Here is a 126,090-nt window from a genome sequence, read left to right as displayed (position 1 = left end):
AATGAATTAAAGTGTATTAATTTTTAACTGTAATAGCTTTTATTTACATAATAGTTGTCAAAATACATACTTGTTATTAAAAAAATTTAAAATCTTTTATAAAAAATTTGTGAAAAACACTTTCTATAACGTTTTATAAGTATGGAGCCAATATTTATTATATATATATTTATTAAATAAAAATGATATTTTATTAATAACAATGAAAAATAAAAAATGTGTCCTTTTTTAAAAAATAAAAATATGTGGGAAACATATTAAAAATAAAGTGGTAAATAGTTTTTTTAAAAAAAACAATTTTAATAATGTTGATAATAATATAATTAATAATAACGATAATATCTTTCTTACTTTATTATTAAAGTAGAGATCTTCTAATTAACAAACTTCCAATTAATTGGTGAAGTTTGATTTGAAATTACCATTATTTCCTAACTTAATTTTCAATAAAACCAAAATTATTGGGCAAAATAGTCATTTTATACGGTTTCCTCTTTTCTAGCTATTAGATGCTCACTTTTGTACCCTTTGATATTCCTTTATATCTTACTACCTAAAGATCTTTTAATTAACTAAATTTTAATTTATTGATGAAGCTTCAGATGAAATATTAAATCCTAATTTAATTACCAACAAAACAAAAATTATTAGACAAATTAGTTATTTTATATGGTCTTTTTTTTAGCAATTAGATTTTATATTATTTATCAAAATGACATCTCGCTATCTTTGTTTGTATTTTTAAAATTTTAGATAGATTATATAGTTATCACTCTTAAAATTTTGAATAACTAATTCAGCATGCATGGGATAAAATTATGATTATGTCCTAATTTAATTACCAACAAAACAAAAATTATTAGACAAATTAGTCATTTTATATGGTCTCTTTTTTTAGCCATTAGATTTTATCTTATTTACCATAATGACATCTCACTATCTTTGTTTGTATTTTTTTTAAAATTTTAGATTAGATAGTTATTACTCTTAAACTTTTGAATATCTAATTCATTACGCGACTTTCAAAAATAACATGAAAATCAATTTACATAAAAAAATTATGTATATTGATAAGTACAATTTATGCACTTAATTTATATATGATTTGAATTGTCTTTTGTGATGTATCGAGTGGATATTATGTGTATTTGTTGTTGTTTTTGTGAGATGCAAGGATTGGAAGAAAAATAACAAGAAAAAGCGGAAAGATGAAATACGGAGCAGCAAAATTCAAAAAATTACTGGGGCTATTCGAGCCATCCAAATCCGATCTTCACCATTCAAATTAAATTTTAGAATGTTTTAAATCTACTGTCAAAAATTCAGCTCGATCCGACAGCTAGTGTAGTAGCCCGATTCCATTTTACAAGATTAAGTGATTTTAAACATGTTAGAAAATGACATATAATTTTAAAAGTGTCAAAACATATTTAAGGAGTCCTTATTTGGTGAAAATAAGTTGAAAATCAGATCCGGAACGTCCGAAAATGATAGGGTAGGTCCCGGGGGTCCAAAAAAGAGTTCGGAAGGACCAAAACAGTTCAGAGCATACGGACCAGTTCGGGCCGTCCGAACTCCATAGGGCCCAGGTGTCTAAACGGCTCGGACAAGTGGCAGTTCGGACCGTCCGAACTTCGCCTATAAATAGGCCCTCCGAAATTCAGAATTTCACACCAAAATCAAGTTTTCTCTCTCAGTTCTTAGGCTTTTCTAGGGGTTTTGGGGTGTTTCCAGCCTTCCTAGGCTTGGTCCGAAGGTTGGCCAGGTGCTCCGGGGTTGCGGCGGAGCGGTGCCCAAATTCTGGGGCAATCGTCATCAGCGGGCTAACGACGGATGCAGGTATAGCTCTGGCTCCTTATAGTAAATAGGGAGTATGCTATAGCGTAGTTAAGACTTTTAGAATAAGATTATAATGCATGAATATTTTGCATTGTAGTGCGGACTATAGGCTTGGACATAGTGCTGGTATAGTTTGCCTCGTAGAACTAAGGTACGTAAGTACAGACTGAGATAGCCAGCTGAATATACATGTTTTTGTGTTGCATAATTATGTGTTGCATTATTATCTGTCATGATATGCATGATTTACTGTTCATGATTTGTATGCGGCATTTGCATACCATGTTGAACCTGTTATCCTTTTGAGATAGCCAGTTGTTCTAGGGTCACTCAGCCCTAGGGTTGTTGTTATTATACGATCGGGTACCGTGTGACACCCACTGAACCAACGAGACAGCGTGTGCGGTTTACCCAGGACGGTGATAGTCCAAGATCGGGTTCAGTATGTGTGGCACCCACTGGATCTTCGGAGCAGCGTGCACATATTGGAGGCGTCTATGTATTGAGCATGATTTTACAGAATTGATCCCAGTTTACCCAGAGCATTCATAATTCATGTTGCATGTATCATATAGACCTGTATATTCAACACTTTACATATTGGGCGTTAGCGCTCATGTCCCTGCTTTTATCTCGGACACCCCATTCAACGGGGCAGGTTTGCAGGTGGATCAGGAGCGAGAGATGTAGTTGGTCGGTGACCAGGGCTTGGTAGCAGGAGTCTTCAGAAGAGTTTTAGATTAAGATTTTAACTGGTATTTATTCGATTTGGTTGTATTTAAGATTTAATTATCTTGGGTTGTATATCTTTAAGATTTTTCGCTGTCATTTCTTTTATTATGTTTAATTAAGTTAAATGCATGCTTAAGCTTCTGATTAGTAAGTGATCACGGCGTGAGTCACTACATTTATGGTATCAGAGCATGCATAGTAATCTTGGGATCTAGATTGTTGGAATTGGGTTTAACCTTTAATCATCGTGTAGATGGCGGGTCATGGTGACAAGAGTAACCACGACAGCGTAGGTGGACGCTGAAATGATCAGGACGATCAAGAGCATCGTCGGGTCGTCATCACCATCGCCATGATCATCATAGGCGTTTTAGTATGCATAGATATTTGCATAACAAGGGGTTAGAGTTGTGCTGGTTATCAGTTCTAGGATTTCTCCTGAAACGATTCAGAAAGTCAGTGGTTTGACATGGTGTCTGAGATGACTCAGTGTTTGGGTCATTGGTTATTGATGATGGATTTTCATCATAGATTCAGTGATGAATTATTCCAGGTGCTAAGGACTGTGCTGGGTTGTTCAAGACGTGATAGGAAGCGCGACCTACGCCAGTGATTTCTGGGAAGTTTATTCCAGATAGGCTATTGGGGAAGGCTACCTGAGTCTTGATATTTTGCACAGTTATAGCAAGGGGTATAATTATCAAAAGGAATGTTTTTATGAATTTGATGTTGGTACTGGATTAGTGCCAAGAGATTTGAACGATGTCGTCTGACTTTATCAGAGATACATATATTAGTTTCCTTTGTCATAATAGTCTTGGAAAGGATTCCTTGACAAGTGAATATTCTGGACGAGTAGTTCTCGCACGTGATACTGGGGGAGAACCAGGAGGTTTTACCAGTATTTTTTGATTCTATCAGAGGTATAATTAGTGATCACGATCTTGATTACGAGATGAACAGGAAATTCTAAGTGATGAGTTTACTTAGGTAAGTTTCCTTGTAAGAATTGGAAGATAATTGATCTGGTTAGTAATTGACATATGTCATGAGCCTGGTAAGTTACAGCATGGATACGACAATATAAGAATTCATTTGGATAGTGGAAAGATGAGCACTTAGGTGTTCATGTATGTTTTGAAATGGTCAGTTAAACTGGTACAAGTTTGGTGCCCAGTGACTATTTGCAACTATTTGTCTGAGGTAAATACAGATGTTATAACCCGTGATGGGGAGCTAAATATTCTTTTGCATAAAGAACGAATTGGAATTGTTCACTTTTTAGTAGACTGATAAGATGAGTATAGTACTCAGATATTTAGTTCTCATGAATGATTTGCAGTAATTATGGGACTTCAGTGTCAGAAATTGATCTAGCAAGCATTTGAATTTTAATGGATACTAACAGGATAGCATCAAGTGTTTAGACATGGAAAAAGGATAGCAGCTGAGATCTAAGGTTATCTGGTCCAGCGGGATTGTTGTCACCAATTTTTCGGAATATCTATTGGATGCTTTAGATCATTGATATGTTAGATTCGATGAGATCGATTCAAGAGATTTGCTAGGTTGTATTGGTTTTAGGACTTTCCAAAGAAGGATGAAACAGTTTTGTTCAACTAGTAACGCAAGTCAAAATTCAGCAAAGGAGTTATTATTCATGGCAGGATAATCGGTATTCTCATTTCAGGTGTTATCTCAAGTTATGAGATAGATATCAATATATATTGGCACTGAGGAGGCCATTTGGGAACTTGAGAGTCGTATGCGTACAGATTATCCAGAGCTATTTTGAATTGTTGTATTTTCAGATTGTAACTTATAAAATGAAGCAGTTTGAATAAAAGATGTTTATTCAGTATTTTACTGCATTCAGTACTTAAGATGTATTTCGAGGACGAACTATCTTAAGTGGGGGAGAATGTAGTAGCCCGGTTCCATTTTACAAGATTAAGTGATTTTAAACATGTTAAAAAATGACATATAATTTTAAAAGTGTCAAAACATGTTTATGGAGTCCTTATTTGGTGAAAATAAGTTGAAAATCAGATCCGAAACGTCCGAAAATGGTAGGGTAGGTCTCAGGGGTCCAAAAATGAGTTCGGAAGGACCAAAATAGTTCGGAGCATACAGACTAGTTCGGGCCCTCCGAACCACTTTGGGCCGTCCGAACTCCATAGGGCCCAGGTTTCTAAATGGCTCGGACAAGTGGCAGTTCGGACCGTCCGAACCCAGTTTGGATCGTCCGAACTTCGCCTATAAATAAGCGATCCGAAATTCAGAATTTCACACCAAAATCAAGTTTTCTCTCTCGGTTCTTAGGCTTTTCTAGGGGTTTTGGGGTGTTTCCAGCCTTCCTAGGCTTGGTCCGGAGGTTGGCTAGGTGCTCCGGGGTTGCAGCGGAGCGATACCCAAGTTCTGGGGCAGTCATCATCAGCGGGCTGACGACGGACGCAGGTATAGCTCTGGCTCCTTATAGTAAATAGGGAGTATGCTATAGCGTAGTTAAGGCTTTTAGAATAAGATTATAATGCATGAATATTTTGCATTGTAGTGCGGACTATAGGCTTGGACATAGTGCTGGTATAGCTTGCCTAGTAGAACTAAGGTACGTAAGTACAGACTGAGATAGCCAGCTGAATATACATGTTTATGTGTTGCATTATTATATGTCATGATATGCATGATTTACTGTTCATGATTTGTATGCGGCATTTGCATACCATGTTGAACCTGTTATCTTTTTGAGATAGCCAGTTGTTTTAGGGTCGCTCAGCCCTAGGGTTGTTGTTATTATACGATCGGGTACCGTGTGACATCCACTGGATCGACGAGGCAGCGTGTGCGGTTTACCCAGGACGGTGATAGTCCAAGATCGGGTTCAGTATGTGTGGCACCCAATGGATCTTCGGAGCAGCGTGTACATATTGGAGGCGCCTGTGTACTGAGCATGATTTTACAGAATTGATCCCAGTTTACCCAGAGCATTCATAGTTCATGTTGCATGTATCATATAGACCTGTATATTCAACACTTTACGTACTGGGCGTTAGCGCTCACGTCCCTGCTTTTATCTCGGACACCCCATTCGACGGGGCAGGTTTGCAGGTGGATCAGGAGCGAGAGATGTAGTTGGTTGGTGACCAGGGCTTGGTAGCAAGAGTCTTCAGAAGAGTTTTAGATTAAGATTTTAACTGGTATTTATTCGATTTGGTTGTATTTAAGATTTAATTATCTTGGGGTTGCATATCTTTAAGATTTTTCGCTGTCATTTCTCTTATTATGTTTAATTAAGTTAAATGCATGTTTAAGCTTCTGATTAGTAGGTGTTTACAGCGTGAGTCACTATAGCTAGAACTCAAGATATGATTTTTCAAGAATGCTGCGCGAGATGGAACTGCACTAGTGCGCCCGCACTGTCTAAAAACGCTAAAAAAATAAAGTGCGAAGCTACAGCGCGCCCGCGCTATCTCGAAGTTAGATTTTTTTACTTTTTTCGGAAATAAAACTTGCAGAATTTTGTGGGCTTTTATTTGTTGGGTTTAGAGCACATATATAAAGAATTTGAAGGCACACAATTTGAAGGAGGAGCCGCACAAGAGAAAGCACACGAAAAGGCACAACTTTGAAAGAATCGAGGGGAGAAGAAGCGGCACCCAAACAACACAACCACACACAACTACACATTCAAGTAGGCTTGGGACACAGATTTGAGACGTAGGAGCGAACGCCAAGGGATAATCGAATTACACGACAGAGAAAATTCATCTGGGAACGAACTGTGATTTTTATTATCTGTCTTGATTTATTGTGAAACTTTTTAATATGTCTATGTGTTTAATTATTTTATTATAAAATTATTGGTTGTTTCTAGAGATTGACGGGTCTTGATTTTATTTTCATGTTTTGAATATTATTTTGCATAATATTATTTGTTCTTAACAATTTATTTGGGTATTCTTGATTTGATTGCCTTTCAATTTACTGGTCATAGATTGAATGTTAAATTTATTTAAAATTTGGCACTCTGGAGAGGAGATTTTGAATAGGATCATAAGAAAACACAACCTATGATTTTTTGTAGAGTTTGGGAGGCCTACAATTTCTTTTGAGGTAACTGAAAGAGAACCATAGAACTTGATTAAATTATTTTGTTGTTTTATTTCTGATAGGTATATCGAAATTGACATTAGAATAATAAAATTTACTCGGCTCTCGGGAGAGGCAGTAAATAACACTTGTTACGCCTTAAACGCATATAAATCTCGAATTATGAGATTAATATTTTTAATGCATTAACAAGTCTTATTTCTCTATGTTTTGATGATTAACAAAACTAGGTTAAAATGTTACTAATATTTACATTGAGCTTATTACAGAGTTAAAATTTTCAAGATGAATTAAGACTAAATTCATACTCAAGATCAGAAACAAAATTTGAAGAAGTTTACTGCTACGGGATCGGAACCTCCGATTGGAGATCGGAACCTCCGATCATGATCAGAAGCATCTTCGGAAGCTAAGGGTGGATCGGAAGCTCCGATCATGGTTCGGAAGGTCCGATCATTTTCTAAGGGATTTTTATATTGTTCGGAAGCAGATCGGAGGCAACGAAGTGAAGCAGATCGGAAGCACCGAACGTGATCGGACGTTCCGATCCTGAACGGCCGCCTGATAATCTTGTCCGGAAGACTTTTGCCCGACACCATATTTATTGCGCCGATCGGAAGCTCCGAAGTGGATCGGATGTTCCGATCCAGTACACCCGCATGTCTCAGAATTCAAAATTCGGAAGCTCCGATGCAGGGATCGGAAGTTCCGATCGATGCCAAAATTTCAGCTATAAAAGGAGGCATTCCGAGGCCATTCAATCCATCCCAACATCTTCAAGTCTCTCAATCCTCTCAAGCATTATTCAAGCCATTTGTTGAGCAATTTGTAGCCCCTTTTGAGTGTTCAAAATATATTCACATATCGAGTTGTATTCGGGGTTGTAATATCGAGGGTTGTTAGTTTGTGAGTTGGTTGCTCGGTTTTGTAAACACTTGTGTGTGAAGCCAAGTGTATTTTACGAGTGTTGAGGCTATCCTTCGAGCCCTTAAGGCCAAGAGTGTTGAGTTGTATCGGCGCGGTGATCGTGTCAAAGTGTAAGGCTATCCTTGGAGCCATCAAGGCCAAGACGTTCGAAGTGCTAGTGGATCCTTGGTTAATCGACTTAACCAAGAAGGGGAGACGTAGACGATTTATCGTCGAACTTTCATAAACATCTCTTATCCCTTTTACTGCTTTATTTACATTACGCATTTATTTACTGCACTTATTATTTGACTGCTTAAGTCTTCCGCTTGCGTACTTGCATAATCGCTTTAAATTGCTAAAGTTGCCAATAGAACCTAAATTCCCCCCCCCCCCATTAGGTTCTAACAAGTGGTATCAGAGCCATTTGAAAATACTTTTCAAATCCTTTTTATGGCAAACCTAGCGAGTGATTATGCTCAAGGGCAATCTACTAATCGTCCTCCTCTTTTTAATGGCATAAACTACGGGTATTGGAAAAATCGTATGTCCCTATATATCCAATCCGTAGACTATGACCTATGGAAAGTGACGGTGAAAGGTCCCTATACACCTATGAAAATAGTTGATGGGGTTGAAATTCCTAAGGGAATGGATGACTTTTCAAAAGAGGACATGAAATTAATTTCGCAAAATGCTAAAGCTATGAATATCTTGCATTGTTCTTTAGATATTAACGAGTACAACCGGATATCGATGTGCTCATCCGCTAAAGAGATATGGGACAAGCTAGAGATATGTCACGAAGGCACCAACCAAGTGAAAGAGACAAAGATCGACTTACTCCAACTCAAATACGAAACATTTGAGATGGAATCCAATGAAGATGTTGACACCATGTTCCGAAGGCTTACTCAAATCATCAATGAGTCAGCACAATTGGGAGAACAATATCCTACCAAGCAAGTTTGGAGGAGAGCTCTTCGTGCCCTACCAAAAGAATGGGATGCAAAGAGAACCGCCATCATCGAATCCAACAAAGGGGACACTGCCGCCTATGATCTTGATCAACTACATGGGACCCTAAAAACCCATGAGTTAGAAGTGTCCACGAGAAAAGAATCAAAGAAAGAAGATGTCAAGCACAAAGGGATAGCTTTGACTACACAAGTCGAAGAAGATGACGATGATGACATGGCTCTCCTCGCAAGAAAACTCAAGAAATTCATGCGAGGAAACAAATTCAAGAAAGACAAGAAACCTGAAAGAGAAGTGACCTGCTACAACTGTCACAACAAGGTCACTACGCCAATGAATGCCCACTCAAGAAGAAAGTGGACAAAGGAAAGAAGAAAGCCCTACTAGCTACCTAGAGTGATAGCGACGACGACGACGAGGAAGCAAACCTCTGCTTCATGGCTAAGAGTGATGACATCGTCTCTGACGATGATGACGAGGTACCTACTTACGATGAACTCTTACATGCTTATAAAGATATGTTTGATATGGCTAAGGTTCTTAGAAAAGAGAATAGAAATCTTAAAAAGAAATTAGAAACTAAGGAGCATGATAATCTTAGACTTAAGGATGACCTGGATCACTTAGAAAAATCATTCGATAAATTCAATGTGAGTAGCAATAAATTGAACAACCTACTTAGCATGCAGAAATGTAGCTTTGATAAGGGAGGAATAGGCTATGGTAAGAAGTCTATAGACTTTGCTAGTCTAATAGCTAAGGCTAAGATGAGATCACCCCCTACTTGTTCTTATTGTTGCAAATCTGGTCATGTTAGACATAAATGCAGATCATTGAAATATCAATATGTTCAAAAGAGTTATATGAAATGGAGGCCTAAGAGTACTTAACAACTCATTAGTCGGCATTATGAGATCACAATATAAAGGGATTTCAATATAGACCGGCTTAAAAATGCCTTGACTTGCGGCTGGTCTCCCTGTTGAACGTTGCTCTGTCCAAGGAAATAGGTTTTTAAAGTGGCCATATGCCCTACCTACTACTGGGAGCACTCTTAGAAAGTGGCGATGATGTTGCTATGAGAGACTGAACTCTTAGAAGTCTATTTTGTATCTCTCTTTTCTAACATTGTGGACCCAAAAGAACTAAAGGGTACCAAAACAATTTTTTTCAGGGAACTAGGAAAACTGTTCTCCCTAGCATATGGTATCTAGACAGTGGATGTTCTAGACATATGACGGGGAACAAGGATCTACTCCAATCAGTCAAACCAAAGGAGAAGGGAACAGTCACCTTTGGAGACAACAGCAAAGGAGTCATTGAAGGCATCGGCTCAATAGGTATATCTAATTCTTGCCTAATTGATGATGTACTCCTAGTGAAAGGACTAAAGCATAATCTACTAAGCATAAGTCAATTGTGCGATAGAGGTTATGAAGTCAAATTCACTCCCCAACACTGCACTGTATCATTTATTAGTGACAAATCCATAAATTTCAAAGGTTATAGAAGTGAAATGTTTACAAGGTTTCTTTAAACAATTTATCTTTATCAAATATTAAAATCCTTGTATCCTTGAATGTTGATGACAACATTCTTTGGCATAGACGACTAGGTCATGTTGGTCCTAGTACCATAGAAAAACTTTTTAAACTTGATTTAGTTGTTGGTATGCCAAAACTCAATTTAAAATTAGATTCTATTTGTGATGCATGTCAACTTGGCAAACATACAAGGGAATCTTTTAAAAGCAAAAAATTTATATCAACTTCTATGCCCCTTGAACTTCTTCACCTAGATCTATGTGGTCCCTCGAGGAACGCTAGCCTAGGAGGGAAGCTTTATGCATTTGTCATTGTGGATGATTTCTCACGATTCACGTGGACATTGTTTTTAGCCCACAAAAATGATGCCTTTGATTATTTTAAAACTTTTGTGAAACGTGTTGAGAATGAGAAAAATCTTTCAATAAAGCAGATCCGTAGTGACCATGGAACTGAATTTCAAAATGAGAGTTTTTCAAACTTTTGTGAAGAGAAAGGCATCGGTCATAATTTTTCTTGTCCTAGGACTCCTCAACAAAACGGGGTCGTTAAGAGGAAAAATAGGACACTTGTGGAAATTGCGAGAACCATGATATGTGAGCATTCTCTACCAAAATATTTTTGGGCTGAAGCAATGAACACTGCCTGTTACATTATCAATCGCGTATCAATAAGGCCAATTCTCAAGAAAACTCCATACGAATTATGGAGAGGGAGAAAGCCTAACATTTCTTACTTTCGAGCTTTCGGTTCCAAATGCTACATACATAACAATGGTAAGGACAACCTTGGCAAATTTGATGCCAAATCCGACAAAGGTATCTTTCTCGGATATTCTACCTCAAGTAAGGCCTTTAGAGTTTTTAATAAACTCACTTTACTTGTTGAAGAATCTATGCATGTTATTTTTGATGAATCTATGTCTACTATTGTTCGCACTAACATTGATGATGTAGAATTACTCGAAGAAGAGTTGGCTTCCTCAAGCCTAAATGATATAGATGTTTCCGTTGAGGAAACACCACTTCCGAAGGATTGGACGCTTCACAAAGATCACCCAATGGATCTTATCATCGGAAGTCCTTCGAAGGGAGTAGCCACTCGTTCTTCTCTTAATAATGTTTGTAATCATCTTGCATTTGTTTCGCATGTTGAACCTAAATGCATAGATGATGCTTTGTTAGATGATGCATGGATAATTGCGATGCAAGATGAGTTGAGTGAGTTTAAACGCAATGATGTTTGGATTCTTGTTCCTAGGCCGCATGATAGATCTATCATTGGCACTAAATGGGTGTTTAGGAATAAACTTGATGAGCATGGCACTATCACTAGAAATAAAGCTAGGCTTGTTGCTAAATGATATAGTCAAGAAGAAGGCATAGATTATGATGAAACTTATGCGCCTGTTGCTAGACTAGAATCCATTCGCATGCTACTTGCCTTTGCTTGCTCTAGAAATTTTAAGTTATTTCAAATGGATGTCAAAAGTGCTTTTCTTAATGGTGAATTGAAAGAAGAGGTTTATATTGAGCAACCTGATGGCTTTGTTGATCTTTCTTTGCCTGATCATGTGTTTAGACTAAACAAAGCATTGTATGGTTTGAAACAAGCTCCTCGAGCTTGGTATGATAAACTGTCTACTTTCTTGCTTTCAAATGGTTTTTTAAGAGGAAAGATCGACATTACCTTATTTACCAAGAATGTCAAAAATGATCTTTTGATTGTGCAAATTTATGTTGATGACATAATTTTTGGTTCTACTAATGAAACTCTTTGTCAAGAATTCTCTAAGTTGATGCAGGAACACTTCGAGATGAGTATGATGGGGAAACTTAACTATTTCCTCGGATTACAAATCAAACAGTGTAAAGATGGGTTCTTTGTGAACCAAAGCAAATACATTAAGGAGATTCTAAAGAAGTTTGGGATGGAGAACACCAAATCATCATCCACACCGATGAGCACAGCAATCAGACTCGACAAGGATGAAAATGGTAAAACTGTAGATCAATCTTCCTTTCGTAGTATGATTGGCTCCTTATTATATGCTACTGCTAGTAGACCGGACATTATGTTTAGTGTTTGCTTGTGTGCACGATTTCAATCATGTCCAAAGGAATCACATTTGTTCGCCTTAAAACGCATTTTCAAATACTCCAAATCTCGGCTTGTGGTATTCGAAAAATTCTTTTTTTGATTTAAAAGCTTACTGTGATGCCGACTTTGGTGGATATAAGGTGGACCGTAAAAGCACTAGTGGAACTTGTTTCTTTTTAGGAAACTGTTTAGTTTCTTGGTTTTCAAAGAAACAAAATTGTGTTGCGTTGTCAACGACCGAAGCTGAATATATGGCTGCTGGTAGTTGTTGTGCGCAAATTCTTTGGATGAAGTATCAATTGCTCGACTATGGCGTCTCTTTTTCAAAAATCCCTATTTTCTGTGACAACACTAGCGCCATATGTCTTACAAAGAATTCGATTCAACATTCGCGCACCAAACATATTGACATTCGTCATCATTTTATTCGTGACCACATCGAACGAAATGAAGTTGAACTTCAATATGTTGACACAACTAATCAAATTGCTGATATTTTTACAAAACCACTAGATGAAAATACTTTTATTCGTTTGCGTGGTGAACTTTGGATGATTGAGTTGTAATCACTTGTAGGCATAAATTAAATTTAATGTCATATTAAGGGGGAGCTTAATATTAAATTCGAGCAAATTAATTTTGGATAATACAAATCAATTGTATTTATTCAAAATTAAGAAGCTCACATTTTTATGTGAATTATTTGCTTAAATGTTAAATAAAATAAATTTTAAAGAGTCGAAATCATGCATTCTTCCTAAGGCAGATCGGAACCACCGCTCCAGATCGGAACCACCGATCCGGATCGGAACCTCCGATCTGTATCCCGCCACTTTTCATCTTGCGCGGTAATTTTTCCCTCCAAGATGCGGATCGGAACCACCGATCACGATCGGAACGTCCGATCCCCATTTGATCCGACTTTTCAAATTACTTTTCACCGCCTTATCTTTAATTACCGCCTCAGGATCGGAACGTCCGAAGCCTGTTCGGAGCTTCCGATCGACACGTGGCCTTACCTCAATGGACCGCACGATTGGAACGACCGATCCAGATCGGAGCTTCCAATCGTTCCATCCCCTATAAATATCAGATCGCTCATTCCGATTTCTTGCACCTAAATTTCTTCTCTTATCTCTATTTCATCCGATTCCAACCTATAAAAATGCCTGTCAAACGCCGTCGCGATCAGGCGAGTTCTAGTCGCCCTATTATTGTCCGTGATCCTACCCAACCAGCTGTTTCTAGGCCCATTCCTGATGATTATTTACATCGTCAGATTCATCCGGGTCGTATCTTAGATACTACCTACTTGGCCCAATCCCATCTCCTACTGTTAAACTTAATCAATGCTCAACATTGGGAATCCTTTTTTTAGCCATCTGTCCCCGACCGAATCTTTCCTCCACTGATTCACGAGTTCTATGCAAACCTTGAACTCGAATTAGGGCATGGTGATATCACCATTGCCACCATCGTTCAAGGTAGGCATATCATTTTTTCTTCTGCTGATCTGTCCTCCTGGTTTGATCTTCCCAGGAATGGACCCGGTGAATACTTTTCCCAAACTTGGCCACAAAATGATCCAAACTTTGATCGTGATCTCTTTCTTTCTACTATTCTCGGTCGTCAAGCCACTGTTGCTGACGATCGAATCCATCTCAAGAGTCTTTGTCCTGATTTCCAAATCATTCAAAAACTCATCACCACATCCATAGTTCCCCGCAGTGGAGACCTCTCCACTTGCAAATATCTGGATTTGTATATTCTTTTTCATATCATCTCCTCTCGACCTTTTAACCTTCCGCGCCTTGTTATGCAGACTATGCATCACACGGCAACGACAGCTAAAAAGGTTTCCTTTCCTTTTGCCCGGTTTATTAACCGGATTTTGAGTCGTTTTGATATTGATTTTGAGGGGATCCCTTCTCTTGAAATCTAGTCGAGTCATATCATCAACCATCAGTCTATTATCAGGATGGATTTATCTTGGAATCCTGTGTATTCTCGATGGGTTGATGATCCTAGTCGAGCTTTTTCTAGATTTTCTCCTATTTCTGATTTTCATCGAGACTTTTCCTCTCTTCCTCACTCTATCCAAACCAAAGGCTTTCCGACTGGTCCGCCCAACACTGATATTCCATCCTCTTCCAGTTTTGAGGCCTTTGCGTCTACCATTGGTGATCTTCCTTTCCAGGCTCCTGAGGTTCCTCCTATACCAATAAACCAATTTCCTAGCGACCGACTCTTCGAGACTCTTCATCGCATTGAGACGAGTATGCACACTCATTTTACCGAGTTAACTGCTAGAGTTGCCTCTCTGGAGACTCGATTTGATGACTTCGCCGCTCGCTACCCTCCTCCGCAGCATGATGATGACTCTTAGATTTTTATTTTATTTTTATTTGTATTTTTTTCTTTCTTGCGTTGTATTAAAAATTTATTATTGTAAATGAAATTGTTGAGTACTTTTTTAATTCTATGTTTCATTACTTTTTGTTTATCACAAAGGGGGAGAATTAATGGTTAAAATATTAATTGGGATAAAATTTGTTTATCTGATAAAATTTGTTTATCCATTAAAATCTGTTGCTTATAAAAATTGTTTATGATTATCGTATATTTTATCTCCTGTTTTTAACCAAGTTTTGTGATCATCAAAAAGGGGGAGATTGTTACGCCTTAAACGCATATAAATCTCGAATTATGAGATTAATGTTTTTAATGCATTAACAAGTCTTATTTCTCTATGTTTTGATGATTAACAAAACTAGGTTAAAATGTTACTAATATTTACATTGAGCTTATTACAGAGTTAAAATTTTCAAGATGAATTAAGACTAAATTCATACTCAAGATCAGAAACAAAATTCGAAGAAGTTTACTGTTACGGGATCGGAACCTCCGATTGGAGATCGGAACCTCCGATCATGATCAGAAGCATCTTCGGAAGCTAAGGGTGGATCGGAAGCTCCGATCATGGTTCGGAAGGTCCGATCATTTTTTAAGGGATTTTTATATTGTTTGGAAGCAGATCGGAGGCAACGAAGTGAAGCAGATCGGAAGCACCGAACGTGATCGGACGTTCCGATCCTGAACGGCCGCCTGATAATCTTGTCCGGAGGACTTTTGCCCGATACCATATTTATTGCGCCGATCGGAAGCTCCGAAGTGGATCGGACGTTTCGATCCAGTACACCCGCGTGTCTCAGAATTCAAAATTCGGAAGCTCCGATGCAGGGATCGGAAGTTCCGATCGATGCCAAAATTTCAGCTATAAAAGGAGGCATTCCGAGGCCATTCAATCCATCTCAACATCTTCAAGTCTCTCAATCCTCTCAAGCATTATTCAAGCCATTTGTTGAGCAATTTGTAGCCCCTTTTGAGTGTTCAAAATATATTCACATATCGAGTTGTATTCGGGGTTGTAATATCGAGGGTTGTTAGTTTGTGAGTTGGTTGCTCGATTTTGTAAACACTTGTGTGTGAAGCCAAGTGTATTTTACGAGTGTTGAGGCTATCCTTTGAGCCCTTAAGGCCAAGAGTGTTGAGTTGTATCGGCGCGGTGATCGTGTCAAAGTGTAAGGCTATCCTTGGAGCCATCAAGGCCAAGACGTTCGAAGTGCTAGTGGATCCTTGGTTAATCGACTTAACCAAGAAGGGGAGACGTAGACGATTTATCGTCGAACTTCCATAAACATCTCTTATCCCTTTTACTGCTTTATTTACATTACGCATTTATTTACCGCACTTATTATTTGATTGCTTAAGTCTTCCGCTTGCGTACTTGCATAATCGTTTTAAATTGCTAAAGTTGCCAATAGAACCTAAATCCCCCCCCCCCCCATTAGGTTCTAACAACACTTAAAGGTTCTTGGCCTATAAATTGGAATAGATGATATTATCAATTGATATGATTTACATGAATGAAAACTGAGTGAAATCTTGTATCTAGAACCCGTCTCAGATCGTGTACCCAAAGTCATCCTTGAAATTCTGGTTTGTTTAATTTATTTTATTTTATTAAATTTAGAACTTTGATATTCTAAACAAAGTTGAGATTATTTTAATTACAGAAATTGGTATGAATATAAATTTTCAATTCTCGTGGGAACGATACTCTACTCATCAAATATTAAAATTTGACACTGTGCACTTGCGGGCACAAAAATACGCAACAAGTTTTTGGCGCCATTGCCGGGGATTGATTCAATTTGTTGTGCACTAATACTGTTATCAAGTGATCTTGATTTTGATTTAGAATTATTATTTTTTATTGTCTATTTATTATTATCATTATTTTTTGGATTAATTTATCTTGTTTTGTCTATGTCTGCAGTTTATTCACAGATCTTAAAGTTTTGAATGTGCAGATGCAGTCGAGCTGAGGACTATAAACTAAGCGCTTCTTGGAAGGCAACCAAGAGTTTTTAATATTATTTATTTATTTTGTTTATTTGATTTTTATGTATTTACTTCTTAAATTTTTTGTCCCTTGTCAATTATTTTTATAAGATGTGTGGAGATGAAGTTTGGTGTTGTTACCCCTACTATACCCCAATGCGCTGCAAATGCCGATGAAAAAGATGACGACTACTGATGGTCGTTGTCACAAGTACGACTACTGGGGGGGGGGGGGTGTTTAAAAATTTTGAAAATTTTGAAAATTTTTGATGAGTTAGTTTGAGTTAGAATGCATGATGAGTAATTGTGTTGGCCTATGATGAAAATAAATTTGTGTAAAAAATGTCAATGTTAGTTATATTTAACCTTGAGTTCTCACACATATGCACTATGCCTTGATTGTTTAGACCCGAGTGATTAGAGAAGCTTTGTGATTTTGTGCGTGAATTGGATAATTTGAATCTTAACTTTGGTGATTTATACTCAAAATTGAGGTAGACTAATACGAGCTTAGATATGATTTAGGCAATTTTAAAGAGTAGCTAAAAAGTTACAAAACCAACATAGAATTTTTTTGTTAAAACAACTCCATCCGGGCCTGGAACGAGATTGAAATCCTAATCACCAATCCATGACTAAGTTTGCGGATAAAATGGAGTTGATGATCCATCCGGGCTATGGACGAGGGGATTGAAATCCGAATCCTATATTTAGTTATAGCTAAGTTTGCGGGTAATTATTGAGGCTAAATAAAAAAATCGGGTGCAAAATCCGATGATTGTATGAAAAAATGTGATATAACTTGAAAATTCCCTTTGATCTTAAAGAGTAGAAGTTTAACTTGGTGGAGAGTGTTTTAAAACTAAAGAGCGAAATTGATGAATCTATGAAACATACTTGTTGCATTAGTGTATCGAAAGCGAGAAAGATAAACAAGATTGAAAAATCACACGCACACGAGAACTCTTGAAAAAATTAGCGGACATATGTATTGAATCTTGAAATGTAAAAATTCGGAGGCCGATTATATTACATATTATTGTTTTGCTCGGAACTAGCAAAAGTCTAAGTTTTGGGGAATTTGATAAGTGCAATTTATGAACTTAATTTATATATGATTTGACTTGGATTTTATTATGTATCGAGTGGATATTATATGTATTTGTTGTTGTTTTTGTGAGATGCAAGGATTGGAAGAAAAGTAGCAAGAAGAAGCGGAAAGATGAAATACGGAGCAGCAAACTTCAGAAAATTACTGGGGCTTTTCGAGACATCCAAATCCGATCTTCACTGTTCAAATTAAATTTTAGAATGTTTTAAAGCTACTATCAAAATTTCAGCTCGATCCGACAATTATAACTAAAGATATGATTTTTTCAAGAATTATGCGCGAGCTGGAACTGCACTAGCGCGCCCGCGCTGTCTGAAAACGCTAAAAAATAAAGTGCGAAGCTACAGTGCGCCCGCGAGTTCCTAGGCGCCCCCGCGCTGTCTCGAAGTCAAATTTTTTAATTTTTTCGGGAATAAAACTTGCAGACTTTTGTGGGCTTTTATTTGTTGGGTTTAGAGCACATATATAAAGGATTTGAAGGCACACAGTTTGAAAGAGGAGCCGCACAAGAGAAGCCACACGACAAGGCACAACTTTGAAAGAATCGAGAGGAGAAGAAGCGGCACCTAAACAACACAATCACACACAACTACACATTCAAGTAGGCTTGGGACACAGATTTGAGACGTGCGAGCGAACGACAAGGGATAATCGAATCACACGACAGAGGAAATTCATCTGGGGACAGACTGTGATTTTTATTATCTGTCTTGATTTATTATGAAATTTTTGAATATGTCTATGTGTTTAATTATTTTATTATAAAATTATTTGTTGTTTCTAGAGATTGACGGATCTTGATTTGATTTTTATGTTTTGAATATTATTTTGCATAATATTATTTGTTCTTAACAATTTATTTGTGTAGTCTTGATTTGATTGCCTTTCAATTTAATGGTCATAGATTGAATGTTAAATTTATTTGAAACCTGACACTCGGGAGAGGAGATTTTGAATAGGATCATAGGAAAACACAACCTAGGATTTTTGTAGAGTTCGGGAGGCCTACATTTTCTTTTTTTGGTAACTGAAAGAGAACCATAGAACTTGGTTAAATTATTTTGTTGTTTGATTTCTGATAGGGATATCGAAATTGACATTAGAATAATAAAATTTACTCGGCACTTGGGAGATGCAGTAAATAACACTTAAGGGTTTTTGGTCTATAAATTGGAATAGATGATATTATCAATTGATATGATTTACATAAATGAAAACTGAGTGAAATCTTGTATCTAGAACCCGTCTCAGATCGTGTACCCAAAGCCGTCCTTGAAATTCTGGTTTGTTTAATTTATTTTATTTTATTGAATTTAGAACTTTGATTTTCTAAACAAAGTTGAGATTATTTTAATTACAGAAATTGGTGTGAATATAAATTTTCAATCCTCGTGGGAACGATAATCTACTCATCAAATATTAAATTTGACACCGTGTACTTGCGGGCACAAAAATACGTAACATATATGCACGCATCGCGTGCTAGAGACGCTTATTTTTAATTATGTCTTAAACGATAATAGTAATAGTAAAAAGTGGATAAATAAAAAAAACTTAAACTAAATTATAGAAGACAATATTTTTAAATATCTTGATTTGTAGCAAAATTCTTCACATTTGTGTGTTTAAGTTTTAGAAAACGAGAGAACTAAAAATCTATTTTATTTTTAAAAATATATTTGATATTTAATAATTGGATATGAGTTTGAAAATTAGAGAAAAAAGAAAGAGTAAACAATAATGCCACGGCTGCAAACTAAGTTGCATGGAGCATAAGATAATGGTAGTTCAAACTTTTTCCAATAATGGTGTCATTATTGTTTTAATAATTTGGAGCCCTACAAACAAAATAACAACGGTGCTATTGTGAGGGGTTTTTTAAATAAATATTATAAATTAAAAAAAAATTTAACAACTATAATAAATATAAAAAATTTAAAAAAATATAATAACGTGGGATTTGAAACCCCACCTTATGGAGTAGTCGGGGTCTGAGACCCCGACTCCTTATTGTGCTTTGACCATTAGGGGAGGAGGCACATATCCCCTTAGGGGGGCCCTGGCTCCCCCCAAAAAAAAAAATGTTAGTATATATATATATATATATATTGATTTTATTTGGTATTTTTTTTTAATAATCTTTAAAGTGTCGTGCTCCATTTTCTTTAATATATAATACATTGACTTTTTAAATAAAATAAGGTAATTTATTTTAAGTGACGATCATCCTCTTTTTTTATGGGATATTTGATTCATTTTTTTTTTTAGACTCTTCCGAGTGGCCGACCAACACAGTGACACACAACACTCAATTAAGATTTAAGGTCATTTTGCCTTAAACAAAAAAAAAATTAAGGGCATTTCGTAAATGATTTCAGGTTTTTTTGTGTATTTTTTTCTTCATAACGTGTTTTTTAAGTCATTTTTTTCAAAAAATTAGGTTTTGGTTTCTTGAGAGCATATATTTCTTAATTCTTCTCTTTATTTTTTTTCTTGTTTTAAATCTTTGTTTCATTTAATCATGGGACAACACATTTGATATCAATGTTAGAAATACTAAAATTTATTGTAAAAAATGAAATTAGCATTGTTAATTTTTGCGTCTTTGATTATTTTTGTTTGACTATTTCTATCTGTTAAATAATTGGTCGAAAATATTTGTGGATAGCAATGTATTTTTTACTATATTCATGAATCATAATGTAATTTAATTGATAAAGATATAGTAGATAGTGTTAAATAAACTAGCAGAAAATTGAATGCAATGAATCTCGTTTTATCTACTAAGTTTTATCCAAAAAACTTTGCAGAACATGAGATGCTGCAATTAAAAATCCAATTTGAGCATTTTGATCATCGTTATATTTCTTAAACTGAGTCTTATACCCTCCCCAGGATTTGAACCTTGCACTCCAGGATAAGTACAAAGTTCTATCAATTCTGGTATCATTGAGCTACCGCCCTTTTTTGTAATGGACTGGGCCTCTCTCGTCTGCCCAGCCATATTCTCAACTCATGGACTTTCCCACACCTAGATGGGGGAGTTTCATTCCCTCCCCAGGACTCGAACTTGGAAACCAGGCATATATCCAAAGTTCACTCAATCCTGGTACCATTGAACTAGTCTAGCTCAATGGTACCAGGATTGAGTGAACTTTGGATATATGCCTGGTTTTCAAGTTCGAGACTAGCTCAATGGTACCAGGATTGAGTGAACTTTGGATATATGCCTGGTTTCCAAGTTTGAGTCCTGGGGAGGGCATGAAACTCCCCCATCCAGGTGGGGAGAAGTCCATGAGTTGAATATGGCTGGGCAGACGAGAGAGGCCCAGTCCATTACAAGCACTCCAGGATAAGTACAAAGTCCACTCAGTCTTGGTACCATTGAGCTAGTCTAGCTCAATGGTACCAAGACTGAGTGGACTTTGTACTTATCCTGGAGTGCAAGAATCAAGTCTTGGGGAGGGCATGAAATTCCCCACCAGGGGGGAAGAGACCATGAGTATGGTTGGGCCGGCCCAGAGAGGGTTAGAAGAGCGCAGAGGCCCAGTCCATTACACTTATAGTTCAGGATGGTAGGCTTGAAACCCAGATAGATGCTTCTAGGACTGACTTTGTAACGCCCCAATTATCTTAATTGACTTTATTTGAGATAATCAGTGATTTCAGAATTCAAAAGCCGACTTTTTATTGATCAGGGACCTTTTTGCAATTTTTGAAAATTTCAGGGACTAAAACGCAAAATTGAGTTTTATTATATCCTTATACTTGTTGACTAAGTCTCTCATTGCTTCTCTTTCTCCTCCAAGTTGCCTATCACCATTGAAGAACGCCCAAAGCTTTCCTAAGCTTTTGTGGTTTTGATTTTAACTCGATCCGTCCGTTGGAATTTGATCTGAAGTAGATATCTGCGATCACAACATCGAGTGCTCCGTTTGGAAGTAAGTTTCTCTTATTTCTACGAGTTTTGAATTTTTGGATGTCTTTAGAATTGATTGATATTCGGAGAGGATGTTCTTGAGGTTGCTGTGATAGTATATCTAAGACGGTTCGGAGATATATCGATGATCGGATTTGTTATGATTTTTCTTATGATTTTCAAAACTTAGATTTTTGAGATGTGTTGGGTTTGACTTGGAAATGATATTAGATGATTGTTATGAGTAGATTGGATTGATATTCTCCTGTCTGCAATTTCGGTTTGATCAGTTTATAGCTGTTATGCCGTCAGTTTGAGTTTCGGGATATCGTTTCTATTGATTTGATTATACCGAGTTTGACGAGGTTTTGATATCGATATTGATCTTGTGACTTCTTCTGTTAGATTTATTTGAAGTCCTTGGAGTTGCTAGAGTTGCAGCTTTTGTCAGTTTGGAAGAGTTGAGCCGGTATAGTATCGATGTCTTTCTATATCGATTGATGAACTTGAGTTGATATTGAATTGAGGATTTATTGTTTTACAGATTGAAGAGTGTGAAGCGACGAGAAGAGGTATAAGACGACTTCGGAATGAAATAGGATGATTAACTTGAATCCGGATTGATTCGAGTGTCCTAGAAGAAATCACATATTGCATATCTATATGCTTATTTGAATTTATGATTGAATTGTTATTGAATGCATGAGATTTGATATGCATTCATATTGAGCTGATTGATTATTCATTTTGAATTAGACGATCTGGAGATTATAGTTGAGTGGCCTTGGTAGGAGATTTACTACAAGTGTCGATTAACTCACTATAATGCCCTAGAGTCTAGAGGATTAAAATATACCTCATCCACCTCGAAAGGGGAGCTCGGTGTGATTGTTGAATATTTTAACCTCGGGATCCCAAACCGAAGAAATAAAGAATAATTCCTTTTGATTATCTGAGTCTAATAATCCAGAAGTTTTAAAGTCATGCATATCATTTTAATTCCGCAATTGAATGAATTACTTGAGGTATATGTGGAATTTGATTATATATGCAATATGTGATTTACAACTGAATTTATGGCAAACCTAGCGAGTGATTATGCTCAAGGGCAATCTACTAATCGTCCTCCTCTTTTTAATGGCATAAACTACGGGTATTGGAAAAATCGTATGTCCCTATATATCCAATCCGTAGACTATGACCTATGGAAAGTGACGGTGAAAGGTCCCTATACACCTATGAAAATAGTTGATGGGGTTGAAATTCCTAAGGGAATGGATGACTTTTCAAAAGAGGACATGAAATTAATTTCGCAAAATGCTAAAGCTATGAATATCTTGCATTGTTCTTTAGATATTAACGAGTACAACCGGATATCGATGTGCTCATCCGCTAAAGAGATATGGGACAAGCTAGAGATATGTCACGAAGGCACCAACCAAGTGAAAGAGACAAAGATCGACTTACTCCAACTCAAATACGAAACATTTGAGATGGAATCCAATGAAGATGTTGACACCATGTTCCGAAGGCTTACTCAAATCATCAATGAGTCAGCACAATTGGGAGAACAATATCCTACCAAGCAAGTTTGGAGGAGAGCTCTTCGTGCCCTACCAAAAGAATGGGATGCAAAGAGAACCGCCATCATCGAATCCAACAAAGGGGACACTGCCGCCTATGATCTTGATCAACTACATGGGACCCTAAAAACCCATGAGTTAGAAGTGTCCACGAGAAAAGAATCAAAGAAAGAAGATGTCAAGCACAAAGGGATAGCTTTGACTACACAAGTCGAAGAAGATGACGATGATGACATGGCTCTCCTCGCAAGAAAACTCAAGAAATTCATGCGAGGAAACAAATTCAAGAAAGACAAGAAACCTGAAAGAGAAGTGACCTGCTACAACTGTCAACAACAAGGTCACTACGCCAATGAATGCCCACTCAAGAAGAAAGTGGACAAAGGAAAGAAGAAAGCCCTACTAGCTACCTAGAGTGATAGCGACGACGACGACGAGGAAGCAAACCTCTGCTTCATGGCTAAGAGTGATGACATCGTCTCTGACGATGATGACGAGGTACCTACTTACGATGAACTCTTACATGCTTATAAAGATATGTTTGATATGGCTAAGGTTCTTAGAAAAGAGAATAGAAATCTTAAAAAGAAATTAGAAACTAAGGAGCATGATAATCTTAGACTTAAGGATGACCTAGATCACTTAGAAAAATCATTCGATAAATTCAATGTGAGTAGCAATAAATTGAACAACCTACTTAGCATGCAGAAATGTAGCTTTGATAAGGGAGGAATAGGCTATGGTAAGAAGTCTATAGACTTTGCTAGTCTAATAGCTAAGGCTAAGATGAGATCACCCCCTACTTGTTCTTATTGTTGCAAATCTGGTCATGTTAGACATAAATGCAGATCATTGAAATATCAATATGTTCAAAAGAGTTATATGAAATGGAGGCCTAAGAGTACTTAACAACTCATTAGTCGGCATTATGAGATCACAATCTAAAGGGATTTCAATATAGACCGGCTTAAAAATGCCTTGACTTGCGGCTGGTCTCCCTGTTGAACGTTGCTCTGTCCAAGGAAATAGGTTTTTAAAGTGGCCATATGCCCTACCTACTACTGGGAGCACTCTTAGAAAGTGGCGATGATGTTGCTATGAGAGACTGAACTCTTAGAAGTCTATTTTGTATCTCTCTTTTCTAACATTGTGGACCCAAAAGAACTAAAGGGTACCAAAATAATTTTTTTCAGGGAACTAGGAAAACTGTTCTCCCTAGCATATGGTATCTAGACAGTGGATGTTCTAGACATATGACGGGGAACAAGGATCTACTCCAATCAGTCAAACCAAAGGAGAAGGGAACAGTCACCTTTGGAGACAACAGCAAAGGAGTCATTGAAGGCATCGGCTCAATAGGTATATCTAATTCTTGCCTAATTGATGATGTACTCCTAGTGAAAGGACTAAAGCATAATCTACTAAGCATAAGTCAATTGTGCGATAGAGGTTATGAAGTCAAATTCACTCCCCAACACTGCACTGTATCATTTATTAGTGACAAATCCATAAATTTCAAAGGTTATAGAAGTGAAATGTTTACAAGGTTTCTTTAAACAATTTATCTTTATCAAATATTAAAATCCTTGTATCCTTGAATGTTGATGACAACATTCTTTGGCATAGACGACTAGGTCATGTTGGTCCTAGTACCATAGAAAAACTTTTTAAACTTGATTTAGTTGTTGGTATGCCAAAACTCAATTTAAAATTAGATTCTATTTGTGATGCATGTCAACTTGGCAAACATACAAGGGAATCTTTTAAAAGCAAAAAATTTATATCAACTTCTATGCCCCTTGAACTTCTTCACCTAGATCTATGTGGTCCCTCGAGGAACGCTAGCCTAGGAGGGAAGCTTTATGCATTTGTCATTGTGGATGATTTCTCACGATTCACGTGGACATTGTTTTTAGCCCACAAAAATGATGCCTTTGATTATTTTAAAACTTTTGTGAAACGTGTTGAGAATGAGAAAAATCTTTCAATAAAGCAGATCCGTAGTGACCATGGAACTGAATTTCAAAATGAGAGTTTTTCAAACTTTTGTGAAGAGAAAGGCATCGGTCATAATTTTTCTTGTCCTAGGACTCCTCAACAAAACGGGGTCGTTAAGAGGAAAAATAGGACACTTGTGGAAATTGCGAGAACCATGATATGTGAGCATTCTCTACCAAAATATTTTTGGGCTGAAGCAATGAACACTGCCTGTTACATTATCAATCGCGTATCAATAAGGCCAATTCTCAAGAAAACTCCATACGAATTATGGAGAGGGAGAAAGCCTAACATTTCTTACTTTCGAGCTTTCGGTTCCAAATGCTACATACATAACAATGGTAAGGACAACCTTGGCAAATTTGATGCCAAATCCGACAAAGGTATCTTTCTCGGATATTCTACCTCAAGTAAGGCCTTTAGAGTTTTTAATAAACGCACTTTACTTGTTGAAGAATCTATGCATGTTATTTTTGATGAATCTATGTCTACTATTGTTCGCACTAACATTGATGATGTAGAATTACTCGAAGAAGAGTTGGCTTCCTCAAGCCTAAATGATATAGATGTTTCCGTTGAGGAAACACCACTTCCGAAGGATTGGACGCTTCACAAAGATCACCCAATGGATCTTATCATCGGAAGTCCTTCGAAGGGAGTAGCCACTCGTTCTTCTCTTAATAATGTTTGTAATCATCTTGCATTTGTTTCGCATGTTGAACCTAAATGCATAGATGATGCTTTGTTAGATGATGCATGGATAATTGCGATGCAAGATGAGTTGAGTGAGTTTAAACGCAATGATGTTTGGATTCTTGTTCCTAGGCCGCATGATAGATCTATCATTGGCACTAAATGGGTGTTTAGGAATAAACTTGATGAGCATGGCACTATCACTAGAAATAAAGCTAGGCTTGTTGCTAAAGGATATAGTCAAGAAGAAGGCATAGATTATGATGAAACTTATGCGCCTGTTGCTAGACTAGAATCCATTCGCATGCTACTTGCCTTTGCTTGCTCTAGAAATTTTAAGTTATTTCAAATGGATGTCAAAAGTGCTTTTCTTAATGGTGAATTGAAAGAAGAGGTTTATATTGAGCAACCTGATGGCTTTGTTGATCTTTCTTTGCCTGATCATGTGTTTAGACTAAACAAAACATTGTATGGTTTGAAACAAGCTCCTCGAGCTTGGTATGATAAACTGTCTACTTTCTTGCTTTCAAATGGTTTTTTAAGAGGAAAGATCGACATTACCTTATTTACCAAGAATGTCAAAAATGATCTTTTGATTGTGCAAATTTATGTTGATGACATAATTTTTGGTTCTACTAATGAAACTCTTTGTCAAGAATTCTCGAAGTTGATGCAGGAACACTTCGAGATGAGTATGATGGGGAAACTTAACTATTTCCTCGGATTACAAATCAAACAGTGTAAAGATGGGTTCTTTGTGAACCAAAGCAAATACATTAAGGAGATTCTAAAGAAGTTTGGGATGGAGAACACCAAATCATCATCCACACCGATGAGCACAGCAATCAGACTCGACAAGGATGAAAATGGTAAAACTGTAGATCAATCTTCCTTTCGTAGTATGATTGGCTCCTTATTATATGCTACTGCTAGTAGACCGGACATTATGTTTAGTGTTTGCTTGTGTGCACGATTTCAATCATGTCCAAAGGAATCACATTTGTTCGCCTTAAAACGCATTTTCAAATACTCCAAATCTCGGCTTGTGGTATTCGAAAAATTCTTTTTTTGATTTAAAAGCTTACTGTGATGCCGACTTTGGTGGATATAAGGTGGACCGTAAAAGCACTAGTGGAACTTGTTTCTTTTTAGGAAACTGTTTAGTTTCTTGGTTTTCAAAGAAACAAAATTGTGTTGCGTTGTCAACGACCGAAGCTGAATATATGGCTGCTGGTAGTTGTTGTGCGCAAATTCTTTGGATGAAGTATCAATTGCTCGACTATGGCGTCTCTTTTTCAAAAATCCCTATTTTCTGTGACAACACTAGCGCCATATGTCTTACAAAGAATTCGATTCAACATTCGCGCACCAAACATATTGACATTCGTCATCATTTTATTCGTGACCACATCGAACGAAATGAAGTTGAACTTCAATATGTTGACACAACTAATCAAATTGCTGATATTTTTACAAAACCACTAGATGAAAATACTTTTATTCGTTTGCGTGGTGAACTTTGGATGATTGAGTTGTAATCACTTGTAGGCATAAATTAAATTTAATGTCATATTAAGGGGGAGCTTAATATTAAATTCGAGCAAATTAATTTGGATAATACAAATCAATTGTATTTATTCAAAATTAAGAAGCTCACATTTTTATGTGAATTATTTGCTTAAATGTTAAATAAAATAAATTTTAAAGAGTCGAAATCATGCATTCTTCCTAAGGCAGATCGGAACCACCGCTCCAGATCGGAACCACCGATCCGGATCGGAACCTCCGATCTGTATCCCGCCACTTTTCATCTTGCGCGGTAATTTTTCCCTCCAAGATGCGGATCGGAACCACCGATCACGATCGGAACGTCCGATCCCCATTTGATCCGACTTTTCAAATTACTTTTCACCGCCTTATCTTTAATTACCGCCTCAGGATCGGAACGTCCGAAGCCTGTTCGGAGCTTCCGATCGACACGTGGCCTTACCTCAATGGACCGCACGATTGGAACGACCGATCCAGATCGGAGCTTCCAATCGTTCCATCCCCTATAAATATCAGATCGCTCATTCCGATTTCTTGCACCTAAATTTCTTCTCTTATCTCTATTTCATCCGATTCCAACCTATAAAAATGCCTGTCAAACGCCGTCGCGATCAGGCGAGTTCTAGTCGCCCTATTATTGTCCGTGATCCTACCCAACCAGCTGTTTCTAGGCCCATTCCTGATGATTATTTACATCGTCAGATTCATCCGGGTCGTATCTTAGATACTACCTACTTGGCCCAATCCCATCTCCTACTGTTAAACTTAATCAATGCTCAACATTGGGAATCCTTTTTTTAGCCATCTGTCCCCGACCGAATCTTTCCTCCACTGATTCACGAGTTCTATGCAAACCTTGAACTCGAATTAGGGCATGGTGATATCACCATTGCCACCATCGTTCAAGGTAGGCATATCATTTTTTCTTCTGCTGATCTGTCCTCCTGGTTTGATCTTCCCAGGAATGGACCCGGTGAATACTTTTCCCAAACTTGGCCACAAAATGATCCAAACTTTGATCGTGATCTCTTTCTTTCTACTATTCTCGGTCGTCAAGCCACTGTTGCTGACGATCGAATCCATCTCAAGAGTCTTTGTCCTGATTTCCAAATCATTCAAAAACTCATCACCACATCCATAGTTCCCCGCAGTGGAGACCTCTCCACTTGCAAATATCTGGATTTGTATATTCTTTTTCATATCATCTCCTCTCGACCTTTTAACCTTCCGCGCCTTGTTATGCAGACTATGCATCACACGGCAACGACAGCTAAAAAGGTTTCCTTTCCTTTTGCCCGGTTTATTAACCGGATTTTGAGTCGTTTTGATATTGATTTTGAGGGGATCCCTTCTCTTGAAATCTAGTCGAGTCATATCATCAACCATCAGTCTATTATCAGGATGGATTTATCTTGGAATCCTGTGTATTCTCGATGGGTTGATGATCCTAGTCGAGCTTTTTCTAGATTTTCTCCTATTTCTGATTTTCATCGAGACTTTTCCTCTCTTCCTCACTCTATCCAAACCAAAGGCTTTCCGACTGGTCCGCCCAACACTGATATTCCATCCTCTTCCAGTTTTGAGGCCTTTGCGTCTACCATTGGTGATCTTCCTTTCCAGGCTCCTGAGGTTCCTCCTATACCAATAAACCAATTTCCTAGCGACCGACTCTTCGAGACTCTTCATCGCATTGAGACGAGTATGCACACTCATTTTACCGAGTTAACTGCTAGAGTTGCCTCTCTGGAGACTCGATTTGATGACTTCGCCGCTCGCTACCCTCCTCCGCAGCATGATGATGACTCTTAGATTTTTATTTTATTTTTATTTGTATTTTTTTCTTTCTTGCGTTGTATTAAAAATTTATTATTGTAAATGAAATTGTTGAGTACTTTTTTAATTCTATGTTTCATTACTTTTTGTTTATCACAAAGTGGGAGAATTAATGGTTAAAATATTAATTGGGATAAAATTTGTTTATCTGATAAAATTTGTTTATCCATTAAAATCTGTTGCTTATAAAAATTGTTTATGATTATCGTATATTTTATCTCCTGTTTTTAACCAAGTTTTGTGATCATCAAAAAGGGGGAGATTGTTACGCCTTAAACGCATATAAATCTCGAATTATGAGATTAATGTTTTTAATGCATTAACAAGTCTTATTTCTCTATGTTTTGATGATTAACAAAACTAGGTTAAAATGTTACTAATATTTACATTGAGCTTATTACAGAGTTAAAATTTTCAAGATGAATTAAGACTAAATTCATACTCAAGATCAGAAACAAAATTCGAAGAAGTTTACTGTTACGGGATCGGAACCTCCGATTGGAGATCGGAACCTCCGATCATGATCAGAAGCATCTTCGGAAGCTAAGGGTGGATCGGAAGCTCCGATCATGGTTCGGAAGGTCCGATCATTTTTTAAGGGATTTTTATATTGTTTGGAAGCAGATCGGAGGCAACGAAGTGAAGCAGATCGGAAGCACCGAACGTGATCGGACGTTCCGATCCTGAACGGCCGCCTGATAATCTTGTCCGGAGGACTTTTGCCCGATACCATATTTATTGCGCCGATCGGAAGCTCCGAAGTGGATCGGACGTTTCGATCCAGTACACCCGCGTGTCTCAGAATTCAAAATTCGGAAGCTCCGATGCAGGGATCGGAAGTTCCGATCGATGCCAAAATTTCAGCTATAAAAGGAGGCATTCCGAGGCCATTCAATCCATCTCAACATCTTCAAGTCTCTCAATCCTCTCAAGCATTATTCAAGCCATTTGTTGAGCAATTTGTAGCCCCTTTTGAGTGTTCAAAATATATTCACATATCGAGTTGTATTCGGGGTTGTAATATCGAGGGTTGTTAGTTTGTGAGTTGGTTGCTCGATTTTGTAAACACTTGTGTGTGAAGCCAAGTGTATTTTACGAGTGTTGAGGCTATCCTTCGAGCCCTTAAGGCCAAGAGTGTTGAGTTGTATCGGCGCGGTGATCGTGTCAAAGTGTAAGGCTATCCTTGGAGCCATCAAGGCCAAGACGTTCGAAGTGCTAGTGGATCCTTGGTTAATCGACTTAACCAAGAAGGGGAGACGTAGACGATTTATCGTCAAACTTCCATAAACATCTCTTATCCCTTTTACTGCTTTATTTACATTACGCATTTATTTACCGCACTTATTATTTGATTGCTTAAGTCTTCCGCTTGCGTACTTGCATAATCGTTTTAAATTGCTAAAGTTGCCAATAGAACCTAAATCCCCCCCCCCCCCCCCCATTAGGTTCTAACAACACTTAAAGGTTCTTGGCCTATAAATTGGAATAGATGATATTATCAATTGATATGATTTACATGAATGAAAACTGAGTGAAATCTTGTATCTAGAACCCGTCTCAGATCGTGTACCCAAAGTCGTCCTTGAAATTCTGGTTTGTTTAATTTATTTTATTTTATTAAATTTAGAACTTTGATATTCTAAACAAAGTTGAGATTATTTTAATTACAGAAATTGGTATGAATATAAATTTTCAATTCTCGTGGGAACGATACTCTACTCATCAAATATTAAAATTTGACACTGTGCACTTGCGGGCACAAAAATACGCAACAAGTTTTTGGCGCCATTGCCGGGGATTGATTCAATTTGTTGTGCACTAATACTGTTATCAAGTGATCTTGATTTTGATTTAGAATTATTATTTTTTATTGTCTATTTATTATTATCATTATTTTTTGGATTAATTTATCTTGTTTTGTCTATGTCTGCAGTTTATTCACAGATCTTAAAGTTTTGAATGTGCAGATGCAGTCGGGCTGAGGACTATAAACTAAGCGCTTCTTGGAAGGCAACCAAGAGTTTTTAATATTATTTATTTATTTTGTTTATTTGATTTTTATGTATTTACTTCTTAAATTTTTTGTCCCTTGTCAATTATTTTTATAAGATGTGTGGAGATGAAGTTTGGTGTTGTTACCCCTACTATACCCCAATGCGCTGCAAATGCCGATGAAAAAGATGACGACTACTGATGGTCGTTGTCACAAGTACGACTACTGGGGGGGGGGGGTGTTTAAAAATTTTGAAAATTTTGAAAATTTTTGATGAGTTAGTTTGAGTTAGAATGCATGATGAGTAATTGTGTTGGCCTATGATGAAAATAAATTTGTGTAAAAAAATGTCAATGTTAGTTATATTTAACCTTGAGTTCTCACACATATGCACTATGCCTTGATTGTTTAGACCCGAGTGATTAGAGAAGCTTTGTGATTTTGTGCGTGAATTGGATAATTTGAATCTTAACTTTGGTGATTTATACTCAAAATTGAGGTAGACTAATACGAGCTTAGATATGATTTAGGCAATTTTAAAGAGTAGCTAAAAAGTTACAAAACCAACATAGAATTTTTTTGTTAAAACAACTCCATCCGGGCCTGGAACGAGATTGAAATCCTAATCACCAATCCATGACTAAGTTTGCGGATAAAATGGAGTTGATGATCCATCCGGGCTATGGACGAGGGGATTGAAATCCGAATCCTATATTTAGTTATAGCTAAGTTTGCGGGTAATTATTGAGGCTAAATAAAAAAATCGGGTGCAAAATCCGATGATTGTATGAAAAAATGTGATATAACTTGAAAATTCCCTTTGATCTTAAAGAGTAGAAGTTTAACTTGGTGGAGAGTGTTTTAAAACTAAAGAGCGAAATTGATGAATCTATGAAACATACTTGTTGCATTAGTGTATCGAAAGCGAGAAAGATAAACAAGATTGAAAAATCACACGCACACGAGAACTCTTGAAAAAATTAGCGGACATATGTATTGAATCTTGAAATGTAAAAATTCGGAGGCCGATTATATTACATATTATTGTTTTGCTCGGAACTAGCAAAAGTCTAAGTTTTGGGGAATTTGATAAGTGCAATTTATGAACTTAATTTATATATGATTTGACTTGGATTTTATTATGTATCGAGTGGATATTATATGTATTTGTTGTTGTTTTTGTGAGATGCAAGGATTGGAAGAAAAGTAGCAAGAAGAAGCGGAAAGATGAAATACGGAGCAGCAAACTTCAGAAAATTACTGGGGCTTTTCGAGACATCCAAATCCGATCTTCACTGTTCAAATTAAATTTTAGAATGTTTTAAAGCTACTATCAAAATTTCAGCTCGATCCGACAATTATAACTAAAGATATGATTTTTTCAAGAATTATGCGCGAGCTGGAACTGCACTAGCGCGCCCGCGCTGTCTGAAAACGCTAAAAAATAAAGTGCGAAGCTACAGCGCGCCCGCGAGTTCCTAGGCGCCCCCGCGCTGTCTCGAAGTCAAATTTTTTAATTTTTTCGGGAATAAAACTTGCAGACTTTTGTGGGCTTTTATTTGTTGGGTTTAGAGCACATATATAAAGGATTTGAAGGCACACAGTTTGAAAGAGGAGCCGCACAAGAGAAGCCACACGACAAGGCACAACTTTGAAAGAATCGAGAGGAGAAGAAGCGGCACCTAAACAACACAATCACACACAACTACACATTCAAGTAGGCTTGGGACACAGATTTGAGACGTGCGAGCGAACGACAAGGGATAATCGAATCACACGACAGAGGAAATTCATCTGGGGACAGACTGTGATTTTTATTATCTGTCTTGATTTATTATGAAATTTTTGAATATGTCTATGTGTTTAATTATTTTATTATAAAATTATTTGTTGTTTCTAGAGATTGACGGATCTTGATTTGATTTTTATGTTTTGAATATTATTTTGCATAATATTATTTGTTCTTAACAATTTATTTGTGTAGTCTTGATTTGATTGCCTTTCAATTTAATGGTCATAGATTGAATGTTAAATTTATTTGAAACCTGACACTCGGGAGAGGAGATTTTGAATAGGATCATAGGAAAACACAACCTAGGATTTTTGTAGAGTTCGGGAGGCCTACATTTTCTTTTTTTGGTAACTGAAAGAGAACCATAGAACTTGGTTAAATTATTTTGTTGTTTGATTTCTGATAGGGATATCGAAATTGACATTAGAATAATAAAATTTACTCGGCACTTGGGAGATGCAGTAAATAACACTTAAGGGTTTTTGGTCTATAAATTGGAATAGATGATATTATCAATTGATATGATTTACATAAATGAAAACTGAGTGAAATCTTGTATCTAGAACCCGTCTCAGATCGTGTACCCAAAGCCGTCCTTGAAATTCTGGTTTGTTTAATTTATTTTATTTTATTGAATTTAGAACTTTGATTTTCTAAACAAAGTTGAGATTATTTTAATTACAGAAATTGGTGTGAATATAAATTTTCAATCCTCGTGGGAACGATAATCTACTCATCAAATATTAAATTTGACACCGTGTACTTGCGGGCACAAAAATACGTAACATATATGCACGCATCGCGTGCTAGAGACGCTTATTTTTAATTATGTCTTAAACGATAATAGTAATAGTAAAAAGTGGATAAATAAAAAAAACTTAAACTAAATTATAGAAGACAATATTTTTAAATATCTTGATTTGTAGCAAAATTCTTCACATTTGTGTGTTTAAGTTTTAGAAAACGAGAGAACTAAAAATCTATTTTATTTTTAAAAATATATTTGATATTTAATAATTGGATATGAGTTTGAAAATTAGAGAAAAAAGAAAGAGTAAACAATAATGCCACGGCTGCAAACTAAGTTGCATGGAGCATAAGATAATGGTAGTTCAAACTTTTTCCAATAATGGTGTCATTATTGTTTTAATAATTTGGAGCCCTACAAACAAAATAACAACGGTGCTATTGTGAGGGGTTTTTTAAATAAATATTATAAATTAAAAAAAAATTTAACAACTATAATAAATATAAAAAATTTAAAAAAATATAATAACGTGGGATTTGAAACCCCACCTTATGGAGTAGTCGGGGTCTGAGACCCCGACTCCTTATTGTGCTTTGACCATTAGGGGAGGAGGCACATATCCCCTTAGGGGGGCCCTGGCTCCCCCCAAAAAAAAAAATGTTAGTATATATATATATATATATATATATATATATTGATTTTGTTTGGTATTTTTTTTTTAATAATCTTTAAAGTGTCGTGCTCCATTTTCTTTAATATATAATACATTGACTTTTTAAATAAAATAAGGTAATTTATTTTAAGTGACGATCATCCTCTTTTTTTATGGGATATTTGATTCATTTTTTCTTTTAGACTCTTCCGAGTGGCCGACCAACACAGTGACACACAACACTCAATTAAGATTTAAGGTCATTTTGCCTTAAACAAAAAAAAAATTAAGGGCATTTCGTAAATGATTTCAGGTTTTTTTGTGTATTTTTTTCTTCATAACGTGTTTTTTAAGTCATTTTTTTCAAAAAATTAGGTTTTGGTTTCTTGAGAGCATATATTTCTTAATTCTTCTCTTTATTTTTTTTCTTGTTTTAAATCTTTGTTTCATTTAATCATGGGACAACACATTTGATATCAATGTTAGAAATACTAAAATTTATTGTAAAAAATGAAATTAGCATTGTTAATTTTTGCGTCTTTGATTATTTTTGTTTGACTATTTCTATCTGTTAAATAATTGGTCGAAAATATTTGTGGATAGCAATGTATTTTTTACTATATTCATGAATCATAATGTAATTTAATTGATAAAGATATAGTAGATAGTGTTAAATAAACTAGCAGAAAATTGAATGCAATGAATCTCGTTTTATCTACTAAGTTTTATCCAAAAAACTTTGCAGAACATGAGATGCTGCAATTAAAAATCCAATTTGAGCATTTTGATCATGTTCGAGAACTTTCTTATATCAGAACTCACTTGGAACTTATTTAATTGTTTAGATCTTGAGAGTGGTTTGGGCTTAGTCCCCTTCTCTTGTTTTTCTTTTTTCCTTTCTAATAATATCTTTTTTTAAAAAAAAAAAAAAGTCAAAAATCTATCCGTCTGTATTTACGCTTTCAGTTTCTTTTTTGTTGGCCCCCTCTTGCGTGATCCTGGCTCCGCCCCTGTTGACCATAACAGTATCATCCGCGAATCCTGGTTTTTTTGACTGATAAAAGAATGAAGACTTCAAATCTCTTTTGTTTTTTTTCTGCTTCCTTTCAACTATATAAGATTGGCGTGAATTATGAATTCATTCGTATTGACATGGATCAGATGCATGTCTTGGTTTGTAAGCTTATTTTATAGCTGAATGTTTGGTTATTTTATCGGTAATTTTTTTCTTCAATATCTTTCTGTTTCAATTTTTATTTTATTTTACAAGTACTAATTTATTTCATTGTTTTAAAATTAATTTTGCAGCTCTATAATTATTTCATTCTGGTTAAGGACTACTCTGTTAGGGTCGCACGACGTGAGTATCGTGTCGTTCAAAGCTCGCCGACATTCTGGAAAGTTTGCTGCAAAATTAAGTCTTCAACTATGCCATGTCATCGGGGTCTTCGAGCATCGCTCAAGGTGCAGTTGGGCTATTGGAAAATCACTAAGTATGGAGGGTCACACACATGTATCTCTAGTCATGTCGGTCTTGACCATCATAACATGGACATGAACATGGTGGCAAACACTCTTGTGGGTATAGTTCGTTGTGACCATTCATACGAAATCAAATATGTAATACAGCTAATTAAGGACAAATTTGGGTACGTACAATATTTCTTATCACAAGGCATGGCATAGCTTGAGGCGAGCCGTTGAGAATGTTTATGGAACTTGGAAAAGTTCTGTTCGACGACTACCGAGATATATGGGCGCCCTCGTGAAGCACAATCCGCGCGGACTCTATTGTTGAGTGGCCCACGCATGCAATGTCCATGTGAATTAAGTGCCAGAGACGTCGAATCCAAGTGGTCTACGACGTTGTTGTGAATCAAATGAGCTACTAATAATCGATTCACGTTGTCGACGATGGCTACATTCCTCACGATTTTGAAATGAGGTTCTACGCGGCATATCATGTTGTGCTTCTTCTTCATTAGATACCCTATTCAGTGCGTCACGGAGCTGTCGTCCAATTCTCCAATCATCTTGAATGGCTTCCTCAAGTGTCTCTCTCGATTGTTCATGTACGCTAAGCCCTCCAAATCGATTCATGAGTGTGGTTGATTCCTCGTCCTACGTAGCACAAATAATATTAATTTAGAAATTAAAATTATGGAAATTAATTACAAGTAATTTACTTTGATAAATTTGCATAAACACTAACCACAATAGCTCGAAAATATGCTTGTCCACTAGAGTAACCAATTCCTTTGCTATTTGGAGAAATGAACGGTATAGTGATGTTGTTGAACCATTTCTTATATTGATAGTCTACCATCATGTGTCCAGAGACGAGTTCATCCTCCACGACACGTGTTTCCTTATTTTTCCAAAGCTTAATTGGACCACTATGAAATTCTTTCCAATCGAAGTTACGATGTCCTGTTCGAGACAGGTTGTGTAGATCATCCCCATCAGTTGCAGGTTGAGGAACTCGTTGTCGCATTCCAAATTGACGCAACACCCGATTTGGACGATACATTTCTACAATATCAAAACAAATGAGAGGACATACATGAAAGATCATGTCGTGCACATGTCTTTAAATTGTTTTCTTATTGCATTCAATTCACAAGTTTTAAAGTTGACAATCTTTATTATTTCTGATTCGAAATATTTGATGATATATTGTTTTCATATTTTGTAGGTTCTTATTTATGGAAACAAATTAAAGATCTATTTAAAGGAGTGCATAGACCGATCAGATGAGACACAACTATCGCGAAATTAAATAGAGAGGAACGTAGAGAGCAAAATACATAGAGAATTACTACAAAAATTCTGGAGCCTTGAAGATAGATTGTTGAAGAATTTCTGGAGTGTTCATCGTTGTTACGTTGTGTTGCCGAGTAGTGTTGGAAACACTGAAGAACACACGAGTGAAGTGTTGTTCAGAAAGTGTTTCTTTGGTTTTTGTTTTTCGGCTTAGAACTTCCTATTGGTTTATTATTCTAGTTCTTACTAGTTTTTAAGAAGTCTTTTATTTTCTTAATATGTTGAGAAAAGTAGTTTTTCGTAAAACTATCACTAGTTGATTTTTGTAAACTGATTTGATTTTCTATTGATTATTTTGCCATGAAGCGTCATACAAGTACTTAGTACTTGTGCATAAATATATGTGTGTTATTTACTGTTAGTTAATTATTCCGCCGCATAGTATTTTCTTGAAGTTTTGACAACACTGAAAGATAACACACACTCGAAAAGTTTTCTGGTATTTCTGTGATTTCAGACTATCCAAACCTTACAAGTGGCGTCAGAGACATGCACTTGACGATACTAAGTGTGATTCTGTTTTTGTGTTTGACAGGATATCACAATGGAGATACCTTATTCAGGAACTGCTCAACGTCCTTCAATCTTGGATGGATCCAACTATGCTATCTGGAAAGTTAGGATGCGTGTCTATATCAAATCGATTGATGAAAAGACATGACAGCGTGTGTTACAAGGCTGGAATCCACCAAGGAGAACTGATGGAGAAGGAGACTTTCTCCTCAAACCAGAAATGGACCGGAACGCGGATGAAACTGCTGCTTCGAATATGAACAACAAAGCCCTGAATGCTATATTTACTTCTCTTGATTCTAATATGTTTTCACTTGTAACTAATTGTATATGTGCTAAACAGGCTTGAAAAAAACTTCAAATGCACTGTGAAGGATCCGAAAGTGTGCGTCGAACCAAAAGAAGGATTCTCACTACTCAGTTTGAAAACTTGAGGATGGAAGAAAATGAGACAATCGATGAATATGAACGACGCTTAAGGAAGATCGAGAATGAAGCCAGAACTATAAAGTTTTGAAATTCTCTTTATCGGATCGTCTGACTTCTAAAATGGTTTCGATATTATCACTTGATATTGTTCTTGAGATATGAGTCTCCTGCAAATGAAGAACACTGGGGTCGACCGGTTTGATATATGCCCCCATCTTGTAAGAAAGAACAAGAATAATTGGTTATTCATTATAAATAAGAATACACTTATATTTTTAAAAATACAATTTTTTTAAGTCCACAAAACTGAAAATTATTTTTTTAAAGTCCAAAATATGAAAATTCATTTTGATATATTTTTACGATTAATGTATTTTCAATTGTACAAAATTTAAGAAATTTAATACGATTTAAAATTATTTCATTTACGAATTAAATATAATTTTTTTTAAATATAAATACCAAATTTTTTTCCATATTTATAAAATTTATATTTATTATTTTTAAAAATTATAGAAAAATAATTAAATGTTTAGAATAATTATATACAGATAAAATTATAACAAAATAAAACAAATTTACTTGTTTAAAATGATATAAAAATGATTATATATGTAGAGTAATTATATTATATACTTATATAAAATATAAAAAAAATTACATTATAATTCTCACGTCGGTTAAAATTGCTACAATGTTTTTAATTATAATATTTATAAACATTTTTGTATCTAAAATTTAATTAAAATCAAAATATTATTTTTCATTTGCTCAAAATTTCATTGTATTTAAAAGTGATGGATTAAAAAAATATGTTTTAAAATTTCTCTGATTATATCTAAATTATATTTAATGTCATGGATTTCTCCCCAATTAGCTAATATTCAACCCCTAAATTTTGATTTATAAAAAATAGATTTTTTTTAAAAATTTTTTTCCCAAAACACTCATTTTCTCGTCTTAATAATTATATTAAGAGCCATTAACGATAAGACTATATATAATTATATTAAGAAACATTCCGGATAAGACTATAAGTGCATCGTATCTAATTTAACGTTAATATTTGTAATCTCTTAAAAACATCATCTTTAATTATATAAATTAAGTACAGAATATGAATGATTTAACACTAATCATAAAATAATCATGGTAAATTTGATTAATAATATCTACAATTATAATTTAATAAAAATCACTTACTTTATGATAGATTAGAAACTCCAAGTTGTTAATTTTTTGAGTTTTTTTATACCTGCAAATAAAAAAATGAATAAAATTACAAAAACAAAGTCATATAGGAGACAACAAATTAGTGTTGAGGAGTTGCAAAAAACGAGCTTGAAAGAATGAGGAAAAAAAATCGAAGAGAGAACTTTATAAAATAAGGGAGAAAAAAAGTTACCTGCAAGAAGGAAAAAGGAAGAGAGGAATGGTGCACAATGAAAATTTTTGGAGCTAATATTGCAAAAAAGTTGTCGGATTCACGGGTGTTAGATATGATTCATTTGGTCAGCTTTAAAATATATATAATATATAGGGAGTGTTTTGGAAAATTTCTACTTATTTAAAAGTGATTTTAGTAGAGATTATTTTGAAGTTGGTGAGAAGCTAAAGTAGAAAGTGTTTGGAAATAAAAGTTGAAAGCTAATATAAGCTAAATTTTAGTGTTTGAAAAATAATTGTTTTCAAGTTTAATTTTTTAACTAAATAACAATCATATCCTTATTTGATTATTTAATTTTTTATTCTCACATTAAAAAAATTATTTTATATATTATTTTACATTATGAATTTTGTATCAAAACTATTTTATTTTTTATAAGATGAATATTTGAAAAAACATATATGATTAATAAAATAAAAATATTAAAAATGAAAAAATTTGTATAAATATACAAGATATGTACGAAAATGTATGAAAATGCAAAAATATATATATATATATATATATATATTGAAATAAATGCTTGTAATAATAACGTAAAATTTTTAAAAAAATATTTTTAAAAAAAAATTCTTGTAGTAATAATGTAAAATTAAAAAAATATTTTTTTGAAAAAATACTTGTAATAATAATGTAAAATTAAAAAAATAATAAAAGCATATGTAATATGATAAGTTTATTAAGGGTATATATGTCAATTTGTAATTTTATACCTTAAACAAAAAAGCAGAAGCTAAAAAAAATATCAAATTTTAGCTTCTTGCTTTTAGGTAAAAGTTGTAGAAGCTAAAACCGAATTTAAAATTCACAAACACTCAAAAGCACTTCTATGCAGCTAGAAGCTAAAAACACTTTGTAAAAGCTCTACCAAACACTCTCATATTCTAGTAACTTTTATCCATTTATTAGCATTTAGAACATGTCACCACGACTCGCAAAAAGTTACTTTATTACATAATGACGTAATGTTATTATCTATCTATTGCAATAAAATGATCGCTATATTAATTAAATTATTAAGAAAATTCAAAGTGTGATTAACTTTGTGGCCATTCAGGCCCATTCTAAAGCTGGTCAAAATAATGTTATTGTTACTAGCTTAGCTAGAGCCTATTCGCAAGCATAGCAAATTTTTTGGTGTTAATTTTTTTTTCTTTTTTGGTGAATTTTGAGAGATTAAATTAAAATTTAAAACTTAAAAACGTTTTTGATAATAATTTTTTATGTTATAACTTATATGATTTAAAAATTCCAAATATAAATACAGAAAATATTTATTAAGATATGTCATATATATATAATGTAAAGTTTTTTTTTGAAGATAATATAAAATGTAAAGTTGTTAGAATAGGTTTAATGATTTTTTTTTTCATTAAATAAAAATATAATATTTTTTAGAAAAAATAGTATTTTTATTTATCAAAACATAACATGACACAAAATAAATTCCTCGAGTCCAATAATAGTATATATTGTATACTATAAGATTCCGTCGACGACCAAAATTTTATTCCTATTTACTTGCTAGCCGCCACGAATCTAACAAACAATTCTCAAAATAATAAGCAAAAAGGACTTTCTTAAAAAGATTTATTCAGAATATCTGAATATGGGTGGAATACATGTTGTCCTTCGATTCTCTTCTAAGATCAAGATTCACTAAAAAAAAAATCTATGAAATTCCTTGCTTCATTTATGTTTTCATCTGCAATTCTGTGCGGTTTCTTGATCATTGAGTTTGCTAATGCAAGTTGCCAAGAAAGTGAAAGAATGGCGCTCTTGACATTCAAGAATGGCCTCAAAGATCCAAGAAACCGGCTTTCGAATTGGACCGGTGCTAATTGTTGCGAATGGGATGGCGTTTCCTGTGACGACTCCGGTTATGTTACCGGGATTCGCCTTCGTGGCTGTGATGCAAAACTAGGAGGAAACTTGAATCCATCTTTGCTAAGTTTGAAGTACTTGTCTCGCTTGGAATTGAGCTGCAATTATTTTGGAGGGATTCGGGTACCGAACTTCATCGGTTCGATGCGAAATTTGGACTTTCTTGATCTGTCTGAGGCTGGATTTGGCGGAGAAATCCCACAAGAACTTGAAAATCTGTCGAGTTTAAGGTATCTTGATCTTTCGGGTAATCATTTCAACTCCTTAATACCCCATTGGATCCAAAATCTTAGCAATTTGGTTCATTTGGACTTGAGTGATTGTGGCTTATATGATCAACTTCCCACCGGTTTACAGAATATTTCAACTCTCATGTATCTTAACTTGTCTTCAAATCATTTCAATTCAAGTTTGCCTGATTGGTTTAGCCGGTTGAGTCGGCTCGAGGTTTTGGATGTTTCGGATAATCTTATGCAGGGTGAAATCCCTGATAACATAGGAAATCTAACTTCTCTGATGATTCTTGATTTGTCTGGGAATGAACTAGAGGGGAAGCTACCGAAATCACTAACAAATATTTGCAAGCTCAGAGAAATTTCCTTGTCTCGCAACCGGTTTTCGGGTGACTTAAACAATCTTTTAGGATGCAGTTCTAAGGTTTTACAGTACTTGTATTTGGCCACGAATAATATTTCGGGTTCGTTACCATATAATCTTGGGGAACTATCCGAGTTAAGGGAGCTAGACCTTGCAGATAATAAGCTAACTGGAACTTTGCCTATTAGTATTGGAGAGCTTAAAAATTTGGAATTCCTTGTTTTATCTCTTAATTTTTTGGAGGGATGTGTGTACGAAGAACACTTCAGAAACATGTCAAGATTGAAGACATTTCGTGCGAATGGGAACGCCTTATCTTTCAAGCCGAACAGAACTTGGATCCCTCCATTTCAACTCACAGGCCTGTCTTTGAGAAAGTGGGATTTGGGACTTGAGTTTCCCTTTTGGATTCAGCATCTGAAACATTTGAACTATCTGAGCTTAGCACACACCGGGATTTCGGACGCCGTTCCACCGTGGTTTTGGAATCAAACGTTTGAGTTAGGATACCTAAATTTATCAGGGAATTCCATACATGGACATATCCCAAGTCTGTCAAATTTTGGCTATGGTAAAAATGCAGCAGTTGACTTGAAGTGCAACTTCATAACCGGCCCGTTGCCAGTTATTTCTTCAAATATAAAGATGTTAGATCTTTCGTATAATCGGATTTCGGGATCTATGCAGAATTTCCTATGCAACAATGGTAATCAAGAAAACAGGCTTGAAATAGTTGATCTTGGGTTCAACCAGTTGTCTGGAGAAATTCCTGACTGTTGGATGAACTGGTCTAGATTGAGAGTTTTAAGGTTACAATCCAATTTCAATCTTTCCGGTGAAATTCCAAGATCGATACGATTACTGACCGGCCTAGAATCATTGCACTTACGGCGGAACAATCTTTCAGGGACATTGCCTGCCTTTGTGAATCAATTGACTGGACTGAAGGTCTTGGACTTGGGGCGTAACCGTTTCACCGGAAGGATACCGAAATGGATCGGTAAGCTCTCCAAATTAGTCGTCTTTAACCTTCGGTACAACGAGTTTTCGGGAGAGATTCCAGATGAAATATGCCTTCTTGATTCTCTCCAAGCATTGGACTTGGCAAGCAACAGCTTATCAGGGAGAATACCGATATGTTTCGACAATTTCGGTGTGATGACTGGAAAAAATCCTCCATCTGATCATATATATTATTCAGTGCGGGACACATATGGGGGCCTTCCAGATAGCCAATTCCTAGTCATGAAAGGAAGATTTGCAGAGTATAGCAATAATCTTCAACTAGTGCTAACTGTGGACCTTTCGGATAACAACTTGTCTGGAACAATCCCAACTCAGATCACCAAACTTGTCAAATTAATGGCTTTGAATCTGTCAGGAAACTCGTTAACCGGGTCGATCCCCGATGCCATCGGCGACATGGATTGGCTCGAGTCATTTGATCTATCCAAGAACAATCTTTCTGGTGAAATTCCACAAGGGATATCAAGATTGACGTTTTTGAGTAGCTTGAACTTATCATACAACCACTTGATAGGAAAGATTCCATCAAGCAGTCAACTCCAAGGATTCGGGAAGTCGAGTTTCCGCGGAAACCGGCTTTGCGGGCCGCCGGTTTCGGAAAACTGCGACGAAAGTAGCGGAACAACAATAGATGAGGATGATGGAGAGGGCAGTGAGGAGGGGTCTTTTCTATCAAGTGACAAATTTGGGATTTATGTAAGTGTTTTACTTGGTTTTATATTTGGCTTTTGGGGTGTTTTGGGACCTATAGTGTTCAGCATTTCTTGGAGGACTACTTACTTTAGGGTCTTATCCCTTGTAGGGGACCATATGTATTATATTTGGTTCAAATTTTTGCGAATTATACATGTGAAGTGAATTTTTCTTCTATTATTGTCACGTTTGTCATGTGATGTGTTGATATGATTGGGTGTCTAATGAAACTAGAAAATAATTCATACAACAAACACAAGACTCGTGTGATATGGTATCACAATTCAATTTTGTGTGACAGATCTTTTTAGTTACTCATAAAAATTATGTCAAAAATATTTTTTTTTTTAATTATAAGCATGAACAAGATTGTCTCGAATAAAATCGTGAGATCATCACGTCGAATACATGTGCTACAACAAATTCTTCTCTTTTTGTTGTAAGTTGTAACTAAATTGCAAATTGTATAGCAAGTTAACAACGTATGCTAAAAAAAAATCATGCTATATGTATAATGAGGCTTACACATTGGCTTACAAAATATATTTAAAATTACAAAACTATCCTAAATGCATTTTTGAAAAAAAGTTCAAATAAAATGTAAATATAATTTTATAATTTCAAATGCAATTTATAACCTTCATTATACGTAACATTTCGTAAAAAATATTGTGTAGCAACGTGGTAGTCTATAACTATTTTGACGGTGACTGCCCATTCAATATTTAATAGATAGACTCTTATCGTTATATAAATAAATCCAAAATCTTTACCATAAAAAAAAATAAATCCAAAATCTTCAAATTTCTTGGGAAAATAAATTCGCTCACCTTATATTTTTTGATAAAAACAAAATAATTGTGTTCACTGATTGGTACTGATTGGTCGGGCTTTCTAATCACTTCACTCCGTTTAATAGCTTATATTATTAATTTATGTATGACTTATTTTATGCAATTTTTCGTTCTTCTCATCATATTATTTATTCATCTATTAATTATTTATTTTACATCAATCAAATCATTAATTATTTATCTTACATCAATCAAATCATTAAATTTAAATTACTATATTATCCCTTATAAACAATATTATTCATATTTTATTTATTGTTAAAAGGTCAAAATGGTCATTTAGCATTTTATATAAAATTTAATCAATCAAATCAAATAAACTATAATCTATCAATCAAATCAAATATACAAATACTATATTAACAATAATTTCTTATTTATTTTTTATTACATTACATTACATTACTTATCTATATATTATTTATCCTATCACTCAATCAAACAAAAAATATTGATTTTTTTTAACAAACACGTTAGAACACTGCAACTGTTATTTTTCGGTGTGAATTTTGTTTATTATTCAATTTATAGTATCTATAATGTTGTTATCAAATTGGTTTCAGTTATATATTGTTAGTCCCTGAAAGTAATGTAAAATGAAAGAGAGATCAATTATAACGTCTATAAAAAAAGGTATAAATAAAGACAAAACTATCAAAGAAAACTTTTGAAAGAATTCTAAGTGGCCAATTTGCGAGAACGAGTTTCTAACTTTTCTGCATAGTTGATTATACATCATTCAACCACAAGTCGTGTTGCGAAGCCAATAGAGGGTCTAGAGTTTTTCATATGAAAAGAAAAATACAATTCACTTTTATGTATTATTTTTTATGATAATAAAATTATATTTACTATCATTTGTAACCGACATATCATGTTAATCAAGTAAATCATACAAGTTATTCGAACTCTCGTAACAATTTGTTTATCAGAGAGTAGTTGCATATGATTTTAACATATAAACATGTACTAATACATAAAGTTATTCATACTTCATACTCCAAAAACTCAAAAAAATCTAAAACATGAGGATTATATAAGTAATTATTCATAATTGTTACAAAAAAAAAATTTACAAAAGAAATTTACGAAAATGGGTGATTGTGCACTTATTGCAAATAAGAATATCTCCCCATTCCCACAAAACCAAGAAAACCAATAGGAAACTAATAATAATAATAAAAGCAAAAAAGGAAGACTCGGATGCAGAAAACTAAACCATCCGTGTAAAATGCGTACATCTCCGCCTCCGCCGCAGCCAGACTCAGATTCCGCGGAGGACTCAGCGGAGCGCCGCCTTCGTGAGGCGGAGGATCGGCTAAAGGAAGCAATAAAGGATCTGCAACGCCGGCAGATAGGAGCTCAGGGAGGACTCCACCCGCCGTGCGACCACGCTGATGAGTCTTGCGTCGCCAATGCCGTCGGGAACCTCTGCCAGAGTTTTCTGTTGTCGTATGGTATTCGAGTGGGGATCGGAATTCTTCTTCGGGCGTTTAAACTTGTTCGCCTGAAGTCATATTCATCTCTCCTGGATCTCAAGGTACAGCTATATGTTTCTCTTTCTTTTTTATTTTTTTTATTTTTTTAAATGTTTTTGCCTTTGATTATGTAGAAAGGCGTTGACTTGATGCACTTTTCAGTGTAATCGTGAATTTTTTTGGAATAAATTTGATCTTTGTCATCTTGACCAGAAAAGTATGCCAGTATGTGATTCAATTTTCAGCAGCATGTATGTGTTTCAGAAAATGGGTTTCTGTGGATGTATGTATCGCTGCAATGGTTTACCTACTTTGACTATCATGGTGATAACTTAGAAATATAGAGCGGGTTAAACGGGCAAAGAAGGAAATTGTGTGGTAAGGTTAGCTTAAGAGGCTGTAATGAGACTTGGGAAATTTGCCATGGTTCGGGTTCTGCTGGCCACTGATAATAGTGGAATGAATAGCACAGCATGAACGTGTTAACTGGGAGGTGTTAAAATTGATGCAAAGAGAATGTCATAACTCATAAGAAGCAGTCCAAAATCAGTCGGACAGCAAATAAACTCTGGAATCAACAATGGTTCATTGAGGAATTTATAACAATAAGATTTAGAGTCGTAAGAAATAAAAAAAAAACGATTATGGATCTTTCGCCAGTTTTTGGGTTTTGTTGGTTTGGAATCTTTATGTGCACAAGCATGCTGTTCCCTGATTTGATAGAAGATATATACTTGTCATAGTGTGATGTGTACTTGGAAGAGTTCTGTTATTTACAGGTTGGGGTTATTTAACATTTTGGGGACCTATTCTTTGATTGCAGCAACTTGTATCCGAGAAAGACCTTATAGTGAGAGAGGAAGCATGCCGAATTGGTTTGCTTTTTGGAGGATTTACTGGTTCCTACCATGCTCTGAGGTGTTTGTTGAGAAAGCTTAGAAAGAAAGAGACACCAATGAATGCGTAAGTTAACAATTGCCGCTACTTGGTGTTTGAATGCATTTTACTTGATGGTGTTGTGTGCTTGAAGAAAATCTCAAAGCTCTTGATTTAGTATTATCTCTTTGTTTGAGCTTTTAATGTTTGAAATAGATATTCATTGTATGATTTATCCATTTCCGTATGTATGACATTGTTAAAGGGGATGATGGGGCAGATTTTTAGCAGGTGCAGTCTCGGGATTATCTATCTTAGCATTAGATGATTCAAGCCGTAGGCGTACACTCGCTTTATATCTTTTGGCTAGGCTTGCCCAGGTATGAGTATATTATCTTTAATTTCCTTTTCTTTTTCAGTGTATGAGATATTGTGACTGCCTTTACATATTTTTACTTTGTCTAAAATGTATGATTGCTCATCTAGTGTGCATATAACTCGGCTAAATCCAAAAACAAGTTCCACCTTTGGGGAAGCCATTGGAGTCACGGGGACACACTGCTATTCTCAATAGCCTGTGCGCAAGTAATTGACTTATCACTCACTGAAAGTCTCAATTGTAACTGTTGTTTTCTTTTGGTCGATATTCCGTTTTAGTGTCATGATCTCTGGTATAAGCTCTATAACATATTATCACACTAGCAAGTATCTTTCTTTACTACGGAGCATGCTCAATTTCGATTTCCTTGTTCTCATGCAGACCATTTCCTGTCAATTTTCTAAGTCTGAGCACATTTCAGGTTATGTATGCTTTTGTTATGCGCCCTGAAAGCTTGCCAAAATCATATCAAGATTTCATTCAGAAAACAGGTCCAGTTGCTGCACCTGTGTACAAAGCTGTGAGGGATTGTTGTAGAGGTTCTCCAGTAGATGTTGCCTCACTATCTACTTACTTGTCCAACAAAAGAGGATTTAGCAGTGTGAAATTGGAGGAGTTTCCTGATATTGTTCCTTGCTCTATTATCCACCCTAATACCGACTCATGCTTATTTCACAATGCAAATGCTGCCAGAGATACCTTCAGGAAAACTTTTCCTCTATATTTCTCTTTAACATTTGTGCCCTTTGTTGTTCTACGCATGCAGAAGGTACATCCTCTCGTTATTAACGGTAAAAAATATGCCTTTGTGGTTTTTGCTGTTCATTCTTTTGTTTTTGTCTTTTTTTATATCAAAAATGTTAAAGAGGGTTGACCAAATAATAAGTTTTATGGATTCACTTATTCTACAGAAAGTATGAGGGGATCAAATAAACTGTTCACATTTTCACTATAATCATTTCAAACTACCTGACCTAGGCTTTTAACTAGAAGATGATGGCGAGGGTATTTTCAATTTAATCATGGCATTGTTGTTTAAGAATAAGCCTTTGCTGCTCTTCCTTGTACATTTTGTTAGAAGATAGTGTCTCTATTATGCATTTATCGAGTTGGCTAATGGAAGAATCTTTGTCAATATCTTAATGAGCTTGGAAAATATTTGGATTATCTCCTGTGTAGTATATAGTCGCTACAAAAATGGGATTTACATTACTAGATGGTTTTGCCTACAGTGTTGTAAGTTTTGTAGCTGTGTTCCTACGTAAGTTCTAGTCAATGCAAATATCTCATAATCACTTAGTGGGTAATTATGTATTGTCTCTTTTCAAAGTTCAAGGATGCTCCAGTTCGAACCTGTTGGCTTGCAGTTAAAGGTGCTGTGCGCTCTACAACATTCTTGTCTGCTTTTGTTGGCATCTTTCAGGTACCTTTTCCTGCTGCTGCATTTATATAACATTCAGTCATCATAACTGTACTGATTAACATATCTCGACAACAAAAGGGGGTAATATGCATGCACAGAAAAGTGGCGTTGAAGGACCACAAGCTCTTGTATTGGCTTGCAGGGGGGATCTCTGCCCTGTCTGTGCTACTGGAAAAGAAAGCTAGACGTGGGGAGTTGGCCTTGTATGTTCTTCCTCGTGCTGGAGAATCTTTATGGTATATCTTAGTGAATCGCCATTTGCTTCCAGATATAAAAAATGCTGAGGTACAGAGGACTCTCCTTTCTGTCTTTAAATTAATTGGGGAATTCAACCAATGGTTTACAGTGTTTATTATTGAACTGCATTTGAGTTTATTCAGGTTATGCAAGTCTGATATGCTGAAAACATGCTCATTCCCTCTGCTCGATACCCCTAATATCCAGAATCAAGCGTCTTTATTCCCTTTTCTTGTTCTTGAAAAGTTTCCATCTTTTCTCCTAAATTCCCTCTTCTCTATCATACAAAAGAGTCTCCCTCAAAATGTAGTCCAATTTTATGGGAGTAGCTCAATCCCAGGCGCGTGTAATGGTTTAATTGTTATCGACTCTTAACAAAATGATTGCAAAGATGTGGGGTAACTACTTTGTGGCCTGCTATTTAACCACGTCCTTTTCACTGCCAGATTAATTAGGCAATGTTGTAGATACATAATGAATGATAATCGAAGCACACTCATGTATTGATCAAGTCCGAAGTCAATAGTTTTTATTCTATCCCTGAACTAACTTTTATTCTCAAATATCCTAATTCCTAGGTGGCATTGTTCAGTGCATGTATGGGTGGAATCATGTATTACTTAGAACACGAACCAGATACTATGGCTCCATTTCTTAGGGGCCTGATTCGCCGCTTCCTTGCGAGCAAAATCAGCAATCCAGGTCCATCAGCAAGTCGAAACGCCTCTTACGCCTATCTACATACATTGGATGCCATAAAAAAGCCACAGGATGGCCGAGAGGAAGAAAGTTCATCTTCTCAAAAATACAATCTTGAATCTATTCCTGGACTCTGAGCATGTTTTTTTCAATTGCTCAGCTGTGACAGCTATTGACTTCGGGCACCGATTCGGAGACATTCATTCTTGGTGAGAGAGTTCTGTTACTATAAACTCGGAGGAGGAGATTGATTTGTGATCTTGTTGTCCCGCCTTCGTGAAAGTACTGATCCCCTACTAGCTGCAACGTCAAATTTTTTGGGCGAATTTTTTTCGATTGTTCTTCAAAAACTGAATGTTGGATGAAGATTTGAGGGTGATTTTGTGATATGTAAATATTCCCAACTCCATCCACATCATGAGCAAACTGAACTTTAGTAGGATTAGAGGACTTCTATAGATGAGTCAATTGCAGTATTGTAATGCAATCATATCTCTGATGTGTGGTACAAAATTATGTTTTTGTTCTCGTTCTTATTTAGTTATTTTATTTTCTTCATATTTTGGGGAAAATAATAAGAATAATGCTAGAGGTACAATCAATATATCGTACAACGATATTTACAACAATTATATCGTGATATTTTACTATTATCTCGTGAGATTTTGATATGATATCGTGAGATTTTGCATTCAATGTATCGTGAGATTTGATAAATTAAAATTTTGTATTGAATTTTTTGTGATGTAAAAATTGTTGTACAAATTTGATTGTACATGTAGCATTGCTCAAATAATAAACACGATGTCTAAAATTGATTCAAAGAAAATCGATTTCTACGTAGAATTCTCAAGTAGGATAGACTTCTTGCTCTCGAAGAATATGACATGAAACAGAGATCTCGAGTTTTCTGGCTAATAAATAACATGAAATGCTTTCTTAGATGCATCTTGTTCTTAAAAAATATTGTTGGAAACGTTGATCTTGAGTCAACCGGCAAAAAACATGAAATTCCTTCATCAGAACTTGTCCGTCCATCCTCCACAAATGTTATCAAGCATTGATGTTTTTATCTAATTAATACTCTTTTCAACATGGAAAATTTCTGATTTTACCAAATGACGAGCTCTAGTTTGATGTGATATTTGAACCAAACCGTGATGGAGTTGATTAGCAAGATGCATATTGCCAAACTGGAATAAGAATACAGTGTTTCTTGAATACTTCGACGTGCATAAATATGGTCCATCCTCGTATTCCATTTCACTACTTCAGAGACACTTTCGGAAAACACTTCATGAGAATGCCACAGATCGATGCCGCCCTTTATAGATGATGTTGAATTGCACAGTAAATATTTCAACTTTCTTCTGAGAGAATTTCGACATGCATCTCATTCTTCCTGTACCTTGCAAATATCAAAGGTTTTGTTACCTATTTTGCATGAAATACCACTAAACATGCAGACACACAAGCGCTTGTGTGATAAATCTCCAACGGCATTCTGCATCTTTGTTTCCTCTCCGATCAATTTCCACAGAGAATCCCTAATATCCCCAACTGCCCAAGCTATAGATATATGTGGGCGTGGATCCTGCAAGGAATGTTAAACTAGTGTGTTGATATTTACAATTTGACGCGTATATATAATAACTTACGCAAGGCAAAAGAATGGAAATAACAGGCATGTAAACAAACCTTGTAAAACTCAGGAAGATTATGAAGTCTGTACACATCATTCACAGCTTCGATTTGCTTCTTTATCTGAAATCAAAGAAAGAATATACCAGTCCTACATCATTTTAAGCACAAATGATAAAAGTTACTCAGGCTTCACAGGCCTACGATTTGCATGCATATCGTAAACAACCCTTTATGTCAGAAGTATTTCAAGATGCATGATGTCATGTGGGAAGATTTGGATTGGTCTTTACATGAGAACAACATGCTGCTACATCAGAATTGTTCGAACAATTCTGTAGTTCTTAAAGTGATACCCCTAAACCAGGCTTAGTAACTATAATCAAAGAGCTTTCTGTGGTCTATTCTCACACTAAAACAGCCACTATATTTGGAACTGGGCAGCACGATCTATGTGCATTTCAAGATTCAGCAGTTCTTGAGAGGATGTGATAACTTTTTTAGCCTATCTGCGGGTCAATAAAGCCCCTTCCTTTGTATCCATTTTCACACAAATGTACAATTCCTATCATAAGCATTTCATACCACGCACTACTGCTGCTTTTGCCATTTTGTTAATATGGGACCGTGACAGACCCGTTGACTGAATGTTAGTTTATTGTGCCATAAAAAATGCAGCACGAGATTAACCGAGAACAAGAGTTCCTTCTAATTCCCATAGTTTTTGACTTGATTATTTTGCTAAGAGTGTTAACTTTGCAAAAATCCACATAGTATTCCTACATAAAGCTTTTCAAAAAAAATAATGATTCAACATTGTACCTCAGTTAAGCCTCCAGCAGTAACTTCCAAAGAAAGAAATGTCCGGGTATAATCATCATTGACAAATACTACCCACTTAGTAAAATCAATCCAGTACCTAAATTTGAAGAACAACAGCCAGCAATGAACTTCAAACTTGTAAAGTATCGACCATAACATATAATGTTAGCTTCTTCCGTTGTCACTGCGAAAGGGCAAGGGCGGGGGTGCAAAATTACATTTTTCAGAAAATTTTCAAGTAAAAAACTAAAAAAAGATTTTCATTTGAGGGATGAATTTCCCAATTCCCACCCTCGTTCGCACTAAATGCAATCCTACTCACCTCCTATGAGACTGAAGCCTCTGTCTAAGCATGCCCACCATGGAATCTCTTTGATGGACTCGAATGGGAACCGTCCTTCCCAAACTCACGTGAAACTCCCTCCCAAGCACAACTTGCTCAAATTTCTGCTCGTCTTTAATCAAATTCCTTAAAGGGATGTCAAAATCAACCACATGAAGCTGAGGTACCAGCCGTGAGGCCCTTTTCAGAAAAAAGGCCATCTCTTTTCTTTGTGTCAATGGAATTATAACTAAAACCACCAAAAAATAAACTTTATTTATGTAATCCCAGACCGAAATTAGAACCCTAGAAGCTTAAACAAAAAAAAAAGTGTATCGTACCTGGGATGTAAACATGCAAAGCAAAGTTGCCCTCGACGTGGGGGAAGCTACGGAATCGATTGGGTTGATCGCTTTGCACTGAGTGATCAAATGAACCTTTCACAAGTAAAACGTCAAACAGTTGGGATACGAACATTACTGGAGAAGAAGAATGCACAGGAACGTGTACAGTCGGGAGATATTTTACCCAGTGAATTAGGCGGATGGAGGAGAGACAGAGGGGGTGGGGGAAGACTGATGGGTAATTGGGTCGGGTCGGATGACGTAGCGGGTTCGGATTCTGAATCGGATCCGGAAGAAGATTCCCCGTACGACGCCCTCAGAGCTTCCATCTCCGCCTTGGCCCTCGTGTCTCTCTTGGTGGGAGTGGGACTCCTAATTTGAACTTGGCATGGTGTTAAACAATTGCATTTTGCCCCTTATTTATTTACAATATTCTTTTTCGTCACACATAATAATAAATTGCATAATATAAATATCTAAAACTATTTTTTAAGAGATAAAATCAAATTTTCATAAATGAAAAAATAATTCTAATAACATTATTTGTTATCCCAGAGAATAACAGATACAACAAATATAAAACTAAGAAAATAAAATACGTGCACCAAATAGGTGTTTAAGTTGGTGGAGCAGGTGAACTTTTGGCCAAAGTTCAGGAGTTCGATTCGCCCTGCCAACACTTTTTTGGATTAGTCTGTCACATAGGGTTTTTCCAGCGTGGCTTACCTGACTAGCGTAGTTTGCAGGTTATTGCGTTAGTTCGGGATTTATCCAAAGCGCACCTAAGGGTAATGTGGTTTACTTGACTAGTGGTTTATCTGACTAGCGTAGTTTGCAGGTTATTGCGTTAGTTCGGGGTTTACCCAGAGCGCACCTAAGGGTAGTGTGGTTTACATGACTAGCGTAGTTTGCAGGCTATTGCGTTAGTCCGGGAAAAATAAAATACGTCTATAAGATAAGAGTAGGACTATTGTACAAGAGTGGATCCGTGATACGAGCTGATCTCATCTATATTTGTGATGAAACGTAATACTTTTGACATGGAAGTAATATTTTTAACTCAAATCAGCATATATTATACAATATTTTTTCATATCATTACTGAAAAAAATGATACTTTTAAGTCTTACCATTAAAAATAATAAATTAAAGTAATATTTTTTTTTGGATCGGATTGTAGATCTCTTAAATAGTTTTTTGTGATAAAATAAACTCCCTAGAAAGCATAGATCGAAAAGCATACAGCTTAATCTTAACCAAAATATAGTATTATATCGCAAAAATCCTCTTGGTAGTATGAGAAGATCCCGACGTGAGATTAATTATGAGTATTTCAAACATATGTTTTTTTTTAATGACGTGAGAACTCGTAGCCGCTATTTTTCGGTGTGTATTGGACAAACTTCCGAACGCAACACCTTGCAAACCACATTAATCAGGTAAACTACACTGGATAAGCCATGTACAACATACTAATCAAAAAAATATTGTTAAGGGAATCGAACAACTAACTATTAGTCAAATATTTACCTACTATATCAACTTAAACATCTCATTGGAAACCAAATACATGCTTTGTTGGTCGTATGAGAAGATCACCCAAGTGAGATCATTTATTATTATGAGTAATTAAAATACATGCTTTGTTACGTGGAATAAATTCTTAATTAAGTTGAATTAATCCACAACCACCAAAATATAATATAATATAATCTATTATTAGAGTGATTAGTTAAATTGTTGAACACGTGTATTTTTTTCCCAAAATTACCACGGTCTCTTTCCTCGACTTTTAATTAATTATACACATGAAATATTGAAATCATATTTATTTTAATGCACATTATCCTGTGTTGTTTCTATCTCCACAGCAGAGGATCTTTTTCCCACTTTTTGTTCCCTTCCATAGTTCCATGTCTCGATCTTGTCTCACATTTATAATTGCATCGATCATTTTAAAGTGAAGTTATTTAATAAGATAAACTATGTGGGTAGTTAAAAATGTGGTCAACGCAGGTTTCAAGTTTTATACAAACGAGCCATTCACATTCGCGGTTAAACATCATGAAAGCAACATGATGGCTACAAGCAGATTAGTCAAAGGGATCGATACGTGGGTCGTGCTCGCTAGCCATTGCCATTCCAGTGCAAAGGCAAGTAGGGCACATCACCTGCAAACCAAACACATGAGACTTGCTTAGAATTGTTCCAATATACCAACTCATGTTGTTCATGGGACAGTAGATCGATCCATTCCGTACATTTTTCAAAACTATAGCTATTAAACTCATTCATTTGGGGTGTCCCATTGTTTTAAGAGCAGCTTTGAGTCATAGATTGCTTAATCGATAGTCTGATTTGGATAGACACTTTTCAAGCCAAAAATCGAATTCTTTGTTGAGGAAAATAAATTAAACACGAGAGAATCAAGATTCCAATTCAACATTCAAGCTCGTTATTTATGTTTCATTCATGAGTTTATATGACTCATTTCTATTTGTTACACGTCGCTCTTGTAAGAGCAATTTTAGTAAAAACCGTGAGACGGTAATTCTACGTACTTTACAAGAATATGAAGATTTGAAAGATCTTCCAGCAGATCGCGAGGAAGATAATTATGTTAGCCACTGACATTTAAAGTTGATGGAAAGAAGAAGATATCTTTGGAAACTTGGAGATGTGTGTGGCTAGCTCAGAGTTACCAAGATCAAGAAGTGATATGGAACCTTAGTTGATGATTTATCAACGAGAAGAAAGGAATAGATGTGTTCAGTAGAAACTTCATGAATCCAATGTTCTTCACCAGTTTCATTTATTTTCAGTTGCATCAGTAAAGTGCTTTATTATGATAATTGTTTGATCGAAAAGGATTTTGTCGTGCAAACTTATTGGTAAAATCATTCTAAAATGCTAAAGCATTGTAAAACCTATTTCATGCCCCCAGATTAGGTTCTACCACCAGATATTATGTTTCTGATGAACACTAAGGTGGAAAGGATCGTACACTCTTCAAATTCAATTTCCAAAGAAACTCAGTTTCAATCTTCCAGGGTATGTTTATCATCAAAACTATCAAAGGTACCGTAGACACAAACAGGAAGTAATATCTTGCATGGGGCTGGTGAACATAAATTTTAACTTGAAACAATGACGGCATACCTTTCCTGATCCTGAACAGTTAGAACACCGCTCTGTTTTAGGTGGCGACAAATGATGGTTTCCACTACCCAATGCGGAGACTGGTTCAATAAGCACGATAGATCCAGAGCTTGAACAGCGAGCACATGCAAGATATCCTGTACATAAAAAATGCTAAGTTCCACAAGCACCACGATGAGTACCCATTTTACTAACACAGCTCAAGGTTTAAACCATTAGTTCAGTATCTAATTTAACTTGGTCGTTCTTCGAATATGGAAACACCAGTCGCACATGCCATTGGGAAAAATGGCAAGTCACTGGTGAAATCACAAATCTTAACTTATGTGGGTCAATCCCATAAGCCTTGGTCGTTTTAGTCCATTATCGTGGCTTAGATCATGAGGCGTGGATGTCAACGAGGGGCGTTCCTTGTATGCATGTATATATATGAATCTATAGGGATCAGGAAAAGAACAGAAGTTCGTTCTTACCAAGAAAGTTGGAATGTTGGAAACTTGGATGATAGTTCCAGCCTTGATAATTATTTTAAAAAATATGTTTTCCTATCATTTGAGTGTTTTTTTATATCCTCTCTGGTAGGATACTACCAGAACTACAGAACAATCAGGTAGATGTAAAAGGTAATACATAATTAGACCAAGGACAAGAAATTCAAGAGGCTAACCAGGTAGACATTGAGTTTCATGGCATGATTACCTGTACCAAGACAGTACTTGCATCTCTTATGTTCCTGCTGCTTCACATTATTTATCTCCACCACCATCAAGGCAGATATGACTCCCACTGCTCCTCCCGAGAATGATGCAACGATTGGATCAACATCACTACAAGTTCACAAAATTGTGTTAATGAGAAGATAGAGGAAAAATATATCATCTTAAAATGTGTAAAGATACTGTAGACCTTTGTCACACATGTCAAAGTTCTTGAGTCATACTTTCCTTAAGCAAACAACCCAAAATATCTTACAAGTTTGTAGAGCTTATAAGCTATTTAAGTAATTTATAAGTCGCACGAAGTCTTAAATCTTATATTAAAATCAGGTACTTAAAATGTCTGAATAAATTAAGCTATCTGAAAAAACAAAATAAAGAAGAATAAGGAGAAAATTTCCCAACAAGAATACAATAAAATGACCCATCAAGACTCTAAAAAAAATGTCCTATCAAGTCTCTCTCTGAAAAGAAAGCCAAAAAATATTGAACATGGACCAGGCCCCAATTTTTCTTCACTCGTATCAGCAGTCGATGACCTTCCATCATCCAGGATATAATTAAACTATTACAAAAACCAAGCAACATTTTGTACGATAAAAGTTGACAGGGGACTGCTGATTCTAACTTATTTGGCCGCCCTAAACAAATATAAGTTGTCATAATTTATAACTTGAGGCAAAAAGAGGAGACGTAGTAGTAGATTCTTGGTCCTTATCTAACACATAAATTTTTGAAGATGGACTATTCCCCAGTTTTCTTCACTAAAGTCCTCGGTACTTGATACTCAATCCTCATCTAACAGAGAAGTTTTTGAAATGTGAGCATATTTAAATAGTTCAGGTTCTATGCGTTGCACATAACATTCTTAGAGAAACAAAAGATACAACTGTGATTTTCTAAGTGCTAAGCTAGAGACGGAAAACATGCCAGATTCATTGCTTCAAATGAACATGAAGTCTTTAATAGAGAAGCTCTAGAATCATACCTCAATTGCATTGGAAGATGCATACTGCTGATAAAATCGGCATATGATGTCCCACCCAAACCCAGTTTGAGCTCTAGCTGACATAAGCAACAGAAAGCAAATTCTAGGATTAGAATATTTGCAGATCTCCTAACTCTACACTTGACGAAAGAATTTTCGCTTTTGTTTTCTTTTTTCGCAATGACAGAATCACTTGTTTACCAATTCACGTTAGAAGTAGATTTAGCTGTCATAAATTATGGGCTAACTCAACAAATGAGAAAGACAGATAATTCTATCTTTACCAAAAAAAAAAGAGCAAGGGGTGCCAACAAAGTGAATCACAGATTTTCGTGTCATCACTGGCCACCTCTGACATTCCCTTATTATTGTATTCCAACTCGACTTCGGCTATTGTCAAGTTTGAAATTATGTGATTGTTCAAAAGCTTGTGAGCCGTCTGCTGAGTTCTCAAAATTTTTATTGTTCATTCATAAGATATAAATATATATATATGCATATATATACATAGATCAATTACTATGACGTATCAAAATTAGTAAAATTAATTATTTCAGATATACTCATCCGCGTACATTACAAAGTTAATCTAAGATTCTCTTTCTAAAAGAATTTAAGCAGCTTTTATTGATATCCGATTCTGAATCGGGTCGACTATATAATATAATTAGTTAAATACGCGGTTGGGGTTCCAATTGAAATTCATGAGTTTCGAGATATTAGTCTAAATCTAAAAATATTAAACGCTCGATTCCAGCATGGAATGTGTATACTTACAGAGCAGTAAATTGGCTGAAAACAAAACTTGCACAAATGCAGAACTTACTGTGGGAGCTAGAAGACCACCAAAAAGCATGACTCCAGCCATAAGAGAGAGACAAGTAGCATAGTATTGCTTCAGGTTCGAAGAGTTCTGGAAGAAACATGCTTATCAGACAATACTCTATAAGAACGAATAAGTCGTAGGCGTAAATTAAGCGAGAAACTGGTTCCATATAAGCCATAAGGCAATGAAACATGACTTACAAGAGGCGGCAAAAAAGGAATGAATGAAGGGAAACTGGGAAGCTCGCTTTCTTGATTTTCCTTTACAATCCCTAGCTCTGCGCGTCTAATCCTTTGCTGTATTCTTAGTCGCCGCACCTATAATATTTCATGGCGGCAAAGCTATAACAAAATTAAAATTCAACAACTTGTTCTTTAACCATGATTAAAGAAGATAAATTCGTACTTTTTTTTACTTTACATCCTGAAAGAAATGAACTTGATTAAGAAAACAATCGCCTTGCACTCAAAAAAGGGGGAAAACTACTAACCTCCTCCATCTGCAAAAATATTTTATTCCGCCGACTCCGGATATTATCCTGAATTTCCTGTAATTCCATTTTCGCAAAGTCCTGGACTGTCTCCGGTCCCTCAATTATGCAAAATCTGTACCCAAAACGCCACTTAATCCAATCACGACCCCCATTAAACCGAAAATAGAACAACAAAAACCCCTCCAACCCATCCGAACTAAAACAGTAAAAAGCAATCAACACACGATCGATTGATAGACACATACGCAGAAGAATTTTTATCCGTGGAGGAATTGGAATCAACGGAAGCAGCAAAAGAGGAGGATTCGGCGTCGGAGGGCTTGGATCTCCATTTGAGGTTGGATTTGAGCTTCCCCTGGAGGTAGCATCGAGAGTGCGATGAATAAAACGGCGTCGCCGCATGAGAAACAGGCAAGATTCGAGCTGAACAGAGCATTCTTACTGCGGAAATTGCCGATCAAGAAGAGGAATCCGGTCAGAGGAGACGAATGGAGACAAAGAGCATAATTGCTGGGTGTGTGTCCGAGAGTGCGAGTGGTGGGGTTTTTTACAATTGTTGCTTATATATATTTAATTATTATTTTCGTGGGAAATTTTGGATTTCCACGTGTACACATTTTATTAGCTAATAGATTCCGAGATCGTCGTTGCCTCGTCTGGTCCCCCCAATACAATCTATCCATCCATCCTTAATGAGACTTTAATTTTATTTTCTTTTTTTTTTTTAAATATATATATATATATATATATGTGTGTGTGGAATGTGGATGGTTCACGGTCTCAAACTCAATTTCTGTCTTATTTTAGGAATATATATGGTGTTATATTTGTTGATCCGATTTTTTCTTATTTTGTCAAGTTTTCATTGCTAGTCTAATTCATAAAAAATAAAACTAAAAAAAAAAATAAAAGACACGAGTAATTTTAAGGTGGTTCGGTCCACCGACATACATCCACAAAACCACTCTCAACCATCAAGCAAATCCACTAGCTTGAACCAAAATATATCACAAAGATATAGACAACCAAAAATATCATCTAATAATATTTTTAGTTGGATAAAAAGTTTGTCACGGTTTGATCGAATGAGCTATAAATTAGTATATGCCCTCAAATTTTAAATATAAAAAAATTAATCAAACTCATGATACAATTTGATGTTTGACCTGATACATCGCTAATGTTAAAACTTTAAGTAAAATAACTATATTTAGTTTTAAAATATACCTTCTTCTTTTTTCCCCCCTAAAACATGCCATTAGCCTATTATACAAATATCTTTATTTATATGAGAAATAAAATAAAGTATCATAAACGTCAAATTTAAAATTTAATTTAAACAATTATTCCGAAGTTAGTAATAAAAACTCTAATGAATCCGAGACAGTATGTTTCGGATTGTAATAAATTCATAAACTTTTTAAAAATGTTATAATTTTATATTATTTTAATAATAAATCCATGCATATAAATTGCAGAAAATGTTTTAATATTCTTTAATCGAATTCTTTACATTTTTTTTAAAAAAAAGTATGAAGTCGTTAAAATTTATTAACAGTTAGTATCTTCAGATTCTTCACAAAGAAAAGTCACAACAATGTCAACTGTCATTGGTGCACACGTAATCATATATTCTTTGTATTTTCTGTAGACATAATAACTCTCGACAATTACTTCATTCTTGTGCGGTAGTGGGTTGTGGTGTGGATTCTTTCAAAGAAAAAAAAACATTTTAATGTTATATTTATTATTTCGTAAAAGTTTATTTTTCTAATTTAGAAATATAAATAATATCGTAAAGTAATGAGGCGAGGCGATTAAAAAAATTTAGAGGTCGAATCGATGTGAATGCATTATCATATCATAACATATATTTATTGTTTGTATACGATACAACTGAATCGTGAACTAAAAGTATCGTCTCAAATTTGAAATATTGATAACAGATATGCTATGAAATGATGAATAAATAATATACAAAAAATCTTTTCTACAAATAAATTTTGTGAGACATATATTTTAATTGATTCACTTATGATAATGTACTATTTTTTATGCTAAAAGTATTACTATTTATTAAAAATATGAGTACGTTTGACCCGTTTAACAAATAAAGATCTGTGAAACCGTTTCACAATAGATATATTCATAAATATATTAGGTATTTCCATTTAATGGATAAGAATAGGTTTCCATTGTGCTCCGATGAAAATGACTGTAACGTCCCAATTTATCAATCGAAACGTTACTCAAACATACTTAAATAAAGATTTGATAAAAATAAAAACTTTGCGGAAGCATCATATTCTTTATTAAAATAGCGTATAAAATGTGCACCAATAAAAAAGAAACATCTAAAATTATTTGCCAAGCATGGCCATCAACTTAAAAATTTAAAACTTGTTTGCCTCTCAACCAATAACAATATTTAAAACATCCTCCAATCTAAAGTATTCACACTCATGCATTGCCCGTTGAACCGACCCCTGCCTCTTCTTCATGTCCGCCTACATAATCATCAATAAAAGCATCCACATCATCATTACCTGCACCATTCAAGTATAGTGAGTCGAAAGACTCAACAAGAGCATGCAGAAAAAGATTTTCTAACTTTAAAAGGAAACATTAACTTAAACTCCCATGCAATAAACATAACTTTAATATAGCCATATCATAAAAATATTTGGTGAGATGAAGTATGAGTAGTGTGGTAATCGTCATAACGAGCCATTCATAGTTTTCTGTTGATCAGACAAGCATATGGCATTAAGCCCGTAAACTTTCATTCTTTGGATAGCCGCTTCGGAGCTCAACCCGAAGTGCATACCCCGTATAACCATCCCGTGAGCCATGTTTGGATAGCCGCTCCGGAGCTCATCCTGAAGTGCATACCCCATATAATCACCACAAGACGCATAAATCATCAAAATATTTTCCATGCATCATATCATTCATCTTATCATGTCATTTCATAAATCTAGTACATGCTCATAAAGTTTTTCGTGATGTTACATGCTTAAAATCCGTAAAAACATTTCATGAGAAATTAACTTTCATGAGAAAATCACATAATCATGCAATACATAACTTGACTGATCCACGCGAGACATTCCATCCGTTTCGGACCTTGAAAACTTTAAAATTCTTCATGAACATTCTTAAAAATAATTAAAAACATTAAAGTATCAAAATCATGTTTTTTAGGACTCAAAAACTTATAAAATGGGGTGGGAAAATCGAGCCTGAGGCGCGGTCGCGCACTCAACCAGCGCGGGCGCGCCGTCCGCTCGCAAAGTAGGCGTGGGCGCGCTGCGTAACAGCGCTGGCGCGCCTCCTGCTCGCAGATTTATGCTACGCAGGCGCGGGCACACTGCCTAGCAGCACGGGCGCCCCGTCGCGTCTCCCTTTTCCGAAAACTGATCTTTTCTGCATTTTCTCAAAATCCACAATGCTTTGGGACGATTTTTTCATCAAAATATCATTCTACAACATCATGAACTTAAAATAAATTATACCAATGCATCAAACATTTCAAAGATTTTGAATCAAAACCTTCAAAACTACTTTTACCCAAAAATCTGATTTATTGCCTTCAAGTCTTTCAAAACTCGATAAACATGAACCGAACACCTCAGGAATGCTGCACGTATCACAATCAAGTAACATACTCATAGAATTTTTCAATAAAAATTCATGGATCATCAATCAAACACCTAGGGTTTTACCTTGAAAATAACTATATTCTTGAATGGGTTTAAAAACAGTAAAAATTTGTCTGGATTGATTCGATTGGAAATAACCTGAGCGGCAGGACGATCTAGCCTCGAGCCTTTGAAGAACCCTAGCCTTGATGCAGCGTTTGAGAGGGATTTTGAGGAAGAAAAGTGAGCGTTCAAATGAGAGTTCAGAATAAAATTTCTGAACGCTTTTCTTTTGTGACTAATGGGCTTCAACACGGCCCATTAGTTACATTTAAAATTTTTTTAAAATTTTACTGTCCCACTCAATAAAATACACTGCATCCTTTTAAACTTAATTTAACATATTTTTCTTAACTCGATTCAAGGCTAGACTCGTACCTACGACCCAAAATTAATACCAATCTGAAAACTTTACAAAAAAAAAAAAAACATAGCAGTCACATAATTCCAGGCATCCAATAATTCACATAATTCCACATAACAATTAAATATTCTAAATAACATGCATTAAATCATATAATTAAATCAATTAATCATGATTAAGCTAGTGGACTTTTTGGACCTTACAACTCTACCCTCCTTAAAAGAATTTCGTCCTCGAAATTCAACTTACCAAACAGTTCAGGATAGCGTGCTCGCATATCTTGTTCTGTTTCCCAAGTAGCTTCTTCAACCAACTGGTTGCTCCATAATACTTTCACCATTGGAATCTCTATGTTTTTCAACCTACGAACTTGTCTGTCCAAGATTTGAATAGGCATCTCCTCGTAGGACAAGTTTGGCGTCCATTTCGCTGGCTCATGACGGATAACATGAGAAGGATTTGCCACATACTTCCTCAGCATAGAGATATGGAAGACATTGTGGACACCCCCCAAGTTGGGTGGTAGTGCTACTCGGTAAGCTCGAGCCCCAATTTTTTCTAGGATCTCAAAAGATCCTATATATCTTGGACTCAATTTACCCTTTTTTCCAAATCTCATAACACCTTTCCATGGTGACACCTTTAAAAATACATGGTCACCTACTTCAAACTCCAAATCTCTACGTCTCTGGTCGGCGTAACTTTTCTGTCGACTTTGAGCTGTCAACATTCTGTCTCTGATTTTGGCTATCATATCTACTGTTTGGGTCACTATATCCGGCCCCAAAATAGCTCTCTCTCCAACTTCATCCCAATGTAGGGGAGTTCTACATCTTCTTCCATACAAGGCCTCATAAGGAGCCATGCCAATAGTTGCTTGATAACTATTGTTGTAAGTAAACTCCACTAAAGGTAATTTCGATTCCCAATTCCCTCCAAAGTCGATCATAAAAGCTCTCAACATGTCTTCGAGTATTTGGATCACTCATTCTGACTGACCATCTGTCTGAGGGTGAAAAGCTGTACTGAAAGCTAGTTTTGTTCCCAATCCTCTATGTAAACTTCCCCAAAAGTTCGAAGTGAACTTAGGATCCCTGTCAGATACTATCCTCGCTGGAACTCCATGCAATCTGACAATTTCTCGAATGTACAGCTCTGCATACTGATTCATCGAGAAGTTATTCCTGACTGAAATAAAATGAGCTGACTTAGTTAACCTGTCAACTATCACCCAAATCGAGTTCATCCTTCGCGGTGAGACTGGCAATCCTACTACGAAATCCATAGTGACATATTCCCACTTCCATGTGGGTATTGACAGGGGTTTTAGGAGTCCCGCTGGCCTTTGATGCTCAATTTTTACCTGTTGACAAGTCAAACATTCACTCACAAATTCTACGATATCCTTCTTCATACCTGGCCACCAATACAAGGATTGCAGATCCTTATACATTTGCGTACTTCCTGGATGAATGGAATATGGAACAGTATGGGCTTCAGTCATCACTTCCACTCTCAATGAGTCTACTGCTGGCACCCACATTCTACCTCGGTGATGAACAATTTCATCTTTGACAGTGTACAATGTACCACCCTTGGCTTCATCTCTGTTCCTCCACAACGTCAACTGTTCATCAGAAGCTTGGCCTACTTTGATTCTCTCAAGCAAACTAGGTACTACTGTTAAGGCTGCTAGAGTGCATACCTTCATTGGTTCAAATACCTCCAAACTCATACGTGCAAATTCAACAATCAACTCCTGTTGCACTGTCAATTGGTTTAATGTTGCAGACTTGCGACTCAAGGCATCTGCTACAATATTAGCCTTACCAGGATGGTAGCTAATGTCACAGTCGTAGTCCTTCACTAATTCCAGCCATCGCCTCTGCCTCATATTCAACTCCTTCTGAGTGAAGAAATATTTTAGGCTTTTGTGATCAGTGAAAATCTGACACCTTTTGCCGTACAAGTAGTGTCTCCATAGTTTCAAAGCAAAAACAACTGCCGCCAACTCAAGATCATGAGTCGGGTAATTCCTCTCATGGACCTTCAGCTGTCGAGATGCATACACTATTACTTTATCATCTTGTATCAACACAGCTCCTAATCCACTCTTAGAAGCATCGGTATAAACCACAAAGCGACCCGTGCCTTCGGGAATTGCTAGCACTGGCGCTGAAATCAGTCTTTCCTTCAATTCTGTAAAGCTCTTCTCACATTGTTCTGACCACACAAACTTCACACCTTTTCGATTTAAGGAAGTCAGTGGTAGGGCTATCTTGGAGAAGTCTTGAATAAATCTCCTGTAGTATCCTGTTAAACCCAAGAAACTTCGTATTTCTGTAGCATTCTTTGGGACAGCCCAATTACGAACCGCTTCCACCTTCGAAGGATCCACCTCAATCCCCTTAACTGAAACTATATGACCCAAAAATGAAATCTGCTCCAGCCAGAATTCACACTTACTGTACTTAGCATACAGTTGCTTTTCTTTCAAAATTTGCAACACCGTAGCCAAGTGCTGACGATGCTCCTCCCTACTGCAAGAATATATCAAAATGTCATCTATGGAGACTATGACAAACTGATCCAAGAAAGGTTGAAACACCCTGTTCATCAAATCCATGAACACAGCTGGTGCATTGGTCAACCCAAACGGCATTACCAAGAACTCATAGTGGTCATAGCGAGTCCTGAATGCTGTCTTCTGCACATCTGCATCCTTTACCTTCAACTGATGGTAACCTGATCGCAGATCAATTTTTGAGAATATCTCTGCCCCTTGCAATTGGTCGAACAAGTCGTCTATTCTGGGCAAAGGATATCTGTTCTTCACTGTAACACGGTTCAGTTCTCTGTAGTCAATGCACAATCATATTTCTTCTTGACGAACAACACCGGTGCACCCCAAGGCGATACACTCGGTCTGATGAACCCCTTATCCAGTAATTCTTGCAACTGATCCTTCAATTCTTTCATCTCGATCGGTGCCAATCTGTACGGTGCCTTAGAAGCTGGCTTAGTTTCAGGCAACAATTCTATCCCAAATTCGACTTCCCTGACTGGAGGCAATCCCGCAACATCATCGGGAAAAACTTCTGGAAAGTCCTTCACTACTTCCACCTCCACAAGTTTCGGTCGCTGTACTTCCAGATCACCAATTAGACTCGCAAGAAAGCCTGTACACCCATTACTCAATAATTTCCAGGCTGTTCCTGCAGAAATCATACCTGGTGCGCTCTTCTTAGAGGTTGTGCGGAACGCAAACGGTTTCCCGTTCTGATCTTTCAATGAGACAGTTTTCCGTTTGCAGTCAATAATAGCCTCATGCCGAGACAACCAATCCATCCCAAAAATCGCATCGAAATCCACCATTTTCAAAGCAATAAAATATGCACACAAAACTAGACTCTGCGTCTGAACTTTGCAATTTCTTACCACACTACTACTTTCCAGTTCTTCTCCTGAGGGTAACGACACACAAAATTTCGAAATAGATTCATCCGGCAAGACCCCCAATTTCATCATAAAATTAACAGATATAAAAGAGTGCGTAGCTCCTGAATCAATCAACACGAAAGCAGGTAAACCAGCAATACGGATCATACCTGTGACAATTGCAGAATCTGGGTCAACCTGATCGTGAGTCATAGCAAACACTCTTCCCCTGATAGGATCCTTTGACTGCGGGCAATCCTTGGCGAAATGCCCTGGCTTCTTGCAAAGAAAGCAAGTATTGGTCCCAAGCATGCATTGACCTGAGTGTGGCTTCCCACACTTTTGACAGATAGGTGCATTTGCGGACCTTGGAGCATTGGCGTTCGGCTGATTCTGTCCTTGAGGTCGTGCCTGATTGGGGTTTTGGCGCTGCTGCTGCTGCGGTCTCCTCTGAGCTGGGGCTTGGTACGGCCTCTTCTGACTAGACCCTTGTTGTTCTCTCCCTTGGTAACTGGCTCTTTTCGCTTGCGATTCTTTGATAATATCATTCCCATCTTTCTCTGATAACATAGCCTCATCGACTGCTGCTCGGTATGTTTGTGCCCCACTCAATCTGACATCACGACGAATAGTGGCATTCAGTCCCTCCGTGAAATGCTTCAACTCCTCCGCAGTATTACCCGAAATCATGGGCACAAAATACTTCCCCTTTTCAAACTTCTTCACATACTCAGCAATGGACATACTCCCTTGGCGGAGCTCCAGGAATTCTCTAGCAAGTCTAGTCCTGGTACTGATAGTGAAATATTTCCCATAGAACACATCTTTGAATCCATTCCAAGTCAACGTAGTCATATCCACAGCAGAACGGGCTCCCTGCCACCAAATTCGCGCATCATCGCGAAACATAAAGATGGCACACCTCACACGGTCTGCATCAGTGAGCTGCATGTAGTCAAAAATAGTCTCCACTGACTGTACCCATTCCTCGGCTACAAGGGGATCAGCCCCTCCTCTGAACTCCTGCGGCCCTAGATCCTTAAACTGTTTAAAGATCGGATTAGTTAGTAGTGGCTGATTGTTGTTCCGTCCTCCCGCTTGTGCTTGGATTAACTGTTGAATCTGTTCCCCTTGGGCTCTACTCTGCTCTTGCAACAGAGTCGCCAACCCAGCCAAAAACTGGTTACTCTGATTGTCCTCATTGTTCGGATTCCTACGGTTAGCCATAATCCTGCTGTCCATACAGTCCACATGCTTAATTACGTTATTTAAACATAACATCCTAATTAACATGCATAAATATTATTCGTAATAGCTATCATGCATCTTAAACAATCCAAAACATAAAACTTGCAGACATGAAGACGAAGCATAGGGTCGTGGCAGGATGCATGCGTGCAAACAAACCCAGAGCGAACTGCTCTGATACCAAGCTGTAACGTCCCAATTTCTCAACCGAAACGTTACTCAAACATACTTACATAAAGATTTGGTAAAAATAAAAACTTTGCGGAAGCATCATATTCTTTATTAAAAGAGCGTATAAAATGTGCACCAATAAAAAAGAAACATCTAAAATTATTTGCCAAGCATGGCCATCAACTTAAAAATTTAAAACTTGTTTGCCTCTCAACCAATAACAATATTTAAAACATCCTCCAATCTAAAGCATTCACACTCATGCATTGCCCGTTGGACCGACCTCTGCCTCTTCTTCATGTCCGCTCACATAATCATCAATAAAAGCATCCACATCATCATTACCTGCACCATTCAAGTATAGTGAGTCGAAAGACTCAACAAGAGCATGCAGAAAAAGATTTTTTAACTTTAAAAGGAAACATTAACTTAAACTCCCATGCAATAAACATAACTTTAATATAGCCATATCATAAAAATATTTGGGAAGATGAATTATGAGTAGTATGGTAATCTTCATAACGAGCCATTCATAGTTTCCTGTTGATCAGACAAGCATATGACATTAAGCCCGTAAACTTTCATTCTTTGGATAGCCGCTTCGGAGCTCAACCCGAAGTGCATACCCCGTATAACCATCCCATGAGCCATGTTTGGATAGCCGCTCCGGAGCTCATCCCGAAGTGCATACCCCATATAATCACCACATGACACATAAATCATCAAAATATTTTCCATGCATCATATCATTCATCTTATCATGTCATTTCATAAATCTAGTACATGCTCATAAAGTTTCTCGTGATGCTACATGCTTAAAATCCGTAAAAACATTTCAAGAGAAATTAACTTTCATGAGAAAATCACATAATCATGCAATACATAACTTGACTGATCCACGCGAGACATTTCATCCGTTTCGGACCTTGAAAACTTTAAAATTCTTCATGAACATTCTTAAAAATAACTAAAAACATTAAAGTATCAAAATCATGTTTTTTAGGACTCAAAAACTTATAAAATGGGGTTGGAAAATCGAGCCTGAGGCGCGGTCGCGCACTCAACCAGCGCGGGCACGCCGTCCGCTCGCAAAGTAGGCGCGGGCGCGCCTCCTGCTCGCAGATTTACGCTATGCAGGCACGGGCGCACTGCCTAGCAGCACGGGCGCCCCGTCGCGTCTCCCTTTTCCGAAAACTGATCTTTTCTGCATTTTCTCAAAACCCACAATGCTTGGGACGATTTTTTCATCAAAATATCATTCTACAACATCATGAACTTAAAATAAATTATACCAATGCATCAAACATTTCAAAGATTTTGAATCAAAACCTTCAAAACTACTTTTACCCAAAAATCTGATTTATTGCCTTCAAATCTTTCAAAACTCGATAAACATGAACCGAACACCTCAGGAATGCTGCACGTATCACAATCAAGCAACATACTCATAGAATTTTTCAATAAAACATTCATGGATCATCAATCAAACACCTAGGGTTTTACCTTGAAAATAACTATATTCTTGAATGAGTTTAAAAACAGTAAAAACTTGTCTGGATTGATTCGATTGGAAATAACCTGAGCGGTAGGATGATCTAGCCTCGAGCCTCTGAAGAACCCTAGCCTTAATGCAGCGTTTGAGAGGGATTTTGAGGAAGAAAAGTGAGCGTTCAAATGAGAGTTCAGAATAAAATTTATGAACGCTTTTCTTTTGTGACTAATGGGCTCCAACACGGCCCATTAGTTACATTTAAAAATCCTTTAAAATTTTACTGCCCCACTCAATAAAATACACTGCATCCCTTTAAACTTAATTTAACATATTTTTCTTAACTCGATTCAAGGCTAGACTCGTACCTACGACCCAAAATTAATACCAATCTGAAAACTTTACAAAAAAAAATAACATAACAGTCACATAATTCCAGGCATCCAATAATTCACATAATTCCACATAACTTAAATAAATTAATCGTGATTAAGCTAGTGGACTTTTTGTACCTTACAATGACATTGTGGTCATATATATCTAAATTGGTGTTCGGAAATTAATGTTTTTACTTCTTGAACTGACGAGCCTAAATAATTAGTTACCTTTTTGAAAGTGATTTCCCTCCATCATTAAGGTCCACAAATTTATTTGATGGAAATAGATTCTGATTGGTCAACAAGTGAGTGTCCAAGTTGATGGAGTAGGTCTGTAGGTGAACTCTTGACATAAGGTCAGGAGTTTTATTCTCCCTACCAACACCTTCTTGGACTAGTCTGTCACACAGAATTTGCCTAGTGTGATTTACCTGGCTAACGTAGTTTGCAGACTATTGTGTTAGTCTGGGAGTTTACCCAGTGCGTACCGAAAGGTAGCGGCTGCGGGTTCTCATGCCATAAAAATAATAATAATAAATAATTATGTTTTAAATTCATCACTTTTTTTCTTTTTTGGTTTTCAAACTTTTATTATCCTCACTTTATAATTTTTTATTGGACTTAATTTGTTTGTATTTAAGCCTTCTCAATTTTTATGAAAAAATAGCATATTATAGAATTTGTACTTTAATATAAATTAAAATAGAGCTATTTAATATATTATAAAAACAATAAAAATTAGTTTCTTATGATATAAATCGTGTGAAATTTAAATTGGTTAAATGAACAACTATTAATATATATATATAAATATTATTTTAATTGTATTGGTCTTATGAACATTGATTAAATTAAAAAAATTATAACTTATCTTATGAAAATAATATAAATGTTTTATTCTTCACACAACTCAAAAGATAAATATTCAATTATTTATAAAATTTTACACAATTTATTTTTTAAAAAAACAAAATTTAATTTAGTTATTAAAATATAATAAAATGTTTTCAATACATTTAATGAATAGTAATATTACCGATTATTATTTAATTTTTTTTCTAATATTACTAATATTAATAAGGTTTGGATTAAAATATATATATAATTTAAAACATATAAACTAAGAAAATAAAATATTAATTAACACAATTACACTAGTAACTTGACTTCTCAATTTTTTTATCCATAAATTTTTTAATGTAAAATCCAGCCCCCTGAACGAAAATTCTAATTCCGCTCCTGTTGGCAAGATATTGGCAAATGGGACATTTGGCACAAACAATTTTGTGTTCACATGCATAACGAGATTATAGAAATCATATATAAAAAAAAAAGAAAAAGGAAGAAGCTTGCGGTCGATACATTGTCAATTAAAGTTAATTATAGAATAATGTTAGAAGTACAACAAATATCTCGTATAACGATATTTACAACAATTATATTCTGAGTTTTTGTTATTATATCGTGATATTTTGATGTTATATCGTGAGATTTTGTAATTAATGTATCATGAGATTTGATAAAAAAAAATTGTATTGATTTTTTTATGGTGTAAGATGTGTTGTACAAATTTGGTTGTACATATAACATTACTCTAGTGTTTGGGACAATGACGGAGCCAGAATTTCAGGTCCACCCAGACTATAATTTTTTAACGAGAAATCCAAAAACTATGAAAGCAAAAAAAAAAGATGTTTGCAGGAAAAAATTATAGAATTTTCTTTAAAAAAATATCCCAAAAAAATATCTTCAAAATTAACCACAAAGATATTAAATATTTCTCCATGTATATGCAAACTCCATCATTATTTAGTCGACGTACCTTGTAAAAGTGGGAGCATTATAATATCGGAGAGCTTTGGAATATAGAGATTGAAGAGGTGGAAATAAAATATTATAATATTAGAGAGCTTTAGAAGATAAAGATTGAAGAGGTCGAAATGAAATGATAGACAATTGAAATGAATTCACATAAAGTCATTGGTGGACATGAAAAAAGGCCCATTTTTGTTTTTGGACTAGTTTTGAAAACTAAATTGTGGGCTGCTACCTAATTTTTTTAAAAAATAATAATTGGGCTACTTAAAAAAATTGGGCCACCCGGGCTGAAATCCGGGTTCCCCAACACTTGCCTCTGATCAAAAAGATATACCTTGGTTATATTTCATCTCTTCAGAAACTTACTATTTGTTTGTAAAGTAAAGAGAGAGAATTCTTTTATTGGAAGCGCGGAGAGCTAAGCCACTAATGTCGTGATTGATTGAAATTTTAAAAGAATAGGCTTACGGCCCGTACTCCACTGCCTCCGCCCTTGGTTTGAGAGATCTTTTAAGAAATACTTTTCAGTTTTTTCTTAATAAAATTTTGAAATTTTGTGAAATTTTGTTTTAAAAAAAAGCTGATAAGTGTTTTCTATAAGTTTTTCCAAACACTATCTTAGTCTAAGGCTTAATTAATTGCTAATTATTGATCTAAAATTATGGGTGTGAATGAATTAAGCTGCTCGTGAGTTACTCAAGCTCGATTCGATAAAAGCTTGTTTAAGCTTTGATGTAGCCAAAAATCACTTGTATATGACACGTTGCTTTTGCAAAGTCCGGAGTATCAAAAGTCCTTGTATGTTCACTATGGAGATCTTCAGTAGGTTGTTCCTACGTCACAAAACAAATTCAGAGGAGCCGGAAGGGTTTCGGGCGAAGACACTCCGACGCTCAAGTCAGTTATTACTCAAGGAATAATAATCGAGAGTAAAGCGTTATAGTGCTAAAGAAAGTGTGTACCTTAATAATGAAGTGACTTGAGCTATTTATAGATATTCGGAGAATTTCACGGGCTTGAGCCTCTTATGGGCCTTTGTAAAATTCAGGGTCTACTTGAATTAAATATATATAATATTTAAATAAGCTTGAGCCTCAAAAATATTTGGAGTGGACCTTCATGATTGGGTTCAGGCCCAGTTGCACTTTTAGGTGTAACCTATCAAGCTCATTTAACGAAACTCGTTAAGATAAACGAATCAAACTCGAGCTTTATAATATTCGGTTCATTAGCTCGTGAACATGTTTGTTATTCGTGATTCCGATTTTAGATGCAAAAATAATAGTTTTGATATTTGATTTATAGATTTTATATGTTTTTACTTATGACAAATATATTTATTATAAAATATATTTAATATATATTAAAATTTTTAATAGGAATATTTATATTTTTCTCAAAATATAAAATTTATTTTTTTAATAAATTTAATGAATATTTAAATTTATATTTATTACATCCGTTTAGGCTCGATAGAAGCTCGAATAAGCTCGCATGAATATAATTTTTAGATAAAACTTGAGCTCAGCTCGATAGCAAACCGACTATACTTAAATATTCAAGAGCTCGGCTCAGCTGGACTGAGTTACATCAGTGTCTAGAATACATCAACGTTTCAAACTAGTTGGGCCGTAACTTGGTTTTCTCGCGCTTTTCTATTGGGCATCAACAATTTTTTAAGTCCACATTGGTAAGAACGATAATCTTGGGCTCCAATTGTTCGATCCAAAAATGGGCCGCCGGAAAGGGTAGCGAAGCCCACGAACGAGAAATCACTAAACCCTAAAAACGAATCCTTTATATGAACCACCATTTCTCCATAGCAGCAGCCATTCTTCATCCACTCCCGAAGCTTTTCAACTCCGATTTTCTTCTGAATCATCTTTTTTCTGTTTCTGCAATTTTTTTTTTTTGATTTGATTTGTCACAAATTATTCAATCGTTTTTCTCTTTTGATTTGCTTTCGAAGTCGAAACAATCGACCGAAAGCGGAATCGCGATGACGACTTCTTAATTCAAGCTCAACAGACCGGATTGCAGGTATTATCTCTCAGGAGATGGTTACTTGCATGTCGATTAACCCGCTGAACCGAGCGATTCTCTTTGTTTTTCGTTCATTCATTATTCAAATTTAATGGAAATCGGTTGTGATTTTGTTAGAAATTTTTGTTTTTTTTGGGTGGGGAAATCGATTGCGATGAGGATTAAAAGCTCCCTCTTCTGAAGATTAATTGAGGACGCTTTGCTGGCGGAATCGAACCAAATATGAAACTCGCCACTACTGAGTGAATCGATTTTCCCCAATTAATTGATTTTTTTTTTTTTGCTTTTCTGTTTTTGGATGAGGATGAAGCAATTAATTTCAATATTCCAACACTTGGACTGAGAGACGAGATCTCAAAGTGATGTCTCAAAACATTGCTACTGAATCAAATTTGAATAAATTTTTTTGGATGAATTATTTGGGATTTTGTGTTTGTAAAGGTCGTCAAATGATGAGTATTGATTTAATCTTAGGACACCTTTGGACACAGTGTTACTGTGGATGAAAAGGAAACATTATTCTGATGACGACCCATTGATCAATTTAATTTTTATTTCATAATTATTTATGAAAAATAATTGACATAAACACCCAAAAAACCATCAATAAGTATAATACCAATCGACATAAGCAAACAACATAATAACCATTGTTATCTGCCCACATAGCTCTAGCAAAAGTTATTTGCAAAGCCGAACGAATGGGAATGATCTGTAATTGTTTAATTTATTAAAATAGGAGGAAGTGGCAACTGGCAAGTTAATATGAATAAATCAAAGGATTTCTCTAACAATTTGGATAATTTAATATATAACAATTAAAGTTCGAAATTTAGATCAATCCTTTCTCTTTTTTTTTTTTTTAGGATCAATCGGTATTTTACTCTTATGTGTTCCACTCCCGAGTAGGATGACACGAATATTTAGGCCCTAACAAAATCTATGTTAAATTTTGAGAAATTAGTTGTAATATCTGTTTAAAACCTCAATTTTTAAAAGTAGCCTTGATTAAAATTTTATAACATAGCCTTATTTATTAAAAATAAAAGTCCTAAAAAACCCTTATTTTACCCTTTTCTCTATCTCAATTTATTATTATATTACAACTTAACATACATAAATTTACTCTATGTATTTTAATTTTATTATATTTTGGTTTGACATGTCTGTTTTTTTTAAGAGTTATAGTAGTTAAAGTACTCAAGTTATAGACAAAAATTGTTAATATCTTATTTACTATTATTTTTATTATTATTGTTATTGAAATATTAATGTCTCTTGTTTTAACACTACATAAAAAAGAAAACTTTCAATATAAATGTTCACGGCATTTAGAGACGACACAATGAATAATGATCATTAGTATTCATATTATTTATTATTATTATTTTATTATTTATTTTCTATTTAAATTTAAAATTTATAATAGAAAAAAACAGAAGAAAAAGAATGCGTTACTTATGCACTAACTACTCTATATGAAAATTGTATATTGTGTATATAAGCAGTTATGCGCTAGCTATCTTTATGGTTTTGACATATGTATAATGACAGAGGTACAATCAATATATCGTATAATGATATTTATAATAATTATGTCGTGATATTTTACTATTAACTCGTGAGATTTTGATATGATATCGTAAGATTTTGTATTAATGTATCGTGAGATTTGATAAATTAAAATTTTGTATTGAATTTTTTGTGGTGTAAAAATTATTGTACAAATTTGGTTGTACATGTAGCATTACTCAATTTGAAAACCGAACCACATAAAATTCAATTTTAACATCTTGTACAAAAGTACACAAAGTAATAATTTTGACATGGTATAAAATAAATTAACTTAAATAAGGTGAGAGTTCTACAATTATCTTATAGACGGAATCACGGAACCAATTGCTTTGATTAATCAAAATGATCAAGTTTCGAGTATGTGTGTGTGTGTGTGTTTTTTTTTTTAATAGTTGAATTCAGATTACAAACCTAAATCAATCAAAATCAATGAGTTTTAGAAGCTGAAATAATAAAAGCAATTTTTTTAAATATAAAAATTACATAACTGAACTATCAAAATTAATTGATTGGAATCACCTTCAATCGCTTCTATTTCTTATTTGGGTAAGTCTTCTATAGGTCGATCTCACGAACATATATTCATTCGTAGGATTTGTATACATGATCAATATATAAAGTGAAAACTAATATTATATTTTTCACATAAAAAATAATGTCTTTCCTGGAGCAGATTTGGGTGTTTGGCAGAGCTTAAAAGCTCTTTCAAACTGCTTATAAGCTGTTTTAGAGCTTTTAAGCTCTCAAATTTTGTTTGACAAAAATTTTAAAAACAACTTATAAGCTGTCAAAATAAGCTGTTTGACAGCTTATAAGCTGCTTTTAAAAAGTAAGGGGGGAGGTACTTTTTTCAAAAAGATCTTATTTTAATATTTTATCTCTCTAAAATATCCTTGAATATTTTGATAAATCTCCATCATATCCTCCACCCATTAAATATTAAATATTATTTTAAAAAAATTACAAATCACATAAAGTTTTCTAAAGTAAAATATTAAAACAATTTTATATTTTAATACTAAAACTATTTTCGTATATGTATAACTCGAAATATTATTTTCATATAATTATATCTTTTTTGGTAATTTTGACAATAAAAAGATCTTATAATACCAAACATATCAACATCTTTAAGTTATTTAAAATAACTTAACCCAAACATTTTAACAGCTTATTTTTAAAATAAGTTCTAACAGCTTATAAGCTCGTAAAACAGCTTTTAAGCTCTAGGAGCTTATAAGCTCTTTTTAATAAGATTAGCCAAACACCCTTTAAGAGGGTGTTAGGCCGAACTTAAAAGCTCTTTCAAACAGCTTATAAGCTGTTTTAGAGCTTTTAAGCTCTCAAATTTTGTTTGACAAATTTTTTTAAAAACAGCTTATAAGCCGTCAAAATAAGCTGTTTGACAGCTTATAAGCTGTTTTTAAAAAAGTAAGGGGGATAAACTTTTTTCAAAAAAGATCTTATTTTAATATTCTATCTCTCTAAAATATCATTGAATATTTTCATAAATCTCCATCATATCCTTCACCCATTAAATACTAAATATTATTTTTTTAAAAAAAATTACAAATCACATAAATTTTTCTAAAGTAAAATACTAAAACAATTTTATTTTTTAATATATGTTTATTCTAAAAATATTTTCGTATGTGTATAACTCAAAATTTTATTTTCATAGAATTATACCATTTTTGGTAATTTTAACAATAAAAAGATCTTATAATACCAAACATATCAACATCTTTAAATTGTTTAAAATAAGTTTATCCAAACACTTTAACAGCTTATTTTTAAAATAAGTTCTAACAGCTTATGAGCTCGTAAAACAGCTTTTAAGCACTAGGAGCTTATAAGCTCTTTTTAATAAATTTAGTCAAACACCCTCTAACTATCTACAAAAACTAACCGTAACTTGGAAATTTCAGTCACATCTACGATTTCATCAGGATCTATTTAGCACAATTGGGTAAATGGGCCCAAAAATGGTTGATTCCTACTCAACCAAGGCCCATTTACATGTTATATGTCTGCATTATTATCAACTTTCCTGTTTTGGGCCCTTCATCTTCTTGCATAGTAACACTAATTCAGTAGTGTTCCCAACGCGTATTTTATTTTTGCATTTCTTTCTCTTAAAAGTATGATATCAATAATGTAGCCATAGAAAAATTAGCAATCAATGTTTTTTCCCCCATTTTTGGAGAGAAGAATTAGAATATTTGGATGACACCGGTGCAACTCAGTCGAGCGGCTCGATCGAACTTGTTTCGAACTTGGTTTAGTTATGAATTTATGATTTTCATTATAATATTAACAAACTTCATATATTTTTCATGATTAACGAGCGTTCAATATTATTATTTACCTATCTCGAGTTTTTGACGTTGATAGAATTGAATTTCGAGCTCGAACTCGAGTATATAATAAGAACAGCTGATGGAGTCAAATCTAAGCTCGGAAATCTTTTTTTCATTAGAGATATAAATCACTTTTATAGTTTCTTTTTCAAATTTGAGCTAGAAAAAAAAATGCTAAAAAAGCGTAGTTTGCATGAATTTATATATATAATATATAATGAAGCTACACATTTTTCCCCAACAATTAATTTTAAAAAGGAGACGTAGTTTAAGGAAAAATATCAGACCGAAACGGACAGTACATAACGACCCCAAAATATATGGAATAACCGAACTTGTACCACATATCTCCCCTCAGTGTCGTCTCAATCTCAATAATTTTGTCACACGAAACTGTTATTACTGTAATTTCATTTATATTTAATTTTTATATAAAATATAATTATGATATAAAACAATTTCCAATCAAATATTATGTTTGAGTGTTTATTTTTATTAATATTTTATCACGTGTCATAAAATGAGTGCGTTATGGAGAGATATTTTGTAAAAAAAAAAATGATATGTTTTAAAGATTGTAAATAGTTTAGTTTATCTAATTATACATATATCATATCTCAAACTTAATAATATATTGTTGAGAAGGGTGTCTCCTCACAAAAAGGGTTACAATGACCGGACCAGATAATAAATTTTTTTTTCTGACATAACACATATCACATCAATACAGTGTTGACACCGTCAGCACTCCTAAGTTTAGTAGAGCTCATATGGTAATATTCCACTAAAAATGATATAATGACATTTATAGACCATGATTTGGATAAAGTTGAGAATAATTGGAAGGCCTCAATCAAATTCAATCATATATATATATAGTTTGTGAAAAAGAATTTAGTGTAAGGCGGTGGTGGGAATGGTGCGTGAAGATGCGCACTGTGGGAAGATTCACCCAATTCCCGACAAGTGCTCCCTTAGGTCTATAGTGTCACGGGTCCGCATGTCAACATTAAACTCCTTACTACATTAATTTCTATTCTTTAAATTACATCAATACGAGGAACACTGAACAAATATATTATTAACTATAAAAATAGAGTACTTTTACATATTGATATTGGTAAAAGATTCTAAAGAGGGATATTATCTTCCCACTACTTTACTACTTTATATATAGAGTGGTGCTTCAATCAATTACTCCACACCATTAGTCATAAAAGTCTACCCCCATCTCTTGCTATATGAACTATCAACTATAATCTATACATCCTTGGAAAAATGAGGTCTTTGGCTTTCAATTTCACTCTTGTTCTTGTTTTCTTGATTTCCATCAATTCCACGGCGCTTAAGATCCGTGGCGGAGGTGGTGGTGGTGTTAGGAGGACAAGTATTTCGGAGGAGCCCGTGATGCCTAGCGGCACGACCGAGACGCCTAATGGAGGTAGTGGGTCGGCCCATGGTCCGAATTGGGACTATAGTTGGGGGTGGGGTTCGAGCCCGACATCCGGATGGGGTTATGGGTCGGGTTCGGGGAAGTCCCCTAATGGGTTTGGGAAGGGTTCGGGTTATGGGTTTGGTTATGGTACCGGGACGGGGACGGGGACAGGGTTTGGGTATGGATATGGAAGTGGTGGAGCTCGTGGGGGTGGTCACGGGGGTGGTGGAGGTTCCGGCGGAAATGGTGGCGGTGCTGGCGGTGGCCGTGGTGGCCCTGATGACCATTCGGCATCGTTCTCCAACGACAAAAACAAACATGGTTAAATTAGGAAAGATAAATATGTATATCTATATTATGCATAACTTAATAAAATACATCATGTGACAATTTATGGGTGTTGTGTTATGTAACAGTGTTTGCCGTATAATGTTTGCTAGAAAGAGTTACATGTAAGTTTCCTTTCATAGCTAGAGATCGATCTTACGTATAATGTTACATATCTTTAGTTATATATGCCATAAATTTTATATATACTAGCACTTTTTGCTATGAGTGATCAAATTTTTCTGTAAATCGCTCGAACTGAATTGCACCGCATCGTTTTTTCTAATTTTTTTGAAAGATGTGAGTAAAATTATTAATCGTAAACCTCATAGCATATATGATTCGTTTTTTTTTTGGTAAAAAAATTGCACCAAACCGGCTCGTCTAAACCACTTGTCATAATATTTGGCATAGAATTATAATAATTGTAAACAACACATTCATTTAAAAAAGTCGTCGCTATTTCTTAACTATCTTCAAAATTATTCATCCTACAAAGAAAACTCATTATATTCTTAAAATTAGTCTTATTAGAGTATTTATTTCTTTTACTACAAATATTTTGTTTGAAGTTTGATAGTTAAAATAAATGACAAGTGTAAATGTTACATGATCACCCCTACTTTTTGCCCTCGACGCATGAATTTACATAATTTTTTTAATATTCTGTGAGTGATATGATTATTTAATTTAAAAATTCAAAAGTATTGTAACGCCCAAAATTTTCTTAGGTGATATTGCATGCATAACTAGGAAATAATTAAATTAGAATTTAGTAAATGGGTTAAATGACCTTATGTAAACTATGTGATTTTATTTGCATGATTTGAATATTATTTATCTCAGTTAACCTGTATTTATTTTATTTATGAAATTCTTAGGAATAATATTTATTTTACCGCGTAGACGGGACCGTGGACGTACGAGATGTTGGTTTTTCACCAAAAATATTTTATGAAATTTTTATGGACCTTAAAATATTATTTTAAGGTATTATTGTAGGAAAATTTTAGTATAATTAATTATATATATATAGTATTCTTTTTCCTCCAAATTAAACCCTTTTATTGACTTTTAGGGACTTTTAAAAATCCCTTAAGTTAATATTTCGAGATTTAGAGTTATTATCAGATTTTCTAGTGTATTAAGGAGTTTGAAAATATATTTTTTTTACAAGGATATTAATTGGTTAATTATCCTAAGCATAATTTAAACTAAAAATCCTACCCTAGCTCCCCAAAACTCACGTTTAATCACCCTAGCCGCCATCTCCTTCTTCTCCATCGTTTTCACCAGAAAACTCACAACACACACAAGTACTTTGAAGATTTATTTGAAGTTTTAAAGTCCGTTCGTTCCGGTGTTCGTCGTACGCGTCGCGATCATCGTTTCTACTTCGAAAATAAATCAAGGCACGTTTGAATTCTCTTCTTGGCTACCATTTAAGTTTTATATTCTGATCTTTCATGAAAACCATTGATCTAGCATGTGTGTTCGATTTTTTTGTGATGAATTTGTATGTATGCATAAGTTATTAATTCACGTTTTTCATGCTTCCTTCATGAGTTTTCTTCACGTTTTTTGACATGGTTCAATCAGGGTCTGCTGGCTCATGGTTAAGGGGTGTAATAAGGTCCCTAGGGTCGAGCTATGAGGTCACTAGAGTCTGGAATAGGTTAGAAATGGACCGGTTGTGTTTCTGTTACCGGGTCGCGCAGGTTCAGGGTTGCAAGGAAGGAAGGTTCGTTCTCCTTCCTCAGGCCACTATTTAATGCGTGGTTTGTTAGGTTTGAACCTCTAGGATGTTAGCTAAGTCTCAGAAGTGGTTTCACAGTCTTTGGCAATTGGAGGAAGTCGCACGAACGAAAGTTTGGCAACTGCTCGCGTCTGCGCGTGAGCTGCAGATGGTCGGGTTTGCAGAGCTTTGTTCTCACTCCATATAGATGGTTTGGTCTGGTTTTTAGCTTGTTGGAAACGTCTTTGAGTGTACTACGTTTGGGCGGTGGTTTCACGGCCAAATGTTGCCGGAGCAGGCGGCACGAACGAATCTCGTGGAACTGCTCAAGCTACTGGCCGAGAAAGGGGTAAGGGGAGGAGTTTCGGGCTGGGCTGCTTCTTTTCGGGCTAGGCCGGGCTGGGGCGGCCCGGGTCGGGTCTGGTAGGTAGTGGGTCGGGTCAGTAGAGTCCGGGTCTGGGTTAGGTGGGGCGGGCTCGGGTATTTTTAATTTTGAAGTAATTAAGAGTTTAAATGGTTTTTGAGCTAATTTAATGTTTAGAAAATTATTTGGGCCTCCAAATAATTTTATTTGGGCCTTAAATAATTTATTTAAGTTAGCCCAATGATTTTTATGGGCTTGGGAGCCCATGGAAATTTTGGGTCAGTCTTTGAATTTTTGGGTTAGTCTACAAGTTAATGGGCTTAAGTCTAAGGAGTCAGCAGCCTGAACCAATCCATGAAAAAATATGCATGGTCCGTAAATATATATTTAATTATCGTATGAATATTTTAAGTATGAAAAGTATTATTTTTATAGTTATATTATTAATTAATTAAATATATATTTACGGGAAATATTTTATAAAAATAAGGTCATGAAAGTTTTTATGTATGTGCATGATACTATATGTATATGTGTGATGCTGGGCAATGAAAAATATTTAAAGAAGTTGAAGTGAGTGTGTGACAACCTACGGGATTGGAGATGGGATGCCTAGGGCCAGAGACCTTTCCATATGACACGGGACTGTGGGTCAGGATACTGGGGCCCGATTGCCTTTCCATACAATTATGATTATGTTTGCCTGATGAAAGGGCCAAGAGATGGAGATTCCACCGCCACGTACGTTGGTTTTAGATTGATCAATCGACATGACACGTCACACAACATGGATATATACCTTCAGATTTTTAAATTATGATGTGCCCTAATTATGATGCATGATGACTATGTTATGAGTATGTATGTTATGTTATGAGACGACCATGAGCTATGTATTTAGGACATGCATGTATATATATTATTTATTATGTATCGTGCATGTGTTATGTGATGCATTATTTTTAATCATGTTGTTATTATTAGATAGAGCAGGTAGACACTGATGTAGAGCATATAGCCCCGACTGGCAGTGAGGACGTATGAGATCCCGACAGTTGGCTAGCCCGTGACCATCGCTCTATTCATGTTTTCAGTGAATTGAATATTATTATGTTTTCCGCACAAGTTTTATGATTTAATTATGAGTTTATGGATTTTAGGTGAGAATTTTTATGATGATGATGATTTTATTGCATGAGTTATACTTATTTTGTTTGCATGCAAATTCTTATTATGGATTTTAGTAGGAACATTTTTATGGAAAATTGTTTATGTTTATAATTATTTTAAAAAGTAATTATTTATTATGTATATATATATATATATACGTTTTAATTATATATATATTATATTAAGTATTGTTTTATTTATTCATTTTAGATGCATGATTTTTAAAAATATTTTATATTAAATATTTAGTTATTTATTTGTAAAAAAAAAATAAAATAGTAGTAGTAGGATCGAGTTGTTTCAATAGATCAAGATAAAATAATATATTTTATTTGGATATGGTAAATATAGACAAGATCAAAATTTACTGAAATAATTTTAATGAAAATTTTTATAAATAAAAATATAATATTTATTAATTTGAAATTATTATTTTTGATATATCAAAGACATACTATAAGAGCCCGTTTGCTTTCAAAAGTCTTTTTAAAAAATAAGTGATTTTTTAAGTTGGTTTTTAAAAGCATTTTTTTAAGTAAAAGTTGAATAATTTTGTGTTTAGATAAATAAATTAAAAGTAATTTTTTAAAGTTAAAAGTTTTTGAAAAACTACAAATATGAGCTTTTAAAAAATCACTTATTTTGGCTTAAATAAATGCTTTTAAAAGCGGGTTTTTTCACTGTTTACCGCAGTGTCAATTTTGATTTTCGCGTTTAAGGCAAGTACAAGTAGTTTTTGTTTTTACAGTATAACGCTTATTTGGAAGGCGGGATATTTTTTTTAGTGACGCCATCCTACTAGGCGTGACTTATAAATATTATTTTTTTAATTGACTTGACTTGAAGTAATTAAAAAATTAGGTGCCTCAGTTTGCGTGACTGAGGCAGACTAAATACTTCATGGGAGACACAACACATACAAATGCATGTATTTTTATGTTTTATCCTTCCATTATATTTTTTTAATATGAATTTTTGTTTCACTTGTAGGCACGATTACAAATTCAAATTTAATATCTGAACAAACTTCTCGTATTAATTATTCATTTTCAGGTATACGTATTACTCATAAAAGTTAACTTAATATTTGATTTTTGAAAATACATGTATTATTTATCATATAATTAAATACTATTAGACGTTGTAATAGTTTATTTTAATATTAGTAAATTAATGTTAATGATGACTATATTTTTTTGCTTAATATATACGTTGCGGGAATTATTAAAATTATTGTTATTATTATCATCTTTTTTATCATATTATTCTTTTGGGTGATATTTTTTGTTTATATATTTTATTGAGTACTATAAAATTTTGGTTGTAATTATTATATTTTTTATTTTTATTTTACGTAATTTAATACAAGTATTATTCCTTAATTTTTTGTTTTATTATTTTGTTTGTAGTGAAAGTGGTATTTTTTTTTAAAAAATATTATCCAATATATTATTATTGTTGTTTTGGGTGATTTTGTTTGTTGATATATTTTAACATAAGCGAAGTGTATTTTTATCCCTCAAAATTAAATATAAAATATATTATTGTTATCATCATCATAATTATTATAAAATAAAATGTGTTGTCATTATTATTATATTTATTTATATTTATATTTTGACCATTTAATTTGTCATTATTATATTTGTTACTTTTATTTTTGACATATTTATTTGAGTACTATAGAACATATTATTATCCTTATTTATTTGTTATAATTATCTAATTAATTTGCGTAATTATCTATTAGCTAGTTAATGCAAGAATAACAAATAATTGAACAATGATTAAAATAATAATAGGAATTAATTTTAACTATAGTAATACACTATAAATAAAATTATTCGTAATAAAACAAGTATTTGATAATATAAACTTTATTTTTATAATGAAAATATATACGATCGGAATTTGAAATGTTTTTATTCTGTTTTATAAACATAAATAACAAAGATATAGTTTGATTTAACGTAACAGAAATTTATCCTTGCCCGATTCAAAATTTTAACTACATATTTATTTGTTTTTGAATCATAGTAAACAAGGAAATTAGTAAATGAAATTTGTTCATCATGAAATAATCACTACAACAACAAAAATAGTAATATTCAATTGTTATCTCGTTAATTAATCAATTGATTGATTGTTAATTTATTTAATAATAATAATAATAATAATAATAATAATAATAATAATAATAATAATAATAATAATAATAACTACAACAATAATCTCATTATTTATATTGTTTGTTTATAAAAGGATAACGATGACAAATTAAATTATAATAACAAGAATGGGAATAATAACAAATTTTATAATAAATAAAAATAACAACAACAATAATATAAATATAAATAATATATTAATATAATTGATTCACTTATTTATTCTATGCAATATAATAATAACCAGGAAGAAATCTAATAAGAAAAAATAATAAATTTGATAATTAAGAATTAATAATAAAAAATATTATAATAAAAAATTTATTAATAATTTCTTCCTATTTTAATAAAACTTATGTATTTAAATTAATTTAAAATTAATTTTATTAACAGTAATAATTTTTATTATACAATGAATTGACAATAATTCTCTTACCATTTTGGAAAATAATAATATGTTTAATACTTATTCCATTTATTAGATTATTTGTTTCATGTAGTAAAAAAATGGAAAAATATTCTTCCACAATAGAAAAACCCCAAACATGAGCTTCACTGGATTATTATTATTATTATTATTATTATTATTATTACTTGTGGCTCCCATGAAGTATTTGGTCTGCCTCGTTACGATTACCGAGGCATTTGAAGTCTCGCCAATTCAAATAGCGTGACTTCAAAAATAATTTCCCAAGTCACGCTTACTTGGAAAGCGTGAATTAGGATAATCACGCCTTCTAGCAAGGCGTGATACCATAAAAACAAAAACATCTTCCATTTGCCTCAAAAGTCAAAATAAAAATTGAAAGTGCGGTGAACAGTAAAAAAAACCCTTTTAAAAGCACTTCAAAGCTATCCAGACACATTTGAAACAACAAAAGCATTTTTTTTTATTTTTATTTTTATAAAAAAAACACTTTTTCTCTTTTTCTTTCTAAACCAAACAGGCTCTAAGTCTATAACACAAAGTTAATTATTTTAAATCTCTAAAATTTTAATAATATTCATACAATTTTGTTCTAGAGCCCAAAAGGCAAAAAGTGTTAGAGAACAACTTTCGTGTTTGGGCCTTGGGCTAGACTTTGAAGTCTTGAACGGTTAATTTGCCGACTAGGAAAATACTATATTCTTAAAATTAAATAAGAAAAATGCGAGGCGAATTATTTCGATTTTCATATTTTTCTTTGAGAAATGTAGCAAGTTATCGATAATGCATCAAGCTCCGCCCCGACTATTAGCTAAAAGAACCCCAATTTTTGCGATTTCAACCAAGATCGATTATTCTATATAAAGATTAAAATCTAAATATTTGGGAAAAAATACATTAAAGTAAATTTTTTAATATTTGAGTGCCTCTAGTAAATGTTTTGATCCATGTAAAACAAAAGCAATCAAACAATATAATATAACAGCTTCGAACATTTGTCGAGTCAACCAAACAAGTTATTAACAAATTAAATACTGCATCCCACTACTCCCATTTGTTTGGTACTCAATTAATACATGCATTTGAGGCATATTCTTCCCCCAAAAAATGTATAATAAATAATGATTTCTTTTAAAAAAAATTTAGCAAACCAAAGTGATCCTATCTCAATATTAATTAACAATCAACACATATAATCCCCACTCCATTTCCATGTTGCATCAAAGAGGTTCCCATACCTTACCAACGTGTGCACCACTATTTCAAGAAACATCTTCACCACCATTTGTGTTCACTATTAATAAATTACACCATGCAGTTACAATATAGATATGTGTCCAATCTCATATATATTCACATTGTACACATATATAAGACGTTAAAAATTTTTATGTTATACTGGGTGAAATATATGTAATTCGATAAAAAAATATTGGATTAATCAATATGAATGAATCTGAAATGTGATTCATATACAAGGAAATTTTTTTTCATGAGGATCTCGACATATGATTGTGACCATTTACTGGTACACAGTACATGACTAACCCTCAAATGGGGGAAAGAATTAGACGTTGAATCTTCGATCTAACCATTTGTATCTTGCTTCCACCATATAAATCAAGGGGAAAAGAATTATAGTTTTAACCACTATGTTTAGATTTTTTTTGCCAGTGTTAATTGATCATTTTTTCGACATGATGTCGATATGGCGTCAATGTGGAGGTGACCTAACACTAACATAATGCTCACGTGGGCAATTTCATATTATCGCTAACAATGAAAAATGAATGTAACTATTAAACATAGAAAGATATATGATTAAAACCCAATTTTGATAACAGAATGAATCAAACTAGTAACTTCTTACGTACGTAGAGATCCACATAAAAGATGAAAATTACAATTTCACCGAAATAAAATTGAATAATGAATATCCCAATGCAAAATTAATTGGTACGTTGGTATCTTTTAGCTGAAAATCAGTACTTTTGATTTCCATGTATCTTTATATTCCAATAATTGACAATATGTGACAGGAAGACCATTAATTTGGAATCAATTCTTTTATACGCTTTTAGTATTTGTAGTAGTGCCGTTGTAGAAGTTGCAGGTGCCTCTAATGGAGGCTCACATGGATTCTCACATGGGCTGATCAAGAGCAATGTTCCCAATGGATTTAAAATCTTGAACAAGGATATATAAATGCAAATATTAGGACATTGTTCAAAGTTGGGACAATTATTGGAAAAAAATAAAATTTTATAACGCGATCAAATGATGTGTGTGTGTGTGAAATTTTAGTAATTTTCTGACGTGGCACCGACATGATGATGACGTGATACTATCATACTATATACATAGTCTTGTTTTGTGCAGCGAGCCAACGACATATCAACATTCTGGTGAAAAATGATTAAAGTTGTTAAGATTTAAAAATAGCTAAACTGAAACTGAAATTTGGTAATATGTATGACCAAATAATGAAAAGACAGATATATAACGCCAAACTTACAATTTTCACTTTTTTTTAAAACACATATTTTTAATAATACACATAAAAATGAGATTATTATCTTCAATGTTATAATAAAAAATATGCCATTTTTCAACTTCAAATTACAATGTAGTTTGTAAGTCTGATTTCTTGAGAATGTCCTTAATTAAAAAGATCATAATTAATTACTTGACATGCAATATGTTGAGGAATATGCTGATCCATTCCCCTGCATCATTATTGTTTGAACAACCATTTCAACATTATTGAATCCTTGTTGTAAGCACAAGTTACCAATGTTAGGTAACTAATCCAAAGTGATTAACATATATCATAACCTATAATTTACCCAGGGATAAAATCTAGTGGACCATATAAACATATATTAATTTAGAAATATTATATGTAAAATTTGAAAAGTTTTTGATGTGATAACATGCCTAGTGTTTATCTCAAATTCTACAATAATTTAAATTAAAATAATTATGTTATATATATATATATATATATATATATATATATATATATATACACACACACACATATATATCTTTATTATCTATATAATTTACCTCAATAATGCTTCCTCAAGAAGACAACAATCGGAACATGCACATTCTACTACTGTGACCGGTAGGCATAAATGAACGTTTAAGAAATGCTGTCAATCAGTAATTTGAATACTAATTAAAATAATGAATATTCTTTGAGTTGAATATTTGAAATTTTAATTTTGGTGGTTTATCGAACAAGTTTCAAGATTTAGAGGCTTCTATTACACGAGTATTTGGTAAAAAAAAAAAAAAAAACCTAAAACATTAAATGGTTTAAACAGATTCGCAAATAAAACAAACTTTTACTAAAAATAAACACTAACTAATCAAAACCATTCGAAAAGCGACGAATTTTAAGTTGGTACAGCGAAACGTAAAACAGACTAAACACCACATAGGTATCTTGTTCCAAAATTACCATTTCATTTCATACTTCGTAAATATAATGGAAATTTTATATTTTCTCGTCATATAGTTTAGCCTTTTTTTTTCATTTTTTATTTTATCATCAACCTACATTAATTTACATTTACTTTTTTAAAAAATAATTTTAATAATATATATATATAAATAATAAACAAATCCATATTCGTGAAATGTGTGAACCTGACATATCTTTATAATGAAAAATAATACTTTTAATATAAAAAAATAATATTTTAATAAATACAGTCGAAAATGAGATATTTCTCATAAAATTGATCTATGACACTGTTTCAAAAGGGTTTTTGCGAGGAAGAAATTATAATAAAGGAACAAATTGATTACTAGTGGATTAAATTGGTCAAATGGGACCAGCTCATTTCCAACCCTACTTCCGCGTGAATCCCATATATGCTGATTCTTTCCTATAAAAACACCAAACCACAAAACACTCGATCTCCTCACAGCTTCTTCATCATGTTCAAACACAAAGCTAGCTACACCATTACATTTACCTTTTTTATATAAGTTCTCACTATTAATAGTTATTTATTTATAACTAAAGCCAAAAAATAAATTGTAAAAAAAAAAAAAAAAACCCATCAAGCTAGCTAATTGATCTGCAAATTGTACACGCTACTCCATCTATGGCGGAATTTGAGAGCTCTCAGGTGATGCAAAAGGTCATAAAATTCCTGTCTTGTCTCCTGCAAAGAGCGGCGGAGACAAACGACGTCGTCTTCCGGGGATTAAATACGCAGAAAATATCGATATTTCACGGCCTGACCAGGCCTACGATCTCGGTGCAATGCTACCTGGAGAGGATATTCAAGTATGCAAACTGCAGCCCTAGTTGCTTCATCGTGGCGTATATTTATCTCGATCGATTCGCGATGAAGCAGCCTTTTCTTCCCATTAACTCCTACAATGTGCATCGCCTCCTCATTGCCAGTGTGTTGGTTTCTGCAAAGTTCATGGATGATATGTAAGTTAATTAGTTGGATCTCTTCATCAATTTATAATTAATAATCTTGATGTATATAATATGCTTTGTTTATTTATTTATATCAATATTATCATCATAAATACTATAAACAAAGCATCAATTTTTTTTTAATTAAGAATGAATATGCATGATCAAGATTTTTGAACCATTTCACACACACACACACACACACACACACACACACACAGTTTTCTTTCTTTTTCAAAATTAAATATTTTATTCCTCTTCTTCAAAGCACTTTCTGTGGCCTGGATTCCCTTATTTAAAAAAAAAAGAATTATTTATTTATTAAATTTAAGTTTAGTTAATTAGTTTTTTTATTTGTTGCTAACTGATATTGTTACTAATCTTGGAATTGGGCTACTGGTGAGGCAATACTTTCTCCATGCCATTTATATCCATGGTTTATACTAAGGGGGTGAAATGGACATTCGACCATCCTCTTATAAACAGCTTTTAAATTTTCTTTTTTTGTATATATATTGTTTAAAAAGTAAAATTATATTTATTAGCAAAGAACTAAGCCGAACATACCATGTTCTCTTGTTTGACAACATTTAATGTTTAATGTATCAAAGTTTTCTTGATCTATGTCGAATTAATTTAAGTAAACTATAAAAAACATTGGAGGAAAAAAAAAAGAATTAATTAATTAAGCATGTGAAATCCTCAATGTTTGACAGACACAGCCACCTAAGATTTGGTGTCCCTTTGTGTGTATCCAAAGGAACTGAACTGCCTATGTTTAGACACTAACAAATTTAAACTTACTATTTCCTATGATATTAATTTATAGAGTATAAAATGTATAGGAACATACTGCATTCATTAATCTTATATAAAATGTAGGATTAATGCATTCTTTGAGTATATACTACTTCCCAATAGAAAATTGAAATGCACATTTTTTAATTCCTTGTCTCTGTGTTTCCTATTTTAATTTTTCGGCGTTCGTTGTGTCGCGATTGGAGCGACTTCGAGTGATTAATGTATCGATTTGGCAACCTTTGTTGAGAGTTAACAGTTAATACGAACGATGTTCTTATGATATAGATTAGATTAGATGGAACGTATAGGAAAGCTCTACAATTAGGCCAGTGTATGTGTGTAAATGTAATATGTAACATGTTCGAGCTCGCTATGTTTGCCCCATTCATAATATCTATATTTTATTATTTATATCTATAAACTGGAATATGGAACTAATATAATCGACTTCATGAGTACCATATTTGCATATTCTTCATATACGCTATATATTAGCATAAGTATATATAAGTTTTGATAACACGACAAATACTCGATGTCCCGTCGATTGACTATGAACTAACTCTAATTCGTGTTTCGTTTTTAACATTAATTTTCCCCTCATTCATTTACAGATTCTACAACAATGCTTACTATGCCAAAGTAGGAGGAATCAACACAATGGAGATGAATCTTCTTGAGATGGATTTCTTGTTCGGATTAGGGTTCGAACTTAATGTGTCACCCTCAACTTTTCACACATATTGCTGTTATCTCCAAAGGGAAATGATGCTTCAATTCCCTCCTTTGGATACACCACCAAGAGTTACTTCTCCAGAGAATATTAATTATAATAAGATCCATAATTATTATGGGATTAATAATAATGAAGATGCTGGATCTACTCATCCACGCCAATTAGCAGTTTAAATATTAGTTAATCAATTTAGATTATAGTAAGTAATTAGCGTATGCATGTGTGGCTAATTAATTCGTGCTATTTAATTTCCATGCACGTATTGCTTACATTTAAGTAGTAATCAATTTTGTATCTTAGCTGAATATCTTTGGCCCTTTTTGAAGAAATTGGAGTTTCTTTAATTATGTTTATTTAGCCGAGTAGTTACAGTTAATTATCCGAACCAATAAATTATGGAAATCGGTTCAAGACAGGACTCGAATATCCTTTTTTTTTAAACCTGGGATCAGTAGGACTCGAATATCATCGGTTTTTTTTTTTTTTAAAAAAAAAAGGAAAAAAATTAGCGTTGATGATTTGATTCTATAAAAAATTTAACATCTTTCGTTTAGCATTTACAGTTATAATAGGCATGAAACGTTATTATATCGAATTCAAATAAAAGTCATGAACAAATAGTTCGATTTTAAAATTCAGTTGAATATGAAGCTAAAACAATAATCCAAACATAAATGTGTCAAGTCAAGATCTGAACTTGATTCTAACTCCACTTCAAAAAATAGCTCAAGGGAGACGATTTTCCAAGTTCATTATCCATATATATAATTATCAAGAACTTAATACAGTCGATGTGAGATATCTAACAATATGTATATATTGCAAATAATAAATATGGCCTTACATCTTTTTGAAACAAAACAATACAATATGAGGTAATGTGATACGAATCAAAATCCATGATTTTTATTTTCTTCAACTTGAACAGTTTCGATTGCTTATTTTTATTTGGAAATTTATTCCACTCACATCTACGATTACGTAAGATTCTAAATTCTTATTTAGTTTTTTCTTTTGGATAATCGGGTTAATGTGCCCAAAAATGGTTTAATCTGCTCAACCAAGGCCCATTTACATTGTCTTGGGGCCCATTATTCGTTGTCTTGTAACAATTAACAAACACTAAGTGTTCCCAATTATGAAAAATAATTAATTTTAAAGGGGTTTAAGGGAAAATATCAGAACGAAATGACAGCACATAACGACCCCAAAATGTATGGAAGAACCAACTTGTACCACATATCTTCCACTAGTAGAATTTCTATCTTTTACTTCGGCACTTTTTACTTCGGCAATTAGTAATTACGAAGTAAAAAGTAACAATCAACTTCGGTAATAACACCGGCGAGGTAAAATTGCATATTTTACTTTGGTACTTTAAAAACCCGGGCTTCACTAATAATTTTTTGTAGCATTTTACTTCGGCATTTTATTTTTGCCGAAGTAAAAAGTAAAACAATAAAAATTTTAATTATAAGTGCTGAAGTAAAAAGATGAATCAGATCCCTTTCTTGAACCGGGATTTTATAAGTACCTTTCTTTCACTTTTAACACTTCGTAAAAAAAGAAATCCATCACCCATCTGCTCGCGATCCCCTTTCTCCTTCAACCAAGAGCCGCCGATTTGCATCTCCTGCCATCCACCACCGTCGTGAATCGCTCGCCAACGCCGTAATTCGAAAGCCCAAGGTCTGAATCCTTCTGTTTTGGTATCAATTTGGGTTTTTCGGCGTTTTGGAAGATGCTTTCCTTTTTTTTTTTTTTTTTTTTAACGTGAATTCGGGTTCCTATTTTTTTTTACATGAATTCAGATTTTCCCTTTTTATTTGTGTTTTACGTGTTTCGGAAGATGTTTTGTTCTTGTTGTTCGATCCAGAAAACTACAAATATGTATGCTCTGCTACCAATCTACCGTTTTGCTGGCCTTTTTCATAATGGATTCACGCCTGCTTTTTTTTTATCCCAGAATTCTTGCGCTCTTATCCAGTTTTTGTAATTTCCTTGCAAGTGTTTTGTTCACATTATGCCTATTGGGCACTGCCATCAAGTTCATTCTTTCCTTCCTGCAAATAAAGTTTCTGATTCAAGTTTTTGAATTTATCATGTGTCTATTAAAAATGAATTCAGTAGTCTCAATTACTTGAGTGTCTTATTTAAAAATTCCATGTGATGTCTTTTTGTTGTGATTTTCTTTAATCATATGCGAAATTGGTGAAATTAATGGTTGCAATCGTTTATGAGGTTTTAATTGTAAAATTTATTTTGTTTGGTAAATATTTAAAATTTGTAGACTAAGAATTAAATAGATATTATACTTTTTAAAATTAAATTAGTTCATAATTATGTATAAAATTTGTTCTTAGCTTACTTAAATCTGAAACAGATTTTTTGCCGTCTGAAATTGTCATGAAGTTTAAACATATTATTTTTCGTCAACATATTTTCATGAAGTATTGGCAAGAAGTTTTTTAATTCATTTCTCAAGAGCCCGTAATTTAAATATACATTCTCTAAATAATATTTTAGACTTTATTACAGAAATTTGTATATATTATTTTGTTAATTTTTAATGTAGCATCTTAAATGGTTGGAAAGTCGTAGTAACTAGTATTTGAAGTGGAAATCATTCATGATTGTTGTAATCTTAGGCATTATATGTGTCTGCTTCTACTTAGTCATTCACAGTAGGCAAATGTAGCTTTTTCTTCAGTCTTAAGTAGAAGAATTATTTCAGCGGCTGAAAGATTATTTCTGGAACTTCTTTATACCTAAAATAATGGTAGAGTAGCATGTTTTTTATGATTAGATACAGTTAACCAATATTTATGATGTAATCTTATGATTAGAAGAATGTTGAGACCTTTTGATTTTGGAGTCCCAAGTCTGAGTTTTATTCAAAACGTTTATTTTATTTGATAGAGAGAATTTTCAACCTTCATCCATAGCATTTTTTCCTCTTTTGCCTATAGTTCATTAGCAATCGTTTTTTTTGAAGTGTATGCATCATAGTGTAAATAAATCGAATGTTGATTGTATTTCATTTTTTTTTCAATAATCGAGTTCAAGTTTTTCATTCTAAACTTTGAATTTTCCTTTTAAATACATTACTGAAGTAATTTTACAATAACACCACCAAGTCTTTTTTTTTATCATGTCTCCATCTGTTTGCTCTCATGCTTTGACAGTAGTTTTAACGCGTGTGTAACTTAGAAATTGAGTTGAATGAAAATGAATAGTACAAATTTTGAATCTGCATTATGAAGAAAACTTGTAGTGCTCTGTGTTGTCTTTGATTTGGCACTGGAAACATGTCATTTCATTAAAATTTAAAGGGATATGCCCATTTTTTTGAAACTGCACTATATGAAGAATAATTTCTTGCACCTGCTGTCATTTCAAAATCTGGTATTGTTCAGGGCATATTTCGAGGTTGAAATTCACATGAAACTTGTAGATAATTGTGTTTTCTTTGATATGACACCAGTTATAACTCATTCGGATGTAAAATGAATTTTATATGAATTTTATACTGAACTTGCTCCAATCTGCGGAAAACAGAATATCCGAGTTTTAGGTGTGTACTTGCAGATAGATTCAAGCCTATTAGATGATTTTATTTGGAAAGTCTTTAAGAAGATGAAATGTAGCAAAATCAGTAGCTTTCATTTCCAATTTATAGAACTAGTTTTGAATGAGAAATAAATTAAATATGATTTTTACATATCGGCTGATGAATCTGGAATTCGGTTTTGACCTTGTTGCATGTACTGTCTATATAAGTCCAATTCGGCAGACCACACAGGCTTCTTTCTCAGCTTCTGCAGAAACTTAGATCAAACATGCAAGTAATCATTTTCATCTGGAGGATTAGAAATCTTGTGATGGTTGTTGGTTATTTCCTTTTCTTTTATGTATAAATTAAGTGTTTGTTTTTTATTTGACATTAGTATAGATTCCAGATTCTGTTGTTGTGGAGAATTATTCAAATGTTAGATTTTGTACTGCAATGGATTTTTGCCTACAAGATTTGGCTAATAACTAATTTTGACTCTCGCAGTAAGATGGTTCTTTCTGTGTTTTTTGTGTTGGCATGCATGTTTTCTTGCACACTGAAAGTATTAACTTTGTGCCTGTTTTCCTCAGGTGTGGAAACATTAATTGGGCAAAGCGCCTAAAATATTACATCTGCGACACTAACAAACCTGGACATAGCGAGGGGTGTGTGAGGTATATGTATTATGTTTTTAGCCTTTTAGCTGTCTGCTTTTTGTTCTTCTGTAATTTTATACCACTACATGGGTTTTCTGATATTGAAGCAATAGGTTTTTAACTGTAAACTCTGAAATTTCTTGTCGAATTATCTTCTTATAGAGATGAATATATAATTGATTGCTTGTATTGAAATAGAAAAGACCAAACGGCGCCGACGAGTGGCCGAAGATGCAGTGAAAACTTTCTCCTAGATATTCAGGGGTATGGGATCGAGGCTATTAATCAAATTGCTTTCCATGATATCAGGATGATGGTGAGATGTACGATGAATTTGAAAATCTAAAAAAAAAGTTCTGTTCTAAAACACAACAAACTGAAAATGCTCTAGGAGTTCCTGGTGTTGGACGTGCTGGATGGGAGGTTGAAGAACTAGGTACTTTATGTTTATGTGAGTTGTGTTCCCTTCTGATTTAATTTGAATACATCTTTTTTTAGTGTGTAATGTTACGTTTTGTGAGACAAATGGACTTGACCAAATATTGTGCATGTCTATTCTGCAATTTGTTTAAAATAAATCGAACGACCATTTTCTTATATTTGAGAGCTTTACTCTTTTGTTCTTACCTAATTCAGTTTTTTTGAGTTCAAAACTTGTTATTTGGATTGTGATTGTTGCAATATTTTTTATTTCATTTTAGGGTAATCTAAAACAAAGTGGTTCTGTTGAATGTGGATTTTGTGTGATGAAGTATATGAAAGAGATAGTTGAATGTGAAAATATACAGTTGGAGAAGATGGTAAGTTTCATTTTCATTTTATGCTTTGGTTTATGTGAAAATCTGGTTACATCCTTATTTGCTGCTTAGTTGCTCAGAAATGAATCTGAAGTTGGCATTTTTGGTAGGCTTCTGTTCTTTCTTTCAAATAAACTATTTCATAGCCAAAATTTTTGTCTTAGCACTGTTAGGGGTGATAGGGTTTTATTTCTTAATCAACTCTTTTTCAGAGATATTGACATATTGTACTTGCTCGTTGGTTTATATCATATTTTCTCATACGAACAAGAGCATTCTTTCATGCTGATAAATGTTGGAATCAAAACTGTCGGAGATTACTTGCAACTGCTCTATGATGTTGGTGATTTAAGTTTCTAGTTTGGTTGGGGTCAATGGTATTTTGTGCGACTGCTCTATGATGTTTGGTGATATAAGTTTCTAGTTTGGTTGGGTCAATGGTATTTTTGAAGCAAAACTTTCATGCTTGTGATCGTTGATGTCGCCGATGCCAAGGAATTTAATAAATAAAATATGGTCTCTTTAGCTTTTTCCAGTAATGGACGTTCTAGTGAACTAACATTTGATTTTGTTGGACAAGCTATGGTTCATTGCATTGCTAACATCAACTGAGTGTCATTGTTTTCCCTTGGATTTAGCTAGCTATTGGACTTATTTGTGGAAATGAAAATATATATGTATCCTTGATAGAGCGTGTTTTCAATTTGGTAATGTTTTAATTTAATCAGCTATTGCAACGACATGTGATCAGTACCCGCATATGTCGTTGTTACCCTTATTTGTGAACCGACAAATATGTATCCTCGATCTTGAATTTCAGTTTGATCTATTTTATTTTTTACATTTCAATTTCAGGATCCATCACGAAGCAATATTACAACCAAGCTCAATTTGATGAAGTTAGAAGTAAATGGAATGAATTCGTCAACTCATATGTAGGTGCCTAAATTGGTCATGCACGTTGGGAAAAATCTGCGTTTTTTTTAGTGAATTATTGGATATACTTGTTAGAACACTTTACTTTTGTGGAAATACTCGTGGATTCGTGGATGCATAATTGTAGATTTACGGATGTACTTGTGGATTTACGGATGTTCGTAGTTTTTGGATGGATAATTTATCAATCTAATTAGTATATTTTATGTTTCAGAAATATATATATTGTGGTGTTCCTGTATCTAATTAAAATTGTTTCATTTTGATTTATTGAAACATATATTTTTACTTTATCTGTCAATGTAAAAGCTGAAGCCATATATACTTTATTACTTCGACAGTTAACGAAACTGCTGAAGTAATGGGCATGTTTTTACTTCATCAAATTGCATAACATGTGAAGTTAAATAGAACATTTACTTCGTCACATAATGAAAATGTCGAAGTTAAAGACATGATTTTACTTCATCAGTCAATGTAAATACCAAAGTCATATATTTTCTATTACTTCGTCACTTAATGAAACGGCGGAAGTAAAAGACATGTATTTACTTCGCCAGTCAACGTAAATGTCGAAGTCACAGATATTATATTACTTCGTCACATAATGAAAATGCCGAAGTAAAAGTCATGCTTTTACTTCGTAACCGATCCAATCATGAACCATTTTTGACTCCGTGAATCGACCAAAGACTTCGGTATTTTTATGGCTAAGACTTCGGTTATTAAGCGAAGTAAAACAGTACCCTATTACTTCACGTGCATCTACTTCGCTACTTATCTACCTACAACTTCAGTTAATATGCGAAGTAAAATGCAGAAATTCTACTAGTGTTCCCTCACTCTTGTCTCAATCTCAAAGACACAGTTTTATTTATATTTAACTTCATATAAAATATAATTATGATAAACAAAATTTGCAATCAAATATTATGTTAGATTTTTATTTTTATTAATATTTTATCACGTGTCATAAAATGATAGTGTTATGAAGAGATATTTTGTAAAAAGAAATTATATATATTATGTGTTCTAAATATAAAAACTACTTTACATATCTCAAACTTAGTAATACAAGGTTGAGAAGAGGTGGCTCCTCAAAATTCACAAAGGGATCGTAGTAACCAAGTTCGGACTATTGTTTACCAAAAACACAGGTCAACGCGAATGCAGGGCCGTAACTTCTATGAGGCCAATGAGGCCTCCGCCTCAGGGCCCAGCCCAATAAGGGGCCCAAAATATTTTTTTTTTTTTAAAAATAATCTATACATATGTTGATTTGGTGGACCATTGAATAAAAAAATCTAGTCCAATATTAATATTAAATAAAAAAGACTAATTTGAATATTTTCTGTTATCTATACTATTTTATAAAGAATTAGACCATTTGGTGTCTTGGTGTAACATTATTTATTTTTTAAAAAATTTAAATTATTTAAGTATTTTTTAAATCCATATCTGTACTTCTAAATTTTTAAATAGTTATATCACTCTTAATTAAAAAAATAGTGTTAAAATTTATTAATTTGAAAATAACAAAAATTATCATATTTAAATAATTATTCTAACGAAACAAGCACGCAACGCGCGCAGAGTGACACTAGTAATTGATTAAGTCTTATCTTCTTTTCAAGTTCGATATGAACAATTTAAATAATTTCAAAAGACTTTTGGATTTATGTTAAATTTGAAGAATTAAAGAATGTGTCTTTAACTAGCTTGATGAAGTCTGTATGGAGCTTTAACATTTAACATTAAAACATTAATGATGATGATTTGTATTCGGAGTTGGTGGTCATGAGATGAGATTTAACAAATGTCAAAACAACAATTGATTTGCTACAATGTTTGATAAAACTGAATGGTTTATTCTCAGATACTTATATTGCCTATGTATCAGTAACAGTTGATCAGTAGAAATTTTTTTTCTCAAAGTTGAAGTTAATCAAGAATTATCTTCGATCAACAATGACACATGATAGATTAAATGAGCTAACTATGTTGTATATTTACAAAAAAAATTCCGACAACTGGATTACACAGATTTGAAAATATTATCACCTCTAAAACAGCTAGACGGGTAGTATACAGTTATGTAATTATTTCAAATATTTGTTGACTTTTTATTGATGTTATATATTATTTCTGGTATATTTATTTATTGTTTATTGTATTTGTTATTTCCAAACTAAACTTTACAATTATTTACCCAAAAAATAGGGCCCACTTTTTTACTTTCAGGCACAAGTACGGCTCTGCGCGAATGTCAAAAGAGCAAGGAGGTTGCCGATGACAAGGGTTAAGGGCACGGGCAGCCAGATCGAAGGCCAAAACTATTAATGTTTTGAAGTTACGAAGTTTTACGATAAATTATGTAGTAAATTTAAAATTTAAGGCTAGATTTCAATTTTGATTACTTACGATTTTTTTCAAAGGCAAAATCGATCTCCATATTTCACCAAAATTAGCAGCCAAGATTGTTATCTGAATATCCACCATTGGATCAATGTGGGCCTTGCCGTTTGAAGTTATAGATAGGATAATAATAGAGAGATAAATAATCTAATATGATTAAAAAAATACAAAATGATAGTATTTGGTTTGATTGATAAATAATAGTTTGTTTGTTTTGATTGATAAAATTTTAAAAAAGATGATAAATTACTATTTTTTTCCTTTTAAAAATTAAGAAAATTTGAATAATATTATTTATTAAGGGTAATATAGTAATTTAAATTGAATGATTTGATTTATGTGAGATAAATAATGAATGATTTGATAGATGTAAGATAAATATTTAGTAAATATATAAACAATATGACAAACTAAACATGAGATTGAATAAGATAAGTTATCGATAGATTACTAATATGTCACTTCTAACGGTGCAAAATGTAAGATCCATTTAATCCAAGGGATGTTAATATAGTCTCTCCCGATAGATTGAATGTTAATTAAATAAAATACTCCCTCCGTCTCATATTTGTCATCTTTGGATTTTCACACATATTAAGAAAAACTTTGAAAATATCAAATATACACATAAGTTTTCAGATTTACCCCTATTTAATGATAACAACATAAAATTAAAGTTCTCTATTTTCCACTCTCATTAGTTCCAAAACCATTTGAATTAATTCCAAATTAACTAACTTACTCTTTCGGATTCTTAAAAATTTCAATTGCATTAGCCATTAAATTTGATTTCATGCATGAATTTTTAAATCTGCCAAATTTGAATGATCATTCGAATTCTTAAAATTTTCAACTTAATTAGATATGCGCCTTATTTTCTCGCCAAAACTGTTTTTGAATTTTTAATGGACAATTAAAATACTAGTTTGATAATCACAAGTTCAACAAAAAAAAATGAACATTGAACCACAATTTCCTTCCAATGATTTGAATGCCTCGATAGAAGAGGTTACCTCATCTGAAAATAACCATGTTCATTCTTCACAAAATATTCCGATTGATTTGAATCAATTACCAGAAGAAGATGACATTCTTTTCAATGGCAACGTAGAGTCCAACCTTTTGAATCAACCTCGAAAAAAGAAAAAAAATTTTAGCAACGCCGAGAAAGTTGCAATTTTTGAAATGCTGCTCATTCAACATCCAGACAATGGGAAGCTACCACGAGGAGTACTCTCGAAAGTTGCCAATGCCTTCTCTATATCTATTAGATCAGTTTCTAGAATTTGGCGGGAAGGAAAATCTACTATGAACAGAGGTGTGCCACTTTTCCCTAATAAGCTCTTGAACAGAAGACATCGGAAGAGAATTGAGATTGATTTTGAACAAATGAAGAACATCCCGTTTCGTCATCAGACAAATATAAGATCCTTATCAAAAGCTTTGAATTTGTCAAAAACGACCGTGCATAGGAGAATAAAAGACGGAAATATTCGGCCACATTCAAATCCAGTTAAACCATGTTTGTCAGATGACAACATAAGGGCAAGGTTGGAGTTCTGCTTGTCAATGGTTGATCAGGAAAGTACAATTACTAGTAGACCTATTTTTATTAACATGCACGATCACATTCATATTGATGAAAAGTGGTTTTATTTGACGAAAACATGTGAAAAGTATTATCTCCATGCAGATGAGATCGAGCCCTTCCGCACATGCAAAAGTAAAAGTTTTATTACAAAGATAATGTTTTTAGATGCTGTTGCTCGTCCTCGATTTGATGAGACTACAGGCGACGAATTCAATGGGAAAATTGGAATATGGCCATTTGTGTCTCATGAACCTGCCAAGAGGAGAAGTAAAAATCGTGCAGCAGGGACTTTGGAGACAAAGCCTGAAACATCCTAGACTTATAAATTTCTAAAATGCGGAAAATTTAAAAATTTTTCTTTTTCTTTTAATTTTAAAATAAATACTAAGTAAAATATTTATATATATATATATATACATATATGCCCATACATATATGTACAACCATAAAAGAGATTTAAAATTTAATAAATAATTATGCAACATAAAAATAATTACTAAAACGTCTGAATCATGCAATACTTAAAATAATTCAAAACAATTTAATCAATAGTGCATACACTAAAAAGTTGCATAAAAATAATACTTAAATCTCAACACTGGAATAAAATCTTCAAATAAAATAGTGTTTAAAATATTCATGCATAGAACACTAGCACGATGCAGACTACGGTCACGGGGCCACTGCAGCTCCGCTCATACGTCCTCACCACCGGTAGGGGTAACCTGCTCCTCTACGTACTCACCTGCACCATATCAGTGTAGTGAGCCTAGAGGCCCAACATGCATACTAACAAGGGTTTAAAATAATTTAATACACTTTCATACATAATACTTAACCTATAAATGCATGAGCATGCCTCAAAAATATTAACATAAATGTTGCTTAAAGAAATCACTGAATTATACATAACATACATAATATCATACATACTTGAGTTGTTGAGCACTTATTTTCTTAACATCGAATGGTCCTATCCGTAAGTGTGACCCATACTTATAGTGCGACTGATCAGTCTAAGAAACCATCGTACGAGGCTGGTGGCGAACCACCCATACATAAATGGCAGAAACTGCCCATACATAAATGGCCACACTACTTCAATTTCCACCTAAAATATTTTATTTGCTCAACCATAGAACTTCAATCATAGCATAAAAATTGATTTCATGAATGCATGTACTTTAAATAAATTGTGTGTCCTTCATTTATATTTAATTTATTTTCTAATATCATATAAATATTCAAATAACTTTTCATAAAATAATTAAATATAAACTCAGGACACATGAAATTTCTCATGGTTTGATTCAACTGCTGGCCCTAGACATACAAGCCCATTAACTTAAGACTTGGCCCATTAGTGTACTTAAGCCCATTAACAACTTTTCTAGGCCCAATAAATCAACCAAAGCCCATTAAGACTAACTTAGGCCCAATAACACTGTTCCTGTCCCAATGGGCCCAAAAGCCCAAAGACTGGCCCAATAACTTTCATGGGCTCCCAAGCCCATAAAAATTTCTGGCCAACTTAAAAATTTAAATAAAAATTAATAAAAGCCCAAAAATAATTAAATTAACCCAAAATAATTTAATGGAGCCCAAATAAATTAAATGGTACTAATTAAATTTTTGGGAATTTAATTAGCCCATTTAACTCCTAATTAACTTAAAAACTTAAAAATAAAAATACCCGAGCCCAATTAAAATAACCCGGACCCGGACCCAACTAACTTAACCCATATTATTTTAGACCCGACCCGGACCACATGACCCGACCCGGATCCACCAACAACCCAAAAACCCGAAACCCTATTCTTCCCTCTTCCCCCTTGCCGCGGCCGCACGAGCAGCAGGCCTTCACGGCCTGCTGCAGCCCAGCTCCGACCACCGTGGCCGGAGCCCCGCCGGCAGGACCTCCCCAGGGTCCTGCCAGTTCGAACCATGCCCTGGCCCGAACCCCATGCTGCCTCCTTCCCCAACACCGAACCCTCTTCCAAGACAACCCTAACCTGCGCGCCCATGGCTTCCCTTCTGAAACTCGATCGGCCGTGACTCCTAGCCCCAACCCAGCCAAAGCCGACCCATCTAGACACTCTAGGGACCCCGTAGGACCTAGCCAGCAGCCCCCTTCAAGCCATGGATAGTAAAAACGTGAGCATGAACATCACAAAGCCAAAACCGAGTGCATAAGAGAAAGAATTTGAAAACTTGCTGTCAAAAATGATAGATCTCGATGCTACACACCCACACACATACATACACTGATATAGGATTGAAAAGAGAAGAAAATCATGCACAAATAATTCACATAATTATTTAACCCATAAATCTAAAATTTAAATAATTAAATATCCTAATTATGCATGCGGATTTACGTATTTAAAAAAATACCGGGTGTTACAATTCTCCCCCCCTTAAATTGAATTTCGTCCTCGAAATTAAAGTACTTACCCGAAAAACTCCGGGTAGCGAGTCCTCATGTCTGCCTCGGTCTCCCAAGTAGCTTCCTCCTCCGAGTGATTCAGCCACTGGACTCTGACCATCGGTATGACCCGCGTCCTAAGCCTCCGCTCCTCCCTTGCCAAGATCCGTACTGGTCTCTCCTCATACACTAGATCTGGTGGCAACTGTAAGGGCTCGAAATCCAACACATGCGACGGGTTGGAGACATATCTCCGAAGCATGGATACATGGAAAACGTTGTGCACTGCCGCTAGCCCTGAAGGTAGAGCTAAACGGTAGGCCAACGTGCCAACTCTCTCCAAGATCTCGAATGGCCCTATATACCTCGGATTAAGCTTGCCTCTCCGGCCAAAACGCACTACTCCCTTCATAGGTGACACCTTCAGGAATACGTGATCACCTACAGCGAACTCCAAATCTCGTCGTCTGGCATCTGCATAACTCTTCTGCCGACTCTGAGCAGTCCTCATCCGATCCCGAATCTGAGTCACAATGTCAGCTGTCTGCTGCACAATCTCAGGACCCAGCAAAATCCGCTCACCAACCTCATCCCAATGCACAGGAGATCTACATCTCCTCCCATACAATGCTGCATAAGGAGCCATACCTATAGACGACTGAAAACTATTGTTATAGGTAAACTCCACCAATGGCAGTCTAGTCTCCCAAGAGCCCTGAAAATCGATGACACAAGCTCTCAGAAGATCCTCGAGAACCTGAATCACCCTCTCAGACTGACCATCTGTCTGGGGATGAAATGCTGTACTGAACAAAAGCCTCGTCCCCAAAGCTGTGTGCAGACTCTTCCAAAACGCAGATGTGAATCTCGGATCTCTGTCTGACACAATAGACACTGGTATGCCATGCAGTCTAACAATCTCTCTGATGTAAAGCTCTGCATACTGTGTCAAAGTATAAGTAGTCTTCACCGGCAAGAAATGAGCTGACTTGGTGAGTCTATCCACAATCACCCAAATCGCTGTGCAACCTCTGGCACTCCTCGGTAAGCCAACCACAAAGTCCATCGTAATATTCTCCCATTTCCATTCCGGAATGGGAAGAGGTCTAAGAAGTCCTGTTGGACGCTGATGCTCTGCCTTGACTTGCTGGCAAGTCAAGCACTCTGACACCACTCTCCCGATGTCACTCTTCATCCCGGGCCACCAATACAATAACTGTAAGTCTCGGTACATCTTCGTACTTCCGGGGTGAATGGAGTACGGAGATGCATGAGCCTCTGCTAGAATCTCGGCTCTCAACTGATCAACGTTCGGTACCCACATCCTGCCGCGGTACTGAACGATCCCATCCACAACTGAATACAAAAGGTCACCCTTGGCCTCATCTCTCTGTCTCCATCGCTGTAGCTCCTCATCAGTAGGCTGTCCGTCTCTGATCCGATCTCGAAGAATCGGCTGCACTGTCAATACTGACAACCTCGGAGCCTGACCACTCGAATACACCTCCAAATCAAATCTCTGAATCTCACTCTGCAGTGGTAACGGTACTGTCAAACTGGGTAATACGGAGGACTTCCGACTCAAAGCGTCGGCCACTACATTAGCCTTACCCGGATGGTAGCTAATGTCACAATCATAATCCTTAACAAGCTCAAGCCATCTGCGCTGCCTCATGTTCAACTCCTTCTGGGTGAAGAAGTACTTGAGGCTCTTGTGATCGGTGAAAATCTTGCACTTCTCGCCGTAAAGATAGTGCCTCCAGATTTTCAACGCAAATACCACTGCTGCAAGCTCCAAATCATGCGTCGGATAGTTCTGCTCATGAATCTTCAACTGTCGCGACGCATATGCGATAACTCTGCCACTCTGCATAAGTACTGCGCCCAAACCAAGCTTGGACGCGTCGGTGTACACCACTAACTACTCATGTGGCACTGTCATAGCTAACACAGGTGCTGAAGTAAGTGCATCCTTCAGTTGATCAAAGCTCCTCTGACAATCTGGACTCCAATTATACTTCGCGTTCTTCTTGGTTAAGGAAGTCAAGGGTACTGCAATAGAGGAAAAACCCTTGATGAACTTCCTATAGTATCCTGCTAAACCCAAGAAGCTGCGAATCTCCGAAGCATTCTTTGGAATCCCCCAATCCCTCACTGCCTGCACCTTGGACTGATCCACTGCAATCCCATCCCTAGAAATAATGTGGCCTAGAAACGCCACCTGCTCCAACCAAAACTCACACTTACTGAACTTTGCAAACAGTCGATGCTCCCTCAAAGTCTGCAAGGCTGTATGCAAATGTTGTATATGCTCCTCAATGCTCCTCGAGTAGATCAATATGTCATCAATGAATACAATGACAAACTGATCTAGATACGGCTGGAAGACACGATGCATGAGATCCATAAAAACTGCTGGAGCATTGGTCAACCCAAAGGGCATCACCAAGAACTCATAGTGTCCATATCGTGTCCTAAAGGCAGTCTTAGACACGTCTGAATCTGACTCTCAGCTGATGGTAACCAGATCGCAGATCGATCTTGGAGAATACCGAAGCTCCCTGCAACTGATCGAATAAATCCTCTATCCTCGGTAGTGGATACTTATTCTTCACTGTGACTCTGTTGAGCTCTCGGTAGTCGATGCACAATCTCATGCTGCCGTCCTTCTTCTTCACAAACAACACTGGAGCTCCCCATGGAGAAAAGCTAGGACGAACAAAACCCTTCTCCAACAGCTCCTGAATCTGCTCCTTCAACTCTCTCATCTCTGTAGGAGCAAGTCGATACGGTGCCTTAGAGATAGGCACAGTATCCGACAACAACTCAATACTGAACTCCACCTCTCTCACTGGTGGAACTCCTGCAACATCGTCAGGAAAAATATCTGGATAGTCACGTACCACCTCTATATCTGATAAAGATCTGCTAGAAACGTCTGAGGTAGTGACCACACTAGCAAGAAAGCCCTGACATCCATGGCGCAATAATTTCCTCGCACGAACAAGTGATATCATCTGAGGAATACTGCTAGACTGAGATGCAAAGAAATTAAACATCTCACCTCCTGCTGGCTTCACTGACACTGTCCTACGTCGGAAATCAATCGAAGCTCCATTAACTGATAGCCAGTCCATACCCAAAATCAAGTCAAACCCGGTCAATGGAAGAACCACTAGATCTGCTCGAATGGAGTGTCCCTGCAACTCCAATTCCAGATCCCTGATGACACTAGTGGTAGTGATAGTCTGTCCGGATGGCATGGTAACATCGTAACCACAGTCGACAACCTCCGGTGTAATGCCTATCCGTCTGATAAAATCTCGGGAGATAAACGAATGCGTGGCTCCTGAATCTAGCAACGCAAACGTGGAGTTGCCTCCAACTAGAATTCTCCCTGCACGCAGAAGATTCCCAACAATTCATACCACTACGCTCCCAAGGTTAAAACACTACAATCCTTAATTCTAATCACAAAGAAACAAAATTCTTATTCTAGCATGCTGATAGTTAAACTCAAGTAACAGGCATTCAGATATAATCGCAATAAACAAAAGCAAAGAATTGAAAAAGTTCTAGGGGTTAGGTATACCGGTGATCAAGGAGGTATCTGGGTCTGCCTCCTCTGCCTGCATCACATATACTCGCCCACTGACGTTCTGCCTCTGCGGGCAGTTGGCAATCTGATGCCCCGGCTCTTTGCAACGATAGCAGACGCCTGCTCCCATAAGACACTGCCCGGAATGCATCTTCTGACACTTCGGACATACTGGATATCTCCCTGGAGTAGGGGCCCCGCCCCTAGTCTGCTGCTGTGGCTTCCCCTGAGGCCTCTGCTGATTCGGGCCCTTAGATGGCCCTGTAAACTGCTTCTTCGCAGGAGGCTGCGAAGATGGTCGCTGATACCCCGTCTGCTGAAACTGCCTCTTACCCTGCTGCTCTCTCTGGATCTCTCTCCGACCCTCCTCGGAACGCAAGGCCCTACTGACTGCAGACTCATAAGTAAGTACGTCTGCCATGCGAACATCATGCTTGATATCCGCCTTCAAACCTTCCACAAACTGCCTCAACTTCTCTGGTGGACTATCAGAAATCATAGGCACAAAGCGACAGCCCCTCTCGAACTGTCTCACATACTCGACCACTGTCTTGTCCCCCTGACGGAGACTCATAAACTCCCGGATCATGCGACTGCGCACATCCTCAGTGAAGTACTTGGCGTAGAAGATACGCCTGAACTCGGTCCACGTCAGTGTAGGTAGATGGACTCCTCTAACTGCACCCTCCCACCAAAGGGCTGCATCTCCTCTCATCATGTACGTCGCACAGCTCACCCTGTCGGTGTCTGTGATCCCCATATAATCAAAGATGGACTCAAGAGAGCGAATCCATCCCTCAGCCACCAAAGGATCGGTGGTACCAACAAACTCCTTGGGCCCCTTCTTCTGGAACCTCTCAGCAACGTCCTCCTCATGGGACAGTCTGGGACGTGCAGCCAGCTGCTCCAACAGAGCAGTAATACCCGCCATCATATTAGCATTGGCCTGCTCCAATGCTGATAAAGGATTCTGCGGAGGTGGCGGTGGAGGTGGAGGTGGAGGTGGAGGTCCCCCACGTCGGTTCACTGGTCTGGGAGGCATTCTACACCACCACATATTACCTTACGTAAATCGCCATGCATAACTAAGTGGTTTAAAAGTAATGCTAACTTAAATTCAAAGAATTAAATCATGCTATAAACACTTAAAACTTACAGACCGGTAGCGTGGATTTCTGAGCTAGCATAGCAGTAATGACCCCTCCAAGGACCGTGCTCTGATACCAACTGAAACATCCTAGACTTATAAATTTCTAAAATGCGGAAAATTTAAAAATTTTTCTTTTTCTTTTAATTTTAAAATAAATACTAAGTAAAATATTTATATATATATATATACATATATGCCCATACATATATGTACAACCATAAAAGAGATTTAAAATTTAATAAATAATTATGCAACATAAAAATAATTACTAAAACGTCTGAATCATGCAATACTTAAAATAATTCAAAACAATTTAATCAACAGATGCACACTAAAAAGTTGCATAAAAATAATACTTAAATCTCAACACTGGAATAAAATCTTCAAATAAAATAGTGTTTAAAATATTCATGCATAGAACACTAGCACGATGCAGACTACGGTCACGGGGCCATTGCAGCTCCGCTCATACGTCCTCACCACCGGTAGGGGTAACCTGCTCCTCTACGTACTCACCTGCACCATATCAGTGTAGTGAGCCTAGAGGCTCAACATGCATACTAACAAGAGTTTAAAATAATTTAATACACTTTCATACATAATACTTAACCTATAAATGCATGAGCATGCTTCAAAAATATTAACATAAATGTTGCTTAAAGAAATCACTGAATTATACATAACATACATAATATCATACATACTTGAGTTGTTGAGCACTTATTTTCTTAACATCGAATGGTCCTATCCGTAAGTGTGACCCATACTTATAGTGAGACTGATCAGTCTAAGAAACCATCGTACGAGGCTGGTGGCGAACCACCCATACATAAATGGCAGAAACTGCCCATACATAAATGGCCACACTACTTCAATTTCCACCTAAAATATTTTATTTGCTCAACCATAGAACTTCAATCATAGCATAAAAATTGATTTCATGAATGCATGTACTTTAAATAAATTGTGTGTCCTTCATTTATATTTAATTTATTTTCTAATATCATATAAATATTCAAATAACTTTTCATAAAATAATTAAATATAAACTCAGGACACATGAAATTTCTCATGGTTTGATTCAACTGCTGGCCCTAGACATACAAGCCCATTAACTTAAGACTTGACCCATTAGTGTACTTAAGCCCATTAACAACTTTTCTAGGCCCAATAAATCAACCAAAGCCCATTAAGACTAACTTAGGCCCAATAACACTGTTCCTGTCCCAATGGGCCCAAAAGCCCAAAGACTGGCCCAATAACTTTCATGGGCTCCCAAGCCCATAAAAATTTCTGGCCAACTTAAAAATTTAAATAAAAATTAATAAAAGCCCAAAAATAATTAAATTAACCCAAAATAATTTAATGGAGCCCAAATAAATTAAATGGTACTAATTAAATTTTTGGGAATTTAATTAGCCCATTTAACTCCTAATTAACTTAAAAACTTAAAAATAAAAATACCCGGACCCGGACCCAACTAACTTAACCCATATTATTTTAGACCCGACCCGGACCACATGACCCGACCCGGATCCACCAACAACCCAAAAACCCGAAACCCTATTCTTCCCTCTTCCCCCTTGCCGCGGCCGCACGAGCAGCAGGCCTTCACGGCCTGCTGCAGCCCAGCTCCGACCACCGTGGCCGGAGCCCCGCCGGCAGGACCTCCCCAGGGTCCTGCCAGTTCGAACCATGCCCTGGCCCGAACCCCATGCTGCCTCCTTCCCCAACACCGAACCCTCTTCCAAGACAACCCTAACCTGCGCGCCCATGGCTTCCCTTCTGAAACTCGATCGGTCGTGACTCCTAGCCCCAACCCAGCCAAAGCCGACCCATCTAGACACTCTAGGGACCCCGTAGGACCTAGCCAGTAGCCCCCTTCAAGCCATGGATAGTAAAAACGTGAGCATGAACATCACAAAGCCAAAACCGAGTGCATAAGAGAAAGAATTTGAAAACTTGCTGTAAAAAATGATAGATCTCGATGCTACACACCCACACACATACATACACTGATATAGGATTGAAAAGAGAAGAAAATCATGCACAAATAATTCACATAATTATTTAACCCATAAATCTAAAATTTAAATAATTAAATATCCTAATTATGCATGCGGATTTACGTATTTAAAAAAATATCGGGTGTTACAAAGCCGATCGCATCGATAACTAAAGATGTCATTCGATCATATATCCTTCATAAGTTGTTGCCTTCAATCAAGGAAAAATGGCCACGCTCAAGTTCTAGGACCATCTTTATTCAACAAGACAATGCAAAACCACATTTGGATGTTAATGATGTCGAGTTTGTAGAGGAGGCAAAAAAAGATGGATTCGATATTTGTTTACGTTGTCAACCTCCGAATAGTCCTGATTTGAATGTTTTGGATCTCGGTTTCTTTAGAGCCATTGACTCGCTTCAACATCAAGAAGCTCCGTCAACCGTTGAAGAATTTATTATAGCAGTGGAGAGTGCTTTCAATACATTTCCTCCCAAAGATTTGAATAATGTATTTTTGTCGTTGCAATCATGTATGGTTGAGGTGATGAAGAATTTGGGTGGTAATCAGTACAAGATTCCACATATGAACAAACAGAAACTGATTAGGATGGGAGAACTGCCAAAATGTATTGAGTTTGAATATGAAATCTTAGAAATGGCAAAGACATATCTTAATTGATTATAAAATCATCTGTGCCTCAATTTAATATGAATATGTTATTCATTGGAATATTATAAAATACACAAAGAATAAAAAAAAACCATGGCCACAGATCTCGATATTTCCATAATCATATGTACATATTGCAATTTTAAATACAAAAATGCTAATACAATCCAAAAACCAATCATCTAAGAATCTGCTTACTCCATTTTTTTCCGAGAAGCCATTGCAGAACCTTTGCTCTCATGACATTTTGGCAAATAAATATTTAGCATCCGAGATATCGTATGTTCATACTCTTGAGAAGTGAAAATATAGCCATCGTATCTTGGTGGGACATTCAAATCAAGCAATTGTCTCGCACCTTTTGTTGAGCCAAGATTGTCTATATTACTTGCGCATTCACTTTTTGCAAAACCGATGGAGTTTGAGTTTTTTCCAAAATCTTCACTCATGGTCGATTGTTCACAAGATGAATTAGGATGTAGGAGATGTGGATGGTTAAATGTATACTAGATTTGTTGAGCGAAAGATGAATGTCTATTTTTTTTACACATTTTCCAAGATATAAAGAATACAATTAATAACATGTTTATGTATTTTCCAAAAACTAGTTAATAGCAAAAAGCTCAAATTAAATAAGGGTATAATAGTAAAATAGAGTAATAAAAGCTTACTAAATATAGTATATGCCTATATATTTGGGACATATGAAAAAGGAAAACAAGACATTATATATAGGACGGAAGGAGTATGTATTTAATCACTACTTTAAATCAAGTAATTTTATTTGAAATAAAGTATTATTTATAAAATACATAGTTAAATATATTTGTGTATCAAATATTCTTCCAAACTGTAAAAAAACAAACACAAATTGATTATAATATAATAAAATAAAAACATTGAATTTCAAAAACAAAAGATTAATAAATATTTCTAGTAACACTTAACACTTTAAATAAATGATTTTTTTTAATTTTGATCGTAATAAATTCATCCAACAACTAGGGGCCCGGCTAACCTCCCGAATCAAAATCGAAAATTCGGTTTTTCATTTTCCGAAAATCAGTTTTTTGTTTTCCAAATTTTTTGTTTGGTTCGATTTTTTCTCTTGGTTAACCAAATCGAAAACCATTTTTTTTTTATTTTTAATCATTTTTTGTATTTTTTAAATCATTTTTATATTTTGTATGAATAAAATAAAAATATAAAAAATAATTAAAAATTGAATTTCTGTTAAAACCGAAAATCGAACCAAAAAATCGAAAATTTTCGATTTCTAACTGAACCGAATCGAACCGAATTAACGGTTCGTTTAAAATGCACACCCCTACCAACAACGATTAAATACAAGGTTTTTACTTCATTTCTCCATGAAAGTAAGAGTTTCACGTGTATAGGTTTTTTGAATTTGAATTTTAAAATTTGGTGTATGAAAAAAGGCAGGCTTATCTAAGATAATATTCTAATGGCTCAGGAAATAGTCAATCACCTCAATTACAGTTCTAGGGGTGGGAACATTATCCTTAAACTCGACATGGCCCAGGCTTATGACAATTTAGATGGGTATGCAACATGATTCCTTGTTGTATGAATAATTGTAGGTTCTCTCAGTTAATATCAATGGAATTCTTTCTGGTTTCTTCACTTCTCACTGGGGTCTTCGACAGAGGGACCCTCTATCTGCTTACTATTTGTGATAGTTGCTGAATATTTGTCCCAAGGATTGGAAAACCTATTTGATCGGCATACGAAATTGATCTACCACACTAGGCATCCATTTAGGCTCTCCCACCTGACTTATGCAGATGATATTATTATCTTTTCTAGTGGGTCAGTTAATAGCATCAAACTGCTGAGAAAATTCCTTTATCACAATGAGGAATGCTCCGCTGACGCTCATTAGTAATGCCAAGAGTGTCATCATCATTTCTAATACATGTCCCCGATGGTAAAGGGAAGTAATACTCGATTACCAGAAAGAGCTCCTACATCAGCAACATTATCGCTAATGCCAGCAAGAAACTTCAGGGTTGGGAGACTGCCATCCTGTTGTATGGAAGTAGACTGATCTTGATAAAAAAAAATGTTATAAGCTCTATGTCTATTTATCTCTTCCACGTGTTGCAACCACCAAGCACAATCCTACACTGATTTGCGATGTTTAGTGAAAATTTCCTATGGGAGTCGAAACAGGGTAGCAATAAAACCCATTGGATTGCTTTGGAGAAAGTGTGTCTGCCGGCGTCGAAGGGTGGACTTGGTATTAGGAGACTCAAGGACTCCGTGATGCATTTTATATCAAATTATGGGTCAGATTTAGATCAATTGGTTCTATTTGTAACAGATACTTGCACATGAGATATTGTAAATTGTAAAAAGGCCCACCAGCTGCGGTTCAATTAAAGCAGAATGTGTCCCCCACCTGGTGGATGATTATTAAAGTGCGAGACAAAGCTTAGAGTGGAGTTGGGTGAAAAGATTGGTGTTGAGAATATGAGCTTTGGTATGATTCTTGGCACCCAGGAAGACCATTTTCTAACTCTTGTCCGGTACAGAGGCTGGCTATTAGGAGCGTAAACTGGTTTCTGGTTGTCGAGGGCTATAATTTGGAGAGACTGTTACTGATTGTTCTACAGGATTTGATAGATCAGATTATGAAAGTCCCAATCCATCCTTTTACTAGTGGCCAAGTTGTTTGGAGACATACGACCAATTACATTTTCACCTCCAAGCCTGCGTGGGACTTGGTGAGGCTTAGAAGTGCGGCAATTGGATGGTTTGATGGGTGTTGGTCTATGCTGGTTCAGCCAACTATCTCGATATTCTTCTGGCATTGGTTTTATGGGCATATCCCATGTTAGAAACTAATGTGAGGGATTTAGGTTCTATTGAAAACTTTAGCAATTTAAAGCAATTATGCAAGTACGCAAGTGAAAGACTTAAAGCAATCAAATATAAATGTGGTAAATAAATGCGTAAAGTAAATAAATCGATAAATGAGATAGGATATGTTTATGAAAGTTCGACGATAAATCGTCTACGTCTCCCCTTCTTGGTTAAGGTTTATTAACCAAGGATCCACTAGCACTTCAAACGTATTGACCTTGATGGCTCCAAGGATAGTCGTACAACACAACACGATAACCGCGCCGATACAACTCGATACATTTGGCCTTAAGGGCTCCAAGGATAGCCTCAACAATAGCACAATACACTTGGCTTCACACTCAAGTGTTTACAATGATAGCATAACCAACTCACAAATGATTTTTACAAATACTCTCGATTTTTGAATGTATCTCACAAATCTTGATTGAACACTTTGATAGAGAGAAGATAGCTTGCAAAGGAGAGGAGAGTGAATTGGGATGCTTGAAATGGCTTGGAATGACCTCTATTTATAGTTGCAAACTCGGGCAGGTTCGTTGCGTCCGTTCTGGCCTTTGTTGCGTCCGTTCGGTGCACATTCAATTCTTTCGACGCCAGTATAGAACGTTGCGTCCGTTCTAAGGTTCGTTGCGTCCGTTCGGCGCATTGCTGCTTTGGTCGGACGACTTTTTTCCTTAAACTTTGGATCATGTTTTGACTAAGAACGTCGCATCCGTTCATGAGATCGTGGTGTCCATTCTGCACAGTGCAAACTGTGCGACAATCTTCAAAAATTCATATCTCATAATCTAACCGTCGGATCGTCTTGAAATTTGGACAACAGCTTTAAAAAATCCTAAATTCATTGTGGACGATGGAGATTTGATTTAGATACTTCAAGCATTTAGAGTAATGTTTTGAAGTTGCTCCTTCATCTTTTCACTTCATGCTCTGCGCGACACATTTGAAAAATTCATTTCTCATGATCTAGCTGTTGGATTGAGCTGAAATTTGGACCATAGCTTTCAAACATCCTGAAAATTATTATGAATGGTGGAGATCGGATTTGGATGACTCAAAAATCCCCAGTAATTTTCGCAAATTTTTGTTCCATAATTTTAAATATTCCGCACATGAATTTATTTGTTCATACGAATCTAATATGCAAAGTCTCACTTTAAACGATTAGAAATAATAACTTAGTTTTGTAATTATTAAAACAAGATAAGTTATCGCATTAAAAATATTAATCTCGTTTATGAGATTTATATGCGTTTAAGGCGTAACATCCCAGTTGATGATATATTACAAACTATGGGCATTACATTGGCTTCTATCTGTCAGTGTTGCAAAGGTCGGGAATCTTTTGATAATTTTTTCTACTCTAGGGTCCAGGCAGCCTCTATTTGAAATTATTACTCCAACATCTTTGGAGTATATGCCCCATACGTCTTTGGTAACTGGAGGTTGGGCACAGAGTGGCGTAAAAATGGACATATCAAGTAGATTGTGCATTTTCTTATAATATGGTCAGAAACACAAAAACATCAAGATGAGCGCAACGCACATAATCAATAATATTAGGCTGTGTTTGGTAGGAAGGAAATCGCGTGATTATAAAATCATCACACGTTTGACTCGTTTTTTGGGTACGAAAAGGATAACAAGGGGCCCGACATTAATCACTGTGCCAGCTTGAAATGGCAGGAAAAGATAACCCATCTGCGAGCAGGTATAATTTCTCCCGAATTGAACAGTACTCAATAAAAGAATGGCCAAATTACCATTTCAGCCCTCACCTACTACATCAACAACACCCCATTCAAAAAATAAATTTCACTCTCGTTCGTGCAGTGCAAAGAAAATTCGATGGCTTTCTGAGGAGGTGTAGATCTGGAATGCTTTCTTCACACTCTTCTTTGAGGTATGAATAATTTGTCGTGGGGGACTTGTGTAATTTATCGTTCGTTCTCGTAACATAGATCTGGGACTATTTCCACATCACTCTCTTGTTTTGGGTATGTGAATAATATTTCTTCTGGCGAGTCATGTTTCCATGATTTTTATGTTTCATTCATGTCACCCACTTCGGATATTTGCAGGGGTTCTTTACTGGGTCATTATTGATTGTTTTTATTTCGTGGAGATTAACACCAGGTAAATCATGTTTGGAAAGACATCGCTCTTCATGTATATTGTATATTATATATTGATTATTTTATACGTGCTTTGTTGAAGTTGGAAATATTCTTCCATTGTTGTGTTACACCTTGTATGAATGTGTAAAATAGTAGAAATTGTATGTCCATATTTGCGTATAATTACTGGTACCCAGTAGCTAGATGTATTGCTTCACCTCTACGTTTTAATTAGTCACTCGTACTCGTAGGTAACAAATTTAACCACTGTGTTTAATTTTATGGGGTAAGTCCTTTCTAAACTTTTTCTCATGTACTCATTATAAAGATGGACAGAAAACGTAGAAACATTACTCTCGTTGTCATGGTGTTACAAATGCTATGTCGGAATTTTCTAAAGTTAAGTCTTTTAATCCGACAACGCATGAGATATTTGGAGAAGCCGCGGCGATTCAATCGTCCAGCAGCTGCAACGTACACCATGATCGGGAGATTAAACGCCCAACTTAACCACTTGCATAGGACAATCGAAGCAGGAGATATTCAATGTATAGTGAACTTAAGAATGAACCGCAATGCATTTGGACGCCTTTGTTTTTTACTAATTAATGTCGGTGGACTAGTGGAGTCGAGATATGTACGGGTTGAAGAGAAAGTAGCTATGTTCTTGTCAATTCTTGCTCATCATAAAAAGAACCGTGTTATTGGACATGACTACATTCGTAGTGGACATACAATTAGTGCACATTTCCATGAAGTAATGCGAGCACTTGTGAAGTTGCATCCACTGCTGCTGGTTAAGCCTGTCCCTGTTGACGAGACTTGCACCGATGAGAACTGGAAATGGTTCAAGGTATTGAAACTTTCCATTACACATGCACTACATGAGTTTCGTATGATTTATGTTATTTTTCTGAAATCTAATAAATATTCTATATATATGATAATGATGTGATAGTTATTTTCGAGTAATTTCAGGGATGCCTTGGGGCGTTAGATGGAACACATATCTCAGTACACGTACCTTCTCGGGATAGGCCAAGATACCGAACCAGAAAGGGTACTATTGCAGTAAACGTGATGGCTGTATGCGACCGGAACATGAACTTTGTATACGCTCTAACTGGTTGGGAGGGCTCAGCAGCAGATGCGCGTGTCTTAAGAGATGCATTGACTCGAGACGACTCTTTCATGGTTCCTAGAGGTTAGTGTCATGCTAAATCACATGTAGATCCTTGCTTGCTTGTTGAAAGCTTCTCAACCACATCAGTTTTGTCATTGTGTTTCAAGTTGTTATTATTTGTGCGATAATGGATATGCAAACACCGAAGGCTTTTTGACACCTTATCGTCAAGTTAGGTACCATAGAGATGCTTGGGGCAGCCGTGCTTCAAGACCTGAAAACTATAAGGAATTGTTCAATTGGAGGCACTCTCGAGCCCGTAACGTCATCGAACGCGCTTTTGGATTGTTAAAAAAGAGATGGGCAATCCTTAGAAGTCCTTCTTTTTACCCGATAGCAGTTCAGAACATGATCATACTAGGTTGTATCCTACTTCATAACTTTATTCGCTCACAAATGGATGACGATCCTGTTGAAGAAGTAGAACAAGAAGTGGGCAGCCCGGTTGATAACCCAGAAATTGAGATCATAAATAGTATCCAGTCTTCGGACAATTGGGAAGCTTGGAGAAACGAATTTGCATTGAACATGTGGAACACAAACCAATAAAGCGGCTTTCTTTGTATTTTAGTTTGAGAATCTAGTACTGTGATGAGTTTGTTATGTCAAATCTTTTCTTCTGACATTGCGAGTTGTACTTATTCTATCCATTGTTATTGTGTTTGAATATTACTACTGCGTCTTTTTTTTGTAATTCGTAATGTTGACCATGATATTTGTTATATGAAGATCCTTTTTATATCCAATGACATTTGTAATTCTGATGAATATAATCACTCACATGTCGTTTTTGATTTTGGGTGCAGGTGTGATACCAACGATTGTGAGCATGGACAGTGGTGCAAGTTCTGGAAGTTTTGTTGGGAGATCTAAAAAAACCGAGAAGACAAGAAGGAGTTGGACTTCACGTGAAGAGGATGTCCTGATCCAGTCTTTGAAAGACGTGGTGACTAAGGGATGGAAAAGTGAAAATGGGTTTAAAGCAGGATATTTGAATGTGTTGGAATCTGCTATGAAAGAATCACTTCCAGGTTGTGATTTGCGCGGGAATCCACATATCAACTCCAAAGTGCATGTGTGGAAGAAAGCTTATGGTACTTTAGTCACTATTCTGGGTCGCAGTGGTACAGGATGGAATGATATTGAAAAGACGATAGATGCAACCGATGAGACTTGGGAAGCACTTATTAAGGTACTTGGTTTTTTAATGCTTGGTACTTTCAATACATAATTTTAGTGGACATGACATGATCATATGTTGTAGGACGATGCATCTATACGCTCCATGAGGCACAAGCAATGGACGTATTACAACGATTGGTGCGAGATATTTGGTAATGACCGGGCAGGAGGGGATACATCAAAGAATTTCAATCAACTGTTACAGGATGTCCTCCGACTTGAAACCAATAGCATACCCATTGAATCGTTGAATGCTGATAATGAACATTTTCAGTACTTTGAAGCTTCGGCAGACTCCATCTCCGAAGCGGAGACTCCATCATCTAAACCTTGCCCTCATTCATCCACAAAGAACAGGAAGCGAAAGAAAGTTGTGGAACTGGACGACTCTATTGTTACCGCAATTAACAACTTGGCTAACATTACGAAGGACACAATGGGGGATCTGGTGAAACAAATGGCTGTCGAAGACAAGATCTCCGATGCGCAGGATGTAGTCTTTGAAGGTGTCCAACAGATGATTGAGCTGTCAGAGGATGAGCAAATGCGGGCTTCCCGACTATTGTTTCGCAATCATGATGACTTGGCGTTGTTCAAGCGTCTAGGTGAGAAAGGAAGAATGTGTTTGGTCAAACGCTTGTTAGATGAGGAGTAAGCGTTGTGCAAAAAGGCTACTCTCACTTTTTTGGATGGATGTGTGAATGGCAGTACCGTGCTGCACATTTTGCGGACTTATATATGTGGGTATGTTTGTCATGTCTTTTGGTTGATTTAATCAGTAGCCGTACTTATGCGCTGGTATAATTATGTTGTTTGGTGTCGTGTTTTGGATATATTATAGACACCATGGTTGAACTATGTACTTTGGGTTCTACCCCTGGCAGAATTCAATCTTTCCTGATTCAAGTATTTGAGTTGTTTCTGTCATTTCATACATGAATTTGTTTCTTTGTTTAAAATAAATAGAATCGTAGCTTGTGGTTTGCATACATGTGGCATTTAGTAGGGAATTTTAGTTCATGTGATCGTGCATGGACATAAATTTTTTACCAGATTAGAAGATGCTTGAGTTCATGTAATCGTGCATGGACATATACTTATTACCACTTGCTGAATATAAGATGCATCATTTTCTCCGATCGGGCATATATACATAAATTTTTTACCAGAATAGCTATGTATATAATATTAGGTTTAACAATTAAACTTCTAGTGGGGATTACGACATGTCCCTCGTACCATTAATGAAGAGTTACTAGTGCATCAATTTTTTTGTAAAACAATAAGCCTAGCATATTTATAAAGCAAACACAACTTTTCATAACATAGAAAATAGTAGTACACAATAACACACAACTTGCACATACATATAGAAACAAGCTACAACAGATCTTTTCGGACGACAAGTACGATAATATGACTCCTGCCCCACATAATGCATCCCAAAAGTTTGTGTAATATCTAGCACACTGACACAAGTTCAAAAGGGTGGGGCACGAGATTTTTATGCATAAACATCATAGAACTTAGCCACTAATTTCTTCGGTAGTGTCAAGCTTGATCACAATTACTGATGCATCTTCATCTTTATCCAGCTTCTTCTGTTGTTCCGGGCCGTGATATTGAAGTTTGCGTTTGCAAGTGCTACTACCCTCCTTAAATTCTTCATATGCAGCATTGTTAGGATGACAGAGCTTAAGTTTCTTAACACACTTATGTTCGCTTGATGGAGACTGCAGCAGGATCACAGACTTCTTTTGTTTGCTAGAGTTCCCAACAACTTCAATCACCTCTATTTCATCATCAGAGCAAAGATCAACCACTGGTACATGATAGTTGCTTGTGACAGTCTCCTCGGAACCCATTTTCATATGCACAGACATGTAGATTAAACAAGAACACGAAATAGAAGCAGACTGTTGGAATGTTATTTATAGTAGTAGACATTAGAGGCACAACAGAGTATTTAAAGAGAATGTAATAAATATTTTTTCTACAGCCTAACTACAAGCATTTAATACATGTCTGTGCAACAGTGTTGAAAAGTAAATTTCTGAGGATGAACATGCTCTTAAGATATACAAATCTTCTTTGACACAGACGCATACTAAACTTGGTGGTTGAGTTGAATTAAATGACTCGAAATCTAATAATACCAAACAGTTACTACTTCATTGTGACCAAGAAATAATTGAAAGTATGGAAACTGAAATTTAACCATAAAAAACATTACCTATGAAATGCACTTTCTCCATTAAATCCCCTTTTCAAACTATCAGACATGATCATACACTCAAAATAATTTACAGAAGAATATTACGGAAGCTGCAATCGATACCTGCAAACTTAAGAACATAATACATCGAAAGTGTATGGAAAACACAATATTTAAGAAGATCAGAAACATTATATTAGCTTCAAAGGATAAACACGTAAGGCTGCGCATACATCGAAAGTGATAAGAACAATATAAACAAAGTTAGGAAACAAGTACTAAAAATGTAGTCATAGCTACTCAAAACGCAACAGCCAACAGTACAAGAATCTAATTTGTCTAATTTCCCCGCATTTCTTGCAATAATGCTCTGATCTCGGCGCATAGTTTCTCCATTTTGAATGATCTACTTGCAATTTCACGAGCTAGATCAGATTGCTCCTGAAGTAGTCGAGCTAATGTCCTACTACGGAGCACATCATCATTAGAACCTGCAGATGGAGTGGACGTGGAACCTTGATGCTGTTGAGAAGGAGGAGAATCAAACGAAAGCTTTCGGAAGGACTCAAACGCAGCCTCTGCCTCTCTTACTGTCGAATCCTTTGTGACAAGAGTTCGGGACGCCAGTAACTTGGGCACTTGCTTCGGACCATTGGTCGTACACTCCCGGTTTTTTACCCTCGTAAACAACATACGCTCTAGGCTACAATAGGAGATTAATGAAGTGGTGATTAGATAAGTCAAAATATACATCATCGTAGAGTACCCATTTTTTGTTTGAAATTGACTTCATAAATTAAAATCCTATTTTCGAACGAGTGATTACTGTGATTAACAACAAAATAGTTGTAAAAATCAGAAAGCTCAAATATCATGTTTGCAGGCATAAACAAGAGATGGGTAACCTTCACCATGGCCGAATTCGGAGGTCAACCCAGTGAGAAACCTTTTGTGCAGTTGCTTGTGAGAGATATTTCACTTGGCGTCGCAACATTGAACGAAACATTTCTCACGAATTTGAAGGTCTGAAAAGTAGATGAAGATATTACAAAACTTTTGGAGAAATAATTAGATGTAGAATTTACATGAAAAGAAATTAGGTACAGGGAATAATTTTACCTCTCCATGATCGAAGCTTTCAACTAGAGCTGCCCAAGGAAGAGGAACTAGGTTGTGGGTGGATCGAGTTATTGGAACTAGGTTGTGGGCGGATGGTAATATGGATTTGAAGGACAGGGTATTTTTGTCATATAATAACATTTACTTCTTTTTATCACTCAAATAAACAACATACCAAACATATTCGATTTTTATCATCATCTGTAATTATCATTACAATCCAATAAATAATCCCCCTTTCACCATCTTTTTTATTTATCCCATCACACCTACCAAGCGCAGCCTTAATGGGTATATAATATCTATTTCACAATCTAGGGTCGTGAAATCCGAACACTATGTGAAGGGCATAATGATGTCTATTTGAACTTTTGGTGCCAGAATGCACCATGTTTCTTGGGAGGAGGGGTTGAAAAGGAAGAGCAGGAAGAGAAAATAAGAACAGTCGTGACTGGTGAGGAGAGTTGCGGGAGAGGAGGGATAAATAAACCCTTGTTTGGTATGTGGGTTTAGGGTGAGATAAGGACTAAAGTCAGCTGTTTGACTGGTTTTTTGTGCAAAAGTTGAAATCCATGGGCCCGGTAAAAGGCGCTGTAGATCAAGGAAAAAGGTGGTAAATAAACCCACGTTTCTCGAAGGTATTAAGAATCCATATTTCTACAGTAGCATAGACGCTGAATTATGTTTCCTATTTTACCCTGGGCCCTACTTCACGTGGCCTTGGATGTGTACAGTGGTCAGAGACAATTTTGGTAAAAGCTACATAGTCCAACTTTTAATCCTACACACAAAAAACCAAACAAACATATTAAAGTTTTTTAAAAATATTTCATAATTATATTGAAAAATATACTTATTCCACATTTTATTTTTAAATTTAATAATCTCATAACACGTACCAAACTTAGACCAAAGGAACAACCATATTTGGTCATTCTGCGGGAAACAGAGCAGACCGAAATTGTTGAAGAGGGACTTCGTGTAAATTGCAAAATTGAGGAAGAAGAGGGACACAACGTAAATTTAAAAGGAATACTGTTGGATTATGCTTCTATCAGCTCGACTGAAAAGATTGGATCGAAGAGTACATATCAGATGAACTTAGTGATCAGATAAGTTCATGGTCAGATCAAGTACTGGGATCAGATCGAAGTTTTGGACAGATGAGTTCTGTTGGCAGATCGATTGTCCGAAGAGTTTGGATCTTGGCGCGAGGAAGCAGATCAAAGCAGATCAAACTATGTAAGGACATATCAATTGCATTAAGAAGCAGATGACTTATCGGGTTGGACCATGTTGACTTTAAGATTGAGTCGTAGTAAGTTGTTGACTTAAAGCCCAAGAAGAAAATAAGTGTATTTTTTCTATATAAGCAGATGGAAGCTGACCAAAAAAAAATAACGAACATAACAGATTCTTCAATCTCCAGAATAAGTTTTTTCCGAGAGAGAAGAGAACAGAGAATTCAGAGAGAGAGAACTGGGGCGCAGATTGTGACGGAAAAATTCAAAGTCTTTAAGTTTGAATTGAGTCTGTATCTAGCGTTAGAGTTTTTTGGTCTGGATTGTAATAAGCTCTGGTTTGAGCTTGGTTTTATCTCTTGTTCGTGATCAATAAAGTGTTGTGTTGCTCTCTCGTGGACGTAGGCAAATTCCTTGCTGAACCACGTAAATACTTGTGTCGTTTAATCGCTTTCGTGTGAGTTGATGATTTATCTGTGTGCATTGAGTTTTCTGCTTGTTTGGGATTGTGTTTTTGAGTTTTGGTGTATGTGTTTGTCTGGTAAAAGTCTCGGAATGTTGAATTTGTTCTTATTGATTCCTAACAAATACCTTAAAAAATGTATATTGCAACAGATTTTTAAATATCTTAATTTAGATAAAGTAAAACATTGTATTTATCCGTCCTCAATATATTTGAAATGAGATAAATTTGTAATAAGAATTATAATAACATAAAAAAGTAGCATAAGATATAATCAATCAAATTGCAAGCCTAGATTGCCAAGATGCAACAAAAATATAAAACATATAGCATCATCGCAATTCCAACACACTTCAACTTTATGTTGACAAATGTTTAACAAATAGCAACAGTTCAAAAAAATAAAAATATCTCCAGGTAAAAATTTACATTCTAGATAAACATTACATGCTCAGAAAGATTCACAATGCAGATATACACCAGATGAAGATGCAACAAGAAGCTAAGCCATTGCTAACAAAATTTACTACCCACAACCCACTTCAAGCTAAAACACACGAGCCATAATCTTCAACTGTAAAGAACCCGGACTCATATTATGTCGAATAGTAGTGATCCTTAGCCATAGCATCTAATTGGGTCGTTGCAACCCTTCTCACTTGATTGCCTGAAACCAAATCGGCCACCCTTTGCAAGGTACTGCTGGTGATACTCCTCTGCACGGTAAAATTTCTTGGCCGGAAGTATCTCGGTGATGATTTTCCTGTTCAGGAGTTTTTGTTGCCTATCTCTCGACTCGAGGGCTGCTTTTTCTTGTTCGGGAGTATAGAAGTATATTCCAGATCTGTACTGAGTTCCTACGTCATTGCCCTGCATTGACACACAAAAAAAGATCAATAATATGCCATTGGAAACAAGAATGGTCCAAATGAAGACAGGGCGTATGTTACCATGTCAGAGAAGGCCCAAAAGAAATCATGAAATGGCTACTTACTTTGAGAGGCTATCCCACACACCGTCTAATTTACTTCGATTTAATTGCAGTAAACAAACATGTGTTCGAGCAAAAAAGGGCGTATGGCTTTAACTATGGAAGGATGATACCAAGTTATTAACAAATAAAAACAACGTAAAGTTTGAAGATTTTTTTCCTTTCCAAATGACAACTGCTCCTACTGCTAAGTGCTAGCTCTGCTGCTATCCAAAGAAAGCTCATAAATTTGCCATATTTTCCATGTAATACAGAATTGATTTATCATCGCTCGTTGAAACAAATGGAGGGGCTAGGGCTATTAATATCACCAAAGAGAGCACGAATGCATGATAACCAGAAAGAAAATAAATTAAGACGACATAACTCTAAATAAAACTACCTGGACAAAGTCAAAAGCAAAGGCAAGAAGATATCACAACACGATTCAACACATTAAGACTTGATCACTGTGGTGTATGGAATTTTCAGCACAATAGCAAATTCATTATCCTCTTATCCTTGAAGTGATTGAGATTTATTATCACATAGACTACCACACCAATCCCAATTCGTGCCAATACATCGGAGGCACTCAAACACATTTTCCGGTTATTTTACTTTACAAGGTCAAAGAAATTTTTTCCGAAGTAGGTGATTCCGCTAAACAGTCGAATAGGCTATTACCAGATACAAAAATCGAGAAGTTCAAACCTAGCTAGCATGTTAATGCATGCACAACACGAAATAAGCTAAAGAAAACATCTTTTGTTAGCCCACAACAGTCTTCCCGTTAGTTTATTTCTTCCGCTTGATCCAGAATATATTTCATATAAACTCAATACATAACCAACCCCGAAATTCACTAGTCATACCCAATAAATCACAAGTTATCAAACCTAAATCCAAGCAAACATGGAATTACTCATGAATAACTGGAAATTGGAATCAATTAATTATACTTCAGTCTCAGCTATTAAGGAATAACCAAACTAAAATATTAACTATTTGCAAGCTGAAATTACAACTTGGTCAGCTACCTGAAAAAAGCTCATATCAATATGACCCGCAACAATTGAAAAAACAGGGAAGTCAAAAATTTAATATTTTTTTAAATACAGAAGAAATCTGAATTTATTTTCAGCTTTGCTAACCCATTGGTCAGCACCAAAAGTACAAAAATTCAACAAGAAAACCATCAAATAGAAATCAGAAACGATTCCAATCACAAAACCATGAAATCCTCAAGGACCCAAAAATCAATAAATTCAACAAAAGAACACTGAGTACCCACCTGGCGATTGGGCGTCGTGGGGTCATGCCTGGCCCAGAAAACATCAAGCAAAGTGTCATAGCTGCACTCTTTGGGATCATACTGAACCCGCACCACTTCGGAATGATTTGTCGTACCCGTGCACACATCCTCGTAAGTGGGATTATGCAAATACCCGTGCGTGTACCCAACCTCCGTCTTGGTCACACCCGGAACCCTTTGGTAAACCAATTCGGGGCCCCAGAAGCAACCCAACCCGAATTGGGCGAACTCCTGACCCGGAGCCGGTTTGT

The 126,090-nt window shown here is 35.2% G+C and overlaps 9 protein-coding genes, 1 long non-coding RNA gene and 4 other non-coding genes across 15 annotated transcripts in view; 11 read left to right on the top strand and 3 right to left on the bottom strand.

The window, feature by feature from the left end:
- The first annotated feature begins 41,279 nt into the window (after positions 1-41,279).
- On the top strand, positions 41,280-44,060 carry LOC140860682 (receptor-like protein EIX1). The gene has a single exon (XM_073263688.1). It carries the CDS (start codon positions 41,370-41,372, stop codon positions 44,058-44,060), a length of 2,691 nt encoding a protein of 896 aa, XP_073119789.1. The 5' UTR covers positions 41,280-41,369.
- A 1,872-nt stretch (positions 44,061-45,932) lies between these two features.
- LOC140863612 (uncharacterized) lies at positions 45,933-50,369 on the top strand. The gene is made up of 8 exons (XM_073267151.1): positions 45,933-46,289; positions 47,051-47,190; positions 47,384-47,483; positions 47,590-47,688; positions 47,904-48,251; positions 48,813-48,905; positions 48,984-49,190; positions 49,721-50,369. Exons 1-8 carry the CDS (start codon positions 45,981-45,983, stop codon positions 49,976-49,978), a joined length of 1,554 nt encoding a protein of 517 aa, XP_073123252.1. The 5' UTR covers positions 45,933-45,980; the 3' UTR covers positions 49,979-50,369.
- A 359-nt stretch (positions 50,370-50,728) lies between these two features.
- Positions 50,729-53,338, bottom strand: LOC140865904 (uncharacterized). The gene is made up of 6 exons (XM_073270740.1): positions 53,155-53,338; positions 52,968-53,063; positions 52,627-52,876; positions 52,305-52,401; positions 51,540-51,605; positions 50,729-51,435 (listed from the first exon to the last, which is right to left on the bottom strand). The coding sequence occupies exons 1-6, from the start codon at positions 53,297-53,299 to the stop codon at positions 51,235-51,237; spliced, it is 855 nt and encodes a 284-aa protein (XP_073126841.1). The 5' UTR covers positions 53,300-53,338; the 3' UTR covers positions 50,729-51,234.
- Positions 53,339-54,923: 1,585 nt separating this feature from the next.
- Positions 54,924-59,687, bottom strand: LOC140864808 (protein ORANGE, chloroplastic). Of its 2 annotated transcripts, XM_073269192.1 has the most exons (9): positions 59,595-59,679; positions 59,398-59,507; positions 59,150-59,264; positions 58,860-58,976; positions 58,660-58,746; positions 57,834-57,910; positions 56,829-56,956; positions 56,130-56,266; positions 54,924-55,141 (listed from the first exon to the last, which is right to left on the bottom strand). In XM_073269192.1, exons 3-9 carry the CDS (start codon positions 59,216-59,218, stop codon positions 55,064-55,066), a joined length of 693 nt encoding a protein of 230 aa, XP_073125293.1. In that variant the 5' UTR covers positions 59,219-59,264; positions 59,398-59,507; positions 59,595-59,679; the 3' UTR covers positions 54,924-55,063. The 2 variants fall into 2 exon arrangements, with proteins under 2 accessions (XP_073125293.1, XP_073125292.1); XM_073269191.1 differs by having other exon boundaries at positions 59,398-59,687.
- A 14,063-nt stretch (positions 59,688-73,750) lies between these two features.
- On the top strand, positions 73,751-73,857 carry LOC140870243 (small nucleolar RNA Z107/R87). The gene has a single exon (XR_012147213.1). It is a non-coding gene; the product is annotated as a small nucleolar RNA Z107/R87 (small nucleolar RNA).
- An 88-nt stretch (positions 73,858-73,945) lies between these two features.
- On the top strand, positions 73,946-74,047 carry LOC140869859 (small nucleolar RNA R30/Z108). The gene has a single exon (XR_012146850.1). It is a non-coding gene; the product is annotated as a small nucleolar RNA R30/Z108 (small nucleolar RNA).
- Positions 74,048-74,096: 49 nt separating this feature from the next.
- Positions 74,097-74,192, top strand: LOC140870249 (small nucleolar RNA snoR31). Its single transcript, XR_012147219.1, has one exon. It is a non-coding gene; the product is annotated as a small nucleolar RNA snoR31 (small nucleolar RNA).
- A 50-nt stretch (positions 74,193-74,242) lies between these two features.
- LOC140870241 (small nucleolar RNA snoR31/Z110/Z27) lies at positions 74,243-74,333 on the top strand. Its single transcript, XR_012147211.1, has one exon. It is a non-coding gene; the product is annotated as a small nucleolar RNA snoR31/Z110/Z27 (small nucleolar RNA).
- Positions 74,334-78,956: 4,623 nt separating this feature from the next.
- LOC140867269 (uncharacterized) lies at positions 78,957-79,638 on the top strand. The gene has a single exon (XM_073272342.1). The coding sequence runs from the start codon at positions 79,015-79,017 to the stop codon at positions 79,495-79,497; it is 483 nt and encodes a 160-aa protein (XP_073128443.1). The 5' UTR covers positions 78,957-79,014; the 3' UTR covers positions 79,498-79,638.
- A 9,683-nt stretch (positions 79,639-89,321) lies between these two features.
- On the top strand, positions 89,322-91,639 carry LOC140866866 (cyclin-U4-1-like). The gene is made up of 2 exons (XM_073271922.1): positions 89,322-89,821; positions 91,225-91,639. The coding sequence occupies exons 1-2, from the start codon at positions 89,484-89,486 to the stop codon at positions 91,517-91,519; spliced, it is 633 nt and encodes a 210-aa protein (XP_073128023.1). The 5' UTR covers positions 89,322-89,483; the 3' UTR covers positions 91,520-91,639.
- Positions 91,640-95,868: 4,229 nt separating this feature from the next.
- Positions 95,869-97,302, top strand: LOC140894660 (uncharacterized). Its single transcript, XR_012153892.1, has 3 exons — positions 95,869-96,006; positions 96,257-96,355; positions 97,208-97,302. It is a non-coding gene; the product is annotated as an uncharacterized lncRNA (long non-coding RNA).
- Positions 97,303-100,657: 3,355 nt separating this feature from the next.
- On the top strand, positions 100,658-101,611 carry LOC140860681 (uncharacterized). Its single transcript, XM_073263687.1, has one exon. The coding sequence runs from the start codon at positions 100,658-100,660 to the stop codon at positions 101,609-101,611; it is 954 nt and encodes a 317-aa protein (XP_073119788.1).
- A 15,021-nt stretch (positions 101,612-116,632) lies between these two features.
- Positions 116,633-119,171, top strand: LOC140860680 (uncharacterized). The gene is made up of 5 exons (XM_073263686.1): positions 116,633-117,004; positions 117,130-117,359; positions 117,442-117,809; positions 118,141-118,526; positions 118,599-119,171. The coding sequence occupies exons 1-5, from the start codon at positions 116,633-116,635 to the stop codon at positions 119,169-119,171; spliced, it is 1,929 nt and encodes a 642-aa protein (XP_073119787.1).
- Positions 119,172-123,868: 4,697 nt separating this feature from the next.
- LOC140864739 (peptide methionine sulfoxide reductase A1-like) overlaps positions 123,869-126,090 on the bottom strand; it is a 2,487-nt gene continuing 265 nt past the window's right edge. The window contains exons 1-2 of the mRNA XM_073269079.1: positions 125,819-126,090; positions 123,869-124,424 (exon numbers count right to left, since the gene is read on the bottom strand). The exon at positions 125,819-126,090 is cut by the window's right edge and continues 265 nt beyond it. Coding sequence (XP_073125180.1) covers positions 124,173-124,424; positions 125,819-126,090 — 524 coding nt within the window. The 3' untranslated portion in view covers positions 123,869-124,172. The remainder of the gene's footprint in view (positions 124,425-125,818) is intronic.

This window comes from Henckelia pumila, chromosome 4, assembly GCF_033568475.1.
Source record: "Henckelia pumila isolate YLH828 chromosome 4, ASM3356847v2, whole genome shotgun sequence".
Taxonomy (NCBI): Eukaryota; Viridiplantae; Streptophyta; class Magnoliopsida; order Lamiales; family Gesneriaceae; genus Henckelia; species Henckelia pumila.
Note: the sequence above shows the minus strand (reverse complement) of the source record. Positions and strands in the feature narration are given on the sequence as shown.

Coding starts and splice junctions, on each gene's coding strand:
- LOC140866866 (XM_073271922.1), top strand. CDS start 89,484: ATGGCGGAATTTGAGAGCTCTCAGGTGATGCAAAAGGTCATAAAATTC. Junction 89,822..91,224: donor GCAAAGTTCATGGATGATAT/GTAAGTTAATTA, acceptor ATTCATTTACAG/ATTCTACAACAATGCTTACT.
- LOC140864808 (XM_073269191.1), bottom strand. CDS start 59,588: ATGCTCTGTTCAGCTCGAATCTTGCCTGTTTCTCATGCGGCGACGCCG. Junction 58,977..59,149: donor TATTTTTGCAGATGGAGGAG/GTTAGTAGTTTT, acceptor GAAATATTATAG/GTGCGGCGACTAAGAATACA. Junction 58,747..58,859: donor TTCCTTTTTTGCCGCCTCTT/GTAAGTCATGTT, acceptor TGTTTCTTCCAG/AACTCTTCGAACCTGAAGCA.
- LOC140863612 (XM_073267151.1), top strand. CDS start 45,981: ATGCGTACATCTCCGCCTCCGCCGCAGCCAGACTCAGATTCCGCGGAG. Junction 47,689..47,903: donor TCTCAATAGCCTGTGCGCAA/GTAATTGACTTA, acceptor AGCACATTTCAG/GTTATGTATGCTTTTGTTAT. Junction 48,906..48,983: donor CTTTTGTTGGCATCTTTCAG/GTACCTTTTCCT, acceptor CGACAACAAAAG/GGGGTAATATGCATGCACAG.
- LOC140865904 (XM_073270740.1), bottom strand. CDS start 53,299: ATGGAAGCTCTGAGGGCGTCGTACGGGGAATCTTCTTCCGGATCCGAT. Junction 52,877..52,967: donor TTTGCATGTTTACATCCCAG/GTACGATACACT, acceptor TGGTGGTTTTAG/TTATAATTCCATTGACACAA. Junction 52,402..52,626: donor AGGCTTCAGTCTCATAGGAG/GTGAGTAGGATT, acceptor CTTCAAATTTAG/GTACTGGATTGATTTTACTA.
- LOC140860680 (XM_073263686.1), top strand. CDS start 116,633: ATGATCGGGAGATTAAACGCCCAACTTAACCACTTGCATAGGACAATC. Junction 117,005..117,129: donor AGAACTGGAAATGGTTCAAG/GTATTGAAACTT, acceptor GAGTAATTTCAG/GGATGCCTTGGGGCGTTAGA. Junction 117,360..117,441: donor TTCATGGTTCCTAGAGGTTA/GTGTCATGCTAA, acceptor TTGTGTTTCAAG/TTGTTATTATTTGTGCGATA.
- LOC140867269 (XM_073272342.1), top strand. CDS start 79,015: ATGAGGTCTTTGGCTTTCAATTTCACTCTTGTTCTTGTTTTCTTGATT.
- LOC140860682 (XM_073263688.1), top strand. CDS start 41,370: ATGAAATTCCTTGCTTCATTTATGTTTTCATCTGCAATTCTGTGCGGT.
- LOC140860681 (XM_073263687.1), top strand. CDS start 100,658: ATGAACATTGAACCACAATTTCCTTCCAATGATTTGAATGCCTCGATA.